The sequence below is a fragment of the Pelecanus crispus genome, chromosome 1 (genome assembly GCF_030463565.1).
Source record: "Pelecanus crispus isolate bPelCri1 chromosome 1, bPelCri1.pri, whole genome shotgun sequence".
NCBI lineage: Eukaryota > Metazoa > Chordata > Aves > Pelecaniformes > Pelecanidae > Pelecanus > Pelecanus crispus.
Genome location: NC_134643.1, coordinates 126,904,833 through 127,032,097, shown reverse-complemented (window position 1 = coordinate 127,032,097; position 127,265 = coordinate 126,904,833). Strand labels below are relative to the sequence as shown.

At 43.3% G+C, this 127,265-nt stretch overlaps 2 protein-coding genes across 4 annotated transcripts; one reads left to right on the top strand and one right to left on the bottom strand.

The window, feature by feature from the left end:
* Positions 1–26,109: 26,109 nt before the first annotated feature.
* Positions 26,110–35,687, top strand: LOC104035563 (uncharacterized). Its single transcript, XM_075713899.1, has 7 exons — positions 26,110–26,287; positions 27,276–27,422; positions 29,000–29,149; positions 29,395–29,453; positions 29,899–29,972; positions 35,245–35,259; positions 35,492–35,687. The coding sequence occupies exons 1-7, from the start codon at positions 26,110–26,112 to the stop codon at positions 35,685–35,687; spliced, it is 819 nt and encodes a 272-aa protein (XP_075570014.1).
* Positions 35,688–46,293: 10,606 nt separating this feature from the next.
* On the bottom strand, positions 46,294–101,719 carry ABCG1 (ATP binding cassette subfamily G member 1). Of its 3 annotated transcripts, XM_075711919.1 has the most exons (16): positions 101,678–101,719; positions 98,421–98,664; positions 87,424–87,465; positions 64,249–64,366; positions 63,353–63,485; positions 61,562–61,612; positions 57,053–57,198; positions 56,271–56,394; positions 55,049–55,163; positions 54,222–54,370; positions 53,937–54,038; positions 51,344–51,512; positions 50,482–50,582; positions 49,850–50,008; positions 48,480–48,598; positions 46,294–46,522 (listed from the first exon to the last, which is right to left on the bottom strand). In XM_075711919.1, the coding sequence occupies exons 1-16, from the start codon at positions 101,717–101,719 to the stop codon at positions 46,294–46,296; spliced, it is 2,043 nt and encodes a 680-aa protein (XP_075568034.1). The 3 variants fall into 3 exon arrangements, with proteins under 3 accessions (XP_075568034.1, XP_075568040.1, XP_075568047.1); XM_075711925.1 differs by lacking the exon at positions 87,424–87,465 and having other exon boundaries at positions 54,192–54,370; XM_075711932.1 differs by lacking the exon at positions 87,424–87,465.
* Between the last annotated feature and the right edge of the window lie 25,546 nt (positions 101,720–127,265).

Genomic DNA, 127,265 nt, shown 5'->3' with positions numbered 1-127,265 from the left:
ATGGGAAGGGTTTTGTACAGAGATGAGCAATGTGTTTTATTCAGAGAGGTAGGATGGATGAGCTCATCTCTGCTGGTAGTCAGTATTACAGCTGAAAAGAACTAGCAGACAGTAAAGTAACTTTTCAAAGAGGTGATACGATGTTACAAAGCCTTTCCTTTTCATTGGGTTTTCTTCTCTCTGTTCAACGAAAATAATTAGCTGTACCACATGTGCATGTACAAAAGGCCTGCCAAACCAGGTGGGGCTGAAGGCAGCTCTAGTTTAGCTGACCCTGATGAGGAGTTTTGTGGTAAACACCCTGGAAGTATTTAAGATCTTTATACTAGAGGAGTGTATATCTGCTACATTATTAAAGAGGCTGATGAGGCAGCTTCTAGCTTGTGGACTCAAATCACTGGTTAAAATGGTTGCTTTAACATAGGAATATGTTACAGCCATAATATCCCTTAGAAATGCAACCTGCTTGTATGCACAGCCTATGGAGCAAAATTGTATCAACATGTAATAGACTCTCAGAAAATGAATCCAATGTATAACTTCACAAGAAAAGTCCAGTATGTGAAGAAAAATTCCTTTACTATTCATCATCTGTTCCTGTCATCACGATATTTAATTCTGGAGACTGAGACAAAGCTGATAAGTTTGGATGAACCAGATGTGACTTTTATTCAATATGCAGTTTTCCCAGACACTCTGGAAAACATCACACGGATAAACTCTCCATTGGCCAATCCGAAATTCATTTTTTTTCACTTGAGATGTACAAATAAAAAGGCAATTTCTGTAAAGATATAGAGATAAGCATAAAAACAAATCCTAAGCTTGGTGTCTGAGAAAGCAAAAGTTTGTTCTGAGAAGCGACATGCTTTTACATGCTAACACATCCTGCACCAGGAAGCAATCACTGTGCAGACGTGGGGTGGGGATGCCACACAGCTCTGCTCATAGGGGCTGTCACTGGCAAGATTCATATAAGTCTGTGAATACAAATTCAAGAACTGTACATTAAACTTAAAAAAAATAGATCTGGCTCGTCCCATTTTTTGACTGTCTTCGACATCCAAACAAAGCAGGTTGAAATCTTATATTCTAAGTGCTGCACTGGAAATCTTGCTGGTTTTGGTGACAAACCTAGTTTGATCCCTGCAAGGTAGAGACTCTCCAGTATCTCTGCGAGTGTAGTGCCATTTTAAGATGTGCAGATCAAATTTCTGTTTCACTTTCACAAATAGCCCTGTGAGAAGCAGTGTCATGCATGTGGGCAGCAGGAGCCTGAGATTGCATAAAGCACAGTAAGAAGTGAGCTTACTTCATCTGTTTAACTTTAGAGAAGGTTCAAGGAAATGTTTCTTATCTGAACGGAAAGAGCACACTCGATCATTGCCTTTAATCTCGCTTTTTATGTATTTTACATGAGCAGAGGCATCTGAGTTTATTTCATTGCTTTTGTCACACGTTTTCTTGCTGGTGGAGCTCCTGCCCCAGTAGAGGACAGCAGGTTGTGTCCCTGGCATCGACACTGGTCAGACGTGGAGGATTTTGAACAGTTTGCTTCAAGATGTGGCAGGGGAGAGGTAAAAATGCAGTCTTGTGGATGGCACAAAACGGCCAGACCAATTTTTCTTGATTAAAAGAAAACCAACACCATAACTGATTCATTTTCCTGAAGAGCACTTCAGTAGCTGCCAGTCTGAGCAATACGAATGTAAAAGGCAATGGGCAAGAGGAAGAAAATTAAGGATTCCCCATGTCCAAATGCCGGAGTGCATTTATGCAAGGTAAATGCAGGCACATGGCCGGCAGCTGAGCGAGGAGCCTGGCCTCGCCTCGGGCGCCCATGTTAGACCTCTGCTCTGAGGCTGCCAGCACGCATCTCTGTGTCCCCACAGACAGGGCTGGGTACAGCCGCACGGTGAAAACAAGCTTGACAAAATGCAACCTGAGAAGATAAGGCCAAAACAACTGCTTTAATCCTTTAGCAGAGGACTAAATAAATGGAAATTAGCTGCAGCAAGTGGGATGCTACCCTGTGCACCCATGTTTCAAGGACTGGCCCCTGCTGAGCCTGGTGCAGGGCAGGCTGGTGGAGCTCTGGTGGCTGGGTGACTGCATGTGGCTTTCCTGAGAAAGGATTTGCTTAATTCTTGCTGAATTAAATTCACATGGCTCCCAATGGCAATAGTAGGAATGAGACTTTCTTCTCTGAGGTGTGGTCTTAAAACAAATATGGTCCCTCTGAAGCTTTCAGGTGAGAGAGGGAGGGCAGTGAGGCAGTGAAAAATGAGAAGGGAGGAGTAAAGAACAAGACTGTCTCGAAGCACCACAGCATAAAGCACTTAGGGGAAATAATTTACACTTAAAAAATAGAATCACCAGTTGTAATTCCTTCCTACGGATTTCCCACTTTGGGAAGTACATTTTGCATAGAGGGTCAAGTGGAAGAGAGTTTTAGACCCTTTTTACACAATTAGTGTGACTGCCATGTATTATTTATGTCGGCACCCTTACCCTCAGCAGCACTACCTCTATCAGAAACAAATTTGAAACGCTTATTATAATTTTAAGCCCACAGCAGATGGCAGCATACATCAAAATTTTGCCTACAACACCTGTTTAAAAATAAATAAATAAATACTGAACAGTTCATGCCTCAGCCACCAGAAGTGGGTAATGCAAACAGTTTTTATGGTTATGGTCCCTATTACACCCTTGGCTATTTGAGGAGAGGTTACTGGGAAATGCAGCTCCCCCAGCTGAGGAGGGGACTCTCAGGCACCCGGGAGTGTGGCCAGAGCATCCTCAAGCCTCCCTGGGTCTCCTCTGGTGGGTGCTGGCCATGGCTCCCCAGACTGCGTGGTTGTGCTGTGTCTTAGTGCTGCTGGCTCCTCACGCTACTGGATGCCCTGGAAATCACAGCCTCAGGCTTTCTCATGTGCTGATATATTTAAAAGTGATATATTTGGTATTTTTAAAATATTAAAGAATTACAGTGGGATAGCAGTAAGATGTCACTGCAGAGCTGGTTTTGATCCAGAGAGATCTGTGGAGCAGTATATTACCCACATCTCCAACTACCTGGCTAGACTATTCCCATCTGAGACTGAAGCTATAATTGGACAATAACAGTGAAAAAGAACCTTTTCCCTACAAATTATTTTGCATCACTCATCAATGGCAGGAAAAAAAAGTTTATTCAGAGATTTAGCAATGTTTCTTTTTACTAGCACTTTTACTAGGACTAGGGTGGTATCACAACTTACAGACTTCAGGGAAAAAAATATAACTGTCACATACAAATATTTCTGTACAGGAAGCCAGTGCTAGACACTTACAGCCATGTATAGATACCCATTAGGTAGTTTAATTTTAAGAAACCCTTAAAGCCGGTAGGAAAAAGGAAGCTAAGCTTCTCTGGAAACAAATTACTTCATCGCACTGTGGCTGCAGCAAGAGTGAAGGGAAAGATGGTCACCTATTTAAGGTTTCCTTCACCTCCTCCTCCTGCTTCTCCCTGCAGCAGGAGTAAGGCACGGCTGTGCCAGCGGCAGCCTGTGGTCAGGCTCTGCATCCCCACGTCACCCACACCACGATAATCCCTGCTTTTTATAGTGCCTCCTCTGAAATACCCCTAGATCCTCTCCACCTCTCAAGACCTCTTTCTTGCCTCACAAGCCCTTTGATTTCTCCACCCCTCTGAATCCCTAAATACACATCTTCCCTCCCCTAGCTGCCCCTCACGTCCCGTGCCCAGGGCGTTTGGCTGGTGTCGTGGTTTAGCCCCAGCCAGCAACTAAGCACCACGCAGCCGCTCGCTCACTCCCCCTACCCCGATGGGATGGGGGAGAGAATCGGAGGAGGAAGAGTGAGAAACACTCCTGGGTTGAGATAAGAACAGTTTCATAATTGAAATAAAGTAAAGTAGTAATGCTAATAGTAACAGTATAATAATGATAATAATAATAATGATACACGAAGCAAGTGATGCACAATGCAATTGCTCACCACCCGCCGACCGATACCCAGACAGTTCCCGAGCAGCGATCGCCGCTCCCTGGCCAACCCCCCCCAGTTTATATACTGAGCATGACGTCATATGGTATGGAATAGCCCTTTGGTCAGTTTGGATCAACTATTCTGGCTGTGCCCCCTCCCAGTTTCTTGTGCGCCTGGCAGAGCATGGGAAGCTGAAAAAGTCCTTGACTGGCATAAGCAGTACTCAGCAACAACTAAAAACATCAGCATGTTATCAACATTCTTCTCCTACTAAATCCAAAACACAGCACTGTGCCTGCTGCTAGGAAGAAAATTAACTCTATCCCAGCCAAAACCAGGACAGCTGGGCAGGAGGCAGGACAAGCACCAGCCAGTCAGCCCAGCGGCCGATCCGCTGATGCCAAACCAAAGCCTGAAACCTCCCTGCTCTTCCTTCAGTGGGAAAAGCCTTTCAGATCTCTTCTTCCTCCCAGCTGCAAACGTGCACAAAACTTGTCAGAAGTTGGTATGACTGTTTCACTAGTTTCTCCTCCAGTTTCTCTCTCAAATTCTTTAAAATGTCTTTAAAATGGCTCAGGAGCCACTGGGGGAGTGGGAAGCCAGGCAGAGGAGGGCAGATGTGCTGCCTGCTTGCAAAAAATAGGCAAACCCCTACAGGTATCCCCAAGGCATGGGATAGCTTCAGGCCTTCATTCCTTTCCAAAGGTAGCAGCCTCTCCTCCTCCTCAGCTCTTCACCCCCATCTTGTCACTCTGCCCCTGTGCCCCTATGACAGCCCTGGTCTGTCCTCAAGCATCCCCGTGCTTTTGCTGCTGTCCCTGCACGGGTGCCGCGCACAGCAGAGCCCTGTCCCCTGCTCCAGGGAGAGGGGCCACATGCAGCCCCCCGCGGTGCCCATGGTGTCTGGGCAGCAAGCACCCCTCCTTCCCAGGGCAGCCGCAGCCCCATGGGCTGCCTCATCCTTCAGCCTCGGCGAGCTGAGCCTCCAGGGCGTTGGTCGTCTTGGGTGAAGCGGAGAAAAGAATGGAGCCTCAAAAAAGCAGATAGGCTTGGAAAGAAACATAAGCCAGCAAAACAACAAAACAAAACAAAAAAGCCTTGGAAAAGTTGAAGAGCTTTATGGTTGTGATTTGTTTCCAGCATCCCTCCAGGACCTTGCCGCTCCCCCCTTTCACAGCCGCCCTCAGCCCAGGAGCACCCCCAAAGGGTGTGTTTGGCGGAGATTGGACTCCACAGAGAAAATCAGCCCAAGTCTGCAGCTCTGGAGGCAGAGCACATCTCACTGCCCCGGGCAGCGGCAAGACCCCGCGGCGGAGCCCCTGCCTCCGTCAGAGGGACTCGGAGCCATTGCCCTCCCTGCCAGCAGCAGGCAGAGTAAACTGGGAGCACCCCACTTTATGCGTTGCCAAATACAAGGTCTTTTTCCCTGGCAGCCCTGCCTGCTGTGTATTGCCAGATATACTGAATGTGTGCTACGCTGGGATCAATGTTTCCCACCTTTCTGAATCTGAGGGCGACAGAGTCATTTTAAACAAAGCTAGGGACCATCTTGTACCATGAAGCCAAAATGATTTTTCATATACAAGTAGAGATGCTTCTTTATTTATGCTAGTTTCCTTTTTCTGTTCAGTCACCTGTATGCATGGGCACATGTTCATATTTATAAAGATTATTTTTTTCCTTTTTTTTGTCAGCTGCTGTGCAGATCACCCTCTGGTCACTAACAGCCTGGGACTGGAGACTCAGAGATGCTGCTCCAGATGATGAATTAATTCTCCTCCATGTTGCAGTAGGACAGTAAGCAAATGCTGACCGCTGACTCCTGTGGGACTTGAAGGTCCTCATCCCTGCCTGAGACATGGGTGAGCTGGAGGGGAGAGTGGCGACTGCTGTTCCCGGCAGCCCTCTGAGCACTGCCAGCATCCCTCCAAGAGACACCAGGGACGTCACTGTGAGACCTGTCCTTGCCGAGACCTGTGTGTCACGGGGGATTTGTCACTCGCTAGAACTGCATAAATCACACACACACACACTGAAGTGTGAAGACTGCAGCAGAGCAGGGACAGAACTGGGGCCATCCCAGGGGAAGGCCAGCACCCACCTGGAGCTGGGGGAGACCCCTCAGCCCACAGCAAAGGCTTCCCCCCAGGAAGGGCTCCTGCAGCCCTGCAAGGGCTGCCTGCACCCAAGGGCTGCCTGCACCCAAGGGCTGCCTGCACCTGGCTTGTGCCTGTCCAGCGTAACCCCTCCACCTACGCTGCGTGGCAGGCAGCAAAGTCACCGCTTTTACTGCACTGACGTCCCCATCTCTGTGATGCTGACTGAGCCTTTATCAGCCCTTATGGATAGCATCTACAACTGCGATGACTGTAATATTCTAAAGGCCTTTCTTTAGGCCCTGTTGAAGTTCCTGGGAAACAACAGGAACCACAGACATACATGGGAACCTGACTTTTTCCGGACTGTTTTGATGATGATGTTTTTGCAGCATGAAGGGGAGAAGCGCAGCTCCACCTTACCCATAGTCCCAATTTTCCCCAGTGCTACAGACAACCTGTGTATGCTATCCAGCAAGGCGGTAAGAGCTGGGAGTGGAGGGGCTGCACGACTGCTCCTCCACCATTTACCTGGGAGTACATATCTACCAGACACTGTTAAAAGAAAGGAGGGGTAATAACAAGCCCCTCTGCAAATCTGTTCACATTTGGGTCTATGCTTATGTGCCTCACGAAAGAAAAAACCCTGTTTCTTGCTTTTTTTCCCAGCACTTGCAGCCCCTATTCAGTTTGTCCCTGGCCTGAGCTTTATTTGAAGGCTCTCCATCACCTGCATAATTTAAGAATTAAATAAAAAATATTGCTGTACATGCCCACAAAAGCATTGACTTGGTGATTCACCATGTTGAAGATAACTTACTTAGCAACTGGCAGAAAACGCACACTTAGTGATAAATAAGAGCCGGGCAAGCACTGGTGAGAATAACCAGTCTGATGGTCGAAACCCCCTACCACACAGCCCTGACACTGACCTGGGTGTCTTTGCCAGCCTTTGCTCAGGATCAGTCACCTGCCTGTTTATAGAACAGCAAATGTGCTAACAACATGTTAATCAGGAGTGTCTAAAAAAAAAATAAAACAGCCAAAACCCTGCTCCTCAGGCAAATGGAAATCAGAATATTTGCACAAATACAGCCAATATAAAATAAAAGCCTCAAAAGTGACTTTTTTTCTGTGGACACATGTCCTGCCAAAGTCTGCAGATGCAGGACAGCCATGCAGAAGACGTTGTTCTGGCTCCTCACCACCTCACTGGCTGTGGGGCTCAGCAGTGCCCCAGAGAGTAAGCGCAGGGGTTTGTATACCAGCATCCAGCAGTTATACTGGGTGTAAAATTGAGCCATCTGAAATTAGGCTGTGCTGCTAAGTAACATTTTTCATAGGGAGCTTGCTTCATTATCAAGAAATACTAAACATTAAGTGAATATTATGCTCATAGGTGTACAGCTATGTGCAGAGGTAAAAGTTAATTCAGTACAAGATCATGAAAGACACAATGGACACAGCAAATTAAGACACTTTCAGTGTTATTCCTGTCAGAAGGAGGGAAGGGAGAGATTGGGGCGCCAATGATTTGTTTCTCTTAGCCATCGTAGCACAGTCACATGCAGATCTGCTTTCCCAGCAGTGCTGCTTTTTGAGCAACTCAAAACTAACTTTTTCCTGAATCTGATCAGGAGTTACTGCAGCTTTTTTTTTTTTTTTTTTCTTGAGTTGGTGAAAAGCAGATTTAATTTTGGATTTAAACCATTCAGCAGCTCAAAGGGAGCAACCCCATTCTACTAGCAGAGAATCAGGGAATGAAGCTATGTAGCTGCTTTCAAATTGCGTGTGGGTGCCTCTCACTCTGTTGTGTATGTGACATCAGGAAAAATAGAGTGGCATTGAGAACATCCCTAAAGGATTACATTACAAAAGATCAAATAAATTTTCATTCTCCAAGTTAAACGAACTCAAAACCAAGCCAATATTCAGCAGTAAAGGAGATTTTCTAAATGTTTAGTTAATCTAGTGCTAATAATGTAGGTAAGATTTATTTAAATACGTTCTATGGCATCATTCTGTATAATCCCTGCTGTACAAAGCTCAGAAATGTTCCTTACGCAGGTGCCTTCAGATCCCCCAGCAAAGGAGGGGTATAAGAGCCACAGGGTCTGTCCGAGAGTCTCTCGGGTGTTTGAAGTATGACACGTACGGGCAGTACCCTACAAAATGTGAAAAAAAGGATTCCTGACGGGGGGGTTAGTGCCCAGGCAGGGTGTGACAAGCTGTCATGGCTCAGACCTTCTGGCTCGACCTCTGGTCCCTGGGGCATCCTCAGGGAGGCGGCTGTGGCAGAACATTTCCAGCGGATGGAGGGGAAAAGTCCTGGCTTTGTCTTGGGGGGGGCCGAAGGCAGGCACCCCACCAACCAAGCCCATCGTCGCGGCCGTGCTGGAGCTGAGACTTTTGCATGAGGCCCCTTTGCTTTTCACACATGGACCGTCCCTGACACATTGCCCATGGTTTTGGTGGCATAGCTCTCGTATTACAGCTAAGTTGTACCCTGCTTCATGTTTACACCTAACCAGCTTTTAATACCTGATGTTTACAACTTGCCACCACTGTCCACAGTCTGTTTCCACAGGGAAGCAGAGCAGCACAGTGTCATCCCCCTCAGAGGCTCCTCAGGGCGACATTTAGAGGCATACCAGTCTGCACAGCAACATTATGGCCATATGCATAGATAGCTCCTCGGGACCAATGTGAAGAGAGAGCAACCATTAAACTGGGAAGATTAGCATATTCCACTTCTGATAGCAGGCCAAGACCATAACCTACTTCACTAAGTAGCCTTTTGCTTAGAGGATTGACCTATGTTGGGCCTATTTATAGTGGAAGGCAATATACCCCTGAGTTCACAGCTATTTTTGATATTTGACTGGGCAGAGCAAATATCAAATGCAACCCTGGAATAGCTGCATTGATTAGTTAGGAAAAAAACATTTATGTATCTCTATGCTTTCATATATTTTTATATAAATGTTTGTATGTATGTGTATGCATATGTTTGTGTGGCATACGGATATATATACATGTTGTTTACCTTATCCTTTGCTTCAGATAGACTGCAACTAATGTGATGTGCACTCAAAAGCAAGGGATAACCGTGGGTTTCTAGGCATCGCAGAGTCATCACAAAGTTTACAACAGATCTGTTGCTTTGACCCAGCCATCCCCAATGTGCTCTGGTGCTTCAGACCTGTCTCCAGGAGGTCAGTATCCACCAGAAGCACTGCCAGTTCTCCTCAGTTTTTAATGACAGGCCTTTCTGTCCGTGGCTTTCTCCCGGACCTGCGCTATTTTGAGGGCTCAGCACTGGTGCATCTGCACTTTAAGATCCACGCTAGACCTTGCAGAATGGATCTCAGGGTCAACTAAACATCACACCACCTGCAGCTCTGTTGCTCTCTTGTTGATAGCACAATGCCACGGGTTGAAGGAAAGCAGTATGGGGTATAGGGACATGGTTTGGTGGTGGACTTGGGAGTGTTAGGTTTACAGTTGGACTTGATCTCAAGGGTCTTTTCCAAGCCAAATGATTCTATGATCCTGTGATATAGATATATGGCTGGCTACCTGCCAACGTGCACAGCAGCAAGGGCAGGTATGGCCCTGACGTGAACGGGAGGCCAAGGAGAAGCTGTTCCTTCCCCTCCCCTCTGCTGATGCCGGGGCCCTGTGGCATGCAGCCTTCAGGCCCTGTCAAGGAGACAGCCTGTGGTGTGGTGCAACCGCGGTGCTTGATCTACCAGGGCTGTGGTGTGGCAGGAGGCACTTGGGAATACTGGGGATGCAAACGTCACTGCGTACCGATAGCAGAGATCTCCTCCTCCAAGCGAGTACAACTGGGGAGCAAGAACAAGTGCTAGAAGGAGCTCAGGGTTATCCATGTACTGGCCCGAGCCAAAGGGAAACAATTCTATCTTGAGGCCATTAAGTACACAAACTAACTAGAAACAATCAATTTCTTTCTCTTGCAGCACGCTGGAGCACTGTGGGGTGGTGGCTCAGGCACGGGTGTGCTCAGCTGGTGGTGGAGGGAGGGAGGGGAAGGGGGAAACCAGAGGATGCCCCTTTGGGACCCCTGGTGCCCTGCATTACTGGAACCATTTAAACAAGCAGCATTGGGTCACCTGTGCACAGGAACCATGACAGGGAAGAGAGGCTGAGGGCTGGATTGGGTTGCTCACACCTGGGTATTGGGTGCCCTATAGCAAGCCCCCCCAGGGTCCTGTGTGCTACTGACCAGCAGCCAAGAGTGTCGCAGATGCCATGGGGTAGAGCAGCCAGCACTAGGGGTGCAGACAACCAAATCTTTGCCCTGATGCAAAGCTTGCAGAGACTCTGGCATGCCCAAACCCACAAGCAAGCACCACCAGGGTCATTGCCCCAGCGCAACCCACAGAGTGGGGTTTCTGCTTAAGGAGACCCTCCTACTGCGGTCTGCACTTAGGCAGCTGCGGCAGGAGGCTCCTGTCAAATGAGAGGCCCCTCTCCTTGCAGAGAGGAGCTGAAGCTCCTCCAGGTAGGTGAGGATGGGTGGAGAGAGGTGGGTTGGCAGCACTTGGGCCAAGAGGGGCTCAGAGCAGGCAGGGTCCCCCATTGCCAGCACCTGCAAGCAGCTAGCACCCTTTCTGCAGGGGACCACCACCCCCCCACACCTCTTCCTCCCCCTGCACACCCAGTCCGTATGCCAGAAGAGGGAGTGCAAAGCCCACTCACAAAGCAGGGCACAGAGCTTTGGAAGATCAGAACTTCCCAGGTTAAAACGTGCTCAGTTTAAAAAGGAAAAATAAAGACCCCTATCTCTGGTAATTAGTCCCTTCATATTTCCAGTCCCAATATTGCTGAAGAAATAAAAAGCAGGAGGAAAATAGGGGGTTTGCAATTATCAGCCCTTCCCGTGTGACCCTGAGGACTGGCAGGGCAGGAGCATCTCTCTGGAGCTGCAGCAGCTCTCCTGGGTCGGGGCAGCCACAGGGCCAGGGCTGCAGGCAGGGGCAGGCAGGGAGGGTCCAGCCATGGCTGGTGCAGCTTCAGCCCTTTCTGTGGCTCAGTTAAAGTTGAACTTTGGCCGCTTGACCTATGAACGTTTGTGTTTTCATGGGAATTGGGGAAAAAAGGCTCAGACAGCACAAGGAGCAAATGGATCTGCTGACAGCCCCAAAGGTCGGGAGCTTGTGGTCCTGTCTGTGCTCTCATGCAGGCAGCAAGGTCTTGGTACAGGCAAAGGCTGGGGCAGCAGAGCTGTGTGCTGGCCACAGGGTTAAACCCACCAAATACAAATGCTGTGACCCTGTCTCTCTCCACCTCCTGCAAGGATCTTGCATTTGAGAGGGGGTTTGCTCCTGTGATTTCAACTCTGGGTAATTAACCCTACCCTAGAGCCTGTGGAAGAGGATTTCAAAAACAGTTTTGCTAACTTTTAGGTCCAGGAGGGTTCGTATGGAGGACCAGAGAGGAAAGACATCTTCTAAATTTAATTGCACAGGAAGGCTGTGGGGTAAAGGACCTGTTGAAACCTGCTTTCCTCCTGCTCCTTTCTTGCAGAGGGGGCTTGTCTCCGAGCAGACTGGGCTAGGCAAGATCTCAGGGGGAAAGGCTGGCACCCGAAGCTCGGGGCAGAGGGCAGATCCACCATGTGTGACCTTGTTTCTTCAGGAGCGAGCACCGACCCGGTGCCAACAGGGGGGCTCAAGACACCCCTATTGCCTCCTGGTTTGTAAAGGCGGGAGAAAAGGTGACCGGCCATCTAAGTCTGGAGCTGCTGTCACATTTCCCTGGATGCTAGTCCAGGGTGCATAAGATTAAAAGCTACCAGCCCAAGCAGGAACAAGCCAGCAACATTAGCATAAGGCTGGGATGGGCTGCTTTCCCTGGTGGCAAGGTGCAGTCACATCAAGCCCTATGAAGCCATTGCTAGCCCACACTGAGCTTCAGGTGACATGTAGTCAGAGGGGCAACCTGTAGTGCAACCAGGAACCTGAAGCCGTTAAAGCAAGCATCCACTGTGGCATGTATATTTTTTATTTTAAAATGACTATAAAGGTAAAAGGATACTAAGAGAAAATTATTTCCTTCTCCTAAATCTCATCCTCTTTCCAGCTGTGTCATGGGAGAGTAATGAGTTCAAGACAGGAATGGCCCAAATCCAAAGCACAGGATTTAAAGCACATCTGCTTTGTGGAGGTCTATGTGCCCAGAGCCACTTTGATTTAACCAACTAAGAGAAAGAAAGAAAACAAAGGAAAAAGAGAGAGAAATAAACAATATTTAAGGGTTTATTTTCTCCCCATCAGTCCTACAGATAGATGACCCACATTTCTATACCATAGAGGAGCATAAAGATGACAGATGGAGCATATAAAGCATTTGTCCTCATCCTGTCCTCATCCACCCATTTTGCTATGACCACTGCACAGGATTTGGTCTCTTCAAGAACACATGTAGACTTGTTTTCTTTCCTTCTGTTAAACGGCAAAGTGAATGAGGTCAGGCCAGTAGCAGAAAGTCCTGTTGGCACTAGGTTGACCCACCTAATGTGAATGGGAACCAAATATTCGTGCCTAGCTGAAGCCCTGACCGTGAAGCCATTAAAGCCAGTGAAGCTCACCTTCCCAGATCCCTCCGTGGCCAGACAGGCTCTTTCAGAAAGGGAGCAAACCTTATTGTCAATGTTAACCTCTGCAGGACATCCCAGCTGTTCTGATGGTATCTCCCACTTGAAGCCTATTTGAAAGCTATGTTTTCAGGAGCATTTTAGCTGAGGGTATCTCATCAGGGTCACTACTTTGCACCATCTGCAAGTCTGCATTTCCCAAGGGCCAACAACAGGGATCATTTGTTTTGAACATTGAAAATCTCTGAGACTAATGTAATACCAAAAAATTCACCAAATTAGCCCTTAAAGTAGCAATCATTCTGTTACATCACGCAGTTACAATGACCAGGTTTAGTTACAGCATGGGAAGAAAACCTCTGACTAAAAATTTCTGACCAGCATATTGCCTGGGCAGGGAACAATCTAATCTAAATCTAAATCTAATCTAAAGTTTGTATAAAGCTATACTTAGAAATGGCAAACAAAGCATTTACTAAATAACAGTTATTCTAAATAGATCTCAACACAAATGTCAGCGGCTGTACAGGTGGCAACAAATAATTTGTACTAAATTATTGCAGTACTTTTTCTTATGGCTAAGGTAATTTCGCTAAGTAAAAGTGTTTTAGAGGGGCAAAGGGACTGAGCCAGGGATTTACCTCCAGTCTGGGCTAGAGGAGAGAATGAGGGGAAAAAACCCAACCCTGAAACCTTCAGGTGAGGCCACCTGGCCAGGGCTCCCAACTTCTGAGGCTTCGTTCTGGCTCACATAGTTCCCTTCTCAGTTTCTCCCCTTGCAGGTGGCCCTCCTTAATGCAAACAATTAAATGTGCATTAGGTGAATGTGGCTGATCCTATTGCCTAATGAGAAGGACATTTGGCAGGAAGGTAAGGGCACCTGGCTTGTTGTTCAGAAATCAGACCCTTCCTTACAGGGGCCTCATGTTCTCCACATTTCTAAAGCTCTCCTTTGTTGCTGAGGAGATGAAGAAAGGTTTTGAACCTCTCCAAGCAAAGTCCAGCCGGCCTGCAACTAAAACCCAGAAACAGTATTTGTACAGCAAAGTAACAGTGGGTTCCAACAACCAGAAACTCATCATCCAGTTTATATGTAATTAAACCTTACTGACCCTCCTCTCAGCAATGGGTGCTGCCATTGCAATGCCCTCAGCTGCAAAGTACTGTGCGCCCACGCTCTGCACTGGTAACCAGCTTGGGATGTAACACAGAGGGTCTCTAGGGATGTGGGAGGGGGACATTTGCCACCAAGGAAGAGTTTTCAGTGGGGCAGGGCTGGTGAGAGTGCTGGCCTGCTTTCCATTGCCTGCCTGGCACGAATGTGCCTGTAACAGCTGCGCAAGACCCTGCTCCTGCTTTGGGACAACTGGTTTCACTTGGGGAAAAAAAGCAGTCTTCAGTCTCCAGCTGGTGAAATAAGAAATGCCGTGAACTCTGCCAGGTTTGCATGAAGTTCATCAACGGCAAAGCCTGCCCTCTGCGCACATGTGGTTTTGCAGATGTTGTTGCTGAAAAAGGCCTTCCAGAAGCCTCGATGGCCATTATAACGGGTCACTGAATCTCACCACTACTGCTTGTCTAGCCTGGATGTGGCTAATGTGCCTTCATCTATGAGCAAAGCGCAGCGGAGGGCTGTAAAGCAGATAGCACAGGTCCTGGGGACCAGCGGGAAAAAGAGCTTGGGGATGGTGGGGGCTGTGCGCACAGCTGATCCCAGCAGCACTGTCCTCCTTCAGCTCAGGGTGCAGGTCACCCCCAGCATCCCTATCACGTAGCAGATATGAGGCAGCAGCCCCTGAACTCCCAAAAATCCTCCTACAGAGCTAGGGCTGAGCCAGGCTGTGGTGTGTGCTGTCAGGAAGCAGCTACCTGTTGGTGACTGCCAGGGTGGCCAAGTGTCACTGGAGGTAGCAGAGTGTCCAGGATGGTCTGGTGCTGTGGTTCCGTATTTGTCTTCACCCTCTAGGAGGGATCTGTGGTGTTACCAGGCAGCGATACCTGGTGGGATGGTTTGCTGCCCTTTTGGTTAACCCAAACCACAGGTGCAGCCCCTTCCTTGAGAAAAGGTAAAAGCCCACAGGACATCAATTCTCTCATCGAAACCTCTCCCAGAGAGGCATTTTTTTAGCACTGACAGCAGCATAGCCCAGCCCTCTCCCTCGGCCTTCCTGCACACCAGTATGCAGCTGTCTGAAACAGCGCCCAGCGTACTGCTTATTTCCTTTTTCTCTATTCTTATTTGTAGTCCCTTCACCATTAGTTCCCACAGGACTATCAATAGCATATTTGTCTGACACAGACAGTTTCACTGCTATAAATTCCACACAGCCCATTGAACAGAGACTTTTTAATTAGGTCTTAGAATTTTGCCATTAGCAGAGAGACATTGAGAATTCAGGTCTCACTTCTGAAAAGCAAAATATGATAGAGAGGGAAGGTGCTTGATTTACTGCAATATTAACATTTTCCTCCCTGTATTTATGGGCATGAATTGATTGCTGTTTTGCTACTGTGGACAGAAATGTGTTTGACAATTTACTTTATTGTGCTACAAATGAGAGATTTAATCCAGTCATCCAACGTGAGAACCCTCCTGGGCTACTGTATTGTCGGTGACATAGAAAATGTGAACAATATCTTTTATCATAAAAATTTGATTGCTTTCTCATTTGCACCCAAAAGGCTGTATGTTCTCACTATTAAAGGGTTTTTCTGGCTTTAACTCTCACTTTGCCTCGCAGATCTGAGATAGGGCCTTATATGAAAGGGGAAAAGATTGAGCGGGTGCCACCTCCTTGCCAGGTGTGAAAGAGCAAAGCTGTGCTGCCTTCGGTGCTCGACCCCAGCCTCCATGGTCACAACAAGAGGGCAAGCATCATTTCTAGTATACTCCTAGCTGCTGGGTATTCCTGACTCAGGGAATTCATGAAACAGCTGTGATATTTTTGCTTTTTTAAAAGCCCGGAGAGATTTTTCCTTCCAGGAACTGTCGCAAATGGCTTTTTGTTGAGCTGACAGAGAGCTCTCTTACTTGCTGTCTGTCACATCCCCAAACACCTTCAGATCAGGAAGAACTGTCACAGTGGTGTTTTGCCAATGTAATCCTTGCAGGCATCAAGTTTCTATTTCAATCTTCTCATCCTGGCAAAACTTTATCTTGAAAAAAAATCCCAGCCAACTCTAACGAGCAATGTTTTAATCCTGCTGGATACATTTGAGCTAGTTCTTGCACCTCAGCTATAGTCCAGTGTGTTGCATCATCTTTTGTCAGGTTACACTGGGTAAGCAGGACGCAACAAGGGCAGCCTCGGGTGCCATTTCATCTGCTGTGGCATCCTTCATCCCAGCTGGAGACGGCCAACATGCTTGTCTAGGCCTGAGATAAAGACCTTTGTGGCTTCTGCAATGCTCTCACCTGCAGTAACATATTATAAAAAACACAGTAAAGGAAAATGTTCTTATTAAGATTAGTTTCAAGAGGAGGGATTTTTTTTTTTCCTTTTCTGATTCTTGCCAAAACTTGACAGTTTACTTCATATGCTCGCACTCTTTAAAATCCTTAAAAGGAAGGTTTCGAAGGGATTTTATAGCTAGCTTTCTTTTTTTCTTTTGAAATTTCTACTTTTTTCTTTCTACTTTCTACCTTTGTCTTTGATTATTTTGTTAACTCCTTTGAAGAATTTAACTATACAGAGAGACGGTTTTCCCCTGAAGTAGCTCTCCCATTAATCCTTATATACTCTTGCTAACGTTAGAGCTTAATATTTCTCCTTTTATTTTTAACCACATTTAATTGGTACAGAAGAAACACTTCCTGGCCAGTATTTCCTCCACTAACTGTCATCAGTAAAGAGAGCAATAACTGAAACTTACTAAAAGCAGCAATTGTCTTGACTCCACGCTGCCACCACAGTCGGTAATTTTTGCTAGCAGCTCAGCTGAGCCAGTCCAGGTCAGTTCTGCCCTCCAATTTTTTTACAGACCCTGCCACACTGTACCTCCCTCTGAGCCTTCTCCAGTCCTCACTGTTATTTGGAGACAGCAGCTTAGGCAGTATCTTTTTGCTACTCATTTTTGAAACGGCTAGGGCAAAACTTTGAAGTGACCTTTTCCTCCCACATAATGTCTTAGGCTCAGTTATTATTCCCTAGGTTTCCTGCTCCTTCTATTTCAAGATTTTCTCACTTGTATTTATCTCTTTAGCTATTTGTGCCAGAAATAACCCTACAGCCTTTTGCCTGCATTGCCTGGTTTTCAAGGTTTTGATCACCCACTGTTCCCATAGTAGCAAATGAGAACTACGGATTTTTTTTTCTTTTCTCATGCATCCTGAATAATATTCAGTCCTTGACATGTAAGGTGAAAACAACAGTTCACAATCTGCTCTAAGAAGCTGCAAGAAAACTAAAAGGGGAACATTGACCTTTAGTTTGCAGGATTAATGGCTACTAACCCCTGCATGCTCCTATTTATTTTACCACCTGCTCTGACATTAATGAATGAACTATGCTAAAATGATACAATACAGGCAATATTTATCAGCTGCTCCATGCCATTGCCCTCAGCACATCAGTGTTTGGAGCTGCCGACCGGTCTTGGTACCTCCCCATGCCCTGCCTCGGGCACAGGTGAGAGGTGTTGGCCTGCTCGTACCCCTCGCTGGCTGCACCACAGGCGATGCATTTCCCTGCACCTGCGCGCATCCCTCCCTGCCAGTCACCATGGGAGGGAACCGACCCAGAAACCCTCCCGCCTTCACAAGCATTGCTAGATTTAGGTCTTTCTTCCAGTAATCGCAACTGATCTGCAGGGGCTGGGTTTGCTTTGAGTTTTGGTGAGTTTCAGAAGCATCTGTGAAACTCCACCCATCACAGCATTTTCCATTCTCAAAACTGGGACATTTTTACCAGATTAGGAATTAAAAACAAGCTAGATTTTCTTGATTTTGAGGTCAAAACTTTCACCAGATGATTAAACTCATCAATTTGGGAGAGTTTGAAAAGATGCTCCTAAAAAATGATGAAAATCAAAAGATGCAATGACAAAATCATAGGATTGTGCAGACTGAGCCAGGCTAAATCCATCCCCAGCCCAGTTGCCCACTCCATGCATGGCCAGTCACAGTTGCTTACAGGAAAACTTCAAAAAGGAGTACAGAGACTAGTCATATACTGTATTATTCTCATTGACAACCCCTGCCTCATCATTTCATTGAATGTCTTCTGGTTTTTGTATTCTGAGAAATGATGAGTACCATTAGCTAAAGTCCAGCCAGCCAGTGTCCTGTCAAGAGCAGCAAGAGTAGTCATACAGACAGTGATACTTTTCTTCAACGAGTTCATCCAGTCAATTTTCAGACCCGTGTGAAGTTTTAGCATCCACAATGTCCTGCAGAAGGGAGCCCCACAGCTGAACTGCGTGGTACCCACGTGCTTGGTGAAGAACTGTCTTCCTTCACGTGCTTCTAACCTGCCATTCAGACTTTTATATTAGATGAGACAATGAGCTTTGCCTCCTGTGACCTGTGTAGACCTCGCAGCCTGGAGAGACCTAATGTACCTGGTCAGTCCTGGTGTGGACTGCACACTGGCATCCCTGTCATGGGACCTTCCACAGGCTGGAGATTGAGAACACAGCATGAAAAAAGTGGACGTACTGTGCATTTATAAGATGGCATAACAGTGTGAATCTGTGTGATTCCCTATACCTTCTCCAATAATTGTTAACCTGCCATTTGTTTTTCTCATGGCTGCTAAGCATGGGGCTGGTGTTTTCATAAAGCTGTCACCCTCCATATGCTCATGTCATACTTACATTGCACTTGCATGTACCCGAGTGATCATAATCAGCTCAGGGCCCATTATTTTATTTGAAAAGGTAGGATTTCTCCTTTCCCAGGTGTGCATCACTTCATATTTACAGACATTAAGCATCACCTGCCATCTTATTCTGCAGTCATTCAATTTTGGACAATGCATCTGAGCAATTGGCTCATATCTTTGCCACCACAGAAATATTGTGTTGTCAACAAATTTTACCCTCTCACCTCCTCTTCCAGGTGGTTTATGAGTTTGTTAAGCTGCAAAGGTCCCAGCGTAGCTCTCTGCAGGAGCCTCCTCGTGACCTCTCCCCGCAGTGAAAACCGTCCACTGGCTCCCAACCCCTGCTTCTTACCCTGTTATTTTTCCAGGAGGAAACTTCCCCATCTGTCCTATGACAGCTTAGTTGCTAAGATCCTTACACTCTTCAAAATCTTTTTTTCATAGCTCGTTGCTCCCATGAGCCAGAGGGCTTTTCTCAGCATCTCTGCTAATTACACTTTCTCCTTCTTAACTTGGGGCAACCAGAATGCCACAAAGTGTTGCAGGCATGGGAGCAACAGGGGTTGTGGCAGTATCAAAATTATGTTTGCCGCTTTGTACTCAGTCCCTCTCCTAATAACTGCTATAACTCAATTTGCCTTTTTGACACTTTGAATATTCAGTTGGCATATCCACAGCGATGCAAAGCTCTCTGAGTGACAATAGCTAATTTGCAGCCCATCTTTGTGTTTGTGTAATTAGGTTACTCTTCCTCCATGCACTTTGCACTTAACCCACTCTGCCTTTCATTTGCCATTTATCACCCAGTCACTCAGTCTTGTAAGACGTTTCTGCAACTGTTCAGTTACCTGCACTTTTGATAAATACGAAAAATATTCTGAATCATCAGCATATTCATCACCTCATTATTCACCAACCTTTCCTGATCATTTATGAGTATGTTGAACAACAAAAATCCTATCCTCTCCCTGGTGACAGCTGACCTTTGTCTCCTATGTTAAAAGAAGTTATTTGTTTACCTCTTTATGATTTCACTTTCCTGCAGTCAGGTTTTTTTTTCTTTTGTTTTCTTTATTTGGCTTTTTTCTTCTAGTAGTTTCCTTTACTCTGCCATTTACTTATTCTGGGTCTATATGTGTGCCTGAGGACATCTTTTTCATATTTTTTGTTTAGTGGTAAATATCTAGTCTGAGTATTTCATACTGTGTCTTTAAATAGCACCGTGCTGTTTGCGAGCATTTCACCCATTTTACTCTTCCTTTAAGTTCCATTTTAAAAGTTCCCCTGGTTTATATATTTCCCTTTTTAGAAGGTAATAGATCAGGATTTGGGCTTTTTTTCTTGCTTGGGGCATGGTGAACTGGAATACATCACGACCACTATCACAAAGAGGCCTTTCAATGGCCATGTCTTGAACCAGATCTTCTGCATTTCTCAGGCCAAATTCAAGAGTTTCTTCCCCTCTCTGGGCCACTGCAAAGACTGATGGGGTCTAGAAAAGAGATTAAGACCACATCTTTCCCTGCGTTACAGGGTACAGCCAGTGTGTCCTTTTCTGCACAGGCTGGTCCCCACCTCATCTCAGGAACAATAAACATTTTCTGGTGTTGTTTTGGTGCTCACGAAAAAAAAGGCAAATGCTGGCAATGCAGGTATCACATGCTGCTCGGAGTACCCAGAAACATTAGGAAAAATAATGGGCTTGGTTCTGTATTTCTAAATTGGCACTGAACTTTGCAGTTGCAAACAAAACTTTTTGCAATGTATTGGATGTTGAAATTCAGACTTTTAGGTCTGACTCAGCTCTGAGATATATATTTGATTAACTTCAGGTAATTATTTTTTTTTTATTTTACCTTGTGCAAGGATGTTGGCCGCAGAAATGTGACAAAAGCCCTCCATCAGCACTGTCTCTGGTTTGTAGAAATGACATATTCTTTTACAAAATTCCCCTGAAGGAGTCTGTACACACCAGGTTAAAGTTGGATTTGACACCTGCGTTAGGATATCTCAGGTAGGTGTGTTTATCAGAGTGATGGATCTCAACGGTTACTTTGAACTGTCCATTCCCAGAATTAAGATGTAGGGTTTTCTCTATTTTTTGAACCCACAATATTATTTGGTAGATAGGCAGATAACATCCTAAATTGAGGGGGTTTGTGTGCTAACTCCTCTAGTTAAAATATGTGGGAGGCTAATGGCCTCCTATTACAACAAATGCCAGGGTTTTCCCACTGCTCCCGAGGCATGGATCAACACACCTTACACAGCAGGTCATCAGAGACTGTACCGTACCTCTTACCCCTACTACTTTCTTCTTTTTTTTTTTTTTTTTTTTTTTTTTTTTTCCCTTTACAGCTCAAGGCTTCTTTTCCTTTCTGTAGTTCCTTCTCCAGACCTATTCAGATCTGAATGCCACGGAGAGTGGCAGCTTGGGGAGACCAGAGGTGTGGTGGGATACAGCCTGCTGCAGTAACCTACATCCGAATTTAGGTGCACATGAGAGTCATAGAGTTCCTCTCTATATCCAATTTCTCCTGACTCAGTGCCTCCCCTATTCTCCCTAGTGACACATATCTCCCCCTGCTCTGATGGCCGATGGTTTTATGCAACAGGTTTCTCTGTAGCGTGGCTTGCAAAAGTAAGCCAGGCAGCAACCATACAACTGGAGCAATGCAAAACCTTTGCCTGGACTCCAGGGGCTTACATATATAAATGAGTGTTCAAATTTTTCCAAAAATCTCACCTGCCCCATATTTCAGCCTGTGTTTAACAACAGGCACAGGTTCAAGCAATGTTTTCTCAGATGTGGTATTTTTAAGCTTCCCTGTGAAGCATTGCTTGGCTGATTGCTTCTGAAATGGGGGGGCACCCTGAAAAAAGAAGGGAAAGCCAGCCCCAGTCCATGCCCAACAAGGGTGACCCAAGCGAGTGGCACAGGTCGTACTGCTCTGGCCAGACACTGCCAAGCTGCAGCACAGCTACTGCCAGCTTTGTGGGAAACAAAATTTTTAAGCATGTTTTACAACAGATCTACATCTAAAAATAACATGGCTTGACACCTCCCACACACACTCAAAATATTGATCTTTAAGCTTCAAAAACACGGGGATTTCCTACGTGGGCTAGAGAATAACCTCTGCTAGGGAAGCCAAATACAAATCTGAGACCACAATGCTTGTTATGGATGTTGAGCTGTGAATCTCTTCCTGGTATTTTAGCTTCTGTTCAAATGCATGCTCCCACACAATCCCAACAACTCTGCTGGCCTCTTGAAAATCCCATTCCCAGATGTGCTTGGCACAGAAATAAAGGAATACAGGCTCAGAACAGGAAGGAGCATTAGGAATTCATTGTGACATCATTTAAAGTTTCCATTACAAGTTTTTAAACTTCCAGGTAACTCTAATTTACACCAGGGATTGGGGACAACTGGAATGATTTCTGCCATTAGCCCAGGATCCCTGCTGCATGCAGAAACCTGCAGCTCCAAATCCAGCCCCCTACTTTACTTATCTTTATTTAATTTTCTCTAGGTTTTAATAGGAGCAGCAAGGAAGCTCATCGCTGTACCATGCCTTGCAAGGACAAGTCGCACTTGGGAATGGGCCTCCTGAAAACACAAGCGCCTGCAGGACAGTAGCTGGAAGAGACTCACATCCCTAATTCCACAGCATCTCGTCCAGAGATGCACGCCGAGATGAATGTCCCCACGTGGGGAGCCCAGACCCAGCCCACAGATGCAGCAGCTGCCCGCTGTGCGGGTACCCTGTGTATACACACACACAGGTGCTTTATGTCAGTGCCTGCTCTGCGCGTGGTTTGCCCGCTCACTGTCTCACCCACTCCCCTGGGCACCGCTACCACGAGCTGTGTGGAGGGGGAGTTGTCCCACCTCCTTATTGCAAAAATAAACGCCAGGTCCCAGGCACACACCTGCTACGTGAGTCGGCGGCTGGGACACCCCAGCACAGGGAGAGGACAAGCCCAGAGCGCAGGCATGGCATGAAGCCCGTGGCCAGGACTGCAGCTCCCTGTCTGCAATTCCCAGGAGGGACAGGGACCCCTGGGAGCCCCAGCCCCTCGCTGTCCCTGCCCTTGCTGCTGTCCCTGCCACCCCATTTGCACCGGGACAGGGCCAGGTGCCAGCAGTTACTCAGGGGTGCCATCAGCCTTCACAGAGGGTCATCCAGACCCCACGGGGCTGTCGCAGGCAGAGTCATATCAACTCCTAGCCCTGCTCTCCATCTCAATAGGGTCATCACATGGACCCCATGTCGAGATATGCCTCTCTGCATGTAGAGGTCGAACGCCAAAACTTCCATACTGCAAACCACCTATATAACTCATCAGGGTAGAGCACACCCATGGCGCGGTATTATGGGCCCCAGGGAAAGTACACCCTGAAAAATACACCCTTTAAACGTTGTGGTCCTAGAGGTCATACTGTGGGGGAGAGCAGGCACCTGCGCTGCCTGTTCCCCATACCAACCCCCATGTACCTGCAAATGGGATGGAGGAAGGGAGGTATAGCAGGGCACCAGTGGCCGTCAGAGCAGGGCAAACAGTAAGCCTAGAGATAAGGAAGGAGAGTACTGCTCATTGCTATGGTTTCTAGAAACATTCTCATAAAAACCAATATTGCAGTGAATGAGTGGCATGTAGTGAGGTTCACCTAAGTGGTGTTGTCAGACTATTCCTGCTCCAAGTGTCTCCTCCTGCTGAGCACCCCTTGCACAGCTGGAAGGAGCAAAACTGCTGAAGACTCCCTCCTTCCTTTGTCTCTGATTTTTTTCTCTTTTATGATGATTTATTTTAGCGAGCACTCAGAACTTGGGTTTTATTTTGTTGGACTCACATGCAGTGGTGTTGGCCCAATGACAGATTTCTCAGGTCAGCATGCACACTAACAGTCACCCTAAAAGGAAATTCCCTTTAGGACAAAAAACTCCCTTTAGGATGAAAAACTAATTTGTGCTGTTGGTTGCTGGTTCTTTTTCTTTAAGTGAAAAGGAAAATACCCACATCCTTTAGAAGTTCTGCAATATCAGAATAAAAAGTTGCAGCCTGTTATTCACCCGCAGCAAGAAGGCCCATACCAGCCACGGTGATTTCTCATTTCCTTGCTGGGAAGAAAGTGAGAGCACCACAGTTCATCTAAAAGCCCCATGGGACTGGAGGAGGGTGGTGAGGGAGGACACAGGGGCTGGAGAGGAGGAAGGAGCCCTCCAAGTCCCTTCTGGCCATGGGCACTTGCTCAGCCTGAGCCCCCTATGCAGAGTTACCAAAAAGTATAGCTAAGTGTCGGCCTCAGGGAAGGAAGCACATTTACAGGAAAACCCAGATAATTTTCAAGGCTTTGCTATATAAACATTTTAAAGTAATCCGCTGGCAGAAAGCAAGAAGCTTATTTCTTCCTGTGTGTTTGTTTTAAGATGCCAATCAAACGTCTTTCCGCAGCAAAAGCTCAGTGGTAGATTTGCCTTTGTGCACACAGCTGGGATTGGGCCCAAGAGGTGACAGCTGACAGATAAGGACTTAATTAATGTTCAGTAAGAGGCAGGGGGGACGAATGTCATTGGCAGTTTCACCTGACTCATGTGATGGGCTGATAATCTACTGCGAACTGCTATGGAGGTCTGAAGGTAGCGTGGTCCCCGTCTTGGATTGACCACTTTTGTTTTGTGCATGGGCAACGTTTCAGCTAATCTCACCTCCTGCACCATGAGAAGAAAGCTGACAGAAAAATTGCTAATGACTTCACTGGACCAGGCATCACGATGGACATTTGGGAGCACTGTCGATGTTGCACATAAGGAGAAAACTGGAATTTTAAGTTTTAAATCTGATGTTTCCTCCCAGTGATGGAGGTAAAAGGCGTGATACAAAGTGTTGAGTGCTGGAACACAGTTCTCTTCTGCCTGCAGCTTGGTATCTTTGAAATGAAGGGTACACAAAATGTTTGGCTTACGAATCATGACTTTCAATGAGAAGTGCCATCAATATATTAAATAGGGATCGGCACAAATAAAGTATTAAAAAAGTTAAACAGCAGGAAAATGAGCTCTATTATTTTTTCCCTTGTAGACCAAAATCTTTCCTACAAGGCTCAAAATAGTTTTCCACAAATAAATTACCTTCAAAACACAACCATAGAAGTTAAAAATCCTCACTCTGAACTTTGCCAAGGAAAGAGGCACAAAACAAATTTGTATATAGAAATCAAAGGCATGAAGACTTAATTCTGTCAAAGATCAAAAGAATGCATTGAATCCCTTTTCTGGTGAGGAACAGGAAGAATTCCCTCCTTGTTTTCCCATGGGAAAAGGGACACTGCAGACCACAGGGGCTGTGGCCGGCCCTACCTGCTCTGTGGGTGCCTCCTTTGGGGAGGGTGCAGAGTTGGTCCCACCATCCCACTGCTTGTCTCCCCCTCCCTGGCACTGCTCTGCTTGTGTTCAAGCATTTGGAAGCAGCTAGAAGTTAAGAAATGTTACAGTAAGTGGTAGAAAAAGGACTAAAAGGGAGATTAAAGCCTGACTGGGCAGTCCAAGTCCCAAGGCCCCTTGTCCTGACACAGCCCAAAGGCTGCATTAAAGGCAACCTTTGAAACCAGGAGAAAGCAATCAGGAAATTAATAGGTCAAATACGATGCTTCAGAAATTTGGTTTTGCCTGTGGTGTTGGAAGGGTTGCAAAGCAATACTCTGCTCTGGGGACCAGGCAGGAGGGACAGGGGCAGCCCCCACCCCAGCCCTGCCAGGGCAGGACCCGCAGGCTGGCAGGGGGTCTGCTCCAGGAGCCTGACCTTCCTCCTTGCGCAGGACCTCGAGTCCAAAATATTGGCTGAGGCGCTTGTGTCTGACCCCTGGAAGACCACAGTGCCTGTGGGTCAGGCTGAGATCATACGTAAACTCCCCTTTCCTCTCTCAAGTCTCTTTATGCTGTTGCCTCTCTTGGTGGTGGGTTTTTTTGGTCCCGTCCCCCCCCCCAATCTTACCTTCTTTTCCTATTCCAAACTGGTGTAAATTGCCTCATGTGGAAACAAACAGAGGCCTGAGCCAGGCTCTGTATTTCACAGTCACACCTTCCACTTTCTCTATTTATGTATTTCTTCAGGTCTGTAGCAGCAGTTCTTGGTTCCCCAGCATGGTTTACCCTGTGGTCTCCTGAAGCTCAGAGGTGTCACACCTCCAGCCCTCCTGCCTTACCCTTTACAGAGTAAGTATAACCAAAACCCTAAGGCCAGGGAAAAATTCAGGCAGAAAAGATACACTTGGATAGAAAAAATATATATATATTTCAGTAGTGGCAAACATTTAAAGCTTCCCAGAAGTCTGAAATACTCTAATGGCAATGAAATCAGCTGAGGCTGCCAGAGGCACCCAGCAGCATCTAATTCATAGATTATAGGATCACGTAATACATACGTACCTATAGGTACGTAATAGATATGTGATCAATAGATCATGGGAGCCTAGAAATTTATCTCAAGGCTATCAGAATATGCATGACAACATTTCCTAGTTAAACAAAAGAAAACACAACTTCTGGGTGAAACATCAGATGGAACAATGTTATCAGACCTTGCTCGGCAAACAGGAGGAGAGTATAAAATGAGCAGCTCCAAGGGAGAGCGGCACCTCTCCTCCACCCGCCCTCCAAGAGCGATGGATCTCAAAGTGATCTGTGTGCTCTCCGTCATCCTCGTTGTAGCCCTCAGCACCTTGGCAGAGGGAAAGACATTACCAAGTAAGTACATTCATCTGCCGTTGCCTTCACAGGTACGTATGTAGGCCTGATCCTACTGACTGTAACTGCAGCAAGACCATGTCTCCAGTTTACTTATCAGACAGCAAATGTCTTGCTCTGGTACTATTACCATAGTCGGAGTCTACTTTTTAATTTTTTCAGAGAAATCTATGGCAAAATAAAAAAGGCTGCAGGTGAGCTCTTGTGTTGGTGGAATAACGAGGAATCTGCTACAAAGGTAGAGGGACAGACATGTGCAGGAATTCGCTAGAACAGGACCAGGTCAGGAACAGGAGCTAGCTTTGTCTAAATAGTCTTCTGACGTTTATTTTATGCTACTTTGCCATGTGAATACAATTTCAAAGAAGTCTACCTGCCTCCTCAATAAAGGACAAGTCATTTAGACAACTTAAGAACTGGAAAGCAAGTAACTCAATGGCAGAGACCTAGGGACATCTCCAGAACTTCTTGTTTGCAGATGACTGTGCAGTAGACTTAAAATATTAAAAGTATAGCTGCAACTATTTGCACGCAATCCTATGTTTTTATAGTCACCTGGCGATAATGCAGATTTTTTATTTTTTCACCTGTTTGAGTAGCCACTGGACTCTTAACTCTTTCTTTCTTCACATGGGGTGGGCAAAGCGATAAACATTTACTAGCATGACATTTGAAGTTATGGGGTTTTACCATTTAATGTGGTCTATATGAAGTCAGAGACCCCATGGTGCTGGGCTGGCTTGGCTGCAAGTCAGACCACAGATTCTCAAAGGGTGGAGTACAACCCCTACTGAAATCAGTGGGAGTTTAAAAGCAGCTTTTAAACTGCACAAGTTCTGGTCTTAGCAAGTGCCAGAAAAGGTACACTTGCAAAGATGGACAGAGTCTAGGGAAAGATCATTGTTCCCAGTAGACACCTGATAAATGCACCTCCGCTAACGAGCATGCAAACTGACAGCCAGTAACTTGCTACTTCTGTCCTGAACAGCAAGATGCCAGTGTAAATTGTCCCCCAGGGAGCGGAGGAACTGCGGCTACCCGGGAATCTCAGAAGAGGAGTGCAGGAAAGCTGGGTGCTGTTTCAACTCTTCGGAACCTGGCATTCCCTGGTGCTTTGCTCCTAAAGCAAAGAAAGGTAATATCTCTGCCAGAAACACTGATTTACCTAGTGTATGATTATGCAGAAATGTGTACAACAGGAAGGAGCTCTGCTTTTCTTCTTAGGCAAATGAAGTGAGCACAAACCTCTATTAGAAGATCACTGGTAGTAAAATGCAAAGTCAAACCTTGCTTACCCATCAGTCTTCTATCCCATCCCTCTTCCTTCACGCTTCTAGTTATCAAATAACCCATGCTGATTATTTAAAAACATTTCATTGCCGGCGGTGGTCTTGTTCATCAGTGGAGCAAGGGATCCTCAGCACTTATTTAAATGGGTTTTCTACATGGCTCAGGAGGACTTTGGCACTGCATGTCAAAGAAATCAAAGTCCTGAGTAGATGAGCCCATCTGTAGTTGTTTGACACCTGTACAAAAGATAACAGACATGCCATAACTTCTAGGCTTTTTGCTCTTTTCTCCAGCGTGTTTTGATAATTGCAACTTCCTTCCTGTTTCCCAGGATAATTCCACTTGATCGTTCTTATTTTCTCTCCCATTTTTGTTCCCAGTCTTCATTCAGTGAAATGTCCAAAATACTCAGAGGAAATCCTTTTCTCCACTAGATTCTTCCTTCTAAAGCTTCTAAACTCCTGCTTCCATTTTTTTGCCTTTGTTTTCTCAGAGAGGGTAAGAGCTGCTCTCCCAGTCCTTCAAGGATTGGGTGTGTATTGTACATAACTGCTGAATGTGAGCTACATTTCCTGGGCTGACTGTGTGGCTCCTTCTTAGGAAAACTTCAGGACAATCTCAGCAGTTGCACAGGTGAAATGAAAGGAAGTGAGGGCACAAAGGCAACGCTACCCAATAAAAGAACTCGATATGAATCAAGATTCATCAATAGGGCTCAGAGTTGCCAGAGGAAAAAAATAATTTTGCTTTTGAACACTGTTTGCATTTCATTAAGATCTTGAAAACAAATGGCAGCAGCTTACAGTGTTATTTTCATAGAATTGCTTTTCTGAGCGGAACTCTTTCAGGACAGGAAAACTGAATTAGTCAGGCCAGGTGGTATAACCTCTTTATCTGTGATTTTACTTTTAATTGCTGGAAGAGCTGCAATTTTCTCCTAAATGACCTACTTCCTTTCCATAACTCAAGTTGGCATGCAGAGGAGGATGGTTTTCCTCTCCTCACATTAGCCAGGCTGCATTAGCATTGGGTCAGGTCATGAATATACCCTGGTCTGAGCCTAGTGTCTGTGGTACCATGATGGGAGACATTCAGCTCTTGACCCCATCGCTGGATCTAGGAAAGGTAAAGCTGGGTTGCTGCCTGACAGGCACTTCCAGGGGTGAATTTTGCCCCCTCTGACCCCTGGGACACAGCAGCAATTACTCGTCCCTAGGTATTTAGTTACCTAACTGGCATGGTAAGGGTTTGGGTGAACCTCCTGCCTGAAATCAGTGTGGAGAAGGTCATCATGGCTGTCATGTCTGCTCACTGACCTCACCTTCATGGCCTGCCTTTTATTTGTGAATGACACCGCCAGGTAAATGGAGCATAAAGTAACACAGCCTCCTTCCTTCCTTCCTTTGTTTTTGCTTTATGCAGTTAGGAAAGTATGTCCCAACAATCCTTACACCAGGATAAACTGCGGCTTCCCCGGCATCACGGCTGAGGAGTGTAAAAAGAAGGGGTGCTGCTTCAGGGCACATCCCGCTGGTGTCCCCTGGTGCTTCTACCACCGCATGGTGGAGGAAGGTAACGTCCTGCACGAGACATCGTCCGTCGCGTCCCCGTGGACACACCACGGCTCCTGGCAGGGTCCACGCTGTGCCCGTGCTTGGCGTGCTGTGCCAGCCCCGTGCGGCAAGAGGCCATGCCTGAGGGAGTGAGCAGGACAGGGTCTCCCCACCTTTCCGTTGTGGGTGCAGAGCTCATGCCTCACCCAGGGCATGAGCAGGGAAGAGGTGGCTGAACCCTAAAAAGACCGGCTTCTTGCACAGAGCGGGGGGTGTTGCCGATGCATCTGAGCCAGGGACTTGTGGGCAATGCGGCCGCACAGGTAGTCTGGGCTCAGGTGTGAGCTCAAGCCCTCAGCTAATGTGATGGTAGAGGTGCAGCTACCAAACTCACATCTACTTTATCACAAGACATAAAAGCCTTTGCTTTAGAAATGTAGAATGTCCCTTACAGAAATTTCTGATCCCCTACTTCCGTTTTTTTAATTAGGATTGGCCTGTCAGTGTATCTAATGTAGATAACCAATAGCCTCGGCCAATTCCAACCCACCCCACAGCACATTTTGTACTGGAAACAATTCACCATAATTTGGTTTTACTGATCTGGATCATAGTTAGGAAACACATGTACGCATGGGGAGGTGGGGAGCAATCACTAAAAAATTGCCTTTTTGATGTCCTGCATCTAGGCAAAACACTTCCTAGCATCTTGTATAGTTAGTGGAGAAAACATGTCCCTAAATCTGCTTCTTCTCTTTCCCTCCCCAGTTTGTTAAAGGAGAAACTTCCATCAAGAACCTTGAGATCTTTGGACCTACTCCAATGGGAAATAACAGTCAGAGGTCCCAACTCAGACTTCGTACTTTGTAACAGCTATGATTTCTAATTTTTATTTTAGATTGACTCCTTTCTGTTGAAAAGTTACTTGCAGCTTTTACTCTTTCAGTAGGCTAGTGCCGTGCGGGTTTTCACTGTAATAAAAGAACTAAGTCATAATTTGTGAGTTCTCTGCTATCTTTATTTTAAAGCTGTATTTCTCTGTTTCCCAGGAAATTCAGCATCTTAGCAACCCGCCGATGAAGGAGTAGTCACCAGCTCTTCCGAAAGAGACATGACACTCAGCTTTTTGTGTTAGTTACACTTCACACTCGCAAGTGACTGCTTGCATTTGTTAGCTGATAGGTGGCTTCACAGGGGCCGCTCGCCCTTCTGAATACTGAAATATTCAGTGAAATATTCAGTGTTTCCCTATACAGCTACAGCTGTGGGTTTGGGCTTTTCCCCCCCCCCCCCTCGAGACATAGGGAAGGGTACCTCTGCTAGCTGACCATTGAGCTGGGCTGACTCAGACACCTCCTGCTCCCTGCATCACCGTGTCTCCGGCACTGCCAATCCCTCGGTGCCGCTACCAGCGGGGCACGGAGTAGCTCAGGAGGGGAGGTACCCACCTGGTACCCTACCTAACCCAGCTCGGTCCTGGCTGCTGGTGCAACACGCAGCTGAATCACTGGGCACTCTCATTGCTAACCAGCTAACTGTCCCCACAGGCGGATCCCGTGGGACACGCTCAGGAAAAGGCTCTGCAATGCTAAAAGCAAGATACAGGTCCCCCTGGCCCTGACCTATGCCTGAAATGGAGCCTGCTGTGTCTCACCAGACACGGGAGAAGCTCCTGGTCCCCAGACTGCTTTCTCCTGGGTGTCTTTAATGCTCGGCACCGCAGGTTGAATGCTTCCCTGCTTCAGCTGAGTGAGAGCACAGTAAGGAGCCTCTACGAGCACCACTGGGAACAAAATGGGTAATGAGAGACTGCCACGGCAGCAAGCCGCGCTCAGGGCTTAGCAGGAAAGAGCAGTTGTGCAGGGTTGTGCTGCAAGGAGAGAGAAAATGGTGGAGACACATGCCTCCTTAGAGATTTCTCCAAGTACACTTTTGTGATGAGTAAGTTTATGCAAGTGGGTAAAAATTAGCCATTCATAAAACTTCATTATCTCGCACTTACAATAGGCTCAACTGATTTGAATATGATAGGATATTGGTTGTAGTATGAGCAATAAACTGACAAGTCTACTGAAGGTCTTTGAAGGTCTTTGCTGAGGAAAGTTTGGTGCTGTGGCCCAGGTGAATTTGGAAGGCATAAGCACAGTGTAATCACGATAATACCGCACTGCAAAATCTGGTGCGACAACTAGGTGCGTTCACCAGGTAATGGGGCCTTCACAGGAGTCTCGATGGGAGAAAGAATGAAATCGCAGCCACACTGAAAAGGGTCACACTTATTAGTGCTGTGGGAAATCATCTGCAGGAACTGAAATTAGGCTGCCAGGGTCCGTGCTCTTCCAGGGCAGAGCTCTCACTGAGCCACACATACTCACCAAAAGGGTTTTCCTTCTGCAGAGGCATGTGCCGACACGGAGTGTAAGGGGGCATGTGGGTATTTCAGAGGGACAGGCTCAGATGGATAACTGCTTATTGCTCTTGTCTCACCCTCCCAGATCTCCCCACTGGGGCTGTGCCAGTGAGGCAGGCGCAGGTCAGTGGTCCTGCTGAGCTTCCCCCGCCACAGTGTACTGGGGCTGTATTTGGCTTTGCAAGAAAAATTATGAATGGAAGTGTCTTAGTAAGGGAGGTGGTGGGTACTGTGGCGTCCTCTGCTGCAAAACCTGATTGGGAAACTCGGCCTGGCTAGGCACAGCAGCTGAAACTCCTGGGAACTGCTTGAGCCCCTCTGTTCAAATGGTCTGCATGATGGCGTAGAGAAAAACAGCTGTGACGCTGACAGCAGTCTAACCCCAAAGGGACGAAGCATGAAGGGCTGAACTTGCTCACTTGCTGTCCCTGGGCACGGTGTCCTCTGCAAAAACCATTAACTGCTGTGTGCTGACCAGCAAACCATTCCCAACAGCACACTAAGCCAAGGCACTGGGTCATGCAGTTGTTCTGGACACTTGAGGTTATAAATCAGAGTTAGTTGCTCATAGAATGAAGAATTATGACCTAAGGATCTGTCATCAGTAAGTCCTAAGGGACGATGGCTATTCTGGGAATTTACACTAAGTAAATGCTGGAGGTCTCTCTGTGTAGACTGTTATCCACACCTACCCAAATGCGCTTGACAAAACTGCCTAGAATTCTTATAATTAACTTTTTTGGTGAGAAAACAAGCTGGCAAAAACAGAATAAAAGCCACAGCCTCTGGGGATTTGAAGATGGCAGGCAGAGCCAAGGTGGAGCAAAGTGAGATCCCAAAACAGAAATGCACACCAAAGGGGAGTGTGCAGGACCTGCACAGATGTGGTTACAGAAGGAGGGACCTTCTTCTCCTCACCTTTAGGGTCATGCTGCCGGCTTCCCACACCTGAGTCAGTCACCACAGGCCCCGTTCACAGCCCTCGGAGAGAAAAAGACACCTCAAGGGACAGGAGAGACAGAGAGAGAGATAGAGATGGGGAACACCATTGCCCAGGCACAGATTTCTGACTTGATGCTAGCTTTCCTGGCCAATGTGGTGCCAAAGGCCCAAGAAAGATAAATCACTGCACACAAACCAAGGCATCCTGGCTGCTAGCAATTGATTCCCTTTTGGAGCTCACAGTCTGGCCAGCAGATAGACGCAAGTAGGTATGTGCAGTTTGTTCATTTATTTTGCGTCAATAGATTGACAAGCTTCACTAGCTAACGCAATTGAAATAGCTTCACATTATTGGATTGTGTAAAGTCTGTCCTTTTCTGTCCCTTCATCTTTTTTTTTTTTTTTTTTTTGGTTCTTTTTGCTTGCCTGTAGCTCTATCCAGCACTAGGAAGAGAAAATAAAATGGAAACTTTAAAACTGTTTTTAGTGTTTCAGGCTGGTTACTTTACCCAATTAATCCGTAAAATGGAGAGAAATCCGAGTGCACCCACAACACCTTGAGACTGATGGGTGGCCACACTGGGTCATTTCAGATGTTCATCTAGCCCTCTCTCCGTCACCGACCAAAAGGGTTGTCCAGCGAGAGGTGCAGGATAAGCGTATCGCGAGGCTTCTCTTCTAACAAAATGCAGGACTGTCACAAATGTGAATCAGTTTTAACAAGCAAATATAAGAAGCCCAAATGAAGACTTACCCTTGGTAGCTCTGCAACTCTGCTTGCACACCCACATTGCTGTACAGCGAGTGCTGAATAAGTAAACAACGTTCTGAACATTTTTCTGGGGGAAAAAATGTAGGTCAGCTACATGGTTTTCATCAGCAAAGGTGCTACCGTAACGGGAATCAATTCTCTGTGACACAAAACATTTGTGCTGATGAGGCTATTACGCAGATAGTGAATGACGTTTAAAATCATGAATGCCTGGTAGTCCTAAACTGTCTGTAAGCATGACAGCTGTGTGCAGCCAATGCTTCAGCTTCTAATAAAGGCTGAATAGAAGATGTTTGACGTTGCCGAGTGACTGCCTGTGTGGTTCTTCAGTGAGTGAGGATATTCTACTGTTTTTTTAAAGCAATTTTAGCCAAGGAAAAGGTCTCAGAAATTATTCATTTTGAAGCAATGCAGGAAAGCTGTATTTGGCTGACATGGAGAATTAATGGGAGAAAACTAGGACAGACAAGGAGCTCAGAGCAGATGGGTACTAGCAACAAAGAACAAGCCTGTAGCAATGTGAAAAAGGGATATAACTGAAAACACCTCCAAAAATGTGTATTTTAATGTGCCCGCTTACTTCAGATCCCATTCCCAAATGTCTCTGGAAAGGGTATGCTTCCTGCTACAGCTAGTATCACACACCTCCTCTGGCAAAGCTCCCATTCAAAAGGAAGGTTTCAGACAAGGTGCTAAACCAAAGCAAAAAAGAATACAGAAACTGAAATCTTCCTCTGCGGAGAGCAGCTAAATCGCATGGTTCTGCCACAAGCCTCTAATGAGCTACTGGTTTTACTAAAGCTTGAAAACTTGTCCATGATGCCATTAAACAGCTTGGAAAGCAGAAGGTAAAACACAAGAACCAAATCTGACTCCCTGTGTTAAAACCAGGCAGAATGATGATCTCAAGACCCAGATTCAGTTTCCAGGAGGTTGCCCTTGCTGCCAGGCTGAGTCCAAAAAGGGGGACTCACTGCTCTGAGGTGCGGGTTGGAAAACCTTCCTTATGAGCAAAGTTCATGTGAGAGTTTCAGAAGCTTTCAGGTGAGAGTTTCCCAAGCAGCTCTCTGCCAGGAACAAAAGTCCTCTTTGGACAGAACAGTCCATTATTACTTTGTAGTCTTCTTTTTCTGCATCTGAACTTTCTTCTAAAGCATTTGAAAGCTGCCAGTGTCAGTATACAGAACAGTGAGCTGCCCGACTACCTAAGACAGCATGCATGGTCCCTGTCCCAGCACACTCCACCAGGTACACAGTGGGAGGATGAGGCTACACGTGTCCTCAGTACTAGAAGACAATGGCCAAACAGATAGACTTTGCTTTAAAATATGTGTGCTGCAATTACATTCAAGTGCTAGAACTAACCAGTAGCGCTCATAGATGCTATCGAAGAGGATGCTGTTTTGTTCAAGTGTTTGCAGTCATTTGGTGCTACTCCCTCTGCTAATGAAAGGCAAAATTTCTGTGTGCCTATCAGAGCTGAGCAGGGCAAGAAAACAAAGTACTTTTCTGCTGGAGACTAGTGCATCTATTCATCAAGCTATAACAACTTTTTGTGCTTTCGTGAGCACCCTTTGTATACCCATTGTGGTACCCAGAAATTCCCCTCAGAGAAGACAGGCTAGACAAAGACAGGCTCTTTCGGGGTCTTGCTCCCATCTGTCTCCGAGTTAGGTCTCCCAGGCTTCCTTCAACATGCGCTGCCATCTCTGAGCATAACAAAAGGTTGTTTTGGAAAACAGAAGTTTTGAGGGATTTAATACTGAAATAACCACAACTGAAATGAAACTCTGGAAGTCTTGAATCAAAGCATTTCATTGCAGCTCAGCCAAATGCCTTCATTGCCGAACTTGTTGCAGAAACTCTAGGAAATTCCCAGGGCTCAAAGCCTGTGAGAGTCAGTTGGGTCTGACTGAACACAGGAGTGGACTGACGGTTGTTTGAAAGCAGGTATCGTCAGTTTGATGACTTTGGTCTGTGGTCTTTCCAGGAAGCTTCATGAAAGGTAAATTTGGTAAGTAAAATCCAGCCAGGACACATGCTCCTTCCTGCCACCAAGTAGGATTTCCCCTGCTTGTTACCCTTTTTCAGACTTGGCATTATGCCCCATCCAAGGGATGCTTTACCAAGACTTAGGATATGGGTTTCAACAAACAGAAGGAGCAAAATCAAAAGCTTTACTGTAGCTTTTGTTTCTCCCCTAACTACTTCAGGGCTACTCTCTGATTCTTACACAGGAGAAAGACAAAAAGCACCTGTAAGACTCTTGCTAAAGCCATGAAATCTACTTATTTGACTCTACAGAAGCCAGTGGGGATGAGCAAGGAGGTCCTAGGAACAGGTGGAGCTTTATTCCACCCGCCCAGCAAAGCAGATGAACTGGCAGCGGTACAAGAGAATGACAATGTGCTAGAAAGAAGTGGGGGGAAATAGTGCAACTCTAAGGGGTGTTTTTGCAGTCAGAGGCTGACAATGAATCAGCTTCATGTTTTGATAATATTTTCAATCTGTGGAAGAGATCAAGTAGTGACTTCCTTCTCAGCCTTCCTATGTGTGTGTGGGCACAGGCACAAAACTGAAACGTCAGGTATCCAGCAATGCCGTCGCACAAAGCTAACATTGCATAAAAAATTGACAGACCTTGAAAGAATCTTCAAGGCACAGAAAAAAATAAAAGAAACCAAATGAGGCTATGAAATGTAAAAAAAAAAAAAAGGAAATCGATGCAATTAGTGCCAATTGGACTGATCCAGTCCTTGACAGCTTTTCTGCCCTAAATAGGGACTGCAACATACACTTCCCTGCCAAGCCCTTTTATTAAGGCTCTCCCAAGATAAGATGTCAGTGCCAGTGACTGACAGCACGACGGCTGCTCACTGCTCACCCAGGCAGTGCGCAGATCCTGGTATCCTCTCACGCTGAAAGAGGCAATCATTCTTACTGCCGCAGCTTCCCTGCCTTCCAATGCCTTTCAACCTGCATTATGAAGCGGGTTTTAAAATGGATAGCCATTAGAAAATACAACATAAATTGTCCTTTACTTTCAAACGCTCTTTATTTTATGAATCCATTTGGAGTACGCAGTGGTTGGTAATTGCATGTGAGGTATATTAATTTTTGCAGCATTGCTAATGAGAAGTTTATGGTTGGCTTATTTCATAGCATTAACTGTAATATAAAACACTTAAAGTAATTTACGTTGCCACTCAGACTACGAAAGACTCCTGTTCCTCCTCTTCCCTTCCTGCTCTGTGGACACTCGGCATGGGGAGGCATCTAGTTTTTGGGACCATAATTCCCTCAATCTAGTATTATTTGCAGGTCTATAAACCGTAACATAAAGTGTTACCTCTGTTACCATTAGAAAATTGCCTAGTTTTGAAAATGCAATCCTATTGCATCCTTAGGGTATTTTATCCTTTAAGCATCACTGCTCACATTATCTAGGAATGGACACTTAGCTAACTTGTAAAAGTTATGGCTGTTATCCTTGAACTGTGGTGACTAATGCAGGTAATTTTGTTGCTGTGGTGATCAGGAGGGGTGGCACAAGGACAGCGATGCTGTCTAGGCTTGACCTTAAGTCCGTTACATGAACAGAGAGCTTAACAGCATGAAAGGCACCCAGCCAAACAAAGTATATAGCAAAGTAAGGGATACCTATGCTGAAACCCTTCTTCTGACGCTGCTGTTCTTGGGGCCTTACACAGGTCGAGTTTTCTGCCCAAGAGTTTCCCTGCCAGTGCAATAGGAAGCAGCAGTCCCAATGCCTCATGGACCGTATTTTGGGAGACTGTTCAGAACGGCAGAAACAGTAAGCATGTCATCTCTTCGACAATGTGGATCTTCAGGAAAAACACAAGAAGAAAAATACTGGCTTTTTAAACTAGCTGAAGAGACCTTTCATGATGACAGAAATGCACAGGAGGCTGCAGAGGAACATAGCACGAGTGTTGTGGCAGAACAAGGAAGAACAGTGTTTTGTAAAATAGGGAATAAATACATGGTTTCTCTTTAACTGGGAACAAGGGAGGAGGAAATCTATACATCCCAGAGTGCTGAGCAGAAGGTAAAGAGGGAATGATCTCTTACTGCCTCCCGTAATGCAAGAGCATGGGGAACATCTGCTGACGCTTGCAGGTAGCATGGCCAAGATGAACAGCAGGTAAGCCTGTGGAAGAAAAATCCATCAAAGGCAAGAAAACACAAGGATAATCCCACTGGCTCAGGAAGTCCTCGAATTGTGTAGGGTTTGTCAGGGAAGCAGCCCCTGATGCTTGCCCTGTTCTTGCACTCTTCACTCTGTGGTGCTGCTGTTCACCTTCAGGTACTGGGCAATACAGACATTTGCTTGGAGCCAATGTGACTGCACTTAACATTTTTAAGAATTTTTACTGGACGTTTCTGTAACCTACTGTATTGGGGGTTACCTGAATACACCACAATGTACATCTGAAACAGGCAATTCAATGCCCTTGCTGGCTGCCAGAACCTATGAGCAGGCAGTGAAAACGCATCACTACCAACGCGCCTGCCACTTCGCTTTAAGAGAGAACAGGGACAAAGGCATCTGTCTGAAAATAATAACACTTTATTTTTTTTTTTTTTTTGTTACATTATCATAAACGTTCTCTAGTCTCAGAAAACAAAGCCCTAGTTTGGAAAATAATGCACATACAAATCTCTTCTTAGGGGTATTAAGTATACAGAAATATACAAAGATTTCTCTATTATTGTAATATATCATCAGAATGCCCCACATCCCACATTTTTACTCAGGTCCACTGTACCAGTAAGCATAAACTACAAAGGTAACAAGCAACCTGAAAAAGACATGGTTTATATAATATCATTATATATATGTATATATATATCTACAACAGTGCAAATATATCACAGCGTGCAGGCAGCAATAGTCTCTAGAGAAGCATAATGAAATCGATTCATAGTAATGCAAACGCATTACTGAAACAAGAGACAACAACGACATATTAGATATACAGAATATGCACACTTTAGCACGCTGATTTAAAATGATACCTTGCATTGACTCTTGCTTTAAAAACAAAAGAAAAAATGTTAAGTAATTCAGTAACAGATTCAAGGGCAGTATCTCACAATAAGGTCAACTGACTCAGATAAGGTATTTCACAAATCTTTACTGACACAGGTAAAGGCTTGGCTACACTACAGGACTTGTGTGCATTCTTTTTCGATGTATCAATATAATCTTTTCCTTAAATTTCATTTACTTTTACCAGAATTTAAGAGCATTTTTACCATACTTTTTAAAATTGCTCAACAACTAATTCAGATTTGTAAAGGTTGGTACAACTGTCATTGAGGCCAGGAAACCTGGTTTTTGGAAGTAACAGAAAGGAGTTTGTGTAACAGTTACCCTAAATGCGCTACTAAAGCTACAAAGGGGTCAGAAAAGACATCACAGATGCCACTGAAGTAAAAACCCATGTCAACCTTAAAAGTAAAGACGTCCATGTTGCCTTGCAATCTGCTTACAAAGACATTTTAGGTTTTTTCCTTCTTGAAAGAGTAAAGCACACCCATAGATCCAGCACGAGGTATTCGGTAGCTCAAAGAAGTCTGAAAGTCTTCCTTCCACCTCTAACTACCTCTCACTGTTCCCAAGCAGCTCATTTTTATACCCCACATGGACAGCAACCACGAATATCTAGCAATAAGCACACAAGCAACTGATGAGCATGGGCTGAGCTGCATGGAGGCCCCCAGTAAGAAAATGGGTCAACAAAATCTTGATGTATCTTGAAGGCATAAACAATGCAGAGAATGCAGGCTGGCAGACTGAGCCACAGGGATTTCTTGTGCCAAAGGATACATATTTTGAATGGTCACCCTTTGTTTTTGTGCTGGCCACGGGTCTCAATAGAAATCTAAATATCTTAAAGGAACGTTCTGCAGTTGACAACCTGCATGAAGTTATGGTTCATTGTAAGATTTCAAAATAATAAAAACACTGAAGCTAGGTTTTGTGCTCTACAGTACCATTACTCCTTCACAAACTCTACGTGAAATGTGTAGGGAAACAGAAAGACGCTAACATATGCACAGAATTAAAAGGAAACTTGTTATGCTTGCAGGCTCAACCTGCAACTTTTGGACATGTAATATGCAGAATGATATCTGGGGTTATAAAAACCACTCAGTGGGATACATTACAATGATCTCTTTATATATTATGAAAACAGGTATTTAAGAACAGGACAGTAGGAGTTGATCCCTGAAAATGCTACTGCCCCTGTCCACGAAGAGCAGAGCTCATGATTAACTTCAGTGACACTCATCACTTAATTTATGCACTCACTAATGCTGTGTGGCAGGATTAATAGGACCCGTGTCATGGGCAGAGCAATGATCAGCCTGTCACAAACTGCTACAGAGGACATGACATGGTGTCATTTTCTGCCCATTTCTAGTTCCCAATGGCTTTTCAAAATGCCTTTGTTATTACCATACTTTAGAAATGGCTTTCCATACAGAACTAAAGGAAAGAAATTCCTGAGCAATTGCACCTTATTGGGCTGTTCTGGTAGGAAAATGGATATACACGAGAAGATCATTTTCTCAAAGAAAAAAGAACATGTGGGACAGTATCTCTGCAGCTACCACTGAGATCCCCTCTGCAGAAATACAGACCCATTATCTACCACAGTCAACGTGCTCTGCAGGAGCCTAAGGCTTGCTACTGCCAAAACCAACCTCACTATTTTCTCATATTCCTGCTTTTGGCAGGATCTTTGCTGCCCTATGCGAATATTAAAGGGAATGACAATCCTAATACTCAGAGTTCAGGACGAAGCCCAGACATTTTCTAACTTACAGTAGGGCTACAGAAACAAAATAACTTAAAACACCACATCTACTTGTTAAGTGTGCTATGGGACCCACAATCCAAGACCAGTTTTAACAAGTTTCCATTTTAGCAAGGAATTACTTGAACTTCTAGCTCCAAAGGTCTAAGCACTAAAGCTTTAAGCTCTAAAGTTTCAACATACAGGGGCTCGTCCCCTCTAACTTGACGTGTCCAGAGCAGGTAGGCAGACTATCTAAGGTACATTCTCCAGCTCCTTTGATCCTCAGTGCAGGAGTTATGTACCTCCCTGAGGGCAAACCATACCTTTTTGCCGCATTACCTAATTCCAAATCTTCTGCCAGTGCCCAAAACACATGCCTAGGAAAGACCACAAAGGAGATGCTAAGTTCAGTGTGATGAATTGCCTCTGTAGCTGCCTGTCTAGGCCCCACTAACTAGAGAAGGATCTTGGGAAACCAGAAGAAATACATAAACTACAGCTCAGTAAGCCAAGGAAACTGAATTACACTGCTAACATTTCAATTTATCCACTTCAGGGCTGTTGCAAAAACTGGAACCACACTGGCAGAACGAGGATCCAGTCCTACTGCAGCTGACATTGCCCTGAATGCCCCTGGGAACAGGTGTGACTTCAAATGTGGTGACTGCTAATAATAAAACTCACTGTATGGGCCAGAATTCAAGTCACTAAGGAAAATACCTACCTCAGGGAACTATGCAAGTACCTCGGGTCCATTTGTCCTGGAGATGGCCATTTCCTTCCTTTTATTACAAAGAAAAGTAGATGATTAACTTAGACTGGACCTCTCTTTTTCAGATAGCTATGGTTCTGTAGGATACAGCATGTCCAAAAACACTATCCAGTTGATGAAAATTAAAGAGAATTGAATTTCATTGGCCAAATCACAGTATCCACAGTTAAAAGCAGCATGCCCATAATTTCCTCTTACTCCACACCTGGATCCTGACAAGTAGGCCAATGCTGTGGCTGGCCACCTGCACCCCGAGCTCTACCCATGCATTCAGAAGGAACCTCTGCCTCGCTGCCACTCCGGCAGCAGATGTCCTTTTCAACTGTGTTCATACTAAGTCACATAGCTTGGCCCAGAACAAACACAGGTCAAGAGAACTCTTCTGTTTGGGAACGCATTTGAGCTTGTGCTTACATCCCACCCAACCTAAGACAGCTGATGCACTTCAAAATCCTCTGTGAATGAGGATACACCACAGTAGAGCCAGTACCAGACTAGGACAGAAAATGCTGTGCTCAACCCCTGTGAAGAAGACTCCAAGCCAGCTTCTGCTGCACTGAGATCAAGGAGCATAGGAGCAGATCCCACAGGTATCAAAAACTCCTCACAGAACTAACTTGACCCCAATGAAGGAGCCGATAACCAACCCCGCAGTGCTGGGGGGCTCTCCTGCATTACGCAGGACAAACATGCGCAACCCTCTCGCCCACACAGCCACCAAATGAGACTGGACCTGAAGCTCAGTGAGCAAAGGCAACACAGAAGAAGGTGCATTGGGCTGCAGAAAGAGGATCGCATGCCATTTGCACTCTCCTCACACGCATTTTCTGAGGAGCTCTGTTTGGAAACATCATCATTGCACCTCAAGTCTCTCCTTCTGCCCTTTCCTGAATATGATCCTCACAGAGCAGAAGACAAAAGAACAAAATCACATTCCAATAAAAGTTAATGCTGAAAAATAATTAATTAAGATCCCTTCCTGCTTAGTTTGGAAAGTAAAAATAAATGCTGACATTGTTTGAGTGTAAAGGAGTCCTGGATTGGCATTTCTGGTACAGAAAGAAAAAAAATAGAAAGTTCATTTTTCCTTACCAAAACTATGCAGGTAACAAAAGCAATTATGCAAAGCAACAGTAAATACACAGAAAAATACACACTCATTTCCATGCTTGATTTTCATTCTCCTCTTCCCCTCAAAAGAAATATTTTGTGATTTGAAAAGATCAATTCAAGATCACTGTAAAGCTGTAATCTCCTAGAGACTAACCCAAAGCAAATGGATTTTTCAGTATAGTCTCCGAGTCTGCCCAGACAGCCAACATCTCAGTCTTCCCCTGCAATACAGCCCTCACCCAGCAAAGCACTTAAGCCTGGACTTTACTTTTAAAGACATTAGTTGTTCCTTTGATTCACATGAGACAATGCAGATGTGAGAAGTTATTAAGATACTTAAGCACTTTGTTGGAACAGGGCTTCAAAGGATCCCATAAGAGTCAAAAACATGCATCTAGTGTCGAGTGAATAGGACAGATAGGACTCCCCTGTGAGGACCACTGGGGTGGTACAGGTCAGTATATACCACACTGCTTTCTAGAAACAGATGTTTAATGAAACATTAATTTCTGTTGACAACATAGACTCTGACACAAAAGAGTAGATCAAAATGCCAGTCATCGGATACATCCAGTACTTGGACTCAAGTGTTCATTATCTCCCACTTACATAACCAGCTCTCCCTATTACGTGTGTATATCTATATTCCTCTCCTTTAATGACACATAGATATCTTGGGCTCCAAATATTAAGGAGTGGACAGGATTTCAGCACCAGATATTCTTCTGTTACTCCCTTTGATCCATAAAGATGAAATAATAATGTTTTAAGTTCTTTTTTTAAAATTTTCAGGGTTTTTCAGATTATATGCAAGTTTCCGCAAAAACAACAAAAAAAATTTGAAGCTCATAAACTCTTACCTGATGCACACAGTAACCAAAGCAACATGCACAAACAAGTCCAAATAAAACAAGGAGGACATCAGAACACTAAAGTCTTCCTGCAATCCCAACAGAAATCATACATTCAGTCTTCAAGAGACCTTTAAAAAAACTAGCCTCTTATGCAACTTTTTAGCCAGATTGTGACTGGTCCAAATGGCAATAATGGCATTAATTTCAACCAGTTTATGGCCATTTATATATGGCTACACAAATTGAGGATCTGAAGTCTTTAGAATCTTGCTGGCCTCATTATTCTTCCACATGAAGCCTCCAGAGCTTCACAATGTGCTTGCTTAACACTGCAGCACATGCATGCTCAGTCCATTAACCTGGGAATGCATTTTATACCAGCCTGTTAGAATTTATTTCCACATAAATAGAAAAAAGCCAACTTGAGACTACGTTAAAAATCTTTGAAGTATATGAAAACATAATTGGGATGGACTTTAAATACTTCTGTCACACGGTAGTGGCAAAGGAGGTATCATTAGTTAATTTTAGAGCTAAGGAGGGAAAGAATTATTAACTCATTTATGTGTAGCACTGAGTTTCAACAGAATTAATTTCTTTCTTTAGTGGGATACTACAGTCTGAAAGCGTTCCTTAGAATAGCAACTTTCAGCTAAATGCTGCCAGCAGATGGCTGGGAAAAAGCATATCTAACAAAAAAAGGAGTGACACAAAATATATTCCAGAACATGCATTTTCTTAGGAACACCTGTGGAGGACCAGACTTTTGACTACCACAATACAATACAAAGTTACAGTACAGGAGGACATGTTGCAGACTAAAGAGGCAAAATAAGAAAGTCTACAAACAGAGGAATAGGCACAGATAACAAGACAGTATCCAAGGACAAGGAACTCATACTGCTAAATTGGTCTAGATGGGAGAAGACAGCATTGTCATTGTGTAAGTTAACAGTGTTGAAATGTCAGCAAAGTTACTTCATTTGGTAAATTGCAAGTGATTTTCAATGTGGTATTTAGTAAATGGTGTTGGCAAAACAAAACATGAACCCTAAAGGCATTTAATGCCATGGATGTCACACACTCATACTCAGCTAGCCTACAGCTGGACCAGCAGTGCGCAACAAAAGACTAATTTGGCAAAGGTAGTCTTTTGTCTGCTTGCAAACAGCATTTGAACCACACGTAATATTCACAAATATTTTAAGATTCTTGAAATAATCAAGGGATGTTGTGCCAAGGGATTTCAGCTTGTGACTTATTTAAAAACTGTTCACAGTTATGAGTATTATTTAGAATAGCCAAAATGCTTAATTTCTCATACCTGACAGCCATATAGGCCATACATGCTTGCGATTATGTCTGAAGAAGCTGCAGAGCTGTATAAAAGCTCTACTGGCTCCAGGACATTTTGTGAAAAAACAGCAACAAAACTATGCAAAGAGGTTGTGTAAGGATTTTTTTTTTTTTCTTCTACAGTAAAGATTGACCTTGCTTTCACAGGTAAACCTTATTTTCAGGAAAAGTTCAGCTAAACTTCCTAAAACATGTGAATTGACTTAAAGTTTCCAGAACACAGTCTTAATTCAAGAATCCTGAGTTTAACAGATACACACGGCAGGCCAGGAAAACTGGGAAATAATTGTCCTCAGTGCTAAATGGCAGAGCTGCAGCCCAGCACAGCTGGAGCTATTCCAGACAATGTTTGGGCTCTGTTTAGAAGTTAGTACAGTACAGGGACCATTCCTATTAGCTCCAGCTGTCTGAGGACTAACAGAGCTGTCTCTGGCACTATTTAGTTTACTAGTACTAGATGTAGCCACGGAGTCCTCGAAAACAGTCTGTGAATTGTGGCTGCTGGTGACCAGCAGATGCGCAAGGTCTCTCTTCATCTACTCTACAGTCATGAGCTGCTGAGCTCCTGAATGGTTTGCTGACATTGAGCTGCTTCCAATCTACACGACTTCAGCATCCTGATAGGAATAACGCATTTATAGAATTTGTAGGTCTGACTCGGAGGTCTGTGACACTAAGGTAAATGCACAGTAATGGCAGAAGGTAGTGGAATGTGCACAGATGTTCACCAAGGTGTCCAACATGAGTATGGGCCCCACAATTTCGTTTTGGGTTGAAAATCCAAACCCATGAAAATCAGTGACAAAATTCACATCAACTTGGAACCAGAATTCCCCCTGCCAAGTTTACAAAGGTCAGATATGCAAAACAAATGCATACTTCTTGTAACGGTTTCATTATGTTTAGAACAATTAGCTATTAATTCCCACATCGCACATGTAGACTTCGGGATGAGAACAAAACTGCTTGGAATAATTAGACCTGCAGTATTTCAAGGTCATTTGTGTATTTTGAGGAGAGTCCTACATGTCCTGTGTGGCAGATATAATCAACACTGCCATATGAGACAGTCACAAGTATTTTAACACAATACCCCAAGCTTTGAGCTGTGGATAGCTCTCACACTCCATCAGGCTTTAACAATAGGTCAAGGTTTAGGGATAGATTCTGCTTTCACAATTTAAAAAAAAAACAAGCCTTGGAGTGTTTTGATTTTTTCATTTGCAGGAGGTAGATCAAACACATAATGAGCAGAGTTAGTATGTAAAATATCACAGATACTAAGGATTCAAAAGACACTGCAAAAGAACATTTTTTCAGTCATTCAGCAACAGCTTGAACAAGTCGGACTGCCTGTGCTATCTTATTGTTGCTTCTAAGTATGAACCACAGGTTGAGTGCAGACTCAGAATCTGCCTTTTCCTCCTATCGTTACAATTTTCAGATATGAGACCAGCTCGACAAGTAAAGCACCAGAATTCTAAATTTAGACAGAAACAAAAATAATGACTGGAATCACTTTAGGTTTGCTTTAAAAAAAGTATCCATATTAAAAAGATCTCTTTACCTTATTAATTAATACATTTACAGACTTTTGGCCAGAAGGGGTGATTCTGTGGAACAGAATTGCGAAATAATACATAGGAAACTGCAAAGATGAAACTCTGAATTTAAAAAGATGAGAGAATCCTATTTTGTTTGCATTCCCCATTTTGCATCTCATTATCTTGTCACCTGGAGATGACATTATACTATTCTGGCTACCAGGATTAGTATTCCTTATCACAAAACCGTTTTTCATAAGGAAAGTTCCTGCAGCCAGGCTTTTTATTACAGTTGCATTGCCTCAGTATTGATATTCTCTGGTGTAAAATTCCCTTCTATTTCTTCTTCCTAGTTAAAGCTAGAAAGTGTAATGAAAACATGACCCAACCCAACTGGACTGATTGGCTTAACACTATATGTCCACTATCCCATTGTGGTTCTCTATGGGCTAGGTCATAACAGCATCTAGCTGGGCACTGGAGACTGGCCTGCCACAGTGAGACAATGTCAAGTGCCCTCTACAGCATGTCTAAAGATCATCCTACTGCATCATTTTAGCTGTTTTTCTTTTACCTCTCTGCTCGGATTTTGTATCTGAGAACAAAATAGGCAATTAGGCGCAGAGAGAAGAAGAAAATTCCAAGAACAATGAAGTCCAGGTAAAGTTTGGCATTTTCTACATCCAGTTCTCTCAGAATGGCCTCTGATTTTTGAAAATGGCAAGTATCATCTTTGTCACAATGCAGATCCTCTCGATCCAGTCCATAGATGGAGAGAATAACTCCTTCGAACCCATATCTGGAAAGAAGAAGGATGGATTACAAGTAAAAGTCTTGATTATCTGTTTAGAAGTACACCACCAGCAATACAATCCCTATGAGAGCTCGACTGGAAAACACCGAGGGGTTCAGTATCATTCTGACACATGTGTCTCGGGGCAAGTTCTATCCCTGTATCCTGGTTTCGGCTAGGATAGAGTTAATTTTCTTCCTAGTAGCTGGCTAGTGCTGTGTTTTGGATTTAGTAGGAGAATAACATTGATAACACACTGATGGTTTAGTTGTTGCTAAGTACTGCTTATGCTAGTCAAGGACTTTTCAGCTTCCCATGCTCTGCCAGGGGCACAAGAGGCTGGGAGGGGGCACAGCCAGGACAGCTGACCCAAACTGCCCAAAGGGCTATTCTATACCATGTGATGTCATGCTCAGTGTAGAAACTGGGGGGAGTTGGCTGGGGGGCAGTGATCGCTGCTCGGGGACTGGCTGGTTATCGATCGGCAGGTGGTGAGCAATTGCATTGTGCATCGCTTGTTTTGTATATTCTTTTATCATCATCATTATTATTATTGTTATTATCTTCTCTTCCTCTGCTGTCCTATTAAACTGCCTTTATCTCAACCCACGCGTTTTACTTTTTTTTTCCAATTCTCTCCTCCATCCCACCCTGGGGGTCGAGGGTGAGTGAGTGGCTGTGTGGTGCTTAGTTGCTGACTGGGGTTGAACCACGACACCCTGTTACAATCAAGCAAATGACATGTCACTGGCATTTTACATAAGACTGAGCAAAGACAGAAGTTTTGCCTTTGCTTCCAGTTAGGGTATAGTGCAATTCCTCTGAAGAAAAATGTTAAAATACAAAGCAGACTAATTTCATATTCAGAAATTCCCCTTTTAAAAGTGACATCACAAATTCAATTTTTTGAAACTATGCAATGGGTATACAATTATGATTTCAAGTCAGAAATATATTAAAACTGGCATAAATCTAGAACATTTCTTCTCTTTCCTTCCATGTGCTATAGTTTCACTGACAATGCACAGTTCCCATGTCTCCCCTGGCACTGGGTGCATCTAGGATTTGACTTTGCAAGCAGATACACCATCGTGGATCCCATGTGTACGACAGCACTCTCTGGCTTCAGGAGACCCTACATGGGCTAGACAATGGCTTAAGGCCTCATCTTGAATTCTAGCTAGTAATTCAGGGGGTGTGGTCTCTTAATCTTTGATAGGTCTCTGTGTAAGCCCTCACTTGCCAAATGAGAGGATATTTTAGCTTGGGTTTTTTCAGTAATAGTGCAGCTTGGGCAGGGTGGGGAAAAGGGGGATGGGAAAATTCACCTCACCTAATTTCAGCTATAAACATTTAAGTGTCTAGTCTAAATTAACCCTCTGTTCTAGCCTCCAGAGGTTTCCTGATGGCAATCATCCCATCTTGTCTCAGACAGTGAGAGTGACAGACATAGGTAGGATATAAAGTGCCTATGGTTCTTAAAACACTAGTTTAGATTGGAGAATGCATAAATACCATGCCTCTTGTGGCAGTGCTACTGTGAAACTTAAAAACAGGTCTTTTTCCAACAAGTCTACCTAGGATACAGCACTGATTTACACAACATCTTCTTCCAAAATGAGGTGCTGGCATCAATTTCTCAGTTGGGCATACTGCCCTTATTATTTAAGAAATCTGCTATTGCAAAATCCAGGAAGATTTGCATGCTGTGCAATCCCACTGAATTCAAGGGGACTGACATGGACTTGTGGCCAATAATCTGTACTGAATGTTCCTATTTATTTCACATCGTATACAACATAAAATGCAGTGAGATAATGTGGTATACATCATATGTACGTCTATACTCTAAAAAAATGTGCTGTGAACATAGTCTTTTTGGCACTCAAAATAACCAACCAAACAAGCAAAGGCAAACAAATGGCATTTCCAGATGGGAGGTTAATGGCCTCCCTAGCAGTACCTGACATACGAAATGTAGGACATCCACTGGAGGTATGTTGGGATGGTATCAAAGCTGACAAAAAACCCAGAGAACAGAAGCACCGGGATGGCAGTAACTGGGCCCACAAAAGTGGCCACCTGTGAAGAGAAGGAATAGATAGTCTCTTGCCAGACAGCCAGAGAAAAAAATGAAAATTAAATTGCTCTTTCATCTAATGTCCTGACCTCCAGTAAGGAAACCAGCCTTTAAAAGCACAGACTTTCTTTATGGCAGTAGGGAGCGATGCCGTTCCAGTCCTTCTTATAATGCTACTCCTCAAAATTATCACAGTTCCAAATACTAGGAAATTACTGACTTTTTTTGACAGGATTTCTTGTGAGGGGAAGGTTAGATGCTCTTAGTGGAGGAAAAGGGGTACCCCTCCTTTTCCTAAACCCTTCTGATAGTTGACAGCGCTGCTGTGCTGGGATCTGTCCTTTGAAGGACTTGAACCCACCAAGAAGTTTACAGAGCAAGACGGGCACTGTGATTCCCTTGCTTCTCTGGGTATGAGACCCCTCTTTCTAAATATTATCCTTTCTCACTCATTCCCCACTGAGGACCCACAGACCTCCCTCCTTATTAATCCCACTTGAACAATAGCTTCAACTAGTCCTAAAACGTTGTGAAGAGGATAAGGAACATCTCCAGCTGGGTGGCTTTGGTGGGGAAGACAGATCTTGACCCAACTCCAGCCTGTCCTCTCTACATCGCCTACAGGGCAAAGGGCCATATAGGTATCTCTGGGGAGAGCAGAAGCATAGCGATCACACAACAGGCCTATGCTGGTCTCCACAGGGTGGCACAGAGAGGGAATAGCCTTCTACTGCAGAAATCTCAATAGCATCAATGCATATTAATGTCAATATCATCTGTTATCACAATGTGGAATGGTCACCTCAGCACATCTCCTGCCAGGAAGCAGAATGGAGTTACATGGCCAGCTTCCAGTGTTACAGTCATGCCAAAAGCTACTTCTCTCCCTCCCTCTGCAGAAGTTTAGTTTCTGGGCAAGCCTTTTCCTGCCTTGCATCCTTCAACCTTTCTGTACGTCTACGGAAGAACCCTCTCCTAAGCTACTGAGCCTCATGGCCTACCTCCACTTTGTAAATGCATAAAAATACATCAGTCCTGCAGTTTCTAGAACCTGCTCAGCCCGGGATGAATAGCAAGTGACAACCCTCTCAAGCAGGGGCAGGCACAGCCTCACTCAGATGGGGAAGGAACGTCAAAGCCTCACATCCCGTCATCGCTCAACAAATGTCTTGGGGACACAGCAGCAGTCACAGTAACCAGTCAGTGTTAGGAGACGGCAGGGTTTCTGTGAGACCACAAAACACCATCAGTACCTGGAGGGATGTAGAAGCTGCACCTATGAGAAGACCCAGTGACTGAGCCACCAGGGATGTCATGGTTCCCAAGGCTGCGAAAAGGACAAACCGGAGTGCATCAGATGGCTGTGAAGTCATCCAGTACACAATGCTGCAGTAAGCCACAGGAAACATGATCTGCAAGGAGATACACTTGGAGTTAGTCCATTAAAGCCAAACATTCACTGTTACTCTGAATAAGATAAAAACATGGGGAGTACCAGTTAATCCACAGCTCTCAGCCTTTCCATTATATGACAGGCGTGGCTGAAGAGAATAAATATGTCTGTCACAGACTGTGATATCTATCTTACTACCTGGGCATTAGAAAACAGATCCCACTCACTTACAGCCCTTTTCAACTTCCCTTCTGCAAAAAAGCAAAGATGGTCATCTGTTTATTAAAAAAGTATTGGGTCAGGTCTTGGCTTTTGTGAAGTCCTGCTGTTTACTCTTATGGTGCTTCTGATTTGGACCTGAAGCTTCACTACACTCATATGGACACTTTCTCCACTATTCAGATGGATAAAATACCAGTACTAATCTTCTTGGCAAGTGGAGTTGCCATGAACTTAAATGGTTCTTCTTTTATTGAAGAGTAGAGCATATACCTGAAACGGAACATCAGCCATGGTTTTGGCGAGATAGTAGGCTTTCAGGCTGTACCAGTAGTTCAGATGCTCTCTAAGAAACACTCCCATCTCAAGAGGAACTACAGAGAACACAGATTAGTAAATTAGGTTGTCAGTGTGCAATACTGCTGCACATAACACAGTTTATCCATATCTAATCCTGCACTGCTGCAGTCCCATAGTGGGACTGGAACTTTGAAGCCTTTGACAGACCAGCAATAGTTTTGATGATTTGTTATGAAATGTAAGAGGTGAGCCCTGAGAGCTGCTCACTGTTTAGACTACGTACCAGTCTACTCAGATGACCTGAGCCTCCCTTAAAGAGGCTTTTTGGATTAAAAGTTGTGTCAAAACTTAAAGAGCCTGGTTATTCCTTTTGGTCCAACAGGGAATCCAAAGTAACAGTGCTCCCAGACGAAGTATGGAACAGTCCATACTGCAGGAGTTTGCTTCTGACACCACAAGAATATGCTGATCTTATGCAGCAGTCATGACTTGGAAGTCCCAGAGAAATTATTACATCCTCCCTAAGACCAACCACAAGCTCATGAGATGGTTGAGATGCACTGGTACAAGGGGAAATTCCAGTCCAGGACTGTAACAGTGAACTGTCCCGGTTGAGAAACACTGACAAAACTGGGGAGAGAGGTGCCACTGGACAAGCCTATCTCTGTTTGCCTCTACACAGCGGTTCAGTGAGTGCTAGATTTATCCCCACACCTGTCCTAGAAGTAGAAGCAGAAGTCAAACGTTAACTTATACAAAACAGATATATTATAACACCCTCCCAGCTTACTGCAATCTCTTTGTCCATTGATGTAACAGTATGACTGGTACTCACATGTAAGGACAGTTGGCATGAGCGCAGCAAACATAAGAAACAACATGGAAAAAAAGAGGAAGCCAGAGTTGCTGAGGACTTTCTTAGCTTCATTGCCAATGCCTAAGTAGAGCAAGCCGATGAGCAGTCCAATGCCAATGTGTGAGGTGATACGCAAGTGTGTCAGGACCTACAAGCAAGGAAAGAGTAGTATTTCTGATCAGAAAGTCTGGGCTCAGGAACAAGGGCAATATGACTGATATCAGATATACAGATTGCAGAAAAGGAGTTCTTATGTCCAGAAGGATTTACACAGAGATGTTCATTTCCTGCTGGCAAACTGGGCTTCAGCGAAGGAAAATTTACTGTAATGAGCTTCCCAGTGTCAATCAGACACACGGCTATTTACAGTACATAAAATTGCTTCCTGTAAACACAGGCAGAAACTGAAAATGCTGCAACCTGAAATCTTACTGTCTGATGATGTCATGGAGCCACTGGCCCTCACTCATCAGGAGAAGGAGACTTTCTCTCTCACTAAAAGATAATCCCAGAGCAGAAGAGAGGCAGAAAAGGTATTTCAGGCTTGTACAGATCAAACTAACTTAATCAGGCATAAATTAGCCTTCTGTGCCTTCTCTGCAATACAGTATTCCTACAAGAGGTATTGAAGAACAAAAGAAATAATAAAATTTGGAACAACTGCAAGCCTTTACAGTTGAGCAGAAAAAGAAAATCTTACAAACAACACTGTTCTTCAATCTATGGATCAGAAAATAAGTTACAGTTTCTCCTTGGTGGAGATGAGGAGAGGACCATATGATCCATGGTTAGTGCTCATACACCTCTGAGATATGCTCTTCAAGTGTACCAGAGACATTCTGATCAGCTAGTCGAGCAACATGGAGAATGTGAAGCTGTATGTACGCGTTGGATTACAAGAGCCCTCCCACATGAATATGTCGATTTATTTTTGACCAAATATTTGGTACTACACCAGATGTGCAAACTATTCCAGATTGCAGGAAGGCAAAATTCAGCAACTTAATTAATCCTTGAATGACAAATGCACTATAATGTGAAACAGCAAGGGAGAAGAACAAGTTATGGCAAAGAAATGTGCCGGCAAAACAACAAATGGGTATAATACATATATATATGGTCTGGAAATAAGAAGATGCTTCCTAAGCACTAGAATTACATGGTTCTGCCATATCTTCCCAACCAGAGCAGTGGGGAAAATAGCTGATTGCTTTTACTGTGGCATTCAATATAGTGTTTACCTTTCTGAAAGGGAAGGAATACTGTGGTTATCTGACAGCAGAGGCCTGGACCCAGTGGTACAGTAGGTTTCTTCCAGGCCTGTAGTTCTGCATGGACATGTCTACACTGGAAATGGTAATGTCCTAAAGAGATACCTGCCAGTGAAGCTCAGCTTACCTTGTCACAAGGGTAACCTACTCGTGCTGAGCTCCACATGGCTCAACTGCTCTTGGTTTCCAAACTACCTCATCTGAATCCACCATATGCCCACCAGTATGGATATATTGTCTGGCTTTCCTCTTTTCTAAGGACATGTCAAATTAATACATCAATATATATTAATGTATATATTGTCTTTTCTGCCCCTCATGTAAAGCACTGAAAACCTTCCAAGACACAGAAAAAGCAGCAGACAAACCCCCCTCAGATTTATCAAATTGCAAATTTGCCAAAGAGAAAAGCACTTGGCCAACCAGTACCCATTACACTGTACACGGGTGAGTTCCTTGGACAGGTGTGCATGTCAGGTCTAGTTGAGGAAGCTCATCTCCTTAATTCAGGCCTGTTAATGAAGGGACAATCCTATCTAGGGGACATTTCAAAGCACCAATCAGACAATGTAAATAGTCCTATCTCTTAAATTCACAAAGAACTCAGCTATTTAGAGATAAGACAAACTTCCTTGAGTTAAAAAACCAAAAAAGTCCCACTGCATTTTGTTAATGCAAACTAAGCACCCAAAACATTTAATGAACATACATGAAAACTGCAGGGTTTGGGATTTTGAAGGGGGTTGTTTATTTTTAAGAAAAAAGGTGAGAAATATGGGCTTTTTCCTTGGGAATGAAGAGTTTCATTATGATACTTACATTATCTTGATATTAAATGTATGAAACCAGAAATGTTCCCTTTTCCGAGAAGCAGTATTTTTATTTACCAATTTTCTGTTTCAAAAATAAAGACTTTAAGTATTACCCATACATCACACTAAAATTATTATCTCTGCCACCCTGAATTTTCTGGAAAAACTAATTTCGTGACACACCAGTACAACTTCTCACTCACTTTTCAGTAGGATAACTAACTGTATAAGGGACCTGCCAGCACAGAGGGGATTTAAGCTTTAGGTTTTTAGGCCAGATGCTTCTGAGTTCCTCTGAAGAAAACTGTTGTTCACAATGAAGATGGTAGAGTTAACAGCAAGACTGAAAGATCAGTCTCTTTCCTTTGAAATTCTGTGATGATCTTCATGCATGGGCTGTTGGACAGGCCTTTTAAGGCGTATTACACTACCTCACAACCAAGTGAATAGACCTTTTGGCTACAAAAGTTATTATAACCGCAGTCTTACCGAATCCCTCATGATGGTGAGAAAAGTTCTTTTGAAGAGGATACAGAACTGGGTTAGGCAGCTGGCAGAGAAGCTGTGGCAGCCTTCCGTGGAGGAGGAATCCTGCGGAAACACATAAAAGAATAAACTTCTTTCTTTGCAGTATCTTGCTTAGTTTTCATTCACAAAACCCCACTCTCATCAGCTGAATGTGCCCAGAAACATCTTCCATTGACCGAGGATTTAAATTCTCTTCCTCCCCCTCCAGCCTCAAGCCATGCCCATTAGTTGTGATATACAAAATACCTCTTCAGAAGGCCGGTGCCAGAGGAAGGGATTCAACTCATTCTCACCACCAACATCTCTCTTGTAGTCTGTGTCACATATCCTCTCCCGTACTGCCCTTACCAGCCGGCCGTTCTGGTCTCCATATTCACCAGATGCTACTTCCATAACTACAGAAAACAGAAGGTAAGTTACTGGTTTACACTACTGACTAGCTACAAGCCTTATTATTAGATCCCCTTGATTCTGTAGCATTAACAGAAACAGGAGTTTTGTCTAGAACAGACTCTAAAATGCCACATGCAAATTCGTATGTATACACACATAATTTAAATGTATCTTTCTATAAATCTTCAGAGAGTTCTCTTCATCCTGGAAGTTAAATGAACCATTTTAGAGGAAAGGCAGTGAATATGGGATAAGCTTCGTAATAAAAAAAGGCCAAAAGTTTGTTTTTGTGATCCTTACTGCTTCTTTGGAGTTAAGAAACAACAATGAAAAAACCCTCAATGCTATCAGCTGTACAAGATAAAAAACCAGAATATTTGAGCCACTTTGAAAAGCCAGTAAGATTAATTACTATGAAACACTAAAGAACATGTTTTAACTTTCATTTCCTGGACGTGGACTTCCACCAGAGAGAAATATTCACTAAATTTTACCACTAGATGGCACTCAGATTACTTAGAAAAAATCTGAACAATTTTATTTTGGATTTTGGTACATATATGTACACATGCACATATGTATATATGTACAAAAGTATAAAACACAGTATGGTCCCCATTACCCTAAAGGTGCTAATCAAATACAACATAAATTAAATAAACTATTCAAATTGTCCTTACCAAAATCTGCTGGATTGTGGTAGGTTGGGCAATTCAAACCCAAATCTCTCAAGTAAGGGACTAGGTTTAATACCTTCCCACGGTAAATGCATTGACCTTGACTTAAAACATAGAGCTGGAAAACAAAGCAAAGCAAAGAAAAAGAAAAAAAAAAAGAAAAAAAGAAAAATGTGAAATAGTTATCAAAATATTTGAACCTGCTATCTGTATGACAGCAATCTATTAACCTAATGACCCTTTCTTGTCCCTGTGGGAAGAACACCTTGGGAAGATTTGTCACCATTTGGAACTACTTTTGCATGGAATTACAACTAATGGAAAATGAAATGCTTAAGGTTTGAACTCTGCAAACATTCCCTCCAGGACTTCAAGCACATAAACCAGAAACAGACTGTTTCTTAAACACAGAAACACACTAATTCCAGCCTTAGACACATGCTGAAAATAGGCAAGAAACTGTAGAGCAAAACCATCTAATTTCCACACATTACAGATATTTTGGGCTGGGAGATGAAGCTGGTGAATGCAGGAATGGAAGGAGAGGTAGAACAGCACAGCAATGGGAAACAGCTTGATTATTCTTACTTTTAGCCACACTACTGACTTCAAATAAACCTCCTTGCCAGACTGGCAATCCGCAAGAGCTTGTTCACCCATGGCATAGTAGGTTTTCTCTTAGCTCTCACAGGTCTAATTTAAATCTCCTAACAAGATTAAGTAAATTTAAATCTAACCTAAACACACATGGTCCACATCCTGTTGTTAGGTTGGAGAAAAGATCTCCAGTGGACTTCATTTCAATTATTATTATTTCACATGAATAAACTTTTCTGAATTTACACCCGTGTAGCTAGGATGAGAATGTGTACTAGCAACATTGCAGACACTGGCACTAAAGCTCTCTTGCTCTTTAATTACTCTAATTTACTTTACTGACAGCCCTGTGCCCAGGAGCAGTGGTGGGTGAAGGCATGAAAATCACAAGAGCAATAATCATGATTTCACAAACATACCAGCCTTTAAAAACACTACATGTAAATAATGGAAATCGGCAGAGAAGAGGAAAAGAAACATAATCAGAAAGTATATTTTGTTCTTATTTATTTAATGTATTTATCTCATTTGGAACCATAGACTAGAATTATTAATGTTTTTACTTAAACTGTGTAGCCTTGAAAGTATAAGCCACCTAAACCACACATAAAGAGTTTGAGAATAATACCTGATCAAACAACTCGAACAGTTTAGCACTGGGCTGGTGAATTGTGCAGATGATGGACCTGCCACCTTGGGCTAAAGCCTTCATCAGAGAGACAACCTGAAAACATGATGCACTATCCAAGCCGCTGAATAAAAAGAAAGAAGTTTGTTATCCACAGGTCCATAGGCACCACTCAAAACTAGCACACGTATTTGCTACTTTGGTCTCTCACTATTATCCTTTTATGAATTTTCCCTGTAGCAGTTTAATTTCATCATATGCCAACCTTATGCTTGTATTTCTCCATCAGTCTTTTAAGTTGGAAGCATGCCTGAGAATAAAAAATAGAGTATTCTCAAAGCTGCTTTGAGGGACTTCTACATTTTAGGACTGCAGATTTAAATGCTCCCAACTTTAATGAATATACATATTCATAGCTCTCCCAGCCTTCTCCTAGACGGATCACAGACTTTGATTCTAAATATGCTATGCTCATTATTAAAAATCACACTTCAAAAAGCTTATATTCAAGCTATCTTTGCTTGAAAAAGAAAACTCATGGCACAATCTGAAAATGTTTTCCTCTCTCTCTTCCTTCCTGTTTCAGTTTGTGTGCCATGGTCCAGTGGTTACAGCAGCGACCCAAGGCACGAAGTACCCAAATCAAATGATTTCTTGTGGCCTTATTCAGTACTTCCAGGCAACACAAAATGAGCCTTTTCCAAGGTGAGTAACCCTTCTGCAGCACTGTGCTACTATATAAAGCAATATTTGTCTATCTTTAATTTTTGGCCTTGAAGTACCTGGTTGGTTCATCAAAAAACATGACAGGAGGATTGTTCACCAGCTCCAAAGCAATGGCAAGACGCTTTCTCTGGCCTCCAGAAAGGCTCCCAGTCCTCGTATTGGCACATGTCAGCAAACCGAGGGCTGTCAATATTTCCTTTACCTAGAGGAAACACAACACCACGACATTTGAATTTGAATTGTTAGCACAAAAGAAAAGCCTCTTTACTGATTTTCATGGAGAATGTAAACTAGCTCATGACTTTGTTTCACCATCCATACAATGAAGCCTTTTTCCATCTAATGTAGCATTTATTAGACACAGTGGGGCTTAACAGTCTACCATTTACTATTTTCACCCAAATTCTACTTGTTTGTCTACATGACCTCTCCCAGTAAGGAAGCCTTGCCTGTAAAAATGGAGTGGAAACCAGTTCGTCTACAGCATCCCTTGGATATGGCACCGATATCAAAAGAGTCTGTGCAGCATGCCAGTAGCTATTGCACAGTGAAACCAAGAAGCTTCTTTCAATAGAACTTCTAGGCTGTATTTACAAGGGACTGGAGAACTGTGTAACAAAAATCAGTGGTTTCTATAGAGCAATGACCTGCTCTTATCTCATCTGTTCTTCACAGTCTGCTCTTTAAAGTGTGGCCATTGATTTTAAGTGTATTCATTCTCCTCAGAGCCAATTCAGTTGTCACACATACTCTCAGATGTTTGGGATTTCCTCAAGACACAGCCTCAGGAAGGGCACAGCTTGTCCCGGGGTTTTTGGAGCGAAAGGAGAACAATCCCAGTCACTATGATCTTTTCTGTTTCAGTGATTGTAGATCTGGCCTGGTAGCCCTATATGAGGAAAATAGCTCTTTGGCATCAGTCAAAACATGGACATAAAAATGGGTGAATTCAAGCTGCATTGCTCATGCAATTAAAAAATCTACCACTTAAAAGGTAGAAAGCAAGCCCAGACATTTAATACTTCTCTGAAGTATAGGAAAAGGAGCCTGTCATTTTTTAAAGTAATAGCTGCTTAGATAGAGGGAACTTTCCAGAAAGGGTGGTTAACATGGTAAAAATTGGTTAGACCAACCAGGGCCTGACCCTTTGCTTGTCCTGATTTTGATTTTCAGGAGCTACCTCTCTCAGTGAGAGGGGGTGAGAAAAGAACAAAACCCACTAACCCTCGCTCTCAGAGAGAAGAGCCCAACTACCTCCTTCCCTTTATCTCTAGGAAGGATGCTATGGGACATGGGGAGCACAAGCTAGGGGAACTAGAAACATAAACTATGGTTCACTGGAGGATTTTCCACTTGTCCCTGTTTTAAACAAGCATCTGTAATCTTGCTAACATGTGCATAACTTCATAAGATTTGTCTATGGTAAACATTTACCTTACAATTTACAACAATAAAATGAATGATCTAGTCCAGCACAGGCCAGTAACACTAACCAGAAAATGACTGCCCTTCTAATATGTGTTGAATAAATGCATGCACAGCACAGGTTTTTCCTCAAAGAGCTGTTTGTAATTACAGTGACAGTGTGAACAAGTGAATTAACTTGCTTGGCCTAACTTACTAAAGTGTAAATGAATTAAGACTTTCAAAGTACAAATAAAATTAACAGCTGTTTCTAAACAAATGTGTTTTCCAATAAAAACTCTGTGTTTAGCTTACTTAAAAAAAAAAAATACTATGTGAGAAAATCAAAGCACTCTTAAGCTACCAAACATATGCTGATTCCTGTAAGTTTCCTCTGGAGCTCTTTCTGATTTTCAAGGACCCTCTGAGATTGAAAAAATGCCAAATATTCCAATTTGGAAGTAAATACAGACAAAAGACAGCCACAAAAATGGCTGCTCTACCTCTGAAGTGCCATTGTTTTCCCATTTCAGGCAAAGGGTATACTTTTCATCAGGTGGGTCAGAAGCAGTTTCACCTTCTCCTTTATAAACCTCTGCTGAAGAATCACATGCCAGCTACTGTCAGAGGTGTCTTTTACTAGAATAAGAGACTCCTCTGAAATGATTAAGTCCAACAAGTCAAGTTCAGGCCTCCATCACATTAAAAAAATGAATTAAAACTGGCATCTGGGGAAGAGCAGGAAGCCTCTCATGTTCCTGAGACTTTCTCATGTCCATGCTCCACTCCCAGTCCTGTGACCCCTCATCTCCTCCTTCCTCCTGCACAACCTGGTTTCAGTTGAGTCTTGCAGGGTGGCTTCTTCCAGTCATCTGCATGATTTCCTAATTTGCCTACAGAGGGTCTCCTCAGTGCATGGCTTTGGGAGCACAAAATGCACCAAAATGAAAATCTCACTGTTCTTTCTACTTATGAAAAAGAACACTGAAGAATCATGGAAAGCCCAAAACTTGAATTTTACAGGAGTAAGTACAGCAAAAACACTGGGAGCTTCCTATACCAATGGTAACTCCTTTTTCATTGGTTGCAAAGCCACTAGAAGACCTGTCCACAGTAACAAACATGTCCCTAACAAAGGTAGAAGGAGCAGCCAGATTTCTTGGAAGGTAAGTAATTTTCCAAGGTTATCCCATGAGCCCCATTAGCCCTCAGCATAACCCCCACCTAACAGAGCCTTCCTCCTTGAGGAGGCAGTGTATGAGAGATCATACTGCCTCCTTGTTGGTGCTGTCTTATGCTGGACTTTGGCTATGGCTTGAGGCCAAAACACCTCCAAACACTTTCTGAGCTACCGTTTCACTTTTCACGACTCTCTCAACAACCTGAACCATGTCTGCTTTCACCAGTGCCATGACTTTTTTTTTATGTTTAGCTCCAGACATTATGTTTAGCTCCATCCCTGGGCACAGATGGTTTTGAAACACGCTGCACAGCACTGAAATGTTCCTCTCTGTCCTGGTTTTGGCTGGGATAGAGTTAATTTTCTTCCTAGTAGCTGGCTAGTGCTGTGTTTTGGATTTAGTAGGAGAATAACATTGATAACACACTGATGGTTTAGTTGTTGCTAAGTACTGCTTATGCTAGTCAAGGACTTTTCAGCTTCCCATGCTCTGCCAGGTGCACAAGAAACTGGGAGGAGGCACAGCCAAGGCAGTTGATCCAAACTGGCCAAGGGCTATTCCATACCATATGACGTCATGCTCAGTATAGAAACTGGGGGGGTTGGCCAGGGGGCAGCAATCGCTGCTCGGGAGCTGTCTGGGTATCGGTCGGTGGGTGGTGAGCAATTGCATTGTGCATCACTTGCTTTGTATATTAGTATTATTATTATCATTATTATATCGTTATTATTATCATTACTGTTTCACTTTATTTCAATTATGAAACTGTTCTTATCTTGACCCAGGAGTGTTTCTCACTCTTACTCCTCCGATTCTCTCCCCCATCCCATCGGGGTAGGGGGAGTGAGCGAGCGGCTGTGTGGTGCTGAGTTGCTGGCTGGGGCTAAACCACGACACTCTCCTAGGCTTTGGCATGCTCTGGTAACTCCACCCGAGCACTGACAGATGCCTGAGCTCTGAGTGTCCTTAGGAATACACAGGCCCAGACATTTTAAATGCAGAATAAACATGTAGAAAGGGCACATTTCCAGCCCTTTAAAGGATTAACTGAGGTAACCAAATACAGTTGAGAAAGCCACCTCAGGCACAAGCTAACACGTCAGAAGCCATTTTGTCTGGTCACACACCTCCAAGGTATTTTCTTTAAACGACAGCCGTATGTCAGAACAAATGATGGGGAGGAATAGTGGCCATCAGATGGGTGAGAGGAGCACGCTTCCTAGTGCAGGTCCAGCTGGATTATAGGTCTCCATGGGCAAAAACACAACAGGACTTCTCTCCCACTCAGGAAAGTCATATGTCTGCCACAGGCAGAAGCAGGACAGAGCAGCAAATGTGCAAGAGTAAATTGTGCAACTCACTCGCAGTGTTTTAGAAAAGATATGTGCATGTTTTAGCCTTGTCTCCTACTTGTCCAAACCTTGGTCATCCAACACAGCTTCAAAATATATTAGTCTGTACCTTAACCGCAACTGCGTTGAATTGTCCAGTGCAATAATATGCCCACCAACATAGCCACAAAGATCAAGGCTTTCAAACACGAGCACAGAAATTTCTGCAGCAATTACAAGAACTGCTGAGTTTCTCATTAGTCCTTGGAAAAATGAAAGCTCACATTCACCAGTGCCAGACATGACTGATTTATCTCACCGCACATAAGATGACGGAGCCCTCAGATATGCATGTAATAGAATCTAAGGTGCTAAGGTACATTAAAAGGAATCCTACAAAACCTGTGAATTTATTTCAGTAGATCTTTTACAATTATGTACTCAGTCTCATACTGAAAGCAGCTTTCATAGACACTGCAGTAAACATTCCCTCATAATGATACCTGTCAACTTTGAGGTTATGACTTATTCTATCATTACAAGTCCAATAAAATACAATGTTAGATAAAAATGTCTGCTTTACGGAGCTCACTTCATGGACCTCTTTGGCATCCCCAGAAATTCTCAGTTTGATGGACAGTATACATACCATTTCTCTCCTGCCTTCATCCTTCTCTTGAAGTTTCAGATGAGCAGATACCTGGAATGCAATACAACGGAATTTGATTTTGAACTGGTCTGAAGCACAACAACCAGTTACAGTGGATGTCTCAGGAGCAATATCCCAACATACCATTTAAACAACTTCTTTCAACCCAGTCAGGAAAGTTTAAGTTGAACTATAATGTTCAAATCACAAGCATCACATATGCCTGTGCACTAGGTAACTGAGTATAAACTGACTTAAGCAATCACTGAAGCATCTGACAAAAAGTGTATTAGAAAGAAAAGCCATTCTGCAAGTCAAAGAGTTTAAGAAGAAGATGGGAGAGTCATGTTTTTTACATAGCCACTAACCTCCCAGGCAATGCTAGAATCAGAGTTTATTTGTGCTTCATCCATACCATAAGGATAACCAAACTCTGCCATTCTCCAGGATGTGAACAAATGAGTACAGAAATAAATAATCTTGTGAAATATGTCATCTGCTGTCCTAAGAGGCAGCTCCACAAAACATGATGATTAACCCTTATTAGAAGCAATTAACCTGTTAAGTAATTATTTTTGTCAGAGCCTTGATTGATTAATTTAGACAGCAATCATCTGGGCCCAATTCTACAAAAGTGGTCCTATGGGATTCTGACTACAATGTTCAAGTAAACAAAAGAGAAGAAAAACTTCCTCACAGAGAAGAGCCTTTGTAGAAAATTAGCCACATAAAAACTACAGTCATTTCTTCTGGCCTTAAAATTTGTGAATTGATGCTGGCACACAGCATGAGCAATCTTAACCTTATTTTGACCCTCTGAGAAAACCAGCTCATTTCTCAAACTGAGCAACAGGCACTTCTAGAGTGATTGGTCAAGCTGGCAATTACTAAACTTCTTGATGCTATGAAAACAGTAAGAAGAATTTACATTGCCTGTAGGTGTTGGGATTATTCTGTTCCTGTTGTTTTCCTGTGAAGAACTGGAAGAGATTTTATACAATGCCTTTATTAAAGAAAAGGCACAAAAGAGTAGAAGTAGCAGAGAGACCATGGTCAAGTCAAAATAGCACTTTGCAGTCCAAACATGGAAGATGGGGAGAAAGGGAGACGAGGTGATTCATCGACCACCCAAGAAAAAAGATGGTCCCTACAAAGGCTCATTCTGTGCAGAATTTCAGGTTCCATTCTTTAGGAGGTCTAAGGAGTAAAGCCTTAGATTTTCTTCCAAATCATAATGCTGGTCACAAATTGAAAACAATAAAGCTAAAGAAGCTCAGACAAACCCTAGAAGGATGAGCCTGAAATGGAATTCAAGGCATCAAAGTCCAAGCACTTTCACTGAGTGGGATCAAACAGAGGTAACGGCATTACCAGGAGTAAGAACACATGCACAATACACAGAGATTTTTCCATTTTCTCCCTCCCAAATAAATTAGATAAAGTCCTGGTTAACAGGGGAGGTCTCTTCTCCCAAGTAGCTAGCGATAGGACAAGAGGAAATGGGCTTAAGCTGCGCCAGGGGAGGTTTAGACTGGAAATTAGGAAAAATTTCTTTACGGAAAGGGTGGTCAGGCATTGGAACAGGCTGCCCAGAGAGGTGGTGGAGTCACCATCCCTGGAGGCGTTTAAAAAACGGGTAGATGTGGCACTTCGGGATATGGTTTAGTCTGGTCTACCCTTGATTAGTCTAGAGTGGGCTTGGTAGTGTAGGTTAATGGTTGGACTGGATGATCTTAAAGGTCTTTTCCAACCTAGATGATTCTATGATTCTATGATTCTATGAAAGCTCACCATCATAGCTTCCTGGACAGTCAGATGAGGAAGGAGCATATCATCTTGCATGATGTAGCAGGAGACTTTGCGAAAAGAGCGCAGGTCACGAGGCTGTCCATTGATGAGAATTTCTCCTTTCATTCCCGTCTCTCTGAAACAAACCAAGAAAATAACCAGGGGTGAATCTTGCCTTCACTTATGCTGACACAGGCCTCAGTATGTGCAATTCTTAGGTAATTATTGCCCACTATGGTATGAAACTGATACAGTGAGTAAAAACTAATTTATTCCATGATTACGCTCTCTTTCATAAGAGGATTCATGCAATGTTGCTGAAAATTTTACTCAAAGTTAGTACAAAATGTGTGCTGTCTTATATGAATCCCTGAAAAAATACGAAGCCATTCAAGTGATTTTTTTTAGGTTTCTGTATCTTGTTCCTTATGCCCTAAGGACAACAACACAGAGACACTTTGTCTTTGGCCATACAACAGGGGATTCAGGAAGATGAACCACAGTCTCTTCACACATTGCAGTTTGGTCAAGAACACATCAACATTATGAAAGTGGCAACTAAAAAAGGGTCGTTTTTTTCAAGTGTTTATAAAACGTGATTTAAAAAATATCACAAACATAAGACAACGAGTCAGATCTGTTACACAGCTATAAAGGAGAAATTTTTTGTGTTTTGGACTTTAAATTCCTTCCTATTTTTGGATCAGACTTGTTAACAGCTAAATCCTAAGTGACCAGAACAGGACAAACAGAAAAAATATAAGCAATAAGAACCTAATTCAAAATCTGTGAAATACCTGTTTTCTACAAACACTGGGGTACATTTCTTCTGAAGCTGTCTCCAAGGAGCCATCAGGCTAGGTGATCTTATCTTACTTGGTATTTTCATTGTTACTGACCTGTATCCTGCCAGAATGTTCATGAGCGTTGACTTCCCAGCTCCTGAAGGACCCATAATTGCAACAAGTTCTCCACTGCTGAACTTCCCTGAAATTCCTTTCAAAAGGGTCTTATAACCTGAAAGAAGAAAGTTCACTGAACCCTTCACAATCACGTATGGGGGACAATGAAATTTCATTTCCACTAAGCAATAATGACAAATAGGCATTAGCAGGCACCTACTGAGAGGCTGATGCTAAGATCAGCACACTGCAATAACTATCAAAAGTCAAATAAATTCTGAGTGGGAGCGGCAGACTCCTCCCACTGCACAAGTAGTATGGTGGGATTACAGGATCACGCACTCTTGATTCATACTAGGAAAATTTTCAAACAGGGCCAAGAAGCCTTGCTACCATTTTCTAAGTGTCTTCTCAGAGTATTTTACTAGGATGCTGATGTCTCCGTCAAAATATCTAACACCCCACAGCTAACATAACTCCACAGCCTTGGAGCAGACTGCTCTCCAATCACTGCAGCTTCAATGCCAAAATTCTGCCCTCTCACCAAAACAACACCTCTTGGAAAGTAATAGCCATGATCTCAAAGACAAAGCCCTAAGCTTTTGTTCATTCCCTGCTAAAAGAGGTATGACAAGAAACACAGCAAAATGAGACATACAGGAAAAGAAACCTGCTTCATTCTCTTACTATAAGGACTCTCTTATGATAGGAACTCTAAACGCTTGTCTAGACAGGGAGACTGACCACAATAACTCGTAAAAATAATTCCTACAGAAATATCTATTCCAGATTAAGAACATGTAGGGTTTTTTTCTCATTTAGATTAATCCACTTCAGAAGATCATGCCACAATAATAATGTCCTTGGACAAAGCTGTTCTAGAATAACCACACCACCAACCTCAAATATCTCACCTTATTCCTGAGTAAATTACCTTTGTCAATAAACCTTAATTTAAACCCTAAACTCCATGTTAGTCTAGGTGTAAGCAAACTGGACTCCAGTGAGAATTCCAGATTCAGACTTAGTTGCATCTATCTTATCCTGCATGATTCCCATTTTAAGGCATAAGGACTGGGTGGGGAGAGTGGAGAGAGCCCTGATGGGCATTTAAACTTTTCAGAATCTCCTTCCCTTTTATTTTTTTGCTTGCTTACTTTATTTTAATTACCAGTGCTTTTAGTTAAAGCTTTTAATAATAAAAACATGTTAAGTATTGTGTCAAAAAGCAATCTCATATGTTGAAAATGTTTCTGTAATTAAATTAAAACCAAAACAGAAGCGTAGAAGATCCATTTACATGCAGTGCTGGGATTTGGCAATCTATTTTGCCATACTGGTGCATATGCAGGCAGCATTTATATTCCACATGTAAACTGTCCCAGTCCTGTGATTATCATTAGCATAGGTTGTAGCTGGAACATTGAAATGCTGTAAAAAAATCATGTTGTCTGCAAGCTCCTAGAAAATGAATGGTGGATTATCTTCTGATTTCTCTTTCTTCCTAACTCCATAATTTTTTTGTTTTCCTTTCACCCCTGATTAGCATTCTCTTTAATTTTTCTTCTCTTCTCTAGTCTCAATTCACACTCTTTCAGTACCACAGAGAGCAAACTTTTGCACCAAAAACATTCAGGTCATGCTGCCATGGGCTATCCAAAACCCACAGCAAATACTCTTCTCTGAGCATTTCTCAGCCCAGGAGGAAAGCAGTAGCCACACACACTCTCTCTAGATAGATTTGATCCTACTGTTTTCATGGCAAATGTCCTAGAAAGTGTAATTGACCAAATGTATCAAAGTAATAGTTTTCTCGAGTGCCTTTTTTTAAACAGGCCAGTAATATTTCACTCTAAAATCTTGTCCTGGACCTGAATGAAACAACTTGTTTGGAAGCTATGAGATATCATGGGCATGAAAACAACACATTGCCTGTTCATGGCACAAGTCCTAAGAACAAAAGCAAAGACAGTCTATCAAAAAGAACAGCTTTTTCTCTCCAAAGACAGAAATCCATGGCACTCCAAGAAGGTCAACAAGCTTGTCCCTCACGCCAATGTCACCATCCAAATCAGCATTTGAAGGAAAAGTGCAAGGAAGAGATCAGACCTTTCAAACATGTCAATATTTACTAAACGGGATCTATAGAGACAAAGTCCTTCATACGATCCCTTTAGTGTAATGAGAACCAACTAACTCCCAAGCCTATTAAATTTGTAAGGGACTCAAACATTGGACTTCACCACCAATTATTTGCATGACGCACGCACTCACCACACTTACAAGTTATATGCAGCTGGGAACTTCTTCTCATGCTGCTCAAAAGCTGGCCAAGTTGGCCTGCCATTAACTTCCACTGGGATAGGATTTCTTTCACTGGGTCCCACATGTAGTGCATGGGGTAAAGTACTCATTGGTGTCTGTCTCTATTCCCTGCCTGCCCCGCAAAGCAGTTCAACATGACAGAACATCACATGGCAACTCCATTACAATAATTTCTATTGTATGGGCTTGTTTTGACCCAGATTTCCAGGGTAAAGGCTTCTTGTCAGAGTTTTGTAATAGTCAGCTCACAATGAGTTTCAAGATTAGGACAGTAAACATTGTACAAACTTTCCATCATCTCCAAGCCACTTTCCATCATCTATCAGAAGTCCTGGTTAACAGGGGAGGTCCGTGATGACTGGAGGCTTGCCAATGTGACGCCCATCTACAAGAAGGGCCGGAAGGAGGACCTGGGAAACTACAGGCCTGTCAGCCTGACCTCAGTGCCGGGAAAGATTATGGAGAGGTTCATCTTGAGTAAACTCAACAGGCAAGTGCAGGTCAACCAGGGGATCAGGCCCAGCCAGCATGGGTTCATGAAAGGCAGGTCCTGCTTGACCAACCTGATCTCCTTTTACGACCTGGTGACCCGCCTGGTAGATGATGGAAAGGCTGTGGATGTCATTTACCTGGACTTTAGCAAAGCCTTTGACACAGTCTCCCACAATATTCTCCTTGGGAAGCTGGCAGCTCATGGCTTGGATGGGCGTAGTCTTTGCTGGGTAAAAAATTGGTTGGGTGGCCGAGCCCAGAGAGTAGTTGTAAATGGAGTTTAGTCCAGTTGGCAGCCGGTCACGAGTGGTGTTCCCCAGGGCTCTGTTTTGGGGCCAGCCTTGTTTAATATCTTTATCGATTATCTGGATGAGGTGATTGAGTGCACCTTCAGTAAGTTTGCAGACGACACCAAATTGGGTGGGAGTGTCGATCTGCTCGAGGGTAGGATGGCCCTGCAGAGGGACCTGGACAGACTTGATCGATGGGCCGAGGCCAACTGTATGAGGTTTAACAAGGCCAAGTGTCGGGTCCTGCACTTCGGGCACAAGAACCCCATGCAACGCTACAGGCTTGGGGAAGAGTGGCTGGAAAGCTGCCCGGCCGAAAAGGACCTGGGGGTGTTGGTAGACAGCTGGCTGAACATGAGCCAGCAGTGTGCCCAGGAGGCCAAGAAGGCCAAGAGCATCCTGGCTTGTGTCAGGAATAGTGTAGCCAGCAGGAGCAGGGAGGTGATTGTCCCCCTGTACTCGGCACTGGTGAGGCCGCACCTGGAATACTGTGTCCAGTTTTGGGCCCCTCAATACAAGAAAGACATTGAGGTGCTGGAGCATGTTCAGAGAAGGGCAACGAAGCTGGTGAAGGGTCTGGAGCACAGGCCTTATGAGGAGCGGCTGAGGGAACTGGGGTTGTTTAGTCTGGAGAAGAGGAGGCTGAGGGGAGACCTTCTCGCTCTCTACAACTACCTGAAAGGAGGTTGTAGTGAGGTAGGTGTTGGTCTCTTCTCCCATGTAGTTAGCGATAGGACGAGAGGAAATGGGCTCAAGCTGCGCCAGGGGAGGTTTAGGTTGGAAATTAGGAAAAATTTCTTTACGGAAAGGGTGGTCAAGCATTGGAACAGGCTGCCCAGAGAGGTGGTGGAGTCCCCATCCCTGGAAGTGTTCAAAAAACGGGTAGATGTGGCACTTCGGGACATGGTTTAGTCTAGTCTACCCTTGATTGGTTTAGAGTGGACTTGGTAGTGTAGGTTAATGGTTGAACTGGATGATCTTAAAGGTCTTTTCCAACCTAAACAATTCTATGATTCTATGATTATAGCGGAGCACAAAGAATGTGTACTGCCAAGAATACTGAGGGAGGTACAACTTAAAATACACACTCATGGTCTGAAAACATGTATCAACATACATATCATTACCTAAAACTGAAGCTTTTCCTCTCACTACATATAACTGTGAGATTTGACATTACATCCATTAAAGTCACTTTTCCAAACATAGTTTCACAAATCATAATCAATTTACCTTTAATTGCAGTATCTTCCCCCTCATTACCCGCACTTGTTTCTGCCCCATGACAGTGATTTCCATTTTAAGTATCCTGCACACAGTGTTAAATCAGAGCAGGACACAACTCTGCAACTCATTTGCAAAACAGTAAAGGAACATGATTTAAGAAGAAATAGAAAAAACGATGAATTTTAGATCAGGATCCCAATCATTGGCATTTTAATTTGCTACAAACTCAAAACCATCTCTTCTTTTGACTGGAAGCACATAAGAAGCCTTTCTATTACAAAGGTTAATTTAGCAAAGCAGCAAAAAGATTTCACACTGTAGCAGCAGCATGGTGCCCAGTATAATCCTTTATAAGGAATTAAAAGTCCGTAAGTAACCACAGTCTTCTCTTTCAGAATACTGAGGCTAATCTTTAACTGAATCAGTTGACCTAAAACTTCTATATTGGGCCACATGTCTTTCACGAGAAACAGATTAGGCATTTGGAGGGGATTGTATTCTTACAATACAGGGACTCCTTCATATCCTTCTGCTGTATATTATGAATTTCTGACCACCTTCAATCCCGGTTTACCTGGCCCACCTCGTTTTCCTTAGGCGACTGGTTCATGATCCGTGCAGCAAGGAGTTTTGGTACCCCGGAGTTTAATGAAAGGCTGAACCTCAAAGTGCACTCACCCCAATACGGATGCACATTACAGGCCACTCCATTCAAGCACCACAGCTGCTGTCTCCTTTTGGACTGGACTTACATCAAGACCAAGTTTAGCATCATGACTTTCAGTTATTTCTCTTAAAACTGTTTTGATTTCCAATGGAAAATAGTTTGGATCCTTTCAGTTTTCCAATGTCCCCTCCTGGAGTTACGGAGAGCTCACCCTTAAAAATCTATTTATGGGCCAATGCCCATGGGAATCCAAATACCAGTTTTCAAGAACTACTTAAAATACAAATTTGTCAACCGGATACATAATACACCATCACCAACCAGAACAAGCACTCAGCAACTTTCTCAGTCCAACCCACTAAAAACAGAATACAAAAAGTAAGAAATCAAAACTGAAAGAGAAAATTCAAGTGATGCAGGATTTTTTGCTCTTAACGTCACCTCACATTACAATCCAGAGTTCAACTGCTTCTCACGAGAAGTGAAATGTGTTTCGTTTTCTGTGGTAGGATTTCCCATTGAAAGCAAACTCCAGGCACTGTGATATTAGACCAGGTTCGCAGCCAGAAACACGTGACTGGCCTGAGCAGCCCCCCATTCAAGAGGTGGATTTTGCTCGCTGCCTGGCTGCAGCACAAAGCCCACAGCCCCTTGTTTAATGAGTTGATCGAGGGTGACCTCTTGTATTGATGAAGACGCTAGGGGAGCTCTCACTGTTCAAGTCACCAAAATTTTTGCTAATGGATTCAGCAAGGGAGAAACGTGTCAATGGTTTTATCTGCTTCCTCGTGGATTCTGCAAGGATTTCTGGGGCGGTTTGGTTTTATCACTCTCACAAAAATTATGATTAACCTGGAAAGAAGTAAGGCACCCCCTCCCCATACTCAGGGTAGGAGCACATGTTTCAAAATGTGTCTGAATCAGCACCAAAAAATCATAACTAGAACTCCTACCCTTAAAGTGAATTTCCTCAGGTAAATACTGTCTCTACATTTTTTACTAAGATGCTTCATTCATTTGCATTTCATTGCCAGTAATATACTCACTTGTTACTCAGAGAAATGTCACACAGACTCCTAGAAAATTCTAGGCATTGTAGCCTAATTCTGCATCCATCAATAGGCACCAAGAGCCCAACTCAGGTCCCAGGTGAGCACAGCAGGGTTTCCCTGCTCGCTGCAATTAGAACAGGATTTGCCCTTCCTAATATATCTGAACTGTTTTTCTTTCATCACAATCTCTTCTGAAGGTAGGAAATAGCTGTTGGTACCCTGCAAGTACCACTGGCCTGAAATTGCTCAAAGGTTTCTCAGAAAATTCACTATAGCAAAGAGGTAATATAAGAAATTTCAACTCAAACAGGTCAAGTTTGGCAAAACTATAAACTACTGAAAACCAAGCCACAAAATCATCAGCATTTAGCACTTAAATGTCAAAAGCAAAGTCATCATAACCTGCTCTTTCCACACTCCATACCTGCAGCCAGGTAGAAGTGCACCATTTCTTTATTAAAAAGGACAACATTTCTACATCTTTTTGTGGTACTTTTTTAGATGGGATGTGATGTATTCCTGCTCAGAAACATCCAGCTGGAAATACACAGGACACCTCTGGCAAGTACTATATTACTAACCTGCCTTACTTTAATACCTTCAACAAGCAACATACTTTGTAAACAGCAATTTAAATTTAAATAAACAAATTTGTTCATTCACAGTACCATCAGTCAAATTGTTTGTTAAATCATGAGAAGAAACCGCAGCAATTTCTTGGCACCGTATACCGACACTGTTCCATTAAAGAAACTCCATTGCATTCTCCTATTCTAAAATTTATAGGCTTAATCCTCATCTCATTTCCTCTTGTTTCAATCAAAAAAATTATGCTAAAGTCCATGGAATCCTCCAACACAAAACCCAAATAAGGGAAGGGGAATCAAAATGCCACATCCACACCTTCCCCCTTGAGGCAGCAGAGAGTCCTCCTATCATGGAAAAATGCTCCTAGCAAATCCATGACTTTGCTGCTGCCCCCGATATGCACCATACCCACACCTCAACAGGTAAAGACCATTCTCTGGATTACCTACTGTGCAACAATGCAAGTAAGGGAAAAACAGACTGAACAGGTCACATACATTAAATGGAAAGTAAGTGACTTATCGATGAGAGAAAGAGCTTGCAGAAGTCCATCTGGACATGGAAAACATCCCCATGATATCTGGCAGACATTTGATTTGTAGACTCTTTAGATTTATATCAGAAAACTGAACAGCTGGGGAATGCTGGCAGAAACTCCACAGTGAAGCAGAAGATCAGGAACACACACAGACACAGATAACAACCCAAGGCCAGATTTACACTAGAAACATTTGTAGATGTAATAAAACATTAGCTAGGAAACATATTTCTTTATCATTTTTACACCAGCAAAAAGCTTTTTCCATATACCTAGATGTAAATATATCAACAAGAAGTCCTCGCACCCAGTCCTTCTCTAACTATTCTTCACTCTCCACATCTCAACCCTTGCTCTCAACTCTGAGAAGAAGCCACTGTCATAGCAAAACATCTACACGTTTACTAGTAGACACTATGCCGGCCTGCTTCACCTAACAGAGTTGTATGCCCATGGGGCAGGGGTAAGCAAGGAGTGGCAGCACGGAGATTTACGTGAAGTTCCTGGAGAAAGCTACCCTGTATTGCCATCCCATGGAGTCTCTCTTGGTCTCCTCGTGCTTTACTTCCTCTGTCCCCCCCTGCACTGAGTGAGCACCTTCCTAAACCCCAGAAGCCAGTATGCACTTACAGAAGACCAGCAGGCTGGCAACAGTAAGTGTCGTGCATTTGTTGTGCTACTTCGTGGAGCACAGAAACACAACTGCATAGTCTATTTGCACATGAAAAGCGGTGCAGGTTCCTCTTCTTTGCACATAAATAACATAACTGTGCATGTAAATCAGTTCCTGGTGATTTACAGTTTCATTCTACAACTCGGGAGTCACACAGCCATCCACTTTGTGCACGTAAACGTGATAGCCATACACATACCAGGAGATGGGCAGAGTGACTAGTAGCTATTGCAAGGTGGTGGCCCCATTTGTGGGTTTGGGGCTATTTGGAGCATATAGTTTCAGAAGCAGCTTACAGCAACAGAAGATGATGTTGTTACTGAAGCGGGCAGTGTCCTTCTGCCCTTTCTTCCCAGGACACCTTCCCATCACTTTCCCCAAGCCAGCTTTCAAGTGCACGTACACAACCAGTGAGGACAGCAAGCCCATCCACCTGGAAACGGTTCCTGGGAAATTAAGAACAAAGCAGGTTTGCTTCCAGCTGTATGGGCTGCAGGACTGCCACTGCCAGGACAAGACGGCACGGTTTGCAAGCAGGGCAGGGAGGTGGGACAGCCCCTTCAGCAGCTGGGGACCTTCCAGCAGTTTGTGCCAGCCAGGAATCTGTCTCTTGAGACCCCTTTTCTTTTCCATTCTGAAACACAAATAGGACTTACTTAACTGTAAGTTAAATCAAATGACCCCTTACGCACAGCATGCTGGGTCATTCAAACCATTTCATTCCAAACTGGATTGCCTGTTTGCTTTATTTTAGTATAAAACAAAAATTAAATCACTTCCCAATGATAAGATGAAGATACTTGGGACTTTTCACCTAAATCAAAGTTAGTTCAAAGCCAGGCTGTTTCTGTAAATTGGCATATCATCAGGGAGGTGTTTTCCATGTATTTCTAATTCTGCTATTAACCAGCCAGGGCACCGTGTTCCCCACTCATTACGTGAGTATAGAATGCTTTCCTCTCAGTGTTAATGGACAGGGTTTGTTAATGTTTAAGTAAGAGTTTGTAAATTCTCAGATGAGAGGGATTACCTGTATCAATTGATAATTATTTAAAGTAATCTGAATTTAAAAAAACTCTTGATGGGGATTATTTAAATGGACATTTCTTTCCTAATCTCCCCACTGAGTTCAAACCGGCTTAAGTTAATTACAGGTACTGACATCTGGGAAGAAAAAGAGGCATCTTTTAACTACCAGAAAATGCGTAGGACAGAAACAGCTTTCCTGACAAACAGAGTGAAAAAAATATATTGCTTTAATAATGGGAACTTTCTTAACTGTATACTGGTCTGAACTGTACCTCTATAAAGCCGAGGCGGCAAAGTCACACTAGAAATAATAAACATGTTTAAGGTAACTGTCTACCAAATAAAACCTACATCTAAACTCACAGGTCATTGGTTCATGACTTCCACCATCATTTGTGTATCACAAGTGAATAAACCTTTTTTATGAATCATTTTTCCACGTTAGCTTTAGAATCCACATATCCATATATTTCTATTCTATTCACACGTCTCTCAGGGACTAGAACAATAGGATTTTCCATTGCCTAAGCTCTGAGCCCTGCTTTAGGACAATTAAGGGAATTTACAATTGTAATGCATTCTTGCACCTTGCCTCAGAGAAATGACCTTGGTTATGTAAATCTCTATAAAACAGCATGCCAGGCACCAAAACATCAGGACAGAGAGGGCAGAAAAGCTAAGTGAGTACTTGAAGTAACCAAATCAAATTCCTTTGCCTCAAAGCCCTTTCCAACTCAGAAATAAGAAATCCATTCCTCTCAACCTAAAAATGTAATGTCTTTCATGCTTTATCCAAAAAAAAAAAAAAAAAAAAAAAAAATTCCCTGGGCAGCAAAGCTCTTTTTTTGTGGCGGACTAAACTGCATTTCTTAATGTAGCCCATGACCAGTCCTTCTTAAACATATTGCTCTTGATCCACAGCTGATTCCCCACTTAGTGATCATGGGACGGATTATTCATATCTCAGATGGAAAGCTTAGCCCATGCTCACAGTAAACCTTGTAGCATTCAATCTATCTAATTTTATACATCTAAAAGTTTGACGCTTAACCTAAATTCATTGTTTAGGACCCATAAATTACCAATACAGAGAAAGAGGCACACCTAACAGGTAATTAATTCTACCTATTTTGCATTCCTATTCTGGGAAGGGATAAATAACCCTCTGGAAGTGCATCTTTCTCTCAGCTATAGTGGGAGTTCAGGACAATTAGCTTAGACTAGACACCAAACCTCTAGATGCTGTGACAAATCTCACCCTTTGCCAACAAAATCATGGCTGATTTCAGTATCAGTCACAAATAAAATGGATATCAAGACATTTTCTGTGTTTTTTAAATATCAATTTGATCATGGTCCCTCATTTGCTTGCACGATTGCACACAAATCACACACTCAAAATCTTCAAGTTGGACTGGCACTCCACATGTTCAGATGCTTCCTACGAACATACCAAGAAGAGCATCCTCCCCATGTTCAGGATGTACAATGTATCAGACATGTTTTTACTTTATCATTAGTATTCAGCACTTACTTCGCACTCTCATAACTGGGGACAGTTCAAAATTCTATGAGTTTTTGCCTCAAGCTATCTGCTACCAAGGACACAGAACCGCATTGGTAGCACTTGATTCAAACTTAACCAGAACATCTCAAAGCCTGAAAAATCCAAATGTGCTTTGGAAGATTAGATGTTAATCAAAAGCTAAATGTTTGAGAACAAACTTTAAAGCAGTTTTTAAATTTTGTTTGTGTGGGCGCCTAAGATTTGAATTCTATCAGTGCACTTCCTTTGTGCTAAACATATCACCTAACTTCCTGCTGTGGCAAGTCAGTAAAACATACAGCACACTGGAGCCTAAAGAGAGATCGTGAGCCCCCAAGCCAAGATTTATGACATGAAATCCCTAGTTACTGTAGGCCATGTTGTATAATAAAAGAGAATGTGTTGGTGAGAAGATGGAATACAGATGAGAAACTGAGTTCTAGCAGAGGGAGAATCTTAAACCAAACTGTAGATTACAAAGAATCTGAAAAGTCCCTTTAATTTCATTGTTCTCTCAGATCCCTGGACTAGATATTAAACTTACGCGAGACATTGGATCTGACAGTCCACATTGCGCAGTCAAACAAAAAAAGCCCTAAGTGAAGACTTCACTCTTTTGAAACTTTGAAATGAGTTGTGTGCACCATGCTCTTTCTCTGTTATGCAGGCTGTTCATCGCATTATTTCAGTACCTGAATGCTGCTTTTCTTCAGCATAGCTAATTAGATATGACAGTCCGTTAGGCTGCAAGCCCTGCAACCCCCTAATTTTGAGTTTGAAGGTTTAATAGACTATACAACCTCACTCACCTTGTCTGGCTGTATCACATCTCCTGGCCAGGCATTTTTTCTCTATAAACAATATGGGACAGGTTTACGTACACAGAACCCATATCACGAAGTAACAGGAGACTGAATTGCTTCCAGGTGGACACAGAATTTACAGACTTTCTTGAAACATGCATTCCTCCAACAGTATGCAGGAGCAGAACAAGAGTCAGTAGCATCGTGGGCACACCTCCTGGCTCCTGCAACTGTTGATTACACCTCCCCACCATGCTGTGAGATGAACAGGGTTTGTGCCAGCCCCCTTTAAGCCTACGCTTTTCATGGCTATGACCAGGCAGAGCTGAAGTACATAAGTAACCCACCAATGCAACCTGAGCCAATAACAGACCCAGGTAACTACTAGACACCCTTCTTGTTAAAGAAATATCTCATATTGGTTGATACTAGTCCCTATTGGAACAGCTGCTCTGAGCCTTTCCGTGTATTCACCTTTTCTGTATAGCTCCCTTTATCCAGTCCTACAGCAAGGTTACAGCCTTCTACTGAGGTGTACAGGATGACTACGATTATATATGGGTCCTGCCTATTAGTTCTAACCAGATACATCCACAGCAAGATTCAGTTCTTGCTGGTTTCTCTGTTGAACGTTTCTGCCTGAGAGTGTTAAAGCTGTTCGTCTTCCATACGCGTGCACATGAAGCCATACGCCTGCAACTGAGGATAGAGAATGACAATTAAATGGGTCAATGAACGAAAGTAACCTTCAAACATGAATGCAAACAAATCTGTACTTGCAGCTAGACCCGATGGCTTCAGAAGCAGTATTTACATGTTGAAGCATTTGGAGATCTAGGGCATAGCTTGTACTTTGCCTGCACAGAAAATAGCTACCCTAATTTATCTTCAACCCTTAGGAAACATGAAAGGGAAATAAAAAACATGTATGAATGACGCACAGCTTCATCTTTTTCTGAATCTAGTGGAAATGTCTTTTCAAAGCAATATCCATAGCCTAATCCTTGTTTGATAATTGCTTTTTGCTGCCTTTTTTTAATTGCCTTTGTTTCTGTTACTTAAGCACGCAAGAAAGGTCTTTCCTGACAAAAGAAGAGCCAACACAATTTGAAATGAAAGGCTGACACATTCCCTCAAATGACAAACTGAAGTCACGAGCCTGATACATACATTTAGATATGAAAGCTGTTTACGTATGCCAATCAGGCAGAAAGCAATTTCTCATAATTGCAGTACCTTTATACCGCAAAGTACAAATAGTATTATTCATAGTCTTACAAATAGATAAATCCAGAACCCTTCCCAACATCCCTTCCCTTCTGAAAAAAGTCTTCAAGTAGGAAATATTCCAAAATAGCCCAGCAGCTGTTATGAACTGAACTGCCCCATCTGCCTTCATTTCGAAGTGCAGATCCAGCTGGGTCACTGCAACAAGGGAGACAAACCCTTCCTCCTTCAGAGAAGACTGCTATGGGGTCTCTTGTGTTGATGCTCAGAGTCACCACATTTTTTACTGTTGCTCCCTCCCTTCCTCCTCTCAGCCTCTCTCCACCCACACGCACGCACATAGCAAGAAAGCGGGAAGGGAAAAAAGCAAAAGTAAAATGTTGCCTCTCTCCTCCTACCTACCTGTGTAAGGGCTAGAGAGAAGGCCCTGGGGCTTTCTAGAGTTACAGCAGAAGCAGCTGAAGTTATGTAGCACCTCCTTCCTCCAAGCTGGGCCTGATGGCGATATCTAGTCTGAAGAGTTTCATGTCTAAAGAAAAGCTTTCCCTAATACTTCTGCGTACATCTTTATCGCAAAGTCTAGGTTAAACTGGAATGTGATGAAATGTCTTCTGCAAACTGCACAGGAAAAAAGCATACCTTTTCATAGACTGTTAGAAAAAGGAGTCATTGTTTAAAACAGACTTCTGTGATGATTTACATGCTCACAAGAAAACATTCTGTCCCTAGCCTTTACAGACATGGGAGCCACATTTCTTGAATTCTGAAAAATGTTTTCAGTCCTGGTCACTGCAATTTAAAAGCTGCCACAATGTTTGACCTTTAAAAAAAAAATCACAGCTCACAAGTCAGCTGCAGTAACTCAAAACATCACATTCGACTCCGAACAAAAAGCAGCTTTGCACAGCAATCTTATTCAACCACAATAATGATGACAGTTTGTTGCAGGAACTTTCTCTGAAGAACAGGCAACTGCTGAGCACCTTGGCCATCCGACCTTCTGAACAACTCCTAGACATCCTTCTCCTGCCTCTTCCGACCCCCTCAAACCAATTCTGCACTGCAAATTGCAAGAAACACTTCTACCTCCCCACGTTCCCACTGCTCTCATCCCATTCTCTCCCACAAGCAGGCTGAGGAACGCTTGAAGCCAGGAGGACTCTTTGAAACACACTCAGAGGCAAATATCAGAGGTGTTTTAAAAAGCAGATTTTAAACTCATGCAGTGAGTCTTTAATTCTACTATATACACCCAGGAGCAGAGACACGGGTAGAAACTTCAGCAATTGGCCTCCAAAACTAGACAAGCTCAGTGAATAAGAACAGGAGTCACGGTCAGAAGCAGCACTGAGGCTGAAGAAGCTGCTACGGCAGCGGGACATCCCTGCGGCCAGCTACATGGACAGCTGGTGCATGTGTCCTGGGAGACTTCTATTTTCAGAAATACTGATTCTGCCCATTTTTCCTCAACACTTTCAAGACTTTCATGAAACAGAAACACAGGATAATCTATTTACTTTATTATAGCACTAACCTAGTAACAGATATAACCTATGACCCTGAATGTAAAAATAAATGAAAACATGAAGTGTGTGCAGAAATAAACTCTGGATTACCTCCAGAGTTCTAAGCATTTTACTTAGAACAACTGTGTTTTTATCTCTCTTCTTGAATATTTACACTAATGAAGTTGCCCAAATTAAAATACTTTTCATTGTCAGCAAACTAAATATAAAATCCTCTAAACACCACTGAACTAATTATCATCTTCTGCAGCATGTCAGTGCTGAATATGTTACAAATGAAACCCACTGCACAGGGCATTGCTGCTTCTGGAATGAAAATGAGTTAGAATGAGTGCCTTTCAGCAGTCTGATTTCTGCTTTTTTCACAGTTTGGAACTGGAGAAGTTGGCAGCCTTGCTGGGACATACATCCCTTGAACCACCATAAACTTCTAAATTTCCATCTGTTTTAAAAAGCCCCAGCTGACCTACATTTTATATTATGGGTTAGCTGAAGCTTATAGAGTAGCTCAAACAAAGCTTGGCTCTTGCTGCTAACCGTATATCCTAAGCAATTAAATGTTTTACCAATAATATGTCCCATGTAAAGATGAGTTTTCAAGAGGAAAACTCTTCGACATTGCACATACAAAACAGAAATAATCATTCGACAGATGCACTTAGATTGCAGTGTAAGTATCATCAAATTGATTAATTATTATTTCACATAATGGAAAAATTCAAATGTACACATTAAATATATTTGAAGTTTTAAAAAAAGGCTAATGAATTCTAATTCACAATTTCAGGACATGCTAAAATAAGGCATCAGAATCATTCAGCATTTTGGAAATCCTGTCTTTTCTAAATTATCTGCAAAATGATTAGTAAAGCAAGTTGGGAAGCAATAACTCATTTCACAAAAGCATGATTTCCACCTCAAGTTTCCATTTTGTTCTTATTCTGAGGCAGAGAGAAAACTCAGCTTTGAGTTTTGGTGGTAGATTTTTTGTCTGGTTGTATTGTTTACAAACCAGTAACAAGTCATTCCAGAGGCTAGTGGAACACACTGAGATGAGGGTGAACCATGTCTAAGTCCTTGAGTCAGATCAAGAACTCCAACTTGGGTCTCTTACATTTTCAAGTGCCCTGGTCACCAGCTCAATTGGGTTTTCTCTCTTCCTAACTAGCAAGTCCTCGACCTAACAAATCTCCATGAAAATGTATTTAGAAAAATATAGTTGTCGTGGTTTAGCCCCAGCCAGCAACTAAGCACCACGTAGCCGCTCGCTCACTCCCCCTACCCCAATGGGATGGGGGAGAGAATCGGAGGAGTAAGAGTGAGAAACACTCCTGGGTTGAGATAAGAACAGTTTCATAATTGAAATAAAGTAAAATAGTAATGATAATAATAACAATATAATAATAACAACAATAATATACAAAGCAAGCGATACACAATGCAATTGCTCACCACCCACTGACTGATGCCCAGACAGTTCCTGAGCAGCGATCGCTGCTCCCTGACCAACCCCCCCAGTTTCTATACTGAGCATGATGTCACATGGTATGGAATAGCCCTTTGGTCAGTTTGGATCAACTATTCTGGCTGTGCCCCCTCCCAGTTTCTTGTGCACCTGGCAGAGCATGGGCAGCTGAAAAAGTCCTTGACTAGCATAAGCAGTACTCAGCAACAACCAAACCATCAGTGTGTTATCAACATTCTTCTCCTACTAAATCCAAAACACAGCACTATGCCTGATACTAGGAAGAAAATTAACTCTATCCCAGCCAAAACCAGGACAATAGCGAAGAAACAACATGCTTCTACTCTGATGCACTACCATTTTCCAACAAAAAGAGAATACTGAAAATTTCCAGAGGGATTTTCATTATAGGCTCATCAGGAGACCCTCTGTGTTAACAGTCCTTTCACTTACACTTTATCTGTGCATTGGTTCATTTCCCAGTAACACCTGTAACTTCTTTTGACACTTTTTGTCCTTCTTTACAATTAGGTTATTTAGGTTCAATGAAAAGGCAAGGGGTAAGCTATGGACACACTTAAGCTGCACGCTGGCTGATCCAACTAGTCTATTAGGACAGGAGAAATTTGGTAGTGAAAGCAGTTGCTTCCTCCACAAATTGGAAGTCCAGCGAAAGAAATTAGCTATGTTAATGGCCTAAAGACCCATGTATATCACTAGTCAGAGGGACTCTTTTAAAGAGTGTTGGTCTTCTCACATCCTTCTAATTAGATGCCCCTGTAAACCATATTCCAAAATACATCTCTTTTCCAAAGTCAAGACAACATGTTTCCATTTTTTCCCGACCACCAACTAAACTGACAATGATATTTCAAAAAAATGCCGGTTGGATACATTACCAGAACATTAAACTTGACTTGCCTCTTGAGGTTTCTTTATTCTCTTACTGTATGACTTCTATATGACTAGTGTACCTATGCTTAACATACTTCTGTAACTCATTTATCTATGTTACCTATTAACACCCAGGAAAGAAAAAGGAGATAAGAGTTCAGGTTGTTTACATGGTTTTCCTCAGAAATGCTGTCACTTTAAATGAAATAATGAAGAGACACAGTTAGAACAATATACATGCTTTGATCCTAAAAACCACAGGCACTCTCTTGACTCAGTTCCTGTAGAACAACATGGCACCACTAAAATCAATGCAGCAGCACAGGTCTATGCTAGTTCAGTAGCTGACACAGGCTAAGGGATCAAAAGCAGGGATTCATGGCAATCTAGACACACAGCAATACTGCAAGATTCAGAGACTGGAAGGTGGAAACCTTCCACATAGGAATACTGATATATCAGGAACTCAAAATCTCAAGATGGGATTTATTTTAACCAGATGCAAACATCTACAGTGTAAATGTTTGCATGTGAGCTACTGGGTCTGGCTGGGATGGAGTTCATTTTCTTCAGAGTACCCCCTATGGTGTTGAGTTTTGGATTTGTGACTAAAATAATATTGGTAACACACTGTTTTGGCTACTGCTGGGCAGTGCTTGCACAAAGTCAAGGCTTGCTTTCTTTAGAGTAGGCTGGGGTGCACAAGAAGCTGGGAGGGGACACAACTGGGACAGCTGACCAAAGGGATATCCCATACCATATGACATCATGCTCAGCAGTAAAAGCTGGGAGAAAGGGGAAGGAAGGGAAGATGTTTTAAAAATATCTGATATACCTAAGTATAACTTAAAATCTCATTGTGAGATGAGCAGCTTCATTACGCACAGTGATAAAGCAATTGCAGTCTGCCAGGCTACAGACAGTCCTTCTACAGGCAGGGCATTCAGTGCCATACAGGAGATGCACAAGTTCAAAGTTTTCATGCAATTTTTTCTAAATGTATGTGACAGAACAAGGGAAAGTAATGACAGCTGTAGCCTGTGTGCAAATGGAAAAATAAGCACATCTCTAATATTGTTAGTTTTCATTTCAGCGCTAGGTAAATGCTTTTGATCATTATGTGCAAGAGGTGATGCACCACCTGTGTCTTTTTTGTCTTTGTGCCAACAGGTGATATTACATTATGCTGACAAGGGCTGCAACAATCCGGGTAATGGCACAAGTACAGAACATTGCTCTGTCATCAGATCACAACATTTTCAAAATATTACTAGTTTTTTAAATTTCTGTATGTACGTGTTAAAACTGAGTCACCACTCCACTTCCAATGAAGACCTGAGTGAAACCCAACAAACTGCTTTTAAGCTCTGCTATCTACCCCCAACAGATGAGTTTCCATTTCTGTATGTGTAATATTTGTAAGAATTCTTGTGTATTTTACAGTTGATGTTACTGTTAGCACAGTACCCTCCACATGCCCTGGTCAGACTCATGGTCCCATGTTCTTAGTCAACTGACATGAAATATTACAATCAAGATCTTGGAGCAGGTACAGAATCTGACCTACTCTATTCTTCTCTCCCACACTCTCCATTTATTCGCTGATGATAAATCATCTCAATACAATGAAAGGGTTTGCTACAGTACGTTTTTGTACAGGAACCCAAAGCACTGCTCTAAGAACCTTATATGTCAGTAAAGCGAATTTCACACCAGGACTAGTTTCACATAGAGTGGTAAATTCAACACTTAATCAAACCCACAGTTTGGCTTTGCCCACAAAAACCCCATCCGTTATGTTAGAAGAATGCTTGGGGAGACTGCACGAGATATGCTCTTCTAGAGGGATGTCTGCTGAACCCAAACCAGAAGGTCATTTCGGAGCTGATGCAGAACCAAAAATCAGAGAATGATATGAGTCCCAACGTATATAAACCCCAAGAATGGGACCTATGAATTGTGTAGCAACAGTCCCAGCTGCAATATCTCCATATATTTAAACTCTCTTGGCCATTTTCTGCAGTAATGCAGAGCAACTACTCGGTGACAGGAGTCCTTGTTCAGGCAAAGGACCTTTTCTGGCAACTGGGAAGAATTCCCCACTCCCTCCCATTCCCACTCCATCCAGCTTATCTGAATCACGGCTCCAATTCCCTGATAAAGGCTACCTGTGCTTGTAATAAAATAGCATTAGTGATTCAAAACCAGCAGACCCTCTCCTCAGGGTCTGACCCACTGAATTCCAGCAGAGCTGTTATGTCTCTGCCCCGGCAGCCCAGGGACAGCAAAGACAAGGGTCACCCACGGGGATCATCCAAGAGTCAGTGGTTCAGGGGGGCAGAGGTCTCTTTAAAGGCAATGCGCGTAAGGAGAACATGCAGCTGCCTTTGGGGAGGTTTACATCTGTCACTTTTTCCATCTTGCAAAGCCGCAAAGAAAATGGTGTAGGTGGACGGCTGAAGATTGCTCTTCTCAAAGGCTTCCTCCTGAAATGGGTGCCTACGCTCTAATACTGACTAAGCCGCAGGGCTTTGCTTCTGATCTAATTAGATAATGATACTGCGATACAAAAGGAGAGGTTAATCTTGACTATACCTTCAATCTCCTTTCCTTGTGTACAGTTGTCAACACCCTGGAAGCATTTGGAGCCACTTCGTCCTATGTGTTTTAGTGTCAGCACTTGCACAGAATGGCTACAAGCGTGGATAATTAGGGAAGCTGGAGAAGTGGAGACAGGAGACACAATCTTTTAAAACGCACTGGGCAATTCACACAAGTCCTGAGCTGTATTAGTGCCAGTGTGGCTAGCAAAAAAGGTGATGACAACAATGCAGCTCTTGCCACCCCTATCCCACTCCCCTCATCCCTGTGAAGAAAGGACCACGGAGCACTCCTGCTCACACCTCAGATATGTCAGGTGTAAGGGGTACACAGCGTGGATCCTCTCGAGGCTGAACCACAACCAGACAGATATCCTCACCAGCCCTTTCCCTTCCCCACATCAGAGGTGCGCAGGGAAGGCAAATGCAGCCACAAGGGAACGTGGACACCCGCTGTATGCACAAAGCTGTTTGTGGGAAGTGCCCTCCATTTGCGGATCCTGGGTGGTGTTATTTGCCCTCCCCGGTTCAGTCAAGGGACATTTCTAGCCCCCAAGAAAATCAGCCAGAAGAACATTGCTACCATATTCCTGTTCTTTGCACCACTCTCTCAGTGGCTCTTGCAAATTGAAGCACATGTTCCCATTAGTTTACATAAAACCTTGGTATTTTCTTTCTGCACCCCAAGTTATGCACTCCTTCCAGCTTTCTGTCACCAGCAAACCACTATTCAAACAAACAGAAGTAGCACGCCTTTATCTGGCATGTAAGCATACTCTCCTTTACACCCAGCAGGAAACTGAGCTGCAGTAATACTCAGCTAATAAAGAAGGAAATTCAGACAATTATGTCAGCAGTTATAAACAGGCAACATTGCCCAAACATGCATGAATTGGACCCATCATTGATACACGAGAGCTTCAACCCATTCTTTCTTACAACTTCTAAAGAAAACAAGAACAAAGCACAAGCAATCTGATTACGAGAGAAATGACTGAGAGCAGAAAATTACTCAACTTATGTAATGCAATAAGTCCCTATTGAAAAGCATCAGCAAAATGCTGTCTTTTCTTTATGCCATTCTTTATACCACTGGCATTCAGGTGGATAAAACAGCTTCCATTTTACAGTCATTTTTCCTGCTATTTTAGCTTGTTATGCCATTAATCCAGTAGCAACAGACTTGAACCACTTCTAAGCAACCAATATTCTTTTGCTTTTTATTTAAAGAAAAATCAGGTTGTTAATGCTTTTCTAGAATTATATCATCTTGTCACTACAAAGGTCGAGGAATATACACCTCTATGAAAATGTTATCTTCAAAATATTTGTTATAGTGATACACAGCCAGTTTTTGTACATAAATAAATGTACCTGAGTATATGGGCATATGTGCATATATACACATATATGAAAACAGAGATAATATGTATGTGCACATAGACTCACACACTTATATTTACATGTCTGTATATTAGATGTATCTATATATATACATAATATTGAATGTGTATATATAAAAAGACAATGCACATACAATATATACTCATAGATTACTAAAAAGAAACCTTAGAGATCTTGGTAAGAAGCAATACATTACTCTTTGCACTCTGAAAAGGGGGCCTCTGATGCTTTGAGACGTGCCTATACTGGATGATGTCTGCTGACACATTTCCACCACCGTATAAACATGCCTTGCACGCTCTCATTTGTAATGCTGAATATCTGGACAGGAGTTGGAATCCAAGTCAGGACAAGCTTTCCTAGGTTAAAACTGTGGGTGATGGGAGGGAGTGGGAAAAAGATGGCCTTTGCTTTATTACCCTGGTAGTCAAAAGTCTAGTTTGGCCCGAACAGCATATTGGTTGACATTCAACACTGACATTTTACATGAACTGCATCAGCTTCTGTATTTTCTAGAATGCAGTTTTAGCAGAAAACCATACCAATGAGTGAAAAAGTGTCTTTTAGGTATTAGGCCATACTCTTGCTTCAGCAAGCTTTATTCATTTCAGTTAATTTATATCAGGGATGAATTTGGTCCAAAATGTTCTATCACAAGACAACACTCCTGGCAGACTGTCGATACCTGTTCCTTGGGTAAACTCTTTTCATTATGCCACTGCGGTGATTTCAAGGTTTGTTTGGCCCTGTACTTTTAAAGCAGTATCAGATGAACATCTGAGATGACTTGTAAGTTGGCTTTGAAGTTAGTTTTACTTATTGCAGAATATGTGTCGCTTTTTGCCCCAACTCACTTTGCTTGGGGAGTTTATTTTTACTACCTGTCAACAAGAATCAAATGCTGAGTGTTGAAATGCCACAGCCATGCTATGTATGGGAAGGCCTGCTTTGTTTCTAGTTATTTGTTTGGTTTTATAATGTGTACACGGCGTATTTAGAGTATATGGGATTCAGAAGATTGATTCTAATACTTCTGTTTGGAGGCTAAAGAGTAAATATGTTAAGTGTTATTACGCATATTTTGAGATTTCATCTTTCTTTTGGTATACCCAAGTGTCATACTATTACTGGACAAGACACAATTGTTCTCTAGGAACACCTAGTCTTACAGTAATCCCTGGGTTCATGGACTCATGACTATTTCAGGTAATGTATTTCTCCTTGAAGTTAACATCGTCTTTCTCCCGGACAAGAAATCAAATAGTCAGCCTTCTTCAGGACTGTCTGTCAAACTCCTCTGACTGTTTTTGATATAGCAGCTCACACACATAGTCATAACTCAGCCCTTAAGACAGCAGAACCTGATTTGTTATAACCACAACTGGCAGCAACTCGATTCCCTGTTCGCAGTTACTCACAACTTTCCTGAAACTTTCACATGTGAGGGTAAAAATGTGCCAGTGTGAGTACCACTTCAATGATGATTTACATCACAGGGAAACTTTCCATGAGCTTAAACAAGCAAGTGGCCAGCCACATTATTTAATTTTTACATAGAAAGCATAGAAAAATCAAATCAGCCAAGAAGGTCTAAAAGCGGTCTTTGCTCAGTTATGTGATAAAAGGCCAGTCCCACTGAGCACAGAGACTGAGTCGAGGCTCAGAGGACCAACCCTACTAACCTAGCCAGGGCAAACGCAGCCCCCTGAATCGGCCACTCTGAAGACGCTCAAAGTAAAAGGACAGGACCACTGCTCCTTGGAGGAAAGCCCACAAAGATGCGTCAACAGGGAAACCCTCTCCCTGGAATGCTGTGCAAGAGGGGGTGATGGCCTGCTGGGAAATAGGACTTACCATGTCATGCAGGGGGAAGAGAAGTTTGGGATGGTGTAAAACCAGCCATGGGGTGGCTATGGGAATTATGGAGAGTGAGAAATACTTATCATAGGACATTTAGGGGAATTGCCAAAGGCAGGGAAAGGGATGGATCAAGGGCTGAGGAGGAACAAGCCTGAAAAAAATAGATGGAAAAGGGGATTAAAGGGGCCAGACACATGTGAACAGGCAGCTGGTCAGTACCTGTGTCTGACCGAGCCCTGCCCCTGATCACCGCAGTCCAACCTGTACTCCTGCTAAACACTATTCCCAGCTATCTACCATCTGAATGCACCCTCTACTGTGAGCCCATGTGCATGAACACTAGTAAATATCGCAGTGGACTCACCAGTGAGTAGCAGAAGTTTGCGCGTCAGCCACTGGAGTGAGGGGTTGCAAACGTGAGGGCTTGTAGGTGTAGGTACCAACAACTGGAGGGGACCGGAACCTGGGCCGGTGACTGGATTGACAGTGTGTCCAAAACCCCCAGTGGAGAAACCTGCCTTGTGTGAGTGTGCAACCCACCAGCAGCCAGCGGGGAGGAACAGCAGGGAGCCATCGGTGGTGGTCAGGCTTGCACAAGTGCTGTCTGTGTTTCGGTGGGTGCTGTAAAGGCACTTCTGTCCTTGTGCTGGTCCGTATGGCTGGCTGAGTGCATTGCATGTATGGACACGTGCATGCCTATTGGGAATACATGGCCTGCCTCGTTACTAAGTACAGAACCAAGGCTGCCACGTACCAGTTGGGCTGGGGCAGGAGGAATGCCCTTGGGTCCTGAAGCCCTACCAGATTCAGCTACTGCCAAAAGTCTTGTTTTACAATCACCACAATTAGAAACTCTTGTAAACTTCTCGTGAAGAACTCACAGTTCTGATTATAAAACAGATCTGACCCAACTGGTTTTCAGAAAGATCTCTGATCCAGCATCTGCACGCTTAATTATTTATTTACTGTCAATTTGCTCCTCTGGGGCAAATTCTTCTTCAAGTAATTCTCCAAGACTCAGTGTCAAAACCAAAACCCAAGAGAATAACTTCTCATGGCCAGCTGTGCACAGATGCACCCCTCCACATTTTTCCTTGTCTTTCTGACTCTCACATTTCTCTGGTGGCAGCATATGACCTTCACCTCTCCAAGTGAAGAGGAAGAGGAACTCAGCCCCAGACAGCCACCCACAGGCTTCAGCTTTATGAGCCTCAAATAGTTATTTTAGACAGTCGGGCCTCAATATTCATAGTCAATAAGCTGGCTGAAGCTCGTGGCTTTTTGACTCAGAGAAAATAACTGCCCTTCCTCTAATAGCAAATATTCACCTTCAGTCCCCTTTCTTTTAATTGTGTACTCATTTACCAATTCTAGCCTTGTCATGCTGGTGCTATTAGAGTGTTTAATTTCTGAAGCACTTGAGGTAATAATTGGATCATGTCTTTAAAAAAATTATACTAGCCATGCTCTGTCGGTGCAGCCTCATCCACTTGACTGCTTCCACAAGCACAAAACAGATGCAACAGGGCAGAATTTAACTCTACTGCTTAATAACAGGATTAAAACCTTCAGATTTTTTTTTTCTTCAAACTTCATATTAACTAGGTGCCTCACTTCATTTGAAATTCCTTTCTTCTCTTGTCTGGCATAAAAGCCTACCCTCTGAAGATCAACAAGAGAGAGAGCAGAGGTCTCATTCTCATTTACCCAGGAACCTGACCACTGCATGTTTCATCTTCTCCTCTCTCCTGTAGCAGAAATACTGAAATTATAAACATTTGTTATTATTCTAAACATGCAAAGCAGGAAGAAATATGATTCTTAAACAAAAGATGTAGGCTGTAGATACTAGATGAGAGGCAGATGGTAAATTATCTTGTAAAGCCAAGGTCTCTTCCATTTATTTTTCTTTGGAACAGATACATAACAAAAAAAGAACAAACAAACAAGCAGTTAACTCAGTCTGACTACCATGTAATTCCACGTACTTCTTTCTGATAAGAATTTGGACGGCTTCATCCCTATCCTCTCTGAAGAGAATTAAGTCTTCAGAGTGCATCTGTTTCTCCCTCTGAAATCAGCGAAGTCTAAATGAACTGTAAATGAGAATACAAGCCTAACAGCGGCAAGAAAGTCCAATCAGAAAACCCAGTTACAATTGTAAAGGTTCCTCCAGCGTGACTCAAGACATATTGCAGCATGCATCTCCAGCCACACCATTTCCTAGATAGAATTATTTTGTCCTCATTCCAGAGACGCTTACACAGCACTAGTCCTTCTGTATTTTACACTACCACTTACATTCTGTATCAAATATTCATTCTAAAGTCTTCTCTTCTAAGAGACAAAGTATCCAAAGGCCAAATTAAACACAAAGGTCTGCACTAAAGTACATAATTCACAAGGGAGCCATTTTCAAATATCTGAATCATCATCAACGGGATATTTCAACAGGCCTCCTGATAATTATTTCAGGAACTAATGAAATATACAAGAACATCTACTTGTAGGAAGCTTTTGAGATTCAAACAGTTACTGAAAACAACCAAAATTGCTTGGCCTTCTATGCATGTGCTGTGACCCTTTTCCATCACACTTAACATTTTGTTTCAGGGATGAACACGTTAAAGAATTGGTTGAAAGGGGCAGTAATTCTTCCACACATATTTTATTATACCATAAATTCTCTTCATGTATTTGTAAGTCGGTGAAAAAGTGACTATATGTGGATGGATTTGAGGACCCTCAGTCTTTCCATTCCCTAATTAACATAGGCTTTGATATCAAGAAGATGCCTGCTACAGCTTGGTCATGGGCTTGATGAGGAGGACTCTGCCAGTCCTAGGCACTAAAGCTGTGCTTGCAAATTACCTTCATACTAGAGAACTACATTTTCCACATGGTACAGTCTAAGTAAGGGCTGGTGGTTTTGCCGTCCTCTATACCAATGGTGTTAAAAATTGCTAGCTTCTAGGTTCAAAGCCAGCACAGCTTTGAACCACTAACATCTCAGCTTGTTACTGTCCCAATGGTTTTGATAAAGAAAAAAGACAGATCTTGTGCAGAAGTCTCCGATACAAAATTTGGTAATATAAATTGCATGTGATGTCTTTTGGAAGTAATACCTAAAAAAAGAGGGCCATTTTGTCATCTTACACGGATGTCATGTTTCAACAAGGTCTTTTATTAAAGGTCTTAAATAAATGGATCTGACAAGAAGGTAGATGGCCAGTTCTCAATAAATATGAAAGCAGATAAAGCAACAGGGAAGAAAAGAGTAGGTGTCAGTGGTCAATCAATGAAGAAAGCTTACCCCTGAGTCTCAGGGAATCTTTATTGGACTATGTGCTGTTCACCTTACTCCTGAATGGTTTGAAAAAGAAGGCAAAGAGCAAGGTGACAGTATGAACACCAAAAGCCTCCTTAGCTTCAGAGAGCAAGTGAATGATTTACAAAAGAACAATCCATTGAGAGCTAGTAAACACAAAGATACTACACCTAGTTCAGGAAACCTCTGACCTGCAAGCTGCAAGAACCCAGGGAAACACTACGACATGCTTGCCTGCACTTGAACTCTTCCCCAAACATTGAGCTCTACCTGCTGTCAGAGAAGGGACACCAGGCCAGGTGGACCTTCTCCAACTTCGTGTAATGGCAAGGTGACCTACAATCCCAGCTTACTTTTGCCAAAAAACTCAGTCTTATGTTAAACATATATCCTTACGCACCTCAAGAGTGCAAGTGGCAGAGGTTCTGGGGATAAGGTATGGCCTTTTTGGCTAATGCATTTAGGTTTTGCCTCAAGGACATTCATCTTGAGACTGAACACCCACCCTTCAGTTTGCAATGCTTCAATTTTAAATCCATATGAGTTCATTCCTGTGTGCTTAAATATCATGTAAATTTTGCTGGGATTCTCCTTGCGTGTTGTTTGGAGTAAGTCTTGAGATGTTAATTTTAATAGTAAGACCAAACACTGTTTTCTAATAGAGGACAAAAGGTAGCCATCAGTTTAACGGGACAGCTGTGAATTATAATGCAGTTGAGTATTCCTTGTGAGGGTCTGCCACATTTTGGGTAGTATCGCATTCCCTGAACTCTGTCTTCCCAAAGCCAGCCAGTCTACCTACAAGAACAATGCTACAGGGAAGTGTGAAGCAATTGATTTCTTAAAGAATACAGAGCTGAACTCTGAGATACTAAATCCCCTGAGAACAAAAGACCTGCTTCAGTAAGCAGGTAAGTTTAGACCCCACGGGCTTCCAGAAGGCACCTTCCAAAATGACATGTAAATACACAAGTAAAAATGGACTCTTAACAGCATTTTTACTCTTGAGCTAGCTTCTATTCTTGGTTGTTTTTGTGATTTCTCTTTCCTTTTACTGAGGCTATGAAGAACCCTCATCAACCATCTGATGGCTGAAACCTTCAATTGCAAAATGACTCTTGCTTCATCTTCCTTCAGACTTCAGATGTATCTTCAGACTATGGATTGGATTCTACTTTGAAATGTGAAAAAAGTACACCCATAGGATGGTGCATGCTGTCTCTACCTCCTCAACACCTCGAGCAAGACATGACTGCGTACGGGCAGAGGACAGCAAAGCATTTCATCAAATCCCACTCAGTGTACAGAAAGTTGTAGTGGGGGGCTGTCAAGGTGAGTTACAGCCAGCCCCCAACACATGCTTACTGTGAGATGGAAACAGCGGAGACCATAGCTCAAACTCCCAACAACTCATCGTCACCATTGCCATCACCACTTCCCTGGCATATAAATTCTGAAATGTTTTAATTGGTATCTCTCTAAAACTTCCTTCCTCGGCCACAGGTTTTCACAACAGCAACCAATAAAATTTATTGTATTAAAACATTAGCTAGAATGAAAAAGGTCATTTTAGTGTTTAGTTTTAATGAACAATACAGCAAAGAGAAAGAAGAAAAATACGTTCTACTCACACAAAGACTCAGTGACCAAAACTCACTGAGTCAAACTCAGACACATTTCCAAAAAAAAGCTCCAGGTACAAAAAAAACCCCAAACCAAACCCACAGCAACAACAATTGGTTCCGCATGGAGGAAAATAAGGAATGCTACAGTAAGGTCATATGCAGCTGGGAAACAGTAGAAGGATCAGACAAAGGGGCTGACCAAGACTTGTCCCTAGTAACCTCTATTTTATACAACCCATGCAAGAGGATGCTAGGAAAAGTTATATATCACTTAATAATAATGCTGTGAACTATCCCAGTAACAGTGACTACTCAGTATATTTTTACCATCTTGAGACAGCTTAAGTGTTAAAAGAAAAACTGCATGGATTTTATCAAGGTTGAAACATGCATTTAGAAATCATCTGCTAAAAACCATGTTTCATTTTCATTATTTTCACTAACATTTTAAGCCACTGAAAAAGAATCCACTAAATATTTGCCAGAAGAGCTTTTTACTAGTATCACAGCTCATTTCAACCAGCTTAACTTGTTTATTCTTTCTAACATATGGATCTTAATTTGCATACATCCTGCTCTCTGAGATGAAAACACGCTCTCAGACAAAGCAGGCAAAAATGGATGAAAACAATACAACCCATCTGTCAGATAAAGGCTGGGGGGGGGGGGGGGGGGGGGGGGGCGGGAACCACCCCTCCGAAAAACCAAACCCTCTCTCAGAAAGTGGGTTTTGCTCTTTACTGTTCTGCATCTTTTCCTCCCATCTTAGCAACAGCGCCCGGAGCAGCCAACCAGGGCCCGGGCGGCGGGGCGAGAGCATCGCGGCCGGGTTACTGCCGTGCATCGCCCGCCAGTAACCGCGCCGGGCGAGACCCAGCCCGTGCATGCGGCACCTCTACCGCAGTGCACCTGCCGGCGATGAGGACAGGCTTTTTCCGACTCCTCCAGCAAGGATTAGCAAATAATTTAGGGCAAATCCTCCCCTCCTCGCCCCCCCTTCCCCTTTTTCATTTGGGTCTTCAGATATCTCCCGGGGGGGTGGGGGGGTGAAATCTTTTAAACGAAGTCACAGAAAGGATGCAGCAAAAAAAGCCTAACTAAATAAAACAAAACAGGTCTTTCCAAGTGCACGTACCAGAACTAATTCCTAACAGAGCACCAAAGCAAATCAGTGAAACCCAGCCTGTTTAAATCTCTGCTGATGATTTGACGGTGGGTTAAGTTTCCATCTTACGCGGAGATCAGTATTAACATAATCTACAGACCTCGTCACTGAAATGTAGGTATCTAGCTGTTCTGATGACACTATCTCGGATTGTCACGGCCACTCTTCGCGTTTCACGAATATCAAGCAACCTGCCAAAGACTCCGTGTTTCCCCATCCGACACGACAGAGCCATCCAGAGTAAGTACAGTCCTTCATTCCCCTCCTTCCACTCCTGCCGTTTAATGTGCTGAATCTCAAAGCTACAAAGCAACAACCTTGTGAGAAAAGACAGCACCTCTCTGGCCGACTGTTTCGACAGGGTCTGAGCCATTAGAACAAACCCAAAATAACAGAAATACCACATTTTCTGCTGAGCACAAATTTCTGTATTGCTACTAAACCACCCCATAAAAATACCCGGCCACATCTTGACTGGCTGGAGCCCATTCCCTCAGAGGTTACTAAAGACCAAATCCTACCAGAACTTACACTCGAACGCAGCACAAATGAGTCATTACAGTCCTAAAAATAACAACAGAGAAATTTCCAATGAAAATGTTGCCTAATTAACCATGATACTGACAAGTATGCGAAAAAAAAAAGTAATCCCTGAGCTGTTGTGGAGTTCTGAAAGTCAATTTATTACTACTTTCTTCCTGGATGCCCTGAAGTTATGTAGGAACAATATTTCCATTTCCATCCCACATTATAACAGAAACACCTAGAAACAACAGGACAAAAGTCCTCTGCCAGAATGTATGTATCTTTTCAAAGTAAAGCTGAATTAATTTGACCAAGACAGAAGGCTCCAAAGTACTTTTCATGCCCTCATTGGGCATTTGGGACTATCCGCAATTTCATCCCCAAACCACTCATTCTGTTCAGATTACTTTATGGCATTTTTTAAAAAAATGGCAGAAAGCTAAGGCATGGACTTTTCTCTGAAATCCTCTTGCAAACAGTTTTCAGGCAGTCCTAGAATTAAAACCTGTGCGTCTATAATTTTTCCATAAACTGGTAAAACCAATATATGTTTCTGTGGTTTGCATTTCAAACTGCAGTTTAAACAGACAGTTGAGAAGCCAAGATAAGATCTACTTTCAGATCTCTTTCTCATCCTTTAGATAAATGGCTTTGTGACAAGGCACTGAAATATTGGACACAGTTCGTTCTGAAGCTCTGTGGATCTTGCTCGTCTTCATTTAAGCCCATACTGGATCTAATGGAGGACTCTCCTCTCTTTCTCCCAAGCCAGCGGGCTCCCTCTTCCTAAAAGAAAGGAGAAGACATTCTTGGACTAAACAGCCCTATTACTTCTTTGTGTGCTGAAGTTTCCTTTTTCTGGCTTTGCCAGTTCATCTTAATCTTACAACACACTGCCTCTGCTCCAGCAGTCCTGCAGCTCTCTTACATGACTTGCTGACCACAGGAGACCCCTGGCACATGCTTGAACAAATGCAGGATTCAAAGATCCAGACACATTTTTGGTTCTGGAAGACCCTTACCCTCCCAAGATCTGGATTTAGTCACTTACCAATCTCCTTCCTTCAAAACTGAAGAAATAGTTGATTCTACCAGTTGACTAATTCCCTAAAGCTTTATGGGGAAAATGCCAAAGTCATCTGACACATTCTGAAACTTTTACCTCTGTAACCTTTTCCAAATTCCCATATTGGTAAGCACTCCTACTGAATGGAATGGGTCAGATACAGCTTCTTTCTTCAAGGACTCACCTACCAGATTCCTTCCCTGTTAATACCACTGACTTCAAGAGAAAGTACACCATGAATGAATCAGGTCCAGAGTCATACCAGTCTTTGCAATGAATTTGATAAAACCTCATTAAAATGAGTAGAACAGCATTTATCACACAAATCTGAGAATGAAAATGCCCTTCTTTATTTTTAAAGAGAAAATGAGATTTAATAGATAAATTAGGCATTTTAAGGCTGAGACACAAATCAGTGAAAAATTCTAATTTGAAGTCTACGATGGCTTATTTAGCTTCTTTGTTGTTGACAAGCAATGCAAATTCACGTTTCTTTGTGCTTTTAATAAAAAGTAAATGATGTTACATACCATGAGTTTCATGGTCTGAACAATACAGCTAAGTACAGAACACAATGGCAGCATTACTAATTATTCCTCCTTTTGTTAATTTAGAGCCTAACCTTAACATTACTTTACAAAACCATTTTTACTGAAGCAAGTACATTTTTTTGTTGTTGCCTTTTAGTTGAATTCCTCTCCAACATGCTGGCACAAATTGTCTTTGCAAGGAAACTATACTTCTCCCTTTGTGATCCAACACTCATGAAAGGTTTTAACTAATTCATTACAGTCATGGAGAAAGATGTAGAAATAGCAGAATTTCTTTCCAAGCTCTGTTTCAGAATAGAAACACCATTAATTTAAAAGGCACATTTTCATAACAGCATCCCTTATCGCTTATTGCCACGACCAGCATCCAAGAACAGTGTGAACTGACAGACATCTCCCATTTTATATTTTTTTTTCAGCTTGTGCATACAAGTGTACTGTTTTTTAATAATCAGTTGCATTTCCTACACTGGACTTTGTCCCTTCAGGAATGTGTTTTCTGCTACTCTCCTCACAAAAAAGTAAATTTAAAAATTGCACATCATGGCAATGACAGATCCTTTTAGCACAGGGAACCCACAAGGAGTGTAGAGCTAAAACATCCACCAGTGTTTCAAGGCACAATATTGCCCTTTCGTTGAGCAGAGACAGATTAAAACCCATTGCAAAGTCCCAGTTTCCCACTGGAGGAGAAACCAGCAAAAGGCATTCAGAATAGTTTTACGTGTGGTCCTTACGTTCGAGACAACTCAGACAATTCAGTTTTCTATTTCTCTAATGGAAAACCTTTTCTATTAAAACCAATACACTGGGTCATCCCTGGCATAGGGAACATGGCTGGGAGGAAAGTTTCTTATAGAAGGTTTCTATAATCTGGCTAGCAGTTCACGGAATCATGGAAGCGTTGCTTGGAAGGGACCTTTGGAGGTCGCCTAAGTCCAGCGTTCTGCTCAAAGCAAGACAACCACCAACACAAGATCAGGTCAGCTGTGGCTCTGCCCAGCCACGTTTTCTACACCCCCTGGCATGGAGAAAGCAGACCGTCGCTGGGTGACCTGTCCCAGTGCTGCACCAACCTGCTGGTGAACTGATATTTCCTAACGTCCGCCGTAAGCCACCCAAACTGCAACATAAGGCCATTGGCTCTTGTATATCAGCTGGCACTACTGACAGGAGTTTGGTTCTGCTGTCTTTGTAACTGCCCTCTAGGTAGTTGGACGCCAGAATGAGATCATCTCCCAGCCTCCCCTTCACTAGACCGAACAAGCCCAGCTTCCTCAGCCTCTCTTCCTAAGTCCCCTGACCAATTTTTTAACCCTCTGATAGACCCCTTCCAGCTTCCCAGTATCTCTGTTGATCTGGAGGGCCCAAAACTGGACACAGCATTCCAGTTGTGCTCTCACCAATGTTGAGAAGGATAATAGCTTGCCTCCATCTGGCCAGGTCCTCCAAAGGTAGCTTATTACGCGGTTTACCTTACTTGCAGTGAGAGTACACTTTGGCTCACATTCAGCTTGGCATCGACTGTAAACCCCCCAAGCCTTCTTCAGATCCTTGGCTAGCAGAAGAGTGCCAAGACCTGCTGGCAGACAGCATGCCTCACAGCCACTCAGAGGCTGTCCTTAGTGGTCCGAGGAAAGACATACGGTGCAAGACCAGGTGAGGAGGGGAGAATATGAACTCCTACTCACAGACAGCCAGAAAACTTTAACCTCCTCTTTCAAATCTTAATGACACAGTCATAGCCAGCCATGCCCTAGAGCTAAATACCACAACCAGTCCTTTCCAGCAGCAGGACATTTTCTCAGGATGCACCATTTTATTCAAGCCAAGTCACCCAGACATGCCAGCAAATGTGGACAGAGGTTTTTGGTCTGGAACCCCTCGATCATTTTTGGCCAATAAGAAAGAGAGCCAGTTAAAAGCATCACGTTTTTAAATCTTACATGAGACACTTTGGCACAGTTCCATTTCTTGGGGGGAAAAAAGAACTTCAACGTTCGAGTTTGTTCTGATAAGATAAAGCACAGTTTTGAATGTACGAAAGTTGCTGCCAAACCAAGCTGTTCTCCTATGGACTGTATAGTTACATGCAGTTTTAATAATTAAAAGAAAGCAGTTGTGTGTACATACAGCTTTGATGTTGAAAACCCCATTAAAGCCTCAAGTTTGCACATCCTTCAACAAATGAATAACTGTATGCACAGGCTCTCCACATACAGTAGCACTTCCATGGCCATAGATTGAGGGTTTTTTCATACCACACATTTTTAGACTATTAAAAGCCTTGGCGTTGTGATAATGACACAATTTCCAGACAGCAGCAATGTACTTTGTGAAACAATTTCAAGTGGAACCTTTAAGCCAGTGGATTTACAGATTCAGAGCAAGTGCAGGTATCAAGTATGGCTCAGGTGAGCAGCTCATTGGCAGGGGCTTATCTCTTAAAAGAACTAAAGCACACAACCATACCAATTTACGTTACTAAGAGAGAATTCCTCAGGGAAGAGCAATTATGTCATTTAGTTCACAAAATTCTCCTGAAGATTTCAGTATTTTCTCTTGGGCTTACTTCTTTTCACTAGCAGGAATTTACTGCATGATCTATTTTTCCTTTCAGAGATAAGTAGTCACACACAGAGACAAAACCCAAAAACTCTCTAGGAAACACATGGCTACACAAAGCAGATGAAGGTATAAAAAGAACGAATGCCAAGCAGATGAAAAAGGACAGAGCCACCTTACGCCCACCTTTCAGAACTGGAATAGACCAAGAGCATATGAAGAAGAGAGCTGAATATGCCCTCCTTACTCCCATCAGTAAATCAGCACCAGCAGAATTGTCTCAGAGCGAGCTATAAGTGAAACGGGATTGTGAGAGGAAAGTGCTAACACTTCACTTCCTTGAGATGGATTCAGTATCTGTATCATTTTGGCGTGCCCTGTGTTGTAGGCTGTGAACTCTGTGCTGTGTATTATTAGCAAAGTAGCTAGCAAGAGCATCCTGGTCCTTGACTAAACCTCAGGATTCACTCCTAGCAATAGCCAGTGATTTCATCAGTGAAAAGAAATGGTAAGCTTAGAGAGACCCATCGTAGAACACCAAAAGACATGGATGGGCTGACATTCCTGTAGCTCACAGCATTTATTTCCAAAGAGAGTGTTTTAAGAGAATAATTTTTATCCTGATTTCAAATGCCTTCTGAAATTCTGAGATTCTTGCTGTTCTGAAAGAGCACTGAAAAAATAAGCGTTTCACAAAACAGCCAACCGCAAAAGTAAAAAAAGCATCCTCTTTCCCCCCACCTCCATCTCTACACTACGGCATGCTCTACCCACCCTCAACAATAAATTGTAGACATGCAAGATCACAGGACAGATATTTGGCAGCACAGCAATACTATATTTACTTCAGATACTTTAGAATTGGGAGGCAAAAATAAGCAGTTGTATGAACTACTGCATCTACAGTTTCTTGGAGTGCAAGGGGCCGTACACCCCACTGCATCAGGCTCTGGGAAAGTTCGCCAGTGCTGGCTGCGGGGTGGCGGGGTGGTGGGTATATCAAGAAGCCACGCAAAAAGCAACTGTGAAAACACACTCACTTTGCTTCGCCACCCGCAACAGACTCATTCCACCTATCATGACCACCCACATGGGCAACGATGTTTGTATGTTAGCCAAAACATTAAGTTTTCCTCACCTTTCTTCCTCCACCATGGCCCTTCTTGGATAGAGTATGACAGTTCTTTAAACTCAATATTCACAGCTGGTCTGCGGGGTAGGTAGGAGAAACGATGAGCTTCTGTCAGAGTATTGTCCACCTTTTTTAAATGTCCATTCATCAGTCGAACGTCTTGGTTATCTGTGCCATTTGAGACCACTTCATCCACCGAAACACACACTGACTTTGGCTCGGCCATGGTACAAGCAGTATTGCTGCCGTTCTAGAGGGAAAAAGTGGGAGAAAGGACAAAGTTCACAGACTTCTGTTTAGGAACACGTTTCAAAACCTTCTGCATTAGAAGAATTATTGTTCAAATAAGGCAAGAATCCAGCACAGTAATGCGGTGAAAGGGAAAAAAATAAAACAATCTTTTGTTTGTTCTGCCAGTGTCTTGACAGAAGAGGTAAAAGAGCTCTTGCACTTGCAGCACACAAAGGGCAGTTCCTTTAGCCCAAGTTTCCCCTCAAAGGGTATATACACAGCACATTAGTATCTTCAGAACAGAGTAGCTCTTGCATCAGATTAATACAACATTTATCAGTTCAGTTCCCATTGTATTTGGTTTCTCATGCACTCAAAGAATTTGGTTCTAGTTACTCTGATTCCAGGGCTGGTATTGGAACAGAGCTGAAGGAGGAAGGGAGCTAGCTGAACTGTTAATTTGTGTATGCATTTCAAACGACAACCACTCAGAAAGTCTAAGAGCTCTTATTCCTTTGGATCAGAATATACTTCTGTAAATGTGAAATTAACAAGTTATATTTATGCAAATTTTTAAATGTACTGTTTTGTGCCTTATTTGCTCCCGCACTCAATAGTTCTGGACATTTTGCAACCTGGAACAGTACAACTTCTTTCCTAGAGGTCTCTTAGGAAAGCACAGTGCTTTCCACCCAAAATCCTTGCACACTTTCCTTGTTTCACAGTGATCCCTAATGGAAATCTTATCAGCTACATAAACATTAAACCCTGCTCCAGTACTTGCACCGTTGACACTGTAAGGTCAATGCTTTACGCTTACAGCCATACCTCTTACTACGCTTTGCCCATCATAGCACTCAGTGCAATTCCACTTGGCATTTTTTGGACTGAATCTCTTTCCCCTCCTCTCCTGACGATGACAAAGGCCTGCCACCTGCCTTTCTCTTCTTTTTAATTATGCACACAAAATCTGAACTTTTTACATTCCTTTTACCTGCATGGGCACCTCGCACCAATATCAACAGGATGAGTATAAAGCCAGAAGTAAAACGCTCATGAATTTTCTTCAGCTAAACAGGATTTTGAACAGTTCAGAGGCCGTTCGTTGTCATCTGTCGTTTGGAGTACGTCATAAGCAGGGCCCAACATCTGCACAGTTGTCTATTAGAAAATTTAGTATTTTTAATGCAGATCTATATTGGAAAAGACTTCTGTAGCTGGCTTATGTGGTCAGCTTTCCACACTGCCACATCTGCCCAACAATCTACATGTCCCCAAAGGTATCGCTTGGGAAGCATATACACTGCACTACTTTTCAAGGCATCAGCATTGAATACCCCCAAACAAAGAGCTGTAGGTCATGCCACTGTCTCCCCCCTACTTGTCCTCCAACGCAACTAAGAAGTCACATTGCCTCCTTTTCACTGCACGGTTTTCACCCTATCACGGTTATTGGTCTTCCCATCTATGTTGTAAAAGCAGTGCTGCTCAGGTCAGCCACTTGTCATGAATGCTGATGAAGAACATTTGAAAAAAACAGTCCTACTATATAGCTAGCATCTTCAGGTTCTTCAAGCACAAGCTCCATGTTCTAGATGTAAAAATCAGCTCCACTTACCACATTTTCTCAAGAAAGCGATTTTAATCGTGCTCTCACCTTACTCAGAGGTATCCAGTAACACTTACTCCCAATTTTTTAAATAGTTGACTGTCATGGCATGTAATTTGAACATAACGAGAGTAATGCGAAACATCTTAGAACTGAACAATTAAAGTAGGGGAACCTCCCTCTTCCACAAAAACTAAAAGCGGGTGAGTTAACAACATTCTTTCCTGAATGTTTTCAAGGCTTACTTTGGCACTCATAAGCTGTTTGGTTCAGAAGAACCACTGAGCACTTTCACACGTCAGAGAGAATATCCAAAAACTAAGACTCAATGAGCAGGTCACCTTGAGTATTCAGGGGACAGTCAGAGCTTCTCCAGTTTAGATCGACTCAAAAGAGAAACATCCTTCGGGCAAGGTCCTTGTCTCTGCCTGCTTAATCATCTGGGAGTACGAAGCCAGAGACTTTTGTTCGTGGGACATTAAACAAACCATTTCAATCACCCAGCGGACTGAAAAGCCTGTTCTCAGCAGACGGTGACAGAGTCCTGCCAGCCCTCCGTCACACGCCTGCCTCCTCCGGGGCCCACCTGCTGCGGGCGAGGGTGTCCCCCGGGGGGACCACCTGGGATCCCCCCCCCCCCGAGGGCCCGGGGTGCTGGAAATGGCTCCCAGTCGCGGGATCGCCTCTGCTTGCGAAGCAGTGGGCAACTCCCGCGGCCGCGGCAGCCAGGGACTCACCGGCGCCCCGTGCTCCGAGCCGCCGCCCGAACCGCCCTCGCACGCCCGCCGACACCGCCGAACCCCGCTCCTCCGCTGACCCGCCGACGGGCGCCGGACCCGCAGAGCGCCGCGGTCTCAAAGGCTGCTCTCACGTCTTAGTTGGTTTCACGCCGCTCTATTTCCCGCACAGTTTTATCTCGCCCGTGAGGAGCCGGACTCCGCTCCCCGGCGCCCAGCGGGCAGGGCAGCAAACGCCCCCCCCCCCCCCCCCCCCCCCCGCTGAGAGCGGCGGGGGGGCTCCCGCAGCCCCTGCCCGCCCCGCGTCCCGCCTGCCCCCGCCGGCTCCCGCCCCTGTGCCGCTGGCCCCCGGTGTTATGCAAAGGCGACGGTCCCTCCGCAAATCTGTTTTGAAAAGGACGGGGCGCAGCGGCGCAGGGAGCATGCTCCGAGCAGCCGCTAATCCCCCGGCCTTAGCTACGGCCCAGAGGTAACCAGCGGTCAAGCCCCGCCGTCCCCTCCCGCAGCCCACCGCGGGCTGCCCCGCACCCGGCACCCCTCGGCCGGACGCAGCCCCGGCCCCGCCGCCCGGCCCCGGTTTCTCCTCAGGGAGAGCGGGCGGGCGCCCCGCGGAGCCCCCGCTCCGTCCCCCCGCACCGCGCCCGCCCCTCGCCGCGGGGAGGCCGGGCGGGCAGGGCGCGCCTTACCAAAGCGGTGCCCAGGGAGAAGGCCGCCATCAGACATGCCATGTGCCTCGCCGCACGGCCGGCTGCTGGCGGCGGCTCCCGCTCCGCCGGCGCCGTGCGGAGCCCTCGAGTGCCGCCTCTCCGCCCAGAGCGGCTGCGGGAGGCGGGCGGGCGGGCGGGCAGGGAGGGAGGGAGGGAGCTCCCGCCGCGCTGGGGCCGCCTCCGCCCGTGGCCGCCTCCGCCCCGGCCCGCCGCGGCAGGCACGGCCCCCCGAAGGAGCCGGCGGGACGGGGCCGGGGGGCCGGGGGGCCCCAGCCCGCAGGGCCGCCCCTCCGCCGTGGGGAGGCGTGGGCAGCCTGGCCCCGCTCTGGGCACCAGCCCGTCCCGCGGGCGGCCGTGGCTTTCCCTCTGCCGAAACCGGCGGCAGACGCTTCTCCGGGGGACCGGCCGCTGGTCGGGACGGCCCTGCGGAGAGGGGCCCGGCGTTGCCGCCGCACTCCTAACCGGCACAGCTTGAGGCCCGGCTTCCTCATGAGCTCCCGGGGGGGGGCCCGGGATGGCGTTCCCCGAGGAGACGGGGAATCGAAGCACCGTCTCTTTCTGCCTTGTGCCATCCCGCCCGCGTGAGGAGGAGATGGCTCCTCTGGCCCCGGGACTCACGCGCCATTGATTTAGAATCATAGCATCATTTAGGTTGGAAAAGACCTTCAAGATCATCCAGTCCAACCATTAACCTAACACTACCAAGTCCACCACTAAACCAATTCAGGGTAGAGTAGCACTTTCATGTTTCCTGGCTTGGTGGCTGGATTATTTTTTAATGAAAGTAAAAACTAGGAATCATTAAGGTTGGAAAGGATCTCTAATTTCTAAGCTGAGCAAGCCATTGTGGCTCAGAAATGGAGAGAAAGAAAGGTTGTCACTGGGTTTCCATCTTCCTTCGTTTTTTCCTCAAATCGAAGACCTGTATCAAATCGAAGGTCCTGCAAAGACGGAGCCTGAACCACACACTTGCCCACGAAGCGCAGTGGGTGGTGTTCACGTGCCGTTAGGGTTGCGTTGGCGCTGCTGACTTGAATCTAGATCCGTGACTAGGGTTTGAGTTAGATGCGTTAGCCATGCTACCTGGTGGCAGAAAGCTCTGCCCAACCAGTCCACCAAGAAGCCCGATGCTGGAAGACCCATCAACCACCTGAAGTGCCCCTGAAGCTACGTACCCTCCGGGCCTGTTTTTGGGGTGTGCTGAGGCTCCCTCTCGATTCCTCTGGAAGCAGCAGGAAGAAGGGTTAAATTGTAGCAGGGGTCTGAGAATTGGATTCAAAGTGTCTACGGACAGTTATGTACACAAGTCATAATCTGTGAGGAATCTTCTAACCAGGGAGCTTGCCATAACGCTTGGTGCTCACGTAGCATTGTACAGACACGGAGGTAATCTTCACAAAGCCCCTGGAAGGTAGGTAAGTATTTTATCCTTGCTGAGCTGTGGAGGGGTGTTTACCGCAGGCGGCACAGCGCTGCGGGGAGGGAACTGCTGCACAGAACATCTGCGCCGGGTCAGACGGGGGCCCGTCTACCGCAGTACCCTCCCTCCTGGCAGTGGCTGGGAGATGGATGCTCAGAGAAGAGCTTAAACACAGGGCTGGCTTGTATCAGATACCTCCCTGATACTCTCCCAGCCTACAGACATTTTTGGCTCAAGGACTTCCTGACTTAGTTGTCACTCCTGAATGTGCTAATAACCCTCAGTAGATATCTCTTCCATGAGAGAAGACTCCCCTTTGGAAACGTGAACTTTTACCATCCACTACGTCCTATTGCCAAGGAATAGAGTGTGGAGACTCACTGTACTTGACCTTGGATTCAGTCTGTAGATGTTACAGAAAATTATTTACTTCTAACTCATGTATTGAGGAAGAAATGCCTACCTGCTGTGGAATACCAGACCAAACATGGATGGGCCCATCCAGAAGTCCTCACTGAAGGCTTGAACTGTGTTTGAGAATAAATTTGAAATACAATTATCTCCTAATATTAGAAATACAGACAAATTATGAAGCGTTCTTCCAGTGAGGGTCCGGGGTTTTAACTTGATTTGGAACACGTGTCTATAGCACCTAAAATTTATTCAAGGTTGTCTCCTTTATTTTCCCTTAGAAACATTGAGAAGTCTGCATTATCTCCCTACAGGACCTGAAAAGGGCTGTGAAATACTGCTGTATATGTTTAAGGCATTTACAGGGTAAAACAAACTGCTTAAAGATATCATCATGTATTTTATCTGTGAGGTAGAACAAGGTAGAGAGAGAGCAAGAGATACCCTGACCTTAATGAATGTGTGATACAGTAAGCACGATGCTTACTATCCTGTTTTGACTTCTTCAGGGCTCAGGAAGAAGGAAGGAAAACAACATAAAGGCTGTAACAAAACTTAAACGTACGGTACTGAAATCTGGTGCACAAACAAAAGTTTTAGCTCCGTCTGTAAGGTGCTTCAGGTACTAAGGGCTGAACTGTGCCTTTTACGAACCAGTCCTTCGCAGGAAGGCATGCGCTGCCCGTCGGCTGCCCACGCTGCCCGCCTGGGCTTGCCCGCATCTCCAGCTGGGTCGTGTCGCTGCCCCTCGTTCACAGGCCAGCAGTGTGCAAGGAGGAGCATTGCACCGAGTTCATGCGGCATTACGTGCCCCTGATCAATAAAGTGGTGGCTTCTCTATCAACATTACGGCTGAAGCAGTGTGGGCTCAACCGCGTACTTGCCATGCTGCTTTTAACGGTGTGCGTGAACACTACCCTTCACTGCGTGAAGTGGCACTGAGGCACAGACGTTAGGCATGGTACAAGTGATGGTTCGACACTGCAGCCTCAAGCACCACTCCCATCACCTTCCACGAGAGTTTTTCCTGAGCAAGAGTCCATGATCAGATCCTGAGGACTTCTTTTTTCATGGCTGCCACAGTATCAGTATCTAAGGGAGCTTCTTGTAAAACACTGAGACATAAAACAGGTTTCTCAGAAACCAAGTTCTATTTGGTATCTATTTTGATACCACACAGGAAAAAAATGATTACATAAGACGAAGCATGCTAAAAATAGCAGTCTCCTGCATTCCTACATTCCCTCATTAACTCTTCCATTAACTTTACAGGTGATCCCCTGGTCCCTGCAGACAAAAAGATCAAGAACACAACTCTGTGGGAAAAAAAAAAAAAAGAAGAGATATAAAACCGTGTTAAAAAAAATCCAGGACAAAAAAAAAGGGAAGCTACAAATGAAGGTGAGGACAAGCAGGCCGGGACAAAACTCTGACTCTTAAAATAGATGAGGAAATAGTAGTAGCTTCCAGGCTTTACAGCAGGGTAAGCAATACAGAGAGTAGATTGGTGCAGCTCACAGGAAAGCAAAAGGATATCGCAAGCAGAAATGCACTGGGAAGGGCAGGGCAAAGTGGAAACACACCAACAGCCGGAGAGGGCAGATTTACAGCACAGCCACGGGAGGCATTTTAGTGCAGTACTGATAGCTCTGGTGTCTCTGTGCAAGAACTAGTTCATGTATAGAAGCAGTATAACCTGGGGAAATGAAGACACCAGCGTGAACTTAACTGCTGAGATACAACATGTAGGAAAAGTTCAACTGGGAAGTGTGGAAGAGGCAGATGGGAAAATGAAAGTGTCAACTATAAAAGGCAAAATATTTTAGATGGAGTTTTCATTAAAAAAATACCTCAGCTTTAACTATTTGCAACTTGCTGTTAATTTAAGCTGGTCTGGGCAGAGTTTAAGGAATTCTGTGGAAAAGATTTAAGGAGCTTTTGAGAAAAATGTCCTTTTTAAAAAAAAAAGTTTATCAAAGACAAACATTTGGGGTTTTCGTTTCAGAGTTATGTTTCTAAATCTGCCTAAAACGTCAAAGGAGCTGAGAGCACAAAGAAACATATCCCACTGTGAAACACACAATTATTGACCTAAATAAAAACCCAACAACAACAGTTTATCCCAGATGGAGTGTCACTGTCATTTGAAAATATGCACTGTTTTGGATGGTTTCTGAAGTATGTTTTCTCTCTTCTTATGCCCTACCCCAATTATTTCCGTAGGTTTAGTGAAATAAGAGTGGAAAGAATATCAGTAGGTTTGAACAGCCTAAAGATGAAGTTGAGAAAAAACTTACAGTCTGATCCTGAGAAAGACTGAGACCCTAGGTTTCTGGCAGCTAGTGGCCATGAGTCTGCATTGTGCTTTAAAAAAAAAAAAGGATAGAGGAAGGGAAAGCATAGTGGGAAAAAAAATCAGTATCTTACTGGAAGAGAATTATTTTAACTGAAGAGATATTCTCTGCTTAAGTTCCCATGTATTAGGACTTGAAAGACATCGACATACATGTTACTTTCAGGTGATACATCAAAAAAACCACCAATGACATACCAAACTTTCCTTTACTACTAGGAAGTTATTAGCAGCTTTGCACACAGTCTCCAACTAAAAAGACTATTCTGGTAGTTTTTGGCAGTGGGATGGAAATTTGAAGAAGCATCTTACTAAAATACAATAAATCCCTGACTTGGATCACATTTTTCTTCTCCCTTCCTGTTGTTCTCCTTCCCTATTTATTGGAACAACAGTCATAACCCCTCTCAATTTTGTCATGTCTTTTTGTACATGACATTAATACTTCCCTATCTATACTGGAAATATTCACATAATGCTATTTGAGAAGAATGTGATCAGTCAGTTTAAACAGATCTGCCTTCAGATCTATTTAATATTGAAGAACATAATCAGTCATTCCTTTCAGGTTAGGTATACTCTGTATAATGGGTGGGATTCATCTCTAATTTTAGCTGCCTAGAAAATTGGTATCTAAGCTAGTCATGCAGACTCTCTTTCAGTCAGTGGAGAGAAATGGGCATCCCCAAAAGAAAATTCAGTCTTTCCTTCTTAAATATTTACCTCGATTTGGGATGGATTCTGGATCCATCTTGGATTCCCTATCAACTGGGGAGGGCTCCAGACACCTAACTTTGAATAGCCATGGCCAGTGTTACAGAGGCGGATACCGCCTAAGCTGTGTTCTTATGCCACTTCTGTCTTCAACTAGCATTTCCAGGAATCTGCTGAGATCCCAAGGCAAGAAATTCAAGAGCAAAACACCATCCTATTTCTGACCAGTTTTAGCTGCAATTCATTTTTATGGCTACTCTCTATTGTACTCATGGGAATCAGTGGGGCGTACAGTGCTGACTTTGATGCAAGGTTGTTATTTGTCTGAGCGTTTTGGCTCAAACAAACTGAGGGGGGATAACACTGTAAAGAAGTAATAGTAGATGCGATGGATTAGCTCAGCTCTGCAAGAGATGGTGGTCCATTAGTCTGTATCTAAGTAGCCCTCAGTTGCCATAGCCAGCTGGTCCCAAGGCATGCTAAGAGAGAGCAAGAAAACACATCAGTCTTCCTGCTCAAACAAATAGAGTTATTTTGTCAGAGATTGAGCATAATTTATATGAACTCACTACTTTCTGTTGATGTCAACATAGCATGCTCACAGCAAATTTACTTTCCCTCAGTTATCATGAGAGGAGAAATAGCAAATTTTTCTGTCACCCATATATCATGCCAGAAGCAGACAAGGGCTCTAGGGAAAAGGTCCCTACCACAGAGGCTATTTCAGACATATTTCTGCATTCCTACAGTGCAGTCCCCCTCAAATTCTGCTTTAGCTCAGGGGAGGAAAGCTACAAAGCCCCTCAAAACTGTATAGTTACCAACAAGGCATTGGAAAAGTTGTCTCACTTGCTCCTTCCAGTAGCCCACATGAGACTGATAGGAGAACAAAGCACCAACAGACTTGTATCAGCCAACTACCATGACTACATGCAGAAAGGAGCGTAGCAGGAGCTGGTAAGCTTCGTACATGCTTGTTTGCTTGTTACATGTACTTGGTAATGCTTTTGTCCAAAATTACATCCAGAAACAAGAAATGAGTGTGATGCACTCTGCAAAAGGTGCCTGGTCACCGAGAAGCCTCCTAAGGAAGCAGAGCTATCATTACCCGTGAGGGAGCCAAACTGCAGGCCCTGAACTACACTCAAGTTTGTCACGGTTATCAGAGTGACACTCTGTCAGTTTGGAGAGATGAGCTCCTTGGAGTCCCTGGCACAGCTAATAGAGGCTTGAGAGTGGCACTTGGAACCCTGCAAATAATTTGGCACCATCACAAACCTCACAGCCATGGCATTCAGTAGTGCCTGACTTCCTTGGTCAGTTCCTGACATGAAAGCCTTTCATGATGAGCCTTTCCTAATTCATATCTGGCCATTGATAGACTGATACATGTCAGACTAAGAGGCCATATCTGCTAGTCTGGTCCCTTGTATGTCACCGGTCCTTCAGTGATGCTCAGTTACCCTGTATGAGAGTCACTAATGTTCAGCTCTCTTCTGGACAGGTATTCTGGCTTTATTTGAAGGTACCAAATCAAAGAAGGGCAAGGTTGCCTTTGATAGTTTATTCCACCAGTTTGTCATTTGCTGTAAAATAACTTGTATTTATGTGTCTACTCCAGTTTTCAACTATTTGTTTACATGTGTAATTAACCAGGTTAAAAAGCCTTTTATAGTTTGGTACTTTTCCTTCCCCTGATCCTAAGAAGGTAGATACTTAGACATAATAATAAAGTTGTATCCAGTCTTCTGATAAGCTAAATGCACTGAACCCTTTAGGGCTCTCTGTAGGGCAGTTTCTCCTGCCATCTCATCATTTGTGGCTCTTTTTTATACCTTTTCAGCCTCTCCTTAGAGCAGTTGATGCCAAAACTTGATGTAGCATTCCAGCGTTGATCCCACATTCACCCCACGTTCAGAGTTAACATCACCTTACTTCTGCCCTGCTTATGCACTGTTAATCCAAGCATCCCATTAACCTTTTTTGGCCACAGTGTAACTATGGCAGCTCATGCTGATTTGCTTATCCTTCGATTGCCAAATCCTTTTCTGAGTCCATTCCTGCTGGGATACAGCATCCTATCTTGGGATACAGCATGACCTTCATTCCTTATTCCTAAAAGTGTATCTATGCAGTCGACTACTTAAATACATTTCACTTAAGTGGGTCAAGCTTATCAAGAAGTCAAGAGCGTTGCATGCAACAGTTCTAGTCTCTTTGTTTACCATTCTGCATAAGTCACACACCTTAATCAGCCAAGGAGTTATATTTACTTCTGAATCACTGATGCAAATATTTAATCACTTCAGGCCTAACGCTATCTCCAGTGCAATCTTAATCAAAACATGCCCATTAGAAGCTTCCCCAGTGATAACTGCCTTGAGGTATGTTAGTTTACCAGTTGCTAAACTATTTATCTTATTTTATGATATTGCACAGTATTGGACAGGTTGTCATAGGATACTAAGTCAAACCTCACAACAATGTAGCTTTATCACATGTGAACATGCATGTATTTTCATAAATCAGGCTGGTACCTGCTCATAGAAAAAGGCCTGACCTGGCTAGGGCAGACTCAGAAAAGGACAGTCTTCTCAGCACACGGCATTATGCGTCTTGTTTGGTATTATAGTTCACTGTCAAAGCCATTCTGTTATTTTGCCTTGAGTTGGTGTCAGAGACCCCAACATAATCCAGCCATTGCTGTGGCCTTTTCTGAATTCTGATGCAACATTTTTAGGAATAATGACGTTTCCCCAGGACTCCAAATTTTATTCAACTTGGTCAAGGTTCTTTGTAGAGATATTTTTAGGAATCATGACTGCAAACTGTCCAGGACAATGATTTACAAGTTTTGTGCCAGCAAGTGCTATGTAGCATCATCTTCCATCCTAAGGGCCTGAAAAGTACTTCTTTGTCTTCATTGATTTACTCATGCCATGCAGCTCCTTCCCAAATTTTATTAAATTACTCTGCTATTTGCTGCAGTGCTATGAGTCATGTCAGGTTCATAGTGGGTCTGTCCCACATACAGAGCACTACTGGGATTCTTCTCTTGTTGCCTTGCTTGTAAACAGGCAGACTGGTATCAGTGGTCCCACAGCAACCACTGGCTTTCAGTCCAGCGAGACAGAAAGTACCTAGCTACTCTATGTTAGGCACAATGCTTTTCAATGTTACCAAATCGGTACTTTTAAAAATTCCAGCATTGGTTCACTACTGACAGCTGCAGAATACACCACATCTCCCACGTTAAAATCTGCTTTTATTTCCACCAAGGTGCACTCTGTGTAGTGCATGGACAGTAAGCATCCCTCTGTTTCCTTCTTCTATTTTGAACCATTCAGATCTACTTTCCATGTCATCTGTGCATGCACTGTGGACATCTAGAGTTTCCAGATGTAGAGCACCCTTGCTGAGAAGCTCCTTGCAACCATACTGCATATGCTAATGGTGTAATGTGTGCTCAGTGGCAGCAGGCTGTGTCGTTAAGGGCAAGAACACACACCTGGGCATCCCAAACTAACAGCAATTCCTCAAACTCGGCTCAGATAGCTTTTCTGAGTAGAAGAGGACAGGCCTGACAGACATGAACAAGGTAACCCCACAGCGGATGGAAATGTCTCAGCATCATTTTATTCAAGTTATACTTCCAGTTTTGTAGCAGCTTACTAGCTTTTTGTTGGGAAAGGAAGGTGAAGAGAAGAGGGTTAGGGAAAGAAGGAACCTTCAGGCAAGTCATGGATGGAAGTTTTCACTGCCCAGCTCCCCGCCAGCCTAGCTGGTGCGGTGGATTGAAGGCCAGCACCTGCAGCCACCCTGGCCAGAGTCTGAGCAAGCTGACAGGAAAACAAGAAGGATCCTGCAGAGTCATTTAACTTTGGCAGTTTTCCAGTGTAATGCTTTTGGTCTGAAGAAATGACAACTAGTTGTGTACTCTGAGTCTGTGTCAGAGGTAATTCCAAAATTGAATAGCCATTTCACTCTCTTTTAAGCTCCTCAACTCCCCCAGCTCTTTCAAGAGCTGAGTAGACAAATGAAAAACCGAATAAATCACTAAATGTGGTGCTTGTAACCTTAATGAAAGAAAGGCTAATTAAAGTCATCACGAAATAATTACAAACTGCATTGTACAATGTAGAGAATGAAAAGGGAGACTGTTCCCAGCTACCCATGGAGAGATCATTTAATAAAAGAGAATGAGACAGAGACAATTGCAATACAAGCTGTAGGACAAAGCAGGAAACTCCATTTCCTCATATTTAAGATATCAATCACTTCTGACATTGCACAAGCAGAATAAAATCAGATTACCCTTTACAGTGACCTGAGAGCTTCCTTTGCTAGTTTTTGTTTTGGCAGTGACAGCCTAGACCATATTTTCCTGTAAGTGAAATGTAAATACACCTTGCACACATCTGCACCATTGTGTTGCAAAAGGCATTAAGGACAACCCAGCAAATACGGAGTTGTCATAGCGAAGCAAGGAACCAGTTACTAGCATGAGACTGAACAACTCAGGGAAAAGGGAGTTTTCGAGCACAGCACAAACTGCAAATTCACTCTCTCTTCTAAGTAAGTTGTTCAGCACTTTTTGCTGGAATTGAGGAAACTGTTCACAGAGCAGTGTGACTACACTCACTATTAATAACAGGCCAACCACAAGGCTTCATGCCCATACAAAATACAAAAGAAGAGGAGGAAGGGTTTATCTAGTTTCCATCACACTGTCAGATAAGACATCCACTGCTGCCAGCTTGCTTGTGTGAGGCAAGCATGTTGCTAGCAGCGAGAATCAGAACAGGCATCTCCTCTCAGGCTGGCATGGTAAGCCTCGCTGTTCTGAGGACCCCATGCAGTAGGCATAACGAGCTTGCAAGGCTAGGCAGTGATCTGTCATGGAGGAATGATGAAGTCACAGCTCTTCTAAACTAGTTTCCTTAGCTCTACTGGTAGGCACCAACAAGTTAGCATAGAAGGAATTTTCAGCTTGTCCTTGCTTTAATCCCTTTTTTCCTGTCTTCCTCACTCTTCCTACATAATCTGCACACACACACCTACCTTTGTTAGGTCCTGGGTTGCCCAGTCTTTGCTGATACACATGATCTGGCTGCTGCTCTCCGCGCAGGCTGCGTAAGATGGGAGGCAGCAGCACTGCAATGGAGACAAAGGCACGTGCAACAGCGCACTGGTGCCACTGCACATCTTACCTGACGTGCATGTTGGGGTCAAGATGCATTCTGACAGGCACGGTGAGAGCAATATGGCATAGAAAGACATGAGGGTTATTATGTCCCGTCCCACGTGTCTTCCTCCAAGGCCAAAGTCCTGTTAGTGAGATCCCCATCCCGCTTATACTTGAAGCGAAGAGAGGAGGAAAGACACCAGTCTTGAAAGACACTATGGTGAGTAGACCCTATGGGCCATTACTGGAAAAATCCTGGAAAAGACAGAAAAATTCCTGTGCCAGCTGTGTGCCTGCAGAGCCAGAGGCTCCCAGTTAGCTGCTGCTGAACTCCCCATGCTTGCAAAAATTGCTGCTCTTTCTCCATGACCCAATATACTGCCCTGCCCATATACTGCCCTGCCCAGGCCTGTAATGCCACACAGATCTGCTGACCCACCTCACCAGGTGTTGGCATGATGGACGAAGCTGGTACCTTTTTCCAAGGCATGAAAGTTGGGGAGGGGGGTTTCTTCTGAGCACCTACAGCTGTCTTATAATGTAGGTCTATGAGTTAGTGTTGCTTTAGGTTCCTTTCAGAGTCAATGGAGAGAAACAGACATTTCTGGGTGATCTCATCTCATCTGAACTAGATACCTGAAACAGGGCAGATGAATCGTGTCCTGAAGGTGCTCATTTTTCTCTGTTGACAAGAGGCCAGCCCAAGGCAAGACAAATGGCCTCATCCCTGTCACAACATCACACAGCAAATACAGCTGCATCTCTGGGAAGGGACAAAGCCATGGTTCCTGCAGGGAGGGCTTCCTCCTCCCAGACAGCCGTGCTCAGTGGCAGCCCCCAGTCCCCACACTGGCCAAGGGTGAGCTGCTCTTCCTGAGTCCACTTCTTCTGGAAAGACAGAAAGGAGAGCCAAGAGATTATACCACCCATCCCTTTGGCCCTGTAGGGCTGTTCATTAGTGCATGGCTATAGGGTTATAACATATTACTTGCCCTATAGGCTGAGTGACACAGCAGTGACAAAACTGAGGCAAGCAGATAGCCTCCTGTTGCCATGTATTACCGATCATGCATTCTTATCTCCTTGTTCCAGGGGTGACTTCAGTGAGTACCAGTCATGGATTTAGGCACCGTTCAGCAGAAGTGAAGGAAAAGCACCTTTTCCTTAAACACTAATTAGGATTTAAAAACTAATGGTGCAATATTCAGGCTCTTGTATGTGATACTCAAGAGCAAGCAAGCTCGCCGATAGCTGGCACTCTGCAGCTATCCATTTCCTTGGGCAAGAGGAATGAGTAGACATGTGAAATGACCTTAGTGATAGTTAAGGAAAATGACAGTTGGAATATCACATTTTTTAATTAGCTGAGCACTAATATTTAATTACAGATTTGATTCATAGGGTGTTTTTTACACAGATAATATGGCCATGCTCATAAAAATGTATCTTTTTTAATGTTAATTTACTTAAGCTGCTGATTCAGTGAATCCAAAGTAAAAATCTCCACAAGGAACAGCTGAAAAGATGAAGAGTCCATACGCTGCATAAGCCTTCTGAATGTGAGAAGAGAAATCAAATTAAGATTTTGAATGTACTTGATGTGCAATTAACCTTTTTATCAGAAGAAGAGGATGTTTATTGTTGCAATGAGATGAATAAAAGTTTAGGAGCTGCTATCAATACTGGACCACAGTGACAACCAGTTAGTGATTTGCATTGCCACAACAGCAGTGCCAAAATCCAACACACGCATCAGTCCCTTGCCTCAGGCTGCAAGTGACTGCTTCTTGCTCCCTGACCACTGCACTGTCTTCATGCATTGCCAACCTGCAACTCTGTTCTGACTTCACCTTGCACCAGCCCCGAACATGCAAAAGCAAGCAGACAAGGAGTGCGTGGAGGAAACAAATCAAAACCTTTTTCTTTGAGTGTTTTCACTCAAAGTTCAGGGCCATGCTTTAAGCTGGTATTTAGGTGCTCAAAGAGACAGGTAGGGTCACACTGAGATTCCCACAGACACCTTTATCTCTTCCTTTTTTGACTGTAATTCCTCCATGAGCTTAACTGCATGTGTAACTAGAGAGCTTCATGGCTCTTCATGCCTGTGGCAGCATGGCTCCAGAGTCTGCTGCCAGGGCACAGCCAAGGTCACCTGCAGGCAGCAGAAGCTCCTGTTGCCTGCCCAGCATCTCTTTGTTCCATGTCAGCTCTTCAGAGGGATGAAATTTATTCATTTCCCAACTCCTATGTCATCTCACGTGCTGGAAAAGACACTTGGATGGCTTTAAGACAGGACTGAAGTGCACTTAAGCATTGCAAAGGCCATTGAAAAGGAAGTGAGTTTCCAAGCTGCCCTGTCCTGCAGACTGAGCCAAAAATTCAGGAATTACTGAAGATTTTACCACTCAGCCAGGAAACATTAAATTAATTATTACTCTACCCCTAATTGGTTTAGTGGTGGACTTGGTAGTGTTAGGCTAATGGTTGGACTTGATGATCTTAAAGGTCTTTTCCATCCTGAATGATTCTATTATTATTTACTTATTTTTATTTAATTATTCTTATTTACTTATTATTACTTATTTAATTATTTACTTATTATTAATTATTACTCTACCCTTAATTGGCTTAGTGGTGGACTTGGTAGTGTTAGGCTGGACTTGATGATCTCAAAGGTCTTTTCCATCCTAAAGGATTCTATGATTCTACGATTTTAGTGCAAACAGGTTTTGGAGCAGCTGATACAGGTACAGGGAGCACCATCTGGTGGCTGCTGCTGCACAGTGCAGCATTTTCTCGTGATAACTTCATGAATGGGTAGTTTTCCGTCCGTGTCTAATCAAGGTATTAAGATTTTTGGAAGCTCAGATGTAGTGTTATACTCATTCAGTCTCATCATTAAAAAAAACCCAAACCTTTCTTTATGAAGTTGGAAGTGTAGGAGAGGGACTTGTCTCTAAAGTAGCTTTGAAGTTTGCCCCCATACACCCCCTTTTCTAGTGAACACTGTAGATTTTTTTGCTTGACTGTGCAGATCTGTAGAGGGATCACACAGCTGCACTGACTCACTGCAACAACTCGAACCAAACTGGAAGAGCACAGAACTGCAGAAAAGTAAGCTGAACTTGTCTTCAGTGACTTGAGTGGTCATGTAGGCAATGCCTTGAACCCCTGGCAGGACCAAGTCATCCTGAAAGCATCCTGAGTTGTTTATAATCCTGCCTAACCTGAATTAATCTTGCTGCCAGCACAGGATCACAGTGATCTTAGAACAGGGCATTTACAACACCAGTAACAAAAGCTTATATTTCTCTGAATTAAAGCATCTATTATTGCTACAATTTCTAGCACAATTTCACATATATTCGACCACACAAAGATCAGGTGTCCCCCAGAAAGCAAGAGTAATTGAAGAGAGATGTGACCTACAGCACAAAGAGCTTCAGTTGCTCAGGGCAAACTTTTAATTTGGGCCATGAGACAACCAAGTCAACATGAGCTGGCCAAATCCCAGTTTCTCACTGCAAGCTTTCTAACCACAAGTTGAGCACAGCCCTAAATTTCTCAAATGTTTAGAAACTGAGTCCTTAAAAGAACCAGTTGACACTGGAAACAATTGGCAGATGGACATCTTTATACAGCAAAAATGTTTAAAACCAACCCCTTTTCAGCAGCGGTGCTGTCTGGCTCTACTGTGTATGTGTTTGAAAAATTTGGGGGCACTGTGTAACTCCCAAGATAATCTTTAGCCAGGTATTGTTTAGTTTACATGTCTAAGCGGATAAGACTTGTGTGACTGAGCTGTCTATTCAGCTGTTGACCTTCCAAAGAACTTCTGCAAATGTTGGCGAATTTCAACTAAACTTGAAACGATGTAGATGCCTCCAAAGAGAGGCTCAGGTGTCTCCATACAGTATACTGAGGTCACTGAAGTATGGTGAAAATCAGAGGCTTTTAATACTGCTTGCACTAAGGGAAAGCTCAACCATTACACAGGCTATGCCATCTCTTGTACAGCCAAACAGGTCTAGAGGATGAGAAGGAGGAGGCAAGACTGGAGGCAGTGTGGGAGAAAAGTTGGCACTGTGGAATGACCATGGATGGGGGGCAGGGGAGGTCATGGATATGCGAATGTGGGTTACTGCAGTGATGGGGTATAGAGCATACAGGATGCCAGCCCCTAGGAAATCAGACTTGTGTAGTTCTGCAGTTCAGACACTGGCTCCTTCCTATCTCTTGAAGGCAGAGCAGCTCAAGTTTTTCTGGGTAATAATGTCAGACAGTTCCAGGGGAAAAAATCTGAGTCTGAAACAGGCAAAGTGCCTTCCCTCAGTCATATAGACCCTGATCCACAAAGATGTAGGGGCTGCTTAAATCCCACCGATATCAACAGGAGCCAGCTACCTAGATACCTTTGAGTATCTTATCATCAGTCATTTATTTCCCTGTCCCTCTTGCTGGGCCTGCATCGCTCTAAGTAGGGAATATGCATGAGCCTGTCTGAATGCTGCTTGGAAGCGATCCCCTGTGGAAGGGGGAGCTCTGGCTACTCCTGCCCTCATTTTCAGGGAGTTCTCAGAGTCTGGACACCACAGTATGGTGGTAGGGTGATTTTTATTGGGGTAGGGAAAAAAATAAGGCTAGATCCATTAGATCTAGCTTCTCTTGTTTAATCTAGCTCAAAGAGATCATGCCTCTGTGTAATTGTATACTGGATCAAGGTCAGCTCTCTTGTTGATAGTATTGGCCACCCTCCCCTCCTGCAGCTAAAAGAGGCTCCAGATTACATGACAAAATAAGAACAGCAGATGCCTTCAGAATGCAAAATCATAAAAATAGACATTTATTTGTAAAGCATTTTTGAGAAAATAATTTAAAACATCAATTTTCTTCAGAGAGTTTAAATATGTTTTGCATTAACAAGTCCCAGGATTCCGTAGAACAAGCCTGCTGTACATGGTTTTTATATCAACATTATTTGCAAGGACATCAGAAAGGTTTACTAACAATGAGAGTTTGCTATTCAAAGTAGACCCCTCAAAAAAGAAAGAAAACAGTATTAATATAAGCAAGAGCGCTCGCTTTTATTTTCAACACACAGCACACTGGGGAACTTGCATTTACTGACAGGATACATTGTCAAGTGACTGCTATGTGAATGCTCAGTAAACACAGCACCAGAGCTAGCTATGTTTAAAACCCACATAAAATAAGTTTGACAAATATTAATCACACTGACTTCCCATCAGTGAGGTGGGCTGTGAGTCTATACCTCAGACCTGAGCAGAAGGACAGCCAAGCTGATACTTACTACATGGAAGGAAAGGGAGAGCAAGTCATGCAAGACCCTTCTTCCATAGCTCCCTGAAAAAAAAAAAAAAAAAAAAAAAAAAAATTCCAGACAGGAACATAAACCACCAACACAGTCTTATGTACAAAGATGCTCTAGGTACTCACACAGCCTTCCCTTCTCAACCAGCACAGCCCATTGGCCTTGCACAGTAACACTGCTGCTAAGCCAAGGACAGAGGAGCAAGGCTGGATGTGACTTCCTTCATCAGGGTGAGCCTGAACTAAATCAGCCTTTCTGCAGCAAGGCCAGTGCATAAGATGGCTTCAGCCTTCTGCTTAACCAGGGTCCTTGGCAAAGGTTCCTCCAGGAGCCATACTGTAGTGCAGGAAAGGAGTTATAAAAAAAATGCACCCAGAAGACAGCGGAGTTGCTTGTGCACCACCGCTCTGCTGAGGTCCTTTGTCTGCTGATGTCCCACAACATGCTACAGTTCTGGACACCCCCTTACTCTAACCCATGCCAACTAACCATGACGTAATCCACAAAGACAAAGGACCTGAACTGTTCGGAGGGCATAAGCCAGGGCCTCAACATCACAGGATGTTCACTGCTTCGACAGGAATGCAGAGCGTTGGCATACAGACAAAATACACAGACACAGGGAGAACTGGTTTGAGATGAAATACATAAATCCTATAAATCCTACTGAAAATATGTACAACAATATACTGCCCTTTATCATTTGTTCAACAACATGTTCCAAGCAGAAAAAATACACCACAGGAGAAACAGAGTGTAACTTCACTGGGACTGCAGCTAAGAGGGGTGAAAACAGATAAAGGCCATTTCTTTTCATTGCTCTAAACCACAAGGTCCGGTCCAATGCCACAGGATCCTTCAGATTGCTTTTAGCAGACTCTACTTTGAGATTATCAAGAGCAAGGCAAAATGGCACTATATGACACAGCCTTGCCCAGCCAACCATTTCTGACAGGCTAAAATAAATGAGTAAAATCCTTCAGCCCAAATTAACCTTTTGTCTCCCCCCATCTAGCAACATGTTAAGGCTATGCAATTACTGATTTCCTCTCAAACCACACCTGTATTTAGAATGCAATACATTTGTCACATAAAGGCTTTTGTTTCTTCATAACCCAACAAGTAAGGAGATTAACCTTGTATTCAGAAGCCTCCAGATCAAATTCCTGCTCCACCAGAGACTCCTGTAGCAAGTCCATATAGCCTAGATCTATCCCACTTCCCTTCAGACTCCTAACCAACCTGCACATGCTAGAACCCTAATTGTCCTGGACTCATTCTGCGGTCACTGGAGAGAAAGAGGCATCTTCATGTGGTGCCAAAACTCTCAGGTGAGGTGAATCACCCTTGACCAAGTGCATAAAGCCCAACAGGATGACTCTGGGCTCAGCTGTGCAGTCAGGTGACCTGCCATAGGTACTAAGATCAGTCACTCCATTTGCTGTGTCATCTAAATATAAGTGAGTATTGAGTAGTTCGGATCCTGTCTCTCTGAACAGTCAATAATCATTGCAATACCTGCAGTGGATAGTCTGAACGGAAGTTTCTCTCTGTCTCACTCTACCACATGTACAATGGGGAGAATTCCCCATTCCGTACCTGAGATCCGTTAAAAGGATCACAGAATGGTTGGGGTTGGAAGGGACCTCTGGAGATCATCTAGTCCAACCCCCCCCTGCTAAAGCAGGTTCATGTAGAGCAGGTTGCACAGTATGATTCATTAGAGGTTGTTAGGAGTTCAGGAATTTGGTGACGGACATTGGGAAGGAGAGGGTAGAGTTATCTTAAGTTAATATAAACAATTAACATAGACTTTTAAGACAAATATATTAATTTTTCCCCTTACCCAAAATATGTAAATGAAACTGATGGCTTATATTATAAGTGCTTGTAGACAAAGTTTCCCAGGAGTCCTTGCGGTTCAACCAAATATTTACCCATTCTTTTCTTCATATAGATGTGAACCAATGTTACCAGAAAAATCAGCACTAATGCAACTCCAAGTAAAACTCCAAGGACAATCACTGCCACTTTCCAGGGGGAACTTTTTTCACTTGATGACTGAGCAGACAGAGCTGGAAATTTAGAACACATTTTAGAAATGTTAGCTAGAAGCAGTAAAAAGTAGCTGTAAGAAAGCTTGGAGCCCTAAGTAACATCTGCCTTTTACTGTTTGGCAGCTTTTAAGCTTTTGAATAATATTAAAAATGTTTTTGTACATAGTAAAGATTTATTAACTAGAAAATTCTCTCTCTGAAGGTCCTTGTGATCCATATCCTTGTGATATGGTGACATCCATAATCAGCAGCTCTGAGGATTTGCTTGGTGGAAAGTATCTGGAAGGTTCTGGGAGGAGACAACTCCAGTCTGCACCTCAACAAAGAGTCACTCCAAGGTGTGAAAAAGGACCATGAAATGGAGCTGTACATAATTTAACCCTCACAGTCCTCCTTGTACTTGCACAAGCAACTTTGTGAAATTAATCGGGACCTGGTCTGCCAGCGGTACTCACACCTACCCATGTCTTGCTCCACAAGACAGTCCACTGAAACCAAAGTCTCTAAACTGATAGGCCAAAACCAGAAAGCTTCCTGATTGCCAGATAAAGGCAATGAAAAGCCTGTGGCACATGTAAGCATATCTCATCTCTGTGGTAAAGATGTGTGTAGTAATGGTGGAAAGGCACATGGACTAAATTATAGTGCTAGCCAGCATTTTACAGAAAGAGGGTATTAACTGGGGCAGAAGGAGCATCTATGTTGCATGAAAAGCCCCCAACTCATAGCAGCTCAAGGCAACAAGCACATTACCACTACCATGAGCATGACAGATGCTGTATTTTGGATTAATATCCTTCTGCACAATTTCTACTTTCCCTCTCAGCCTCTCCGCATCTCTGCAGTACTTTGGTTGCTAAATCCACACTGCCTTTGGCCAGGGAAGCAGGGGCCAAAGGTTTTCGAGGGTTGTCCAACAGAAGAGGTGAACCCTTCCTTCACATCTCTATCCAGAGAGAAGTATTGCAGATGCCATTACAGAATAAGTCTCCTCATCCCCTTCTCCACTGAAAGCCAGACTTTTAGAATCAGCATGGAGGGTACAAAGATAAAACATGCTGCAACAAGAAGCTTACCTAACCCTCCCTCTATGTGAAGAAAACCCTTCTGGGTGAAGAGAACCCACTGGGTATGTGCAGTGGCTCTTTAAAACAGATCCGTAATCTACATGATACCTGGACTATGTGTTCTGTGACTGTTTAAATAGGTTATCTTATATACTTGAATCTCTTAAAAGAAAGAAGTTAATTTATCAGCTTTTGTGAAGAGCAGGAGATCTGACCCTTTAATCCACGCACCATCACGGAGAAGCTGTTTCAACGTCACTTACATTGTACAGTTACTTCAGTATCGTCACCAAACTTGCTCTTTAATATTTGACTTAAGTATGCCTGCATAAGTGTCACAACGATGGGCTCTTGTTTTTGCAGTAGAGAAATAAAATAAGCAATCACACTCCCAGGTCTGAATCCAAGCATAATGATATCGAAGTGGTCATCTTTCAGTTTAATGCGCATTTCTCTAACAACCTGCGTAAATTGAAATTGATATTTGTTGCATGTGTCAGTCAATTGAGGCAGAGCAGGAATGCACACATCGTACACACATCAGGATATTCTTTGTCTGCACTTAACATTCTTTTAGGGTAATCTCTTTGGAATAACAAATAACCAAATGATGACAGTAATTTTTGTCTAAAAGTCTTACTGAAGGAGGATTCCGGAACAACACACAGTCTGTGATTGAAAATATGAAATCAAAGTTTGACTTCCAAAGCAGTAATCTGTTTAGCTAGCTATCAATGGGTAATGCATTGAAACTAGTTGTCCTCCTCCACAGGCTACAAACCCATATGGGACCCTGACTGTACAAAATTTGGAATTTACAAAGTGCACCTAACATTTCTAAAGCTATCTTCAGTGTCCCCTAGCTTTTTTAACACGTACAACTAAACTTCTAACATGGTCATCCACGCACTACCAGTGCAGAACTTGACGTTAGAGGTCTAGAACAGCTAAAATGTTTTTATCACCAGATTATCAAAATCATGATGTTACAGAATAACTATGCAAAGAGAGACAAGGGCCTGATTTGTCACTCAATCATTCTGGCATAAACTAAGTGTAATCCCATTATACCAGTTGGAATGATTTCAGGTTTATACTGATATCTCCAAAAGTACAGTCTTGCCCAGCACTTTCATGTGGTTGTAGGGCAAGAACAAGCAGTCCTCCCTTCTAAGTAAGAGTGGTTGAAACATTTCTGCCAGGACTGATCTTTACAGAAAATTAGTGGTTTTATTCAACCCACTGAAAAAAAAAGGTGTTTTCTTGCTATGGAAAAATATGATATTCTACCTGAAAAGTCTGAAAGATTTCTATTTTTCATAGACGATAACAAACTCTGTTCTGAATCACTGCCCAGTTGTCTGCCTCCATCTTTCTCTGTGCGATAAACCCCCACTCCAAACTACAAGTCACATTAAGTTCTCTGGCCAGAGACTCCAAAAATGCTTTTCTTTTCCTCACCATGATGAGCAGTCTAGATAGGAAACCTGGCCTACGCAGGTGAAAGTGTAAAATTTCAAAACTACAACTATAGGGTGATAGTACTATGGAATTTAAAACAAATAGTTCAATATTCAAATTGTAAAAAAAAATCCAACAGAGAAATTGACTACATTTTCTATCATGTTAGTACAGCCTCTCCTTGGTTTTGCCATTTTTTTAAAGAGAAGTGTGGTAACAGTCATGCTGGCATGTAGCACACAGCCTGAGTGAAAGCTTATTACAAGACAGTAAAGGGACTCCTGTTGCATTCAGTCAGGTTGGAGGAATCCTTTTAAATTCACTCATGTAAATTTTCTGTCCGTGAAACGGAGACACTAGCAGTCATAGGACAAGGTTACAAGGAGTTGGCATTGTGAGAACAAATGAATTACTGCTTATGAAATCCATGGAGACTCTTAGCTAAAAGGTATGATAATCACACTAAAAATAATTTTCTGTGTTAGTTATTTAAAAGTAGTCCACCCCAATCTTACAGTAGTTTTACCTTTCCGACAGACTCAAGTATATCAGGACTCCTGAGAGATGTGTAAATTATTACTCCTTTTCTTTAACATCCTGCTGAAGACAGCTGAGTGGCAGACTGCTGCTTCTGCATGTCAGCTTTACTAGGCTCATCCACTGTCTCTAAGCTTCTACGTTCTCTCTTCAGTTCGTCCCTGATATGGTCTTCCTGACACCTCTCCAGTCTGCCACTGCCACCACCACCGTGAAGCAAATTCACAGTGATCTGGACCAACAGTACACACTTGTAAAGGTCCCATATTTCCAAGTATGTGTTGAAATGTTATTTTTGAGCACTATTCTTTTTCTATTTCCACAGATATCTGCTTAGTAAGGTGGGAGAAAATAAACAGAATGGTAGGTTCCTTGTGCTTATAAAAATAGAATTTCAAAATGCCTTTCACTAAACATCTTACATTTGAGGATGAGTTAGCAAACATACCCCCCCTCATGGGACAACATGCTTTCTCTCCTTCGGTCAAGACAGTTCTTATGCTTCCTATGCTGTTTTCTCCTGTCACAATCTTGATTTAAGAATGAATCTAGGACACTGATGTTGCTAAACTTTTCTTAGTTCATTCATAATGACAAAGGAGATTATAGCAACTTACTTCTGTTTTGATACTTTCAGACATTGTTTTGTAGCCTTCACTATCAGAGTTATAAAGCGTATGATTAAATGTCTGGCTTTTTAACAAAACACTGCAGGTAAATGCTTGGTAATCTGGAAAAAAAAAAGTGAAACAATTCGGTGAATCCCAGGATGTTGCTCCACACTTGCTTTTTGGACTTTATTATCTCATGTATTTATAATACTAATTGATAAAAACAGAAACCAATCAAATAATAAGAAAGTGTATCATGTATCTAATGCACTGGCTTCTGAACCTCCAAGAGCTGAATCTCTCCTTTTCAAATTTGTCAGCCATCACAATTCTCACAACTTGTTAGTCATTCCTATATTATTCAAGGTGCATCCTGCTCCCTAATTCAACAGCCACTCTCCCATTGATTCCAACAGAAGCAAGATCAGTCTATTAGATTCTGCAAGACACTGAGTACGTTTCAATCCTCCCAGGATGAGCCCTAAGCCAAAAGAAGTATGCTTTACATAGAAGAGTCCAGACTAAAAATAGAGCTGGAAGCTGACACTGAAGTTTGATGAAGGCAGCTTCCTTACCAAAGAAGTGTGAACTTCAGGTGCTATGTGAAGTGACATAATAAAGCAGATGGCAAAATACTCATGAAAGATACTATACTGTGAAATGATGCCCCATAGTTATGAATAAACAAATTCTATAAAACTTACGTGAGCATACGATATATTTTAAGTCAGGACAGCCAGTATTTTGTGGTAAGCAAAACTCAGTTTTGTTGAAACAGGAAACAGGATCTGTAAAATAAATTTAAAAAATCAAGATAATTGCCTCTGTGCATGTGTGATTATTGCTAGTAAGGAAATGATGGGATGAAATACCCTCTTTGCCCTCCACCTAGTTCATCATACTTCCAAACTGAAATAGGTGAAAACATTTAACCATGGTCAAGGAATCACCTAAGCAGCAGTTCCTTTTGCCCAGTGAGAATTTAGAACTGCAGATTATAAAAATGGAGCATATCAGAAGAGAGGCAGGTGATGGGTGGGTAGGTGGTATTTGAGAACTTTACTGAGGTAATGTCGAGAACTCTAAATTTCTTATGAGAGTTAAAGATACAGGTTGTGCTGTTATGTGCTTATACAACTCAGGTAAACTAGATAGAGTTTTTAGACATAAAAGTCACCCGCAATTTCATTTGAAAACAATATGCATCATGGAGTCTCAAAACATCAGTATGCTTGTCTGGACTTGTTTATATGAATTATTTATAATGGGTCAAAATAGTAGTAAAGGGTTGTACTGCAGTTTTTATATGTTTAGCTCATTGGGTATAGCTCTAGTTCTCTGCATAGAACTGAAGATAATCTTTAACTCCACATAAAATCCATATGACTTGGTCTTTACTGCTCTTTTTAATTAGCTCACAAACACTTTTCTGGTAGGGTAGATGGCTTCAGATTAGAAAAGGAAACAATATTTCTTTTTTTTTTTTTTTAAATAGGGAAACTAATAAATGAAAGACACTGGACTGGAGTATTGAAAGATTTGAATGGAAATTATGATAAGAATTCCTTGGCTCTGTGGTCCTAAGATAGAGGGTAAGTCCATAACAAGGAACCACACATTTAACTGCTAGAATAATTGCCCTAGAAGGGTTTTGAGAATAATCAGGCAATCCACTAGAGAACTGAAAACAAGGTTGCAACAAAGAGAGTTATGTTTTAGAGGTCAAGAAATGCTGGAAAAAAGTAACAATTGCCAAAAGTCAAGTTAGCTCTTTCAAAGGATATTAAAAGAAATAATGAAAATTTTCTCAGCCACAAAGGAAGTATGATAAAGTGCAATACAGTTTTATCAAAAGTGGATCATGCCAAAATAACCTAGTAGCTTTCTTTGACAAGCTGACTTTCAGATCTCTTCCAATGACAGAAAAGCAATATTATACAGTGCCAGGTGGTATTTTTTTAGTGGAAAAAGATTTGTCTAAAGGAATTGACTAATGCGGAGATGGCAATAAGTAGCTTTAAAAGAAGAAACCTTGCTTTAGAGGGATATTATGTGTGGTGTTCCTTGAGAATCAGTCTGGGTGTAGAACTTGTTCAACATTTCCATTATGGATCTTGCCAGAAAATGCAGGAGTTTGCTCATAAAATTTGCTGATGGCACAAAGTTAGTAGGTGTCATTATTACAGGGGAGGATTGAGATATCTTCCAGAAAGAGTTGGATGAAGCTAATGCTGGAACAGCAGCACTCGGATGACATTTCCTGAAAGTTGTCCATTTAGGCATTAATAATAAAAATGTCTTCTCTAACCTGGCAGCACAAGCATTGAAGAGAAAAGTACTTCAGTGCCTGAACTGATCACAGATGTGATGTAGCTATGAAAAAAGCATGTGTAGTCGTATGACACATCGTTGAACACACTTCCAGCAGAAACAGGAATTCTAATGATATGGTAAACACAATGGTCCAAGCTTGACTGGATGGCTGCGTGTAATCCCAGCCACCCACATTTAAGAAAGGTGACTTCTATTTCAAAAAAATGAAGAGTGATGGGAACCTCCAAGGCAGAGAAGAATTCTTCTTAGGAAAGGAAACTAGGAAAGAATGGCTTGCCAAGTCTAGCAAACAAAGGCTGAGAGCACTGTCTGTAGAAAAATTTTATAATTATATCAGGGAGGGAGAACACAATATGAGGAAAGGAAGAGAGGGGAACTATTTAAGTTAGAGGGCAATGTTGGCACAAAAGGAAATGGATATTGATTTGCTATGGATACTTTTAGGCTGGCAATTTGATAGTGTTATCAGAACATCAGAGCATTGCAGTTCTGGAACTGCTTTCCATTTGGAATAGCTGAGGAAAAATCCCTGAAGCCTTTCAAGATGGCTTATAAATGAGTTGATGAGAACCCTCTATGGTTTTTACCGTGTAACTACATAGCTATACTTAACAGACCACTTGTTGTAAATCTTTTTTAGGGGCAGATATGGATCTCAGGCTCAGCACTGCTCTAAGGGCCCTACACAGGCTTTTGTGTGGGCAGAGGAAGACCTTTCAAGAAAAGCAAGTTCCTGTCTGCCTGCAACATTTTTTGCAGAGGTACCCATGACATGATCTCTATCAGTCCACAGACATTTCAATTAAGACGGTCCTGTTGAGTCCTCTGGAGGCTAAAATGTTGGATCCAGGTTATATGTACAATCCCTAAATGGCTTGTAAGAAAGACAATGTCACCTGGGAGGCCCTGTACATGATATGAAAAGTTTAGTCAAAAGCATTTGGCTGAGGGAAAGGATGTAAGCATCCAGCAGTATATACTTCCCAAAATATACTTTCCAGGTGTATCTGAAATTCTGAGAAAAAATATAGCATATATTCTACTTTTTATGATTTAGTACAGTGATACAATTAAACAGTCTGTCTTAATGTCTATATCCTAGGATGAAATTAAAAAGATAACAATGACAATTAAGGACTGCCTGCATTCACAAAAGCATGTACAACCTAAACTTCACATTACCAGAATACTTACTGGTACATTTACAACCAAAATATCTTGACTTTTGTACAGAATTATCTGGTTCAACAATACAGCATGGTTAGAAATTTTACAGAATAGGCACTTACTCTCGCAAATTCCCATTTAATCCAAGTAACCCTATCCAAGTAAAGGAATGAGTCAGATAAAAAAAGATGACTTACAGGAATAATAGTCTATGAAATCAAATCCAAATCTATTGTAAAAAGATATTCTCAGAGTATATTCATTAAAAAGAAATTATAGGATGATCAAGGAAATACCTGTTTGGACACTGACTGAAGTCCAGGTACTCTCAGCACAAGCTAGTACTGCCACAGATATTGTGTATGCATGACCAGAAAGTAAATGTTTAAACATAGCTTCTGTCTCTTTTGTAGTGGTTTTATTTATCTCCTGCTTTCCATCCATGAGGGAGACAATGTAGAGGCTGCCTCTCCTGCCACCCGTCCAGCTGAATTGTATTGCTTCCCCAGTCACATTCTGAACTTTGATGGACACTGGCACTGCAAAGTGAAAAAGTTTAATGCAGCTGAAGACAGTTAATTTCATTTCTCAATTCTACACATTCAATATTGAAGGAAAAAAATACAAATTTAATCAATATATATCTCTGTGAGTTTTCTTAGGGCTGATTTCAGCCTTTCACCCCATTCTCCCGCAAAAGCAGAAATAAACTGTTTGCTCTATGGATGTAAATCATACATTAATGTATTTTATTTGATGGCTCCAAAACACAAATGGGTGTCTTTCTACTTGCTTCTAGTCTTTCTCACTGCAGGCAAGGCAGCTGCTCTGATGAGTGTTCTGAGGTCGGCTGCTATTTGACTCATATCGATATCATCAGGAGGGTGGATTACTAAAAAGCCACCAGGAAACCCTAAG

What these genes read in the sequence shown, in the direction of transcription:
- ABCG1 (XM_075711919.1), bottom strand. Translation starts at nt 101,719, where the DNA reads ATGGCATGTCTGATGGCGGCCTTCTCCCTGGGCACCGCTTTG. An exon ending in TCTCCCTGGGCACCGCTTTG is followed by an intron (nt 98,665 to 101,677) that starts GTAAGGCGCGCC and finishes TTTTCCCTCTAG; the next exon opens with AACGGCAGCAATACTGCTTG. An exon ending in CATGCCAACTGTCCTTACAT is followed by an intron (nt 50,583 to 51,343) that starts GTGAGTACCAGT and finishes TGTTCTCTGTAG; the next exon opens with TTCCTCTTGAGATGGGAGTG.
- LOC104035563 (XM_075713899.1), top strand. Translation starts at nt 26,110, where the DNA reads ATGTTATCAGACCTTGCTCGGCAAACAGGAGGAGAGTATAAAATGAGC. An exon ending in AGAGGGAAAGACATTACCAA is followed by an intron (nt 26,288 to 27,275) that starts GTAAGTACATTC and finishes TGTCCTGAACAG; the next exon opens with CAAGATGCCAGTGTAAATTG. An exon ending in TGCTCCTAAAGCAAAGAAAG is followed by an intron (nt 27,423 to 28,999) that starts GTAATATCTCTG and finishes TGCTTTATGCAG; the next exon opens with TTAGGAAAGTATGTCCCAAC.